Here is a 144,179-nt window from a genome sequence, read left to right on the forward strand (position 1 = left end):
TGATTTTCTTTGTGTAATGCTTGTTTTTCTTTCTCTCTAGTTTATGTGTATGTATTGCAGATTTTTGATTTATGTTTATCATGGAGTTCATATATGTTGACTTATAACAATGTCTCCTTTTTTAAATTGATAGTCATTTAAGTTGAAACTTATTCTAAAAGTTCTACATTTTTTTACTCCCCTCCCCCACGTTTTGTGTTTTTGATGTCATATTTTACATCTTCCTGCTTATCCTTAACTGTTTATTTTAGATATAGTTGACTTTACAATTTTTGTCTTTTAACTTTCATACTAGCTTATTTAAGTGGTTGACTCCGACTATATATTTGTCTTTACTAGTGGGATTTTTCCTTTTCTATAATTTCTTATTTCTATTGTATTTTTTCTTTTTCACTTAAAGAAGACCTTTAATATTTCTTGTAAGGTTGGTTTAATAGCGATGAACTCTTAGTTTTTGCCTGTCTGAGAAGCTCTTTAACTCTCCTTCAGTTCTGAATGATAACCTTGCTGGGCAGAGTATCTTACGTTGAGTTTTTGTTTTGGTTTGGTTTGTTTTTTTTTTTTTTTTCCATTTCAGCACTTTATATATATCATGCCATTCCCTTCTTTCCTGCACAGTTTTGGCAAAAAAAATCAGACGATAGATTTATGGGAGTTTCTTTTTATGTGACCCTTTATTTTTCTGTTGCTGTCCTTAAAATTCTCTTTTTTTCTTTAACATTTGCCATTTCAATTATGATATACATTGGTGTAGGTCTGTTTGGATTCATTTTGTTTGGGACTCTGTGCATTCTGTACCTGGAAATCTGTTTTCTTCATCAGCTTCAGAAAGTTTTCATCCATAATTTTATCAAATATATTTTCTTCCTTTTTTCTCTCTCTCTCTTCTTTTTCTGGAAACCCTATAATGGAAATGTTAGTACACTTGATGTTGTTATAGGGATCCCTTAAACTATACTCATTTAAAAAAAATTTTTTTATTCGATTATTCTATCTTTCAGATCACTTATATATTCTTCTCTATAACCTAATCAGCTGTTATATTCCTCTAGGGTATTTTTCATTTCAGTTATTGTATTCTTCAGCTCTGATAAGTTCTTTTTTATATTTTCTATTTCTTTGTTAATATTCTCACTGTGTTCATCATTCTTTTCCCAAGTTCAGTTAGGATTCCTATTACTGTTGCTTTTAACTCTTTATCTGGCATATTATTTATCTTTGTTTCATTAGGGGTTTTTTTTTTTCCAAGGGCTTTTCTTGTTTCTGCTTGAAACATATTCCTCTGTCTTCTCATTTTTCTTAACTTTCTCTGCCTCTATGAAATTAAGTGAGCAGTTACCTATCTCAGTCTTGAAGTTATTTCCTTGTGTGGGACCATCCCTATGCAGTCTGTGTGTGCCTAGTGGCTTTGGTGGGACAGCTAGATCTGAAGTGAGTATGGGTAATATTTTTCCCTGGAAAGTGCTTGCAGCTCCCTCCTTGGTAGGAGGTAGGGCTAAAGACAGAGTGGTTAGAACCAGAACCACGTGTGAGCTAGTGCTTCTCCTATGCTCATAGCAGTCATCATTCTATCGTAAGTGGGATTGGGACCCAAAAAGCTGCAGCAGAAGCCCTGAGGAAATTGAGTTTCTCTATGTGTGATGGCAGTCTCTGCCTTGGTTTGGTGTAGTGGCAGGGTCCTGAGGGCTTGAGGCTATATTTCTGTGCTGGTTTTACTTTTTATTTGTTGTGCACACCTTGGTTATGTTGTGTTGTGCTGGAGTTGGAGAGATTTGGTTCCACACTGCTGAGCTGGTTTTGCTCCTGCTGGCAATATTGATCTTCACCCTGGGAGCTAGTTTCACTATACCTAAATGTGGGTAGGGTTGTAATGGCTTCAGACGCAGGGTTGGGTCTGATCTGTCTCTCTTTCCTCTATAAGAATGGAGCCTCAGTTTCTCACAACCCTCTGGTAAGCCCCAGTGGTTTTCAACCATCTAAGGGAACTCATCTTTCTGGTGTCAGACCCTGGGACTGGGGTGACTTATATACAGCTTGAACTTCTCACTCTCCAGGAAGTATACCTGAGCCCATAATATTTCCCTCTTCTTCTGAGACCTCTGACAGGGTTGTGGATGCCAACCAGATTGCTTCTCTTCCCTTCCTACCTGATTCCATGTGGGTTTTTCTTTACAGCCTTCTTTGTAGAAGAGTCTTTCTGCCAGTCTCCAGTTTGTTTTCAACAAGAGTTTTTCCACATGCAGTTGTATTTTTTTTAAATATAAATATATATATATATTGAATTTTTGAATTTTATTTTATTTTTTTATACAGCAGGTTCTTATTAGTTATCCATTTTATACATATTAGTGTATATATGTCAATCCCAATCTCCCAATTCATCACACCATCACACCCCCATAGTTGTATTTTTGATGTGTTCATGGAGGGAGGTGAGCTCAGCATCCTCCTACTCTACCATCTTTATTTCTTCTCTCTATACAAAATATTTTAAGTAATTGGGTCCTTCAGTGTATCTGAAAGTGGCTGAAAATATGTCAAAATCAATGGATATTGAGGTAGGTATAAAAGTCTAATTTAATTACTTTGATAGCATTATGGAATGATTATTTAGTTAATTAAGGCATGAAAACTGCCAAGTAGCTTTCATTTAACATTGAACATTAATCTTCAAACTGTTTCTCAAATTTTGAGGACATGCATAAAACAAGCTACAGACATGCTAATCTATTTATTTCCATTATAACATTTGAAAAAGGAAACAGATTATTGCCAAATGAGGCCATGTTAAACTACCTTCAATGATTGTACTGATAGGTAAAGGAAATACATCAGAGAAATAGGAGAAAAAAAGGGGAAAATCGTTGAGGTTATAATTAGAAGTTTCATAAAGTAGAACTTGCTAAACACACTAAAATATTATACCTATCCAGGTCTAGTATAAATTTATTCAATGAATCACTGGAATTAAGTGGTATAATTAAGGCTTGGAAAAATAAAACACAAAGAGAATACCTCCTACTCAATTATTTATTTCCATAATTTGATTACTTTTCAGTCAGAATAGGCTATTTAGCTCTTTTTATAATCTAGCATAACTAAAAGAATTTTATATTCCAAATTTTCTATACAGCCCTCAATGTTCTTAAGGGTATCCACCTGAATATTTATGTTCTAAGTTTCAGGGTTCACACTTTCCCTTTGGGGGCTCTGATTCTCAACTAAAATTAAGAGGCTTGCAAAGTGTCAGAATATAGACTCTTTTGAAGCTCTTCTACTCAAACCATTAAGTCCTGGACTTAATGGTTTATCAAACATAGTTTGCCCTCTGGGTATAGGTCAAGAGAATCTCTTTAAATGCTATTATGGAAGCCTGAGATTCACGTCATGCTCTGAGTTGGTAATTAATGGATTAAACTGAGCTTGCTATTTTCACTCTTCAGTCATGAATGGAGCTTAACAACAAAGAATCAACTCTACATTCCTTATGATTACCATTTCCCCATATCTCTTAAACATCAAATATATTATGTAGGCCAGTGCATCTCCTTCAATCTATATCCCAACCTATTCACCGTAAAGTCAATTGTAATGTATGCATGCCTCATATTAGCAATCTCTGTTTACTAACAAAAATGGGTTCCCAGTTGCCATCTGGCTAGGGAGTGATCCAATAAGTATTCTATCCTTAAGGTCTGCTTCCTAGGACTACTTCTTAGGTAGTAGTATTAAATTGAGTTGCATTTCTCAGATGCAGACTCCAAGACAAAGTTTTCTGTAAAAGTATTTATTTAGGAGACAGCCCCAGGTAAAACCAGTAGGGGAATGAGGAATAAATTTAGAAGAGATGGAGGGGAGGCCAAGAAGGGATCTAGTATTTAGCAAATTCCTATGGAGGGTGACTTTAGCTCTGTTCTATAGTCAGGCTCAGGAGAAGATGTAGGTCATACCTTCTCACACTTGTCAGCCATTGGTCAAGGGCTATATTTGCAGAGGCACTTCTGATGCTCCATTCATGCAGGTAAAGAAGCGGTCTGAGTGTGACAAAGGGACACAAGTACTAGCTTCTTAAGAGTTATACTAGGCATTTATTATCTGCATAACAAAATACCCTATAACTTAGCACCTTAAAACAACTATATTCTATTTTATGGTTTTGTAGATCAGCATTTTGGGTTGCATTCAGCTGGGGACTTCTGTTGACTGCTCCTTGGGTCACTCAGGTGGCTACAATCACCTATCAGGTTGGCTGGAAGTGCTAGGTTTAAGACACCTGAGCTGACACAGTTTGTTTCTGCTCAACTGGTCTCTTCCTCTTATAGCTCAGTCTTTCTTTCTTGCCTGTTCCAGGGAAGCAAAAGTGAGAGCAGAAGCCAAATAATCCTTTAAGGCCTAGACTTGGAAGATGTATAGTACCACATCTGCCACATTCTGTTAGAAAAAGTCACAAGACCAGACCGGATTTAAGGAATGGAGAAAGAGATTCCTCCTCTTAATGGGAGGAGCTTCAAAGAATTAGTGGTTACTAATCCAGGAGTAAAAGCATATAGGGAACCAGTGTGCAGAAATGAGGAAGCTGAGAAATATGAAATGGACGTTGACAGTGCGATAATTACTCACTTCTTCCCAGTGCTCAGTTCCTGGCATATGTCATCTGCTCAAGTTATTTTGTTGTATGGGCAAATAAATGACAATTCACTAAAAGTATAAGAATATTTTATTTACTCTGTATACCTTTAGGGAGTCTTCATTTAAATAGATTCAAAATTAAAAAAACAAAGACAAAATTTTCTTTGAGATTCCATATCCTGATATCCATTTTGGAAAATTTGTTGTTCATTTTAAACAGCTGGATATAGAAGGCTAAACTGATAACCATTTTTAATTAACATTAGACACATAGCAGACAACAAATCTTTGTTGAATTAGGGTAACAGTAGAATGCTAATTAAAAGTGAGGAGATTGAGAAAAATCAAAATAAGAGAAAGGATGTTTGCTTAGGAGTAGTACTACATTTACTCCTTTTTGAACTTCAGTAAGAGGGGAAGAGAAAAAATATGTGTGCACTTACTAAGTTATTGCATACATTATCATCTCATTTTATCCAAAGAATGATCCTGTAAGGTAATAATATCGACTAAATAATGTTGACTATATGTCATATCAGATAACTGTAATGTGTGGTGACAAAAACTCTCTCCTTGACCAAACTTTAGTTAGGCATCTCTGAGTGTCCTTCTGACTGGGTCTTGTCCTTGTCCCTATCTTTGCCAGACCTACATAACCCAATTGTAGTTAGAATCCTGCTAAGTCAATTTAGTAAGTATACCCACACCCTTGATATCCAATCACCTGGCATACCTTTAGCCAGAATTCTGTTAGATCAATTTAGCAAGAAATCCCCTACCTTTGATGGCTCCTCTTAGTAATCTACTATCAACCAACTCCCTCATTCTGATCTTAGGCTATAAATCCCCAGCTGTTTTTGCTATATTTGGAGCTGAGCCCTATCTCTCTTCCTAATAAGGAATATTTCAATAGCAGTAGTCATGAATAAAGTCTTACTATTTTAACAAGTGTCAGAATAATTAGAAAAACTTACAACTTAAAAGTTGCATGTCATGATTTATCCAGGATCTTACTGAGGACTACAGTGCAGGAGGCAGCCTCTCAGAGGACTCTGAGGAACTGTTCCAAAGATACAAGGAAGAAGCCAGGATATATAGGAGTTTCTGCTGAAACAAAAACCATGTAGTCAAACACCAAAAGATTACTGCTAAGCACAAAAACAGACATCTCAAGTTAATGAATTTAGTGCTTTTCTATATATGGGGAGATGCAAGAATCTGGGCTCATTGAAATTATTATTTCTTTTGATATGCATCTTAACCATCTAAGGACAGTATCCTGTTTTTCTCCATCCTGAATTCCCCACAGGGCAAACCATCAGGGGCCTGAGCAGTGGCCAATAGCTTGATGATGGTAACATGTTTTGTTTTCTGCAATGGCAGGTGGCATTTTTTGTCCACATCATCATTACTAGCACCAAAGTTGCCCACTGTGATATCAAAGTCATAGGAGAGATGAGAGGAAGCCTGAATAAAGCACTGTAAAATTAAAAATATCTTTAGAGTTCACTAACTTATGCAAAAGTATGCTTAAGGAGCTCCTTAAAATAGAATGCTTCAGTCTTTCCTATACCCCTTATCATTGGGAAGCTTTGTTTCAAAGAAATTCAGTGCTAGCCTGTGTAATTGCCTGGACATCTTTTATCAGATGGTGTGCATTTGCTCATCTCCACCTGCTCCACCTCCCTGTGTTTTGAGTATATTTACTTATCTTAAGCCATCAGCAGGACCAATATTCTATCCCTAGAGAATGGTTACTCTAGCTTTTATCTCTGCTCCAGGTAACCTCAATTCCCACAAGACAGCTGTGATCAGACTGTAATCTTTTATGAGACTTTAACAAAACCTCAAAATAACACGTACGTATGATAAACACAAAAAGTAATATATGTCTGCCATTAGATCCTCTTTAAGTCCAAAAACATGTAATGATACATTTGGGGCACCAATAAGATGCTTTCCTTCCTCATTGTAAGGCTTTTCTCCCAAATGCCAACTCCCCTCCATGTCATGTTAAGATAGATTACTGTGTAGGGAGGAAAAATTCACCTCTACCAAAATATCTCTTTGGCATGCAGATTACTTTCAGCTGAAACAACAGAGGCACAGAAAACTCAGGGAGAAATTTGACCTTCAACTTAGCTGCCTAAAAATTTTAGATAAGGGGCCTATTCCTGGAATACAGTTATTTCCAGAGATATTTGCAAAGAATATGAGCTAGGTGTGGTGGGGAAACTCTGCAGTGCATAGAGATCAGAAGCCACTCTGTGTCTCATTGACTTTATATGACCCAGAAAACATTTGTTTAACAGTTCTTTGCTTTTCCATCTCCCTATGAATTGCCTTCCTCCTCTTTGAAGTCCCAAACCACTACCCCCAACATTCTCTTTTGGTTTTAACTGAAGATGGTATTTAAGGTGGGGCTTCAGCCATTTTGGTGAGTTAATCAGTTTTCCACCGTCTCTCCTATTAACATGTTATTAGACTTTTGTTTGATTTTCTCCTGCTAATCTGTCTCATGTCAATTTAATTCTTAGACCAGTCAGAAGAACCTAGAAGGGTAAAGCTTCTTCTTCCCTGATACCCTCAATAAAAGACTGACTTTGAGCATGTTTTGTTCCTTTGAATACAGCTCAACAAAATGGACATATCGGAACAAAATTGTCCGGCCTAAATACATTTTACAAAGTCTGTGTTCATTATCTTTTTATTCCAAATAAAGGATTGTCGACTTACAAAAAGGCATAACATGAGAGTTGCAAGTTAAGTTTTATTTGAGGAAAATGAGGACTGCAGCCCGAGAGACAGCATTTCAGATAGCTCTGAGTAACTGCTCCAAAGAGGTAGGGGAGAAGGTCAGTATATATGTGATTTTGGTGAAGGAGGAATGCATGCAATCAAGCACATATTTTTTTCGTAGAAAGTTTCTGCTAGTCTCATGAAGGTTACTGCTAGTCATGAGGAGCAGATGTCACCATGAAATATTTTTGTGTTTTTCTAGATATGAGGAGATACACGAATTGGGCTCATAAAATCGGCTCCTGAAAATATCTAACTATCTGAAGACCTGTTCTGCCAGTTTTTCCCAGAGCACAGAATGCCTCATTTCAGCTCTCCAAACTGAACTCCTTTCAGAGGGGTGTTGAAAATGAGCAGGTGCAGCAGCACATGATTTAATCTTTGTAGAGGTAGATGGCAAGTGGCAATGGTGAGTGCCAATTGTAGTTGACAGGATATTGCTGGTTTTATTCCACTCTTCCAGGTCATTTTTGATTGTTTGGTTGGTTAGTTTTTAAAATCCTTTTTTCAGAAAAGAGTAGAAAAATTTGTACATCTTTTCTTTAGTCTTCTCAGTCACCTTCTATTTTTTTGTAGGAACCAGTTAAAGTAGGCCATATCATCACATACATGCATGCATGTGGGACACACACACATGCACACAGGGGCACACACAGCCTTCTGGTTTAACAAACTTCAATCTCTTTGCACAGTGCAGTCTTACCAGTGGCTTGAAGAGAAACACTTCTCTAAAGGGAAAAGAGTTTACAGAGTTGCAACTCTGCATTTACAACAATTTATATTATTACCTCGAGCAATTGCACCTCTAGACAGCATTTAGAGATTTTTTTCTGTTTTTAAACTCTGTCTTACATTTGAATAATCGTAAGACCTATCAGAAATATGATTTTCTGAAAACTGTGTGCCCCACTGTTGTTTTCAAATTTCCACCCCACTAAAAGCTATGAAATAGCTATAAAACTTTTATTTATTTTTTTACTGTGTCTTTCTAGGTTCCAAATATATCTTTTTGAGACAAGAAGGGGGCAGGGCACAACCTTTAAAAGAATGACAGCCATTGAGGACACAACATAAACTGGTTAGAACCAAATAGGTCCAAGATGGTGGATGATTGACTTCCACTAGACCTTGAGCCTCAGTGTACGCTCATTGTAATACATCAGCAAGCTAAATGACACACCCACCAGCACCATGATAGTTCTGAGGCTGACCATAAAAGGTCAAAAAGTGGGTGGTGACCCAATTCCTGGAAATCCCCTCCCCTTCCCCAAAATAGTTGTAATAATCCTCCCATTTATTAGCCTATGGAATTATCCAACCTATAAAAACTGAGAGCCCCATACCCTGGTGCCTCTTACCTTCCAAGATGTCCCGCACTGTCTGTGGAGTGTGTATCTCCTTAAATAAACCTTCTTTCAGTTTACTATGGCTTGTTCTTGATTTTTTTCCTGTGCAAAGCCAAGAACCTACACTGAGCCGCTGTCCCAGGGACTTGGACTTGACCTGGGATGTGACCATCCTTTTGTGTCCCACACCACATTTTTTCCTGTATCATCTTTTCTGGAGCCCAATGTGCGGCCTCAAAGGGCATAATCTTGATCCACATATTGCGCTACATCTCCCCTCTGGAGGGTGGCTGGTACTTGTCCCAAGCCATGTAGATTCAAGTATCCTCTTAGGTGACAGCTAATGCCACTTGCAGGATCTGGCAAAGACCAGTTTTCTTGCCATGAAGAAGCCCATGAAGGCTAAGCCTTTTCTCCCCTTTATCTTTCTCATTCTCCTTTTGCTCTGTCTCTTTGGATTCGAGAAGATCCACCCAGATGACCACTGGACATCCAAGTTAAGACCAGGCAGCAAGTGATTGACAGCTTGGTCGGGTGAGTTTCCCCTGTGGCTCCTCGAGCCCAATTCCCCCTCCCTACTCATTCTTAGTCCCAGTCCGGTTCTGGGACACTGGAACTGCATCAGTGCCCAAATTGGGGGACTCTGTGAGTCCTCCTTTATATTTGCAACCCGGCCCTCCCCGAGTGCTCTCGTGGCTTATGGCTTCATTGCACTACCCCCTGAGTGGATGTTGTGGGTAAGCACTTCCCTGGAGAGGGTCGCAGTCCCTTCCCTACTAGGAAGTATAGCAGCTGTGCACCTTAGTCCCACTCAGTCTTCCTCCTTATTTCAAAACCTTGTTCACTGTTATACTGAACCGGGTGTCATGCTTGTCACATCTCATGGGCAGCCCACACACCCCTGAGTGGAAGTGTGGATAAGCACTTCCCTCTTGGGGTTGCAGGGGGACTTTATCAACCCCTGAGCAGAGGTAGTGGGTGAGCACCTTTCTCAGTGGGCTTACAAATCTCTCCTAGGTAGCGCTGTGGCTGTACACCTTCCTACCTTTTTCCCCAGGGATTTTTACCCCAGATATTGTACCCCTGAGCATAAGTGTGGGCAAGCACTCCTCTCATGGGGGTTACGGGCAGACTTTATCAATCCCTGAGCAGAGGTACTGGGCGAGCACATTTCTCAGTGGGCTTACAAGTCTCTGGCCTGGGAAGCATGGTGGCTGTACACCTTCCCTCATGTCCTGGATTTCTCTTATATCCTTTTTCTCTCCTGACTCCCTGGACTATCTACTGATTCTTGAGCCTCCTTGCCAGCTTTGCCAGCAGGTTGGGTGTTGTCTCTTTTACTTCTGTGGAGAGGTAGCCCTCCTTAGCATAACAAGGACCATATGCAGAGGGGAGATTTTGCCTTGTATTGTTATCACTGCCTTGTGGTACTCCAGCCCTACTCTTTTGCTCTATTTGTTTCTCTTTCTTTTGTTACAGAGATAAAGGTAATCTGTTCAGTTGGTTCAGGGCATAGGTCTCTTCCTTCCCTCTCTGAAGGATTTAGGTCCTGAGACTCTGGTTGCTTTTTCTCCCACTGGCTCTTGTTCTTTTCCTTGACTCATCCAAGGGGCCTCCTCAAACTTACCGACAAGGCAGATTTCGGTGCTCACAGGGACCCCACTGTTGACACTGGGAGAATGCCAGGACAAATAACTACCATCTGGCCAGGATCCATCAGACCCCTGTCCTGTCAAGACACCCCACAAAAAATGGGGGAAACTCCAAGCATCCCAAAGGACTCCCTGCTAGGATGCGTATTAGCTAATTGGGAAAATTTAGACAGGGTGGTTTAAGAAAAAGTTCATTTTCTTTTGTAATACTGCACAGCCCCAATACAAACTAGGGGACCAAGAGGTCTGGCCAGAAAGTGGGTCACTAAATTATAATACCATCTTGCAGCTGGACCTATTTTGTAAAAGGAAAGGTAAATGGGGGGAAGTCTCATCCATGCAAATGTTCATGACCCTATTCCAAAATCCAGGTCTAAAGAACTCCTGCCAGGCACACCCCTTTCAAAGTAACTTCTATTCATTTACCCCTAATGCCCCATCTGGGGAGCTAGAGACCACAGCACCCCCATAAATCAGCTCATGGATTTGGCCTTTGGAATATTAGAGATAGGGTTGAAGAGGCAAAAAGGAGGCAGGGACAACAGCTAACAGCACAATTACTGGAGGCAACCCTAACCCTTATACCACCTCAGGGTTATCATCCCTTGCGAAGACACATGGTGAGGAGAGGATCCAGGCAGCCTGGATTAGAACCACTGTCTCACTGAGAAAAATATCTCTTTTAAGTGTGACCAAGAGGGCCACTGGGAGAATAAATACTCTCTGTATGGAAAAAGTCCACTGGCACCCTGCCCGATATACAAACAAAAGGGCCACTGGAAGTGAGACTTCCCCCAGTCCCAAAGTGGACTCAGGGCTCCCAAACCAGTGATGGCTGAGAGGACTGAAGACTGACAGAGCCCAGGACCCTCCTTGTCTCCCAAAGGACACCTGGTCATTTCTCTGAAAAAACATCGTGTAACCCTTGATGTGGTAGGTAGGAAAGTTATTTTCTTATTAGATATGGGGGCTGCCTACTCTGTGCTGACTGATTTCTCTGGACTCTTGTCCTCCCAATCCTGTATGATAATGGGAATTGATGGAAAGCCCAAGACTGTGGCAGGCGATAGATGGGCCCCAGGCTGAACAGCTGGAGTTTGTTCCCTGTGGGACAAAGCAAGCTAAATGACACACCAACCAGCACCATGACCGTGCCAGGGCCGACCATAAAAGGCCAAAAAGTGAGTGGTGGCACAATTCCTGGAAATCCCCCCTTCCCCAAAATAGTTGGAATAATCTTCCCATTCATTAACCTATGAATCCCTCTGAGAGAACACAGTTTAACTTCAAATTATGAAAAAAGACATGACATTTGTAAGGGTGAAAAAACTGAAGAAAACTACTACACTCAGAGAATAAACATGTTACCAAGACAGAATTAATATAAAAATAGAAACAAATGCCTCTGTTACCAAACTCAGGTCCGGCTGCTAGCTGCCCAAAAGCGAATACTTGAGAGACAAGTGTTGGTAGGAATAGAAAGGTTGCTTTAATCAGGAAGCCAGCAACCTGGGGAGATAGGTGACTTGTGTCCAAAAATGACCTCCAAAGATTCTGCTCAACCATGAAGGTTTTTAAGGGAGAATCATGTGGGGAGAGGGTCAGAATCTTCGTTTTCCTCCAGTATGTGTAGACTCTCTTCTGATTGGTTGGTGGTAAGGTAATGGGCATTGTTCCAGGAATCTTGTGCTCAGCCTGAAGTTTCCATCCTCCACCCAGGTGGGGGCTTTTGTTCCTGCAGAAGAACTCAAAGGTATTGTTATGTATATTCCTTGAGGAGGAACCTGGACCCTGCACCACAGTTGCACTATTGTTTCTTTCTTTCTTTCTTTTTTTTAATTGGGGTATTGTGTTAGTTTCTACTGTAGAGAGAAGTGGAGTTCCCTGTGCTATACAGCAGGCTCTCATTAGTTATCTATATTATACATATTAGTATATATGTTAATCCCAATCTCCCAATTCATCCCACTCCCTCCTTTCCCCACTGGTGTCCATACATTTGTTCTCTACATATGTGTCTCTATTTCTGCCTTGCAAATTTGTTCATCTGTAACATTTTTCTAGATTTCACAAATATGCGTTAATATACAATATTTGTTTTTCTCTTTCTAACTTACTTCACTATTGTTCCTTGAGTGCACCTCCTTTGTTTCTGCATTCCCTCCCTTCCCTGATAAGCAACTGTTTGAACCTGCCCTGTGGAACTCAAGGAAGGTCAAAGAGACTGATTGAAGCCTGTTTCCTACAAACAAGAAATGGGAGACATGAGAAGGATTTGTACTCAGAAGGGCCCCACAGGGTCTTGCTCCATTTCAACTCTGCAAATAACTGGTAATACTTTGGGGAACCCACATTAAATACTGTATTGAAATTAAATAGGGAAGGCACATATGCCAAAGGCAGAAAAGAAATAAAAATCCAATCCCAATATTTAGAAAGATTTTCTTTAGATGAAATGTGTGATCACAAAACTTTAAAAAAGTAGGTTAATAAAGAAAAGACTGGATAAATAACAAAATGGCAAATTATAAAATAAAATTTAAAAACTATTTCAAACTCATGAAAAAAGATAAGGCAAGGAAAAACACATGCAACAGGACTGCAGTAATAATACAAAAAAAAAAAAAAAACCCAGAAAATTGTGAAATAAAATTCATCTTTTATGGCAAGAAAAGAAAAGTTTAAACATAAAATTTTTTTCTGCCCTTTGGCCTTCTCTCTGTCCCCACTGTGTACTGTGTATCTGCATTATGTATTGACCAAACCTCTACCATTGGCAGAAATACCTGCTCAACCATGAAGAGTAACATTCCCCCTGCATCAACAAAACAACTCCTAAAAAGATGACATTCCTTTTTGATCTTGTAATGGGCCAAAATTATGCTTAGATCTGGATTGTGTGAACTGTTATTTAAAGTACAGTCCTCTGTCTCAAAAAACTTATACAACTGTGCCTTGACTTCTAAGGGGTGGAACAGTTCTCAGAGCTTTCTGAGATGCTTTTTCCAGGTTATAATCCTCAAATTTGGCTTGAGTAAAGTTTTCCATTTCTTTCTTAGATAGAATGATTAATATTTCATTCACAAAACACTTATGATTTCCAATATCACAAAATAGATATCCCAGAAGGAGAAAGAACATGGTTTTTAAACCATTAGAGATAAAACATTTTTAGAGCTGAATAAAGAGATTTGGATCAGGCTTCCCTGGTGGTGCAGTGGTTGATAATCTGCCTGCCAATGCAGGGGACACGGGTTCTAGCCCTTGTCTGGGAATATCCCACATGCCACGGAGCAACTAGGCCCATGAGCCACAACTACTGAGCCTGCGTGTCTGGAGCCTGTGCTCTGCAACAAGAGAGGCTGCGATAGTGAGAGGCCCATGCACTGCGATGAAGAGTGGCCTCTGCTTGCTGCAACTAGAGAAAACCCTCACACAGAAACGAAGACCCAACACAGCCAAAAATAAATAAATTAATTAATTAATTTTAAAAAAAAGAGAGAACTGGGTTATCAGATTGAGTTTGTTGAGACCAGGAAAATATCTATCATATTCAAGTGTATAAATTCTAAGAGTAAAGAATAATGTACAAACTCAGCTAGGCAGGAAAACAGAGAAAAATGTTAATACATGTAGATGTAGCTTTTTAAAAAAATACTTCATAATATGAATTTACTATAATCTTTTAACAATTTTCTACTTGGAAATTTTCAAGTTGAGTAAGAAAGTAAGGATAATGAGTAAGAAAATCTAGGGTAATGTTAAGAGAATGACTGAAATAATAGACTAACCCATAAAATTAGTTGGAAGGGATGATAAGATATGCTAAGACTGACAAATATAAAGAAACTTGAAGACTTGAAAAACTGGAGGTGCTGATGAGGCCCAGGAAAAGTATAATTTTGTATTGTTTGAAAAAATGCTTATTCAACATTTGCATTAATCTAGTTGTATAAATAAACTGCCAATATCCTAATGCCCTTCTTTTTTTTTTTTTAATAAATTTATTTATTTATTTTTGCCTGCATTGGGTCTTCATTGGTACACACAGGCTTTCTCTAGTTGTGGCGAGTGGGGGCTACTCTTTGTTACAGTGTGGGCTTCTCATTGCGGTGGCTTCTCTTGCTGTGGAGCACGGGCTGCAGGTGCACAGGCTTCAGTAGTTGCAGCATGTGGACTCAGTAGTTGTGGCTCGCAGGCTCTAGAGTGCAGTCTCAGTAGTTTTGGCACACATGCTTAGTTGCTCCGTGACATATGGAGTCTTCCTGCACCAGGGCTCAAACCTGTGTCCCTTGCATTGGCAGGCAGATTCTTAACCACTGTGCCGCCAGGGAAGCCCACCCTTCTTTTTTAGTAAGATAAAAGTAAGAGATGAAAAGAAAACTCTTTAGTAAGATCAAAAGTCATTTAGAAAAACATATGACTAGAGTACTTAATTCAAACAGCAGAATTTAATTCTTTTTTTCATTCCTCCAACCCCTAACCCCAGCCCACATATTTAGAAAAAAAATCTCCATATGTAATACATATTATGTTAAATTACATTATTAAATGACAGTCGCATATTTACATTCCATTTTAGCCTTTTGATATATTTAGCACTGCGATTGCAAAAATTTTTTCATAGGAGGTGAAACGAATCCAATTATAACATATATACAGCTTCTTTCTAATGTTAAGCTAACAAAATTTTAGCTTGGCATTTTGACATACCTTTTTTTGGGGGGCGGGGGGTCAGTTGTGATTCTTTACATAATAAGGCGATAATTTAGTTTATTATCAGTATGTTTTATGATCCTTCATTTTAAAGTTCCTGTTCCAAATAATATAATAATACAATGCAAAACAGTATTTGTTGTTTCAAATTTTGAACTTTGCTTCTTGACATACAAAATTCCCTAAATATAACATGTACATTCAGGAAACACTTGTTGATACTGTTTATTTTGAGGGGGGGGACAAATAGAGGTTTAATAAACTCAAGAGCATAGAATAGTACTTTATTGCTCACTGAAGCAGCAGGTAACAAAATATTACAAATTTCAAATATGTAGAAATAAAATAACTATAGAACTAAAATGATTAAAAAGCTGCTTTAAGATTTAGTGCTTAAGAGGAAACAACCCAAGTGTCCATCAACAGATGAATATGTGCTGCAACATGGATGAAACTTAAAGACATTAAGCCAAGTGAAATAAGCCAGACACAAAAAAATAAGTATTGTATAATTACATTTATATGAAGTACCTAGAACACGTAAATTCATAGAGTTAGAAAGTAGATTAGATGTTACCAGGAGCTGAGGGAAGAGAAAGTAAGGAATTATTGTTTAATGTTTATGGGGTTTCTGTTTGGGAGGCAAAAGTGTTTTAGGGCTGGATATTAGTGATACTTGTACAACATTATGGGTGTAATTAATGACACCAAATTGTACACTTAAAAATGGTTAAGGTGGTGTATTTTATGTATGTATATTTTCACACACACACACACACACACGCACACGCACACACACACACGCACACGCACACACACACACAGATTTTAGCTCCATGCAAACCATGCTTTCATATTCAGAATAAAAACTAAGCATAGATGTAAATTTAGTTACTGTGTATATGTATCAGATATAGTCATTGCTAAACTAATCTAAGATTGAAGTTGTAACAAATCTGGAAAAACTTCAGAATTAATATATTTTAGGCCATTATGATAGGGATAAACTAACTTTTATTAAATAGATATTGGGAAAACTATTATAATCTAAGTACTCTCACTTTTCATACAATATATATTTTAAATAATCTACATAGTAGTATTTTCTGAGTATCACAAAATTTTAACAGTTTGTTGAGGGAAATTTATTGTATTCATGATATTTTTAGATGTAAAATAATATTTTATTTTTTACTTAAAATTATTCAAAATTTAAAATGTTCAAAATTATTAGTCTTTCCTGGTTTCTTTCCTTTATATTATTTATCACCTGATGAATAAATATTGAATTATCTTTTATTCTAAATATTTTATGGTTTTGTTTTAATAATTAAGCTTGTTGTATGTTATATAACTTATGTATTGCATTTATTTTTTCTCCTTAAAATAAGTATCCAATTAATATTTAGAATTTTACATTTTACCACCAATACAAAATATCTTCATCCTACATTATAGGATGTTTATCTTTACTTCTGATTTTTTTATCATGTCATTGTTCTGAAAAATTGGGACAGCACAATGATGTACAAATTACTGAAAAACTATCTTGTGTGCAAGTATATTTAGTTACCCTTATTTCAAAATTTTTTTTTATGATTCTAAGCATTATTTTACAGCTTTAAACCATTTTGTCAGCCTTCTCTTTTCACCATTTTCCAAAAATTGTTGAGATTTTAATTATGATTGTATTAATGTACGTATTAACCTGGGAAAATTCACTTTCATTTCTTTCAGCTTGCTATTTTTGTTATTTACCTCAATGGCTCTAAATAATATGCTAAATTAAACCGCTGGTTCTCAGTTGTTTAGTTTTAAATGTTATCCATTTTCACTTCCCATTGGAGGAAAAGACTTTCTGTTATTATACTTCACCATATACATCCATCCTTCCAATTTTTATTCTCTTAATACAGTTATAATTTGATAATATGAATAATTATTATTTATATTCTTATGAGTATGTAAATGCAACTCATAGTTGAGTCTTGAGGATTTATTTCTGCAACAGTTTTTTTTATATTAAAATTTTGATTGATGTTTTATGTACTTATTAATTCAAACTCAAACCCTTAAAAAGTTGCCTAAATCTCCCCTAAAATGCTCAGACAGATTAAGTCTGCTATACATTGTATCTTAAGTCTGCTATACATTGTATCTTCCTGAAACAATGTCCCCCCTCCCCAACCTTCTGACCTGCTCCAGTCTGGCTCCATTTGTTCCCTATGCTGGCACATGTTTGTGACCCTGGGGCAATCTTCTCCTTTATCCTGGGGAATCCCATTGATTTTTCCCTGTGCTTGATATTGTTTCTAGAATGGAGTCTTCTTTTTGCTTGTTGTTTTCTTATATTGACAAAGTAAGTCAAACATAAACTTCCCAAGGAAGAAAAATATGGGAAGGGAACACATGACAATGACACTAGATTGATAGGTTGGCTGGATGTATTTGGTTGGGTAGAGAATTTGAGGGTTTATATCATAATCCTTCAGATGTTTAAAGCTGCATTTTTATTGTCTTATAGCTTCAAATGTTTTTATTAAGTCTGTAGCTAGTATGATAATGGATGCTTTTGAATTATCCATTTTATTTTTCATCCTAAAAACTGGTATTTCTATTATCCCTATTTTTCTAAAATGTAATAAATATGTTTAATGGTGTAGGTCAATTTCCATATACTGTGCTTGGAATACTTATGGCTCTTTATATTTAAAATATACTATATTTCATTTCCAGGGATATTTTATAAATTTATTTCTTCTCTTTTCTCTAATGATTTTTCCTGGAACTTGTCTAATTTGGATATTGAACTTCCTCAACTGTTCTTCTGGTTTTCATATATTTCTTCACCCTTCAGAATTCTTTATTGAGGTATAATTGACAGGTCAAGATTATACATATTCAATGTATATGACTCAATGAAGTTTGGGGATATGTATACACCCATGAAGCTGTTACCACCATCAAGACCATAACATATCCATCACTTTTATCATGCTTAGTCATTTTGTTCCATTTTCTCTTTGAATTTCCAAGAACGTATTTTTCTTGTCTAAATATTCCTTTCTAATAGTGCCATATTATTTTTTAATTGATATATAATTGATGTATAACATATTAGTTTTTGGTGTACAATGCAATGATTTGATATTTGTTCATATTGCAAAATGGTCCACAATAAGTCTAGTTAACATACATCACCACATATAGTTATATATTTTTTCTTGTGATGAGTATTTTAAGATCTACTCTTTAAACAACTTTCAAATATATAATCACCATTGTTGTTATGTCTTCTCTTATTTCTGGGAATTCTAATTATAGTGAAGGGGATTTCTGGGACATTTTCTTAATCCTGCAGAGTTTTGTTCCCTCCACTTTCTTTCTTCTTCTTTGATTGTTCTTGCATGTGATTTGCTTCTCTTAGGTCTGCTAATATTTAAGAGAGCTAAGCTGACTGAAAGCTCTCACCTGTGAAGGCCATCTTTTCGGCTGTGAGCTTTACAGAATGATCTGGCAAGGTTGGTTAGTAGGAGAAACTCTCATTCAGTATTTTTGGGTCCTTTTTCTAAGACTGATCATATTTTACAAAGGAAAATTCTCCAACTCAGCCTGAGCAGTGAAAAACTGGATGCTAGCCCTGTGTGAGCAAAGTGGGCAGGGCTTTCTAGGGGGTCTTGCATCTAGCGATCATTGTTCATTTGATTCAGTGATGTGCTGGAGCTGGTTCATACTGGCAAATGAGAGCCAAATGTTATCATTTTTGGCATATTGCAAGCCACAAAACAACTATTATTAAATTACATAAAATACAATTAAACAAGTTATATAAAAAACAGTTAATAAAACCCCCAAATTTGTCACTTCTTAATTATTTTAGATTTTTCTGTTATCTATGCCCTTGAGATTATTTATAACTATTGTATTTATATGGTGGAAATACTCCATAATGTGTTCTTGTACATATTACCAATTCCACTTTCAGTATTGTCATGCTGGTTGCTTTAAATTAGCCATTGGAGGAGTATTTACACCACAGAAATTAGCAAACTGTAAATCAGGACTTGCTTTATTGTTTTAATATCTAAGCTTAATAAGGTGAGGCAGAAAATGTAAATAAGGCACATTATACTGAAAAGTGTTTGGATTTGTAGTTGTTACCTTGTAAAGAGCACAAAAAATGAGGAACTATTCTTCCAGTACTTGAAAACTATTATCACTTATGTCATTGATGACTGAGGGAATTGCGTATGGGTATCTTCATAATTTTGCTTTGTCTTATCCCATAAGCAAACAAAAATAACCAGTATTCATGGTGGAACTACTCTTATCCATCAATTACAACCACAGATTCCTTATAGATATAAAAGTTTGGCCAAAAAATATAGATGAAAGCATTCTGTGAGAATCAATTGGCTTTAAGGAATTTATAGTAAAGAGTATTATATATTTAATTATGTTTTCTTTTGAAAATACTTTTTAAGAGCAGTTTTAGGTTTATAGAAAAATTGAGAGGAAGGTATAGAGATTTCTCATATACTTCCTAACCACATGTACATAGTCTCCCCCATCATCAACATTACTCACCAGAATGATATATTTATTACCAAGGATGAACATAAATGGACACATCATAATCACTCAAATTTCATAGTTTACCTTAGGATTCAGTTTTGGTGTTATGCATTCTATGCATTTAAACAAATATATGATGATTTTATTTATTATTACAATATCACACAGAGTATTTTTATTGCCCTAAAAATCCCCTGTGCTTTGCCTATTCATGTCTTCATCCCCATCTCCCTTCCCCAGCAATCACTGATCTTTTTACTCTCTCCACAGTTTTTGCCTTTTCCAGAATGTCATATAGTTGCAATCATACAGAATGTAGCCTTTTCAGATTGGTTTCTTTTACTTAGTAATGTGCATTTAAGGTTCCTCCATGTCTTTTTATGGTTTCACAACTCATTTCTTTCTAGTACTGAATAATATTTCATTGGAGATACCACAGTTTAATTATCCATTTAGCTGCTAAGGGATATTTTTGTTGCTTCCAAGTTTTGACAATTATGAATAAAGCTGCTATAAACTTCTTTGTGCAGGTTTTGGTGTACACATAAGTTTTCAACTCCTTTGGATAAATACCAAGGAGTGCAATTTTGGATGGTATGTTAAGAATATGTTTAGTTTTGTAAGAAATTGCAAACAGTCTTACAAAGTGGGTGTACCATTTTGCAATCCCACCAGCAATGCATGAGAATTCCTGTTGCTCCATATCTTTATCTATTATAATTTTTCAAATTATGTGAAACACATCTTTCATGTTAGTAAAATCTGTAATAAATTTATTTTTTTCAAAGAGTCAGTTGTGAAATGTGTACCAGTCACCCTTGGCTTAATTCTCTGTTTTGTATAGTATCTCCATTTTAAATTGTTTATGCTGATTTATAAGTTTAAAAACTGTCTTTTTAACCATGTACAATAAATATAAATCTTTGGTCTTTTTTTCCAGAGCATGTGTGTAGCAGCCTCCATGCAACACAGAGAAGGACATGTTAAATGTCATGAAATTCAATCACTTCTCTTTATTTTAGCTAATTGCTATTTTTTTTGTTTTCTCCATTGATGTTTTAAAATTTACTTTTCTTGAGTGAGTTAGATTACATGTTATTTTTTAAATCTGTTTTCCAACTTCCAGAATTTTGTTACCATTATTTTCTCTTTGTTCTCCCCTCCTCTCAATATGTTTCATTTAAAATAATTTTCTGTCCTGATATTTCAGCTGAATTTCAGGAGGTAGTGAAATTAGATGCTTGTAGTCAATGTAGCATCTTAGCCAGAAGTCCATAATACATTATTTATCCACTGACTTGTGAGGCTATCTTTATTATATACTAAGCCAATTTATATGGACTCATTTCTAAACTTCCTGGACAATTACCACAGTTTTATTTAATTTGGCTTTGTAATATGTCTTGATACATAATAAAATAAAGATCCTCTACTTTTTCACATTGACTTAGTTTCACATAAAATATTTTGAAGTAATATTCAGAAGCAGTTTTAAATTTTTTTCCTTAAAATTTTTCTGTGATTTTATTTGGAGTTCATTTATTTATAAACAAGGACAATTGATGTGTTTATGCTATTTAAAAATCTCTTCATTACCTTGGTATATATGTCTATTTTATTTTTTTTTTAGAGTTTTACAGACATTCTTTATATGATGACTCTAGATAGTATGTATATTTGGTTATGAACATAAATAATATCTAACCTTCTATAATATTTTTTAATTTGGCTATTACTAGTTTAGAAGAACACAATTGAGTTTTTATATAAACTCATACCTTGCCCACTGATGAGTTTTTGCATTTTAGTTGTAATAATACCCATTGATTTTCTCAGTCATCTATGTGAGTGACATATATTAATTGTGTTAATTTAAAAACTTTAGAGATCTTCTATTTTTGGCAAATTTTAAGAATTTGTTATCAATTTCCAAATAGGTAATTTACATTTCAAATATTTCTATTTTAATTGATTTTAATGTTTTCCAATTTTGTGCTCCTAATTTTATATTACCACACACTCAACTGAAGTTAGTTTTTAATGTAACCTAATTTTTACATAGCCTTGAAAAACCACTTCAATAATGGTACACAGATTGTAAATATTGCATTATTTGAGTTTTCTTATTATCATTGTTTTGGCTCAGTATAAAATTCAGGGATCATAAAATTTTCACTCAGAATTCTATAAGCTTACTCTTTTGCTTTTATTTCACAGAAGGACAATTTATGACCACCTTGTTTTTCATTCCTTCATAGGTAATTGAATTAAAAATATATTATGAACTATTTCATAACATGAGTATATGAGTACAAATACAGTGAATTGCATATTGAATAATTTTACACATTTAATTTAGCTTAAGAAATGGAATAGTCTTAAAATGTTCACTACTTATGTATTTTTCCTCATTATGACTCTTTGCCTTTGTATTCCCAGAGCAAGAGTTAATCACTAACCAGTATTTTATGTTCATTTTTTTCTGTTCTGGATTCTAGTTTTATAACTTTATATGTGTTGTAGAGTATTTGCAGTAGCCCTTGCCCCATTCAATTTACTCATGCTTTCCTGAATCCACATCCTTGGATAATCCCCTTCTATACTGACTCTGGTCTTACCCATATGACTTGTTTTGGTCAATGGTTTCACAAGTCTGTTGAACAACAAAGGGCACAAGGCCTAGTTATTCCCATCACTCAATTCATAAAGGTATTTATCCTCCTCTGATGTTTTATTTATTTATTTATTTTAAATTAATTAATTTTATTTTATTTTTGGCTGTGTTGGGTCTTCTTTGTTGTGCATGGGCTTTCTCTAGCTGCAGTGAGCGGGGGCTACTCTTTGTTGTGGTGTGCAGGCTTCTCATTGAAGTGGTTTCTCTTGTTTTGGAGCATGGGCTCTAGGTACACAGGCTTCAGTAGTTGTGGCACGTGGGTTTCAGTAGTTGTGGCTCACAGGTTCTAGAGTGCAGGCTCAGTAGTTGTAGCATACGGGCTTAGTTACTCCGCTGCACGTGGGATCTTTCCAGACCAGGGCATGAACCCATGTCCCCTGCATTGGCAGGCAGACTCAACCACTGCCCCACCAGGGAAGCCCTCCTCCCATGTTTTAGAATTATGCTTTTCACATGTAGGGCTTTAACTGATCTAGAATTGATTTTTTGTAAGTGCTGTAAGATAGAGATAGAATGTCATATTTTTTTCTATATGGATATGCTTTCATATTGGAACACGGCTTATTAAATAATCCATCTTTACCCCAAAGAGCTATCATATTTCTTTCATATATCACCTCCATGTATTTTCTTTATTCCTTTCATTATTCTATTTAGCTACTTCTGTGCCAGTAAAATATTTTGTTAATTTTTAGAGCTTTATAATAAATATTGGTCTCTAGTAAGGCAAATCAATTCATCTTGATCTTTTTCTCAACTGTGTTGCTTTCCCTTTAAATTTTAGGATCAGAATGTCAAATTCTAATAAAAACTTTAAAGGGGATTTCATCAGAAATGTGTTGAATACATGGATTGTTACTAGTCTTTATGGTTTTGAGTCACTAAACATGAATATGACACCTCTTTCTTTGTTTAGGTCTTCATTAACATTCTTTGGTAAAGTCTCATATGTTTCTCCATAAAAGTCATGCATCTGTTTTGTTAACTATCACAAGTACTTTTATAAAGACTTTTATTGATGTTTTAAATGGTACATTTAAAAAAAGCAGCATCATATAGCCATCTGTTGCTTGTGTATAGAAATGCTACTGATTTTTACATTTGATTTTATAACCATGATCTTATTACACTTGTTCGTTACTTCTAATAATTAGGCCTTTTTTGTTGTTCTATATAGATAATAAAGGACATTTTAATTCTTTTTTTTTTACTTTTGTAGACTTATTTCTTTTCTAATACAGTGTTGGAACAACACCTCTAGTATAATGTTGAAAACAAGGGATGATAGTGGGTATTCTCCTATTTTTCTTGATTTTAAAGAGAGTGTTTCTACTATTTCACCATTATGTATGCTGTTTGCCATATTTTATTTTAAGATACTCATTAACAGGTTGTCAATTATCTTTCTATTCCACTTAATAATAGTTTTGTAAAAATTAACATGTATTGCATTTTATTGGAAATCATGTTGCTTCTCTGGAGATTATCATTATGTTCCTTTGCATTTAATATGCTTATGTGATAAATTACTTTATTATTAGATTTTATAATGTTAAACCACTAGTGAACTCCTGGGATTAACCCAAATTAGTCATGAAGTCTTATTTATTACATACGTTGCTAGGTTCAGTTCTATAAAAGTTTATTCGGAATTTTACACCTATATTAATGATTGAGTTTAGCCTATAAATTTATTTTCTTATTCTGGTCTAATCTAGTTTTAAAATAAAGTTTATTCTGGCCTTCATAAAATAAATTGGGGAGACAGAGAGAGTCATGTTCCATGTTTCTACTCTCTTAAAAGAACTTTCTTTTCTTTTTTTTTTGTTTTTGTTTTCAAGGTTGGAATAGTTTTTTTCTTTAAATATTTGATACAACTCATCTACAAAATTCCTTAGGCTGTTATTTGTAGAAATGGGTAGTGAATTTTATTTATTGGCTAAGTTTCTTGATGTTTGTAGAGCTATCTAAAACTTCTATTTCTCCTTGAGAAAGAATAGCATTTTTTTTTCTACTAAAATGTTAATTTTCTCTAATTTTCCAAATTTGGCATAATGTTTTTCATTATATTCTTTTTAACCTTCTTAGCTATACATTATCAATTGTTTTATTCCCTTTACATTTTAATACTGTTTATTTGTGCCTTCCCCCTTTCATTCTCTGGCTTGTTTTCCCCAGATATTTGTCAATTGAATTAATCTTTTTAAGAAATGCACTTTTGCTATTTTTAATTCTCTATATTTTTCTTAGTTCTTATTTATTATTTTCTGCTGTTTTACTTTTACTGGGTTTATTTGTTCTTCTCTAACTTCTATTTTTTGCTGTAGTTTTTTAAATTAAAATATAAATTATTTATAATATTGTGCAATAGGTCTCCTACATACAAACCTTCAAGTTGAGAACTTTTAAAGATGCGAATGTGCATTTGAATGTCCAATCATGTAAGTTAGTTCATGTGTCTTGTGTACATTGTCCGCTGTGTGCATCCTCTAGAAGTGGTTGTGTTTTTGTGTATTTTACTGTACAGTACTGTATAGAGTACAGTAATATAGTATCTTTATTTCAAGCCCAGGATATCCAGAATCAAGAGTAAAAGCAGTGATGTAGCTGGCACTGCTAAGCAGTGCCAAGCGATAATGATAGAAACAAAAGTGAAAAAAAATTTGAGAGAGTGGAGTGAGGTGAAAAGATGATAGACATCTCTTGTTCTTATAATATGAATCATTCAACAATTGGCATGATTCTAAGGAACAAGGGCAAGATCAAGGAACATGTGAAGTCTGCTGTGCCAATGATATTGACAATAATATGGAAGAATCATGGACAAGTGATAGAGGAGATGGAGAAACTTCTTAGTGTGTGGATGCAAGATCAGCATCAGCATAGAGTCCCACTCAGCTTAATCCTTATTCAAGAGAAAGTTAATATTGTAAATGTCCTCATCACAAGGAAAAAAAAATTGTGACTATATATGGTGACAGATGTTAACTAGAATTATTGTGGTGATCATTTTCAATATATACAAGAATGAAACCATTGTTTTATACCCCTGAAACTAATGTAATGTTTCATGTCAATTATACCTCAATAAAATTTTTTAATCAAGAAAAAAAAAAGAGAAAGTTAAAAGACTTTATGAAGACTTGAAGAAGAAACACAGTGAAGAATCAAAGGGTGCATCTTTTAATGCCAGCCATGGCTAGTTTCATCAGTTCAAGGCTGCAGCCAACCTTCACAATGTAAAAGTAAGGGGCGAGGCAGCAAGTGCAGGTATGGTAGCTGCCCAGGAATTTCCTGAAATGCTTTGAGAAATTATTGATGAAGGCACATATTTACCTGAGCAGGTTTTTAATGTGGATGAGATAGGACCATACTGGAAGAGGATGCCAGACCCAAGTTACATCAGTAAGGAGGAAAAGTTGATGCCAGGCTATAAGGCAGCAAAGGATAGGCTAATTCTGTTGTTTGTTGGCAATGCTTCAGGCGATATGAAACTGAAACCTCTCTCAGTTTATCATTCAGAGTACCCAAAGGCCCTTAAAAACATAGCCAAGTGATCTCCTCCTGTTGTGCAGAAGAGTAATCCCAAGCTTGGGTTACACAGGCCATCTTCCAGGACTGGTTTTTCCACCACTTTATCCCAGAGGTAGAGAAATATTGCTTGGAGAAGGACATTTCATTCAACATTCTTTTGCTGCTCAACAGTACTCCAGGCCACCCCACATTCCCAAGGTCAAAGTAGTGCATCTGCCACCAAATACTATATTGCTCATCCAACCTATGGACCAGGGAATTATTGTGACTTTCAAGAAATATTATTTATGTCACATTTTTCATCAGGTAGTAAAAGCAAATGATGAATCAGGAGCAACCTTGTGACAATTTTGGAAGGACTTGGACATGTACAAAGCCATAAAAAACATTAACTTTGCTTGGCATAAGGTTATGGCCATCACCATTAATGGGGTTTGGAAGAACTTTTGCCCAGAGTTTGTTCACGATTTTTGTGGATTGGAGTAAATTGATGAGGAGCCCAAAGACTTCTTCAGCAACTTAGTGACCCTCAGTGTGAAGCTAGGTCTAGATCTGCAAGAGGATGACTTCATTGAACTCGTTGCTGTGCAACATAAGGAGCTTACTAATGAAGACCTGATGGAATCGGAGGCCCAGAAAAAGGACGAAGAGAGACAAGAGGAAGAAGTAACTGAAGAACTGAAGAGATTCACAGTGCAGAAAATGGCAAGGGGATTTTCTTTATGTGAGGTGGCACTCTTAGTTTTTGAGGCATAGGACCCAAACGTAGAAGAGTACATGAAGGGTGCAGCCGCCTTTCAGAATGCAATCCAGTGCTACCATGTCATCTATGATGAGAAAAAAAAGAGCTACTACCCAGACATCACTGGATCATTTTTTCAAGAGGGTAGATAGGATTGAATCCAGCAGGGAACCAGAACCTATGCCATCAAGGTCAGGCATGAGTGAAATTGCAGCTTGCCCTCACCTCCTATGGCTGATGATCCCTTCAGCTTCATTGTGCAAAAGACTTTAAGTTTGGTTACATCCCATTTGTTTATTTTTGCTTTTATTTATTTATTTATTTTGCCATGGGAGACTGATCTAAGAAAATATTGCTACAATTTATGTCTGATAATATTTTGCCTATCTTCTATTCTAGGCATTTTATGCTGTCATGTCTTACACACAGATCTTTAAACCATTTTGAGGGTTTTTTTTGTATGTGGTGTGAAGGAATATTCTAACTTCATTAATTTCTTATATTTAGGTCTTTAAACCATTTTGAGTTTATTATCATTTATGGTGTGGGAAATAGTTTAACCTCATTAACTTACATGTGTTTGTCCAGCTTTTCCAAAGACAATTGCTGAAGGGATTGTGTTTTTCCACTCTTTATTCTTGACTTGTGTGTCAAAGATTAACTGATCATAAGTGTGTGGGTTTATTTCTGTGCTCTCCATTCTGTTCCATTGATCTATATGTCTGTTTCTGTGTCAATACTACACTATTTTGATTACTGTAGCTTTGTAGTATTTTCTGAAGTCTGGGAGAGTTATGCCTCCACCTTTGTTCTTTTTCTGGGTCTTTCATAATTCCATAAAAAATTTAGGATTATTTGTTTTAGTTCTGTCAAAAATGTCATGGGTAATTTGATATTGATCTGTAGATTGCTTTGGGGAGTATGGCCATGTTAACAATATTAATTTTTCCAATCCAAGAGCATGGGACATCATTCCATTTCTTTGAATCATCTTCAGTTTTCTTTATCAATGTTGTATAGTTCTTAACATATAGGTTTTGCATGACCTTGGTTAAGTTAATTCATAGGTATTTAATTTTTTTAACACAACTTTAAATGGGATTATTATTATGTTTTTAAATTTCTCTTTCTGATATTTCATTGTTATGTAAGAAATTCAACAATTTCTGTATGTTAATCCTGCATTCTGCAACCTTGGTGAATTCATTTATTAATTCTAATAGGTTTCGTGTGGAGTCTTTAGGGCTTTCTATACAGAGTATCTTGTCATTTGCTTATGCATATAATGAATATTTTACCTCTTCCTTTGCAAATTGGATACCTTTTTCTTGCCTGATTGCTGTGTCTAGAACTTCCATTACTATGTTGAATAGAAGTGGTAAGAGTATGCATCCTTGTCTTGTTCCAGAATTTACTGGGAAGGATTTCAGCTTTTCAACATTCAGTATTATATTGGCTGTGGGTTTGTTATCAATGGCTTTTATTATGTTGAGATATGTTCCCTCTGTACCCAGTTTGGTAAGGGTCTTTATCATGATGGATGTTGAATTTTATCAAATGCTTTTTCTGCATCTATTGAGATGATCATGTGAGTTTTGTCTTTTATTTTGTTAATGTGATGTATCACATTAATTGATTTGTGTATGTTGAACCATCCTGGCAATCCTGGAATGAATCCAACTTGATCTCATGATGTATAATCTTTTTTATGTGTTGTTGGATTTAGTTTGCTAATATTTTGTTGAGGATTTTTTGCATCTATATTGATCACAGATATTGGCCAGTAATTTGCTTTTTCCCAGTTCTTTTTCTGGTTTTGGTATCAGGTTGATGGGGGCTTTATAGAATGACTGTGAGTATTCTCTAGTCTTCAATCTTTTGGAAGAGGTTGAGGAGGACTGGTATAAGTTCTTTTTTGTGTGTTTGTTAGAATTCCAGAGTGAAGCCATCTTGTTCTGGACTTTTGTTTGCAGGGATTTTGTTTTGTTTTTTGTTTGTTGGTTGGTTGGTTGGTTTTATTATTACAGATTCTATTTCACTTCTACTGATAGATCTGTTCAAATTATCTGTTTCTTCTTGACTCAGTTTTGTCAGGCTCTATGTATATAGAAACTTGTCCATTTCCTCTAAGTTGTTCAATCTGTTGGCATATAATTGTTCATAGTATTCTCTCATGATTTTTGTACTTCTGTGGTATCAGTTTTTATTTCTCCTCCTTCATTTCATATTTTGTGTATTTGGGTCAGCTCTATTGTCTTATTGGTGAGCCTGGCCAGAGGTCTGTTAAGTTTATTTATCCTTTCAAAAAGCCATCTCTTGGTATTATTGAATTTTTAAATTTTTTAAAAATGTTGATTTCCTCTCTGATCTTTATTATTTCTTTTTTTCTGCTGACTTTAGGTTTTGTTTGTTCTTTTTCTAATTCTTTTAGGTGGTAGGTTAGGTTGTTTATTTGAGATTTTTCTTGTTTTTTGAAAAAGGCCTGTATCACTATGAACCTCCCTCTTAAGAAGGGATGTTTTTGCTACATCCCATAGATTTTGTATGGTTGTATTTTCATTGTTGTTTGTCTTGAGGTATTTTCTGATTTTCTCTCTGATTTCATCATTGACCCATTGGTTATTGAATAGCATGTTGTTTAGTCTCCATGTAATTGTTTTTTTCTCATTTTTCTTTCTGTGGCTGATTTTTAGTTCCATACCCTTGTGGTAAAAAAGATGCTTGAAATAATTTCTGTTCTCATGAATTTGTTGAGGCTTATTTTGTGTCCTAGTATGTGGTCTATCCTAGAGAGTGTTTTATGTGTGCTTGTAAAGATTGCATATTCTGTTTTGTCTGGATGTATCGCCTGTAGAAATCAATTAAGTTCAACTGCTCTATTATGTCACTTAAGATCTCTGTTGCCTTATTGTTTTCTGTGTACATAATCTGTCTATTGATGTCAGTGATGTGCTAAAGTCTCCTAATATTATTGTATTATTGTAAATTTCTCCTTTTATATTTGTTAGTATTTTTTTATCTATCTAGATACTCCTATATTGGGTACACATATGTTAACACATTATCCTCTTCTTGTATTGATCCCTTTACCATTATATAGTGTCCTTCTTTGTCTTTCTCTATGGTCATTGTTTTAAACTCTATTTTGTCTGATATAAGTATAGCTACCCCTGTTTTCTTATTCCATTTTAATGAAGATGAAAAGACTACCCACAGAATGGGAGAAAATGTTTGCAAATGAAGCAGCTGACAAGGGATTAGTCTCCAAAATATACAAGCAGTTCATGCAATTCATGAAAACAGACAACCCAATTGAAAAATGGGCAGAATACCTAAATAGACATTTCTCCAAAGAAGACATACAGATGGCCAACAAACACATGAAAAGCTGCTCGACATCACTAATTATTAGAGAAATGCAAATGAAAACTACAATGAGGTATCACCTCACACCAGTCAGAATAGGCATCATCAAAAACTGATGCTTTCCATCATCTCAGTTTCAATCTATAGGTGTCTTTCGGCCTAACGTGTGTCTCTTGTAGGCAGCATAATGTGGGTTCTTGCTTTATTATCCAATCTGCCACTCTATGTCTTTTGATCAGAACATTTTGGCCACTGACATTTAAAGTAATTATTGATAAGAATGTATTTATTGCCATTTTAAATCTTGTTTACCAGTTGATTTTGTATTTCTTCTTTGTTCCTTTCTTCTTATTTTTGTTGTTCTGCTTGTGGTTTGAATGTTGTTTTTGATTTGTTATTACCCTGGTTTTCAGGTATATTAACCATTAAATATATCTACTTCCTTTAGACTGATAGTCACATAAGTTCAAACACATTCTAAAAGTTCTGCATTTTCTTACTCTCCTCCTCCATATTTTATAATTATAATGTCCTCTTTTATGTATTCATGTTTATCTTTTTGCTCTTCATTGTAGCTATAATCATTTTCAGAAAATAGTTTTATTTCTTTTTATTCTATGTATGGGCTTAGTTAAGTGATCTTCAATTCTTTTATATATTTGCCTTTCCTATTTTTATTTTCCCTTTCCTATAAATTCTTGCTTCTTTTCTACTTAGAGAAGACCTTTCAATATTTCTTTTTGAGGTTTAGTATTGCCATATTCTTTTAGTTTTTGCTTGTCTAAGAAATATTTTTTTTTAATCTTTCCTTCTATTCTAAATGATTATCTTCTTGGGTAGAGTATCTTAGGTTGAAGTTTTTTCCCTTTCAGAACTTTGAATATATCTTGCCACTCCCTTCTGGACTGCAAATTTTCTGTAGAGAAAACAGCTGACAGTCTTATGCGGGATCCCTTATAACTGACTCTTTTTTTCCTCTTGCTGCCTTTAGAATCCTCTCTTTATCATTAACTTGTGCCATTATGATTAATATATGATCTTGTGTGGGTCTGTTTGGGTTCATTTTGTTTGGGAACCTCTGTGCTACTTACAACTGGATATCTGCTTCCTTGTTTAGGTTTGGGAAGTTTTCAGCCATAATTTCTTCAAATATTTCTCAATCCCCTTTTCTCTTTTTTCTCCTTCTGGAATTCCCATTATGCACAGGTTGGCACACTTTATATTATCCCATAAATCTCACATGTTTCTTTTTTTTTTTTACATTTTATATGTTTTTATTTTATTTTGTTATTTTATTTTATTTTATTGGGGTATAGTTGCTTTACAATGTTGTGTTAGTTTCTGCTGTACAACAAAGTGAATCATCTATATGTATATATATACATCTCATCTCTCTTAAACCTACCTTCCACTCCTCATCTAGATCACCACAGAGCACCAAGCTGAGCTCCCTGTGCTATACAGCAGGTACACACTAGCTATAATTTTTACACATGGTAGTGTAAATATGTCAATCTCAATCTCCCAATTCATCTCACCGCCCCTTATCCCCCCTCCCCATGTCTACACATCCATTCTCTACATCTGCAATCTATTCCTGCCCTGCAAATAAGTTAATCTATACCATTTTTCTAGATTCCACATATATGCCTTAATATACAATATTTGTTTTTCTCTTTCTGACTTACATCACTCTGTATGACAGACTCTAGGTTCACCCACGTCTCTACAAATATCCAATTTTGTTCCTTTATATGGCTGAGTAATATTCCATTGTATACATGTACCACATCTTAGTTATCCATTCATCTGTCAATGGACATTTAGTTTTTTCCATGTGCTAACTATTGTTAATAGTGCTGCAATGAACATTGGAGTGCATGTGTCTTTTTAAATTATGGTTTTCTCAGGGTATATGCCCAGTAGTGGGATTTCTGGGTCATATGGTACTTCTATTTTTAGTTTTTTAAGGAGCCTCCATACTGTTCTCCATAGTGACTGTATCATTTTACATTCCACCAAGAGTGTAAGAGGGTTCCCTTTTCTCCACACACTAGATTTTTTGATGATGGCCATTCTGACAGGTGTGAGGTGATACCTCATTGTAGTTTTGATTTGCATTTCTCTAATAATTAGTGATGTTGAGCAATATTCATGTGTCTCTTGGCCATCTGCATGTCTTCTTTAATGAAATGTCTATTTAGGTCTTGTGACCATTTTTAATAGAGTTGTTTGTTTTCTGATAATGAGCTGTTTGTATATTTTGGAGATTAATTCTTTCTCCATTGCCACATTTTCAAATATTTTCTCTCATTCTGAGGGTTGTCTTTTCATCTTTGTGGTTTCATTTGTTGTGTAAAAGCTTTTAAGTTTCATTAAGTCCCATTTGTTTATTATTGTTTGTATTTTCATTACTCTAGGAGGTGGGTCAAAAAAGATCTTGCTGTGGTTTATGTCAAAGAGTGTTTTTCCTATATTTCCTCTAAGAGTTTTACAGTGTCTGATCTTAAGTTTAGGTCTTTAACCCATTTGAAGTTTATTTTTGTGTATGGTCTTATGTAGTGTTCTAATTTCATTCTTTTACATGTAGCTGGCCAGTTTTTCCAGCACCACTTATTGAAGAGGTTATCTTTTCTCCATTGTATGTTCTTGCCTCCTTTGTCATAAATTAGGTAACCATAGGTGCTTGGGTTTATCTCTAGGCTTTCTATCGTTTTCCATTGATCTATATTTCTGTTTTTGTGCCAGTACCATACTATTTTGATTACTGTAGCTTTGTAGTATAGTTTGAAGTTGGGGAGGCTTACTCCTCCAGCTCCATTTTTCTTTCTCAAGATTGCTTTCAGTATTTGAGGTCTTTTGTGTTTCTATACAAATTGTAAAATTTTTTGTTTTACTTCTATGAAGTATGCCATTGGTAGTTTGATAGGGATTGCATTGAATCTGTAGATTGCTTTGGTTTGTATAGTCATTTTCACAATATTGTGTCTTCCAATCCAAGTACATGGTATATTTCTCCATCTCTATGTCATCTTTGATTTCTTTCAACAGTTTTTTTTTTATAGTTTTCTGAGTGCAAGTCTTTTGCCTCCCTAGGTAGGTTTATTCCTAGGTATTTTATTCTTCTCTTGCAGTGTTAAAAGGGGTTGTTTCCTTAATTTGTATTTCTGAGTTTTTATTGTTACTGTATAGGAATGCTAAAGATTTCTGTGTATTAATTTTGTATCCTGCAAACTTGCCAAATTCATTGATTAGTTCTAGTAGTTTTCTGGTGGCATCTTTAGGATTTTCTATGTATAGTATCATGTTTTGCAAACAGTGACAGTTTTACTTCTTGTTTTCCAATTTGTATTTATTTTATTTCTTTTTCTTCTCTGATTGCCTTGGCTAGGACCACCAAAAGTACATTGAATAAGAGTGACATGGGTAGACATCCTTGTATTGTTCCTGATCTTACTGGAATGCTTTCAGTTTCTCACCATTGAGTATGAAGTTTGCTGTGGGTTTGTCATTTATGACCTTTATTTTGTTGAGGTAGGTTCCTTCTGTGCTCATTTTCTGGAGATCTTTTATTATAAATGGGTGTTGAATTTTGTCAAAATTTTTTTCTACATTGATTGAGATAATTGTATGGTTTTTATTCTTTAATTTGTTAATATGGTGCATCACATTGATATATTGAAGAATCCTTGCAACCCTGGGATAAATCCCACTTGATCATGGTGTATGATCATTTTAATATGTTGCTGGATTCTGATTGCTGTTGTTTTGCTCAGGATTTTTACATCTATATTCATCAGTGATACTGGTCTGTAGTTTTCTTTTTTTTTTTTTATATCTTTGTCTCATTTTGGTATCAGGGTGATGGTGGCTTCGTGGAAGAAATTTGGGAATGTTCCTCCCTCTGAAATTTTTTGGGAGAGTTTGAGAAGGATAGGTGTTAGCTCTCCTCTAAATGTTTGATACAATTTGCCTGTGAAACCATCTTGTCCTGGATTTTGTTTTGTTGGAAGATTTTTAATTGCAGTTTCAATTTCATTACTTGTCATTTGTCTGTTTATGTTTTCTATTTCTTCATTGTTCAGCCTTGGAAGGTTGTATCTTTCTAAGAATTTGTCTGTTTCTTCCAGGTTGTCCATTTTATTGGCATATAGTTGCTTGTAGTAGATTGTTATGATCCTTTGTATTTCTGAGGTGTCACTTGCAATTTCTCCTTTTTCATTCTAGTTTTATTAATTTAAATAATCTCCCTTTTTTTATGGATGAGTCTGGCTAAAATTTATCAATTTTGTTTATCTTCTCAAAGAACCAGCCCTTAGTTTTATTGATTTTTGCTATTGTTTTCTTCATTTCTATTTCATTTATTTGTGCTCTGATCTTTGTGATTTCTTTCCCTCTACTAACTTTGGTATTTGTTTGTTCTTCTTTCACTGGTTGATTTGGATGTAAGGTTAGGTTGTTTATTTGAGATTTTTCTTGTTTCTTGAGGTAGGATTTAATTGTTATAAACTTCCCTCTTAGCACTGCTTTTGCTGCATCTCATAGGTTTTGGGACATCTTGTGCTCATTTGTTTCTATGTATTTGTCATTTGTTTCTATGTATTTTTTGACTTCCTCTTTGATTTCTTCAGTGACCTCTTGGTTATTTAGTAGTGCATTGTTTAGCTCCCATGTGTTTGTATGTTTTACAGTTTTTTCCCCCTGTAATTGATTTCTAATTTCATAGCGTTGTAGTCAGAAAAGACGCTTGATACAATTTACATTTTCTTAAATTTGCCAAGGCTTGATTTGTGCCACAGGATGTGATCTATCCTGGAGAATGTTCTGTGTTCACTTGAGAAGATAGTGTATTTTTCTGCTTTTGGATGGAATGTCTTATAAATATCAATTAAGTCTATCTGCTCTATTGTGTCCTTTAAAGCTTGTGTTTTCTTATTTATTTTCTGTCAGATGATCTGTCCATTTGTGCAAGTGGGTTGTTAAATTTCCACACTATTATTGTGTTACTGTCAATTTTCCCTTTCATGGCTGTTAGTATTTGCCTTATATATTGAGGTGCTCTTATGTTGGGTGCATATATATTTATAATTGTCATGTCTTCTTCTTGCATTGATCCCTTGATCATTATGTAGTCTCCTTCCCTGCCTCTCATAACAGTCTTTATTTTAAAGTCTAGTTTATCTTATATGAATATTCTTACTCCAACTTTCTTTTGATTTCCATTTGCATGGAATATCTTTTTCCATCACATCATTTTCAGTCTGTATGTGTCTCTAGGTCTGAAGTGGTTGTCTTGTAGACAGGATATATGTAGGTCTTGTGTTTGTATCCATTCAGTTAGTTGGTTTCATTTGGTTGGAACATTTTATCCATTTACATTTAAGGTAATTAGCTGTATGTGTGTTTCTATTACCATTTTCTCCATTGTTTCTGGTTTATTTTTGTAGGTCATTTTCTTCCCTGGTGTTTCCCACCAAAGAAGATCCTTTAGCATTTTTTGTAAAGCTGATTTTTTCATGCTGAACTCTCCTAGGTTTTGTTTGTCTGTAAAGCCTTTGATTTCTCTGTCAAATCTGAATGAGATCCTTGCTGGAGAATAATCCTAGTTTTAGTTTTTTTTTCCCTTTCATTACTTTCAATATATCCTGCCACTCCCTTCTGGCCTGTAGAGGTTATGCTGAAAAATCAGCTGATAACCTTTAGGGGTATTCCCTTGTACGTTGTTTTTTGCTTTTCCTTTTCCACTCTTCTTTTTTTTTTTTTTTTTTTTGCCGTACGTGGGCCTCTCACTGTTGTGGCCTCTCCCATTGCGGAGCACAGGTTCTGGACGTGCAAGCTCAGTGGCCATGGCTCACAGGCCTAGCTGCTCCATGGCATGTGGAATCTTCCCAGACTGGGGCATGAACCCATGTCCCCTGCATCGGCAGGTGGACTCTCAACCACTGCGCCACCAGGGAAGCCCTCCTTTTCCACTCTTAATACTTTTTCTTTGAATTTAATTTTTGTTAGTTTGATTAATATGTGTTCCAGAGTGTTTCTCCTTGGGTTTATCTTATCTGGGTGTCTTTGCACTTCCTGGACTTGGGTGGCTATTGTTTTCCCCATGTTAGGGAAGTTTTGACTATAATCTCTTTAAATATTTTCTCAGACAGTTTCTCTTTCTCTTTTCCTTTTGGGACACCTATTTTTCTAATGTTGGTGCATTTAGTATTGTACCAGAGGTCTCTGAGCCTGTTCTCATTTCTTTTCACTCTTTTTTTTAATCCTGTTTTGTGTTAGTTATTTCCAACATTGTATCTTCCAGATCACTCATTCAATCTCTGTCTTAGTTTCTCTGCTATTGAGTATTTCTTGTGTATTTTTCATATCAGTTATTGTGTTTTTCATCACTGTTTGTTTGTTCTTTAGTTCTTCTAGAGCCTTGATAAATATTTCTTGTATTGTCTTGATCCTTGCCTCCATTCTGTTTCTGAGATTTTGCATCACCTTTACTAACATTACTCTGAATTCTTTTTCAAGTAGGTTGCCTATTTCCTCTTCATTTATTTGCTCTTGTAGGTTTTTACCTTGCTACTTCATCTGTAAATATTTTTTTGCCAACTCAATCTTTTGATAGGTGAGGCTGTGTTCCTGTCTTGCTGGTTGTTTGACCTGAGGCATCCAGCACTGGAGTTTGTAGGCAGTTGGTTGGAGCCAAGTCTTGGTGTCAAGTTGAGGACCTCTGGGAGACCTCACACTAATCAATATTCCCTGGGACTTGAAGTTCTATGTTAATACAATGGCTTGGACTTGGTCCTACCACCACAAGAGCTCAGGCCCAACAGTTGCCCTGAGAACCAAGACCCCACAAGCCACGTGGCATGGCAAAAAACAAACAAAAAACCCAGAAAGGAGCAGAACAGTAATAAAAAATAAAAAAATAAAATAAAATTAGAAAGATAAAAAAAATATTAGAAAGAATACCATTAAAAATGAAACAAGAGCAAAACAGAATAACAACAGCAAAAAACTTAAAAAAAATAAAGAAAATAAAAAATAAGAATAAAAATATAAGGTAAAAAATTTCAAACAATAAATAAAAAACAAAAAAATTTTTTTTAAATTCCCTGCTTGTTCCTCTATCAGTGTCCTTGCCCCTACGGTGAGTTACAGCCTACCCTTGCCACCCCACTAGGCTTCCAAGACCTCTAGGTAGGTCTCTGGAACAGCTTTGTCAGCCCCACCTCTGCATATGTTTCTAGAGTTGCCCCAGAGCACATGTGCCCACTCAGGCCAGGTGGGGCACAGGCCTCCACAGGTGTGCCCACAGGGGCTGGCACAGCCAGAGAAGGCCTTGGAGGGGGGCGGCACTTGGTCCTCCTGGACTCATGTGGCCAGAGGAAGCTTTGGCAGAGGTGGGGTTCAGGGTCAGGACCACACAGCCAAAGGAAGACTTGGGGAGGCCTCAGAGGTCCAGGACCCATGGCCAGAAGTGACCTTGGTTGGGGGGAACTCAGGCCCAGGTGGGGGAAGGGCTCAGGCTCAGGACCAGCACAGTCAGAAGAGATCTTGGCAGTGAGGGGCTCAGTACCAGGACCTGCATGGTTGGAAGAGGTCTTGGCATAGTGGGGATTCAAGGCCAGCCCCCCAGCAGCTCTTCAGGGTCTGAGAAGGCTGGGGAGAAACTGGCTGCATTCCCCTCCAATCCCCAGAACCCCCCAAATTCCTCTCTGTCCTCACTGATCCCCTTGCCATGAGTAGGTCCCTCTAAGAAAGGGAAACTCTCAACTCCCCCAGCCCCTCCTCAAGTGTGCTGGTCCTTTCCCACCTCCACTTTTCTTCCCCCCTTCCCTCTCACATTCTACCTGATCACATGGGGATTCTTCCCATCCCCTTAGATATCTGAGGTCCTCCACCAATGCCTAGTAGGTTCACTAGTTGTGAGGAGATGCAAACTCTGTGTCCTCCTACTCTACCATCTTCTAAATCTCATATGTCACTTTCATTTTTTTTTAATTTTTCTTCTGTCTGCTGTTCTGATTGATTTCCATTATTCTGCTTTCCAGATCACTTATTCATTTTTCTGCATTATTTAATCTGCTAGTTCCTGCCTTTAGTTCAGTTTTTATCTTGGCAATTGAGTTGTCTAATTTTGATTGTCTCCTATTTATAGTTTTTCATTCTTTGTTACAGTGTTTTGCATTTTTATTGATAGTCTTTCTCAATTCCTTTAACATTTTTATTACCTCCTTTGTGAACTTGTAGTCTGGTAGACTGGTGAGGTATGTTTCATTGTTTGTTCTTTCAAGATATTTCTCTCATTCTTTTAACTGGGAGTAGGTCCTCTACTTTTTTCATCTTACTTACATTTCTATGACTCTATTAACTTAGTAGAAATAATTACATACTGGGGTCTTGAAGTGTTATTTTTATGTAGGAGCATCCCTGTGTAGACTGTGAGTTCAATGTTTTTGGTGTGAGGGTTGTTTTTGTTATAAATGCCTGTTTTTGTTAAATACACCTCCTCAGAGTGTGTTGGCCATTGTCCCCTTGATAAGAAATTTCTTTGGTGTTGTGGTGACTAGAGTCTGCACTGGATATTGGGTGGGGCCTCTTCCTCTCTGTGGCTGTCACAGCCCTGTCAGGGCAGTGTTTGCTCCCCAGTTTTGAAGTAGAAACTCCCAGATCTGATTCCAAACTGTGATGTGAGGTAGGCAAGTCTGGAGCATTCCCACTGGGAAAAAAGGCTCTGTGTAGTCCTCCCTATGGGCTGTCCACCAGGTCATGCAACTCTGTGTTGCTGCCTATCACCTGGTGTGTGCTTCCACGAAGTCCACTGCTGCTGACACCATTCCCAGACCTACCTCCACTGCAGAAGCACAGATAATCAGCTCAGACTTTAGCCCAGCCTCTGGTAAGAGTGAATTCCCAAAGCCTGATGTGGCTGGAGCCAAACCCCTCCAATGAGCACACTGACAAGGCAGCTCCTGTGGTGGACCCAAGCCCCACCCTTCATGTCTTAATAATGGTGCTCTCATGGCTGACCCATGCTTCATCCTGTGCACATCCCCAATGGTAGCCTGGACCACACTCCAGGCCCTTTGGTCTGTCTCCATGCAGCCAAACCAAGCTCTCTTCTTGGATCTGTCTGCTGAAGCCCAAGTTTCAGCACTCAGCCATTGCAAAGGAGGTTCCCAGGGCATGGGAACCTTACCTCTTTCACAGCTCCGTCCCAGGAACACAGGTCCCATCCAGAAAGCTTTTTATTCCTTTCTTCACACCTTGTTATGTGGGGATCTTTCTTGCAGCTTTGGTCCTATAAGAGATCTTTTGCCATCATTCACTTGGTATTCTGTGAGATTTATTGCACATTAATATGTATTTTTGATGTGTTTGTTGAGGGAGGTAAGCTCCACATCCTTTTATGCTGCCATCTTGATCTCCTCCTCTTAACGTCTTAAATCAGTGATTAGATCATGAGTTTTTAGACCTTCCTTCCTGATATGAGCATTTAAGTATATAAATTTCCCTCCTATAGCATTGTTTTACTGTAATAAACAAATTATCATTCAGTTTTAAATATTTTCTACTTTCTTTCATGGTTTATTTCTTAACTAATGAGTTTTTAAGAAGTTTGAGAGTAATTGTGTGTGATTGTTTTTGTATGTGTATTCGTTTCTAAATATATGTTTTCTTTTAAGCTTATTTTTTGTTTTCAGTATCTAACTTAATTACATTGTGATTAGTAAGTAAGTATGTATTATGTTATTAATTCTTAAATTGTTCATTCTGTTAAGGCATAGTACAAAGTCAGTTTTCTCTACACTCAACTTATACTTGAGAAGAACATATATTTTCTAAATTTTGATTCTTGGTTCTGAATACAGTCATTAGATTAATTAGTAACTGTGAATTTCAAATCTAGTATAGCTTTATAAATGTTTTGCCCATGCTACTATTACTATGAAAGGGTTGTTAGAATCTCTCAATATAATGATGGCTTACCAAATTCTTCTTGAATTGTGTTAATTTTATTTCACATAATTTGAAGCTATGCTATTAGGTACATACCATTAAATCTTAGGAGTGCTACCATACAGTCAATATAGCTTTGTAATTTATATCTCCCAATAAAATGTCATTTACATTTAATAGTCACTGATTATGACCAATGTAGAAAGATTTCAAAATAGACTGAAACAATATACAGATAGTCTTGCCTTAAAATGGTTTGACAATGATTTTTTTGATTTACAATGTTGCAAAAACAATACACATTCAGAAGAAATCATACTTTGAAGTTTGAATTGTGATCTTTTTACAAGTTAGTGATATGGTGTAAGATGCTCTCTTGTGATGCTGGGAAGCTTCCACTCAGCCATATGATAATGAGGGGAAACAATCTGAACTTGGATAGCCATTCTGACTTTCACTTTCAATACAGTATTCTATAAATTGCATGAGATACTCAACACTTTATTATACTCAACAGTTAGATGATTTTTCCTAACTGTAGGCTAATGTAAGTGATCTGAGCACATTTATTGTTAACTAGGCTAAACTATGATGTTTGGTAGCTTAGATGTATTAAATGAATTTTTGACCTATGATATTTTCAAATTATGGTAGGTTTATTGGGATGTAATCCCATTGTAAGTTGAGGAAGATCTATATAGCTAACTGGAATCCAATCAAGTAGTGTAGCTGACTGCATGAGTTAGAGATTCTAATCTGATATGAAAATAAATTTATAAATCAAATCCTAAAATGTGAGCTAGGTGATCACAGTCAGGTTTTTGTTCTGGAGTCAAGTTTGCAGATATAACAGGCTCAGTACATTTTATCAGTATCAGTATAGATACTGATAACCAACAACTGGTTACTCATCAAGTATTTCAGGTATCAGGTATTTCAGGTAATTAAAACACTTTTTTAAGCTGAGAAGGCAAAAAAATATATATATATATTTGAAAGGTAGTTCCAAGAAGTCTGAGGTGAGATAATTGTTTCCTTAGAGTATTAGTATCTTTTCCCAGAGAAGATTTGGAATTAGTTATAGTTGTTTTCTAATATTTTTTCATTCTGGTCAGAAAACTTTTTTTGTTTTTTTTAATGGTTAAGAGAATTAGACCTATTAGACTAATTACCCTTGTAACTAAAATTTTTATTCTTTGATTGTGTAATTAATTTAGATGTCTGATTTTAAAATGAACTATTTTATATACAGTGTTAGAACATGTAAGAGATTTTAAGAATTGCCATGATGATAAAAGTTTAATTCATTATGTTTGTAAAACTTATTTATGTATGCAGTAAAATTTGTTTGTCAAATAAATAATTGAATTAATCAAAAAGGAAAATGAATATTAAATTTATGAATACAGGTTAAGTTTCTAAGTGTTTAACCTAACTTTGTAAGTAGGAACAAATATTGGATAATGTTCTCTAGGTTCCCCTATAGCTTGTTTTTCTCTTATTTAAGACCCGAGGCATGCTTGTACTTCTGAACCTCCTAATAGTTTGTGAAGTGTGGGGCCATGTGATCAATTCTGACCAGTGGGTGTCATTTCCAGGCTTAAGATTTTAATTGCCAGTATGAGGCACTCTAGTGCTCTCTTCCCTTGCTGTAGCTGTAGCATACCCAAAATCTTCTTGCTGATATGGCAGCATCAAAAAAAGAGACTGGGGGTTTCCTTGGTGGTGCAATGGTTAGGAAGCTGCTGCCAGTGCAGTGGATGTGGGTTCATGCCCTGGTCTCAGAATATCCCACATGCCGCAGAGCAACTCAACTCGTGTGCCACACTACTGAGCCTGCACTCTAGAGTCTGTGAGCCACAACTACTGAGCCTGTGTGCCACAACTACTGAAGTCTGTGCACCCTAGAGCCAATGCTCCACAACAAGAGAAGCCACTGCAATGAGAAAGCCATGCACCACAGCGAAGAGTAGCCCTCACTCGCCACAACTAGAGAAAGCCTGCGTGCAGCAGCGAAGACCCAACACAGCCAAAAATAAGTAAAAAAATAAATAAATTTATTTTAAAAAAGGAGACTGTTCGATTTATAACGTGAGGAAGAAATGTTCTTTTTAATTTAAGCCGGTGAGATATTGTTTGCCTTTGTTATTGCAGCCCAATTTATCCTATCTTTACTGATAGAGCTGGGAAGGGGCAAGACTTGGAAGATGTGGCTTTTCCTTAGCTGTTGAGGGACAGGTGGCAAGAAAAAATTATATTGAGGCTGGAAAAGTTGGTAACACATGTTTTTTCTGTTACAAAATATTTTCTAAAACAGTCAGTTGTGGTAGTTTGAGAGGCATATTTTCTATTTATTACATTTGTATCTGTAGAAGAAGAGGTTGTAAAACACAAGTAGGTGCTGATCAGTATTGGCGATATTTAGCAATATGGTATAAGAAATATATTGGCACAGTAGGGAACTAACAATTTTACCAGCAGAGATGAGACTGAACAAAGGTATTCGAGAGTTGAAAATTTTCAGAGCCGTAAATGTCAACTGATTATATATTCTAAATGGTAAGAAATGGATTTAATGAAGTCTTTGATTGATAAAGAGTGATTTAAATTCAGACTTGAGATAAAGACAAAAATTAAGGTTATTATGATAGGAGTGATTCTGAGCACCTGGTGGATGCCTAAGACCCTTTTTAGAGGGTCTAAAATGTGAAAGCACTTTTCATATTAGAAGGAAGACATTATTTGCCTTTTTCACTCTCATTGTGTCCCAAGTGTACAGGGTACAAAAAATACATTGACATGATTTTAGATTTCACCTTGCAACTACCCTTTAAGAAACTATCACTTGTTAAATACCAAAGGATACCCACAATTATCTGAAAAGATTATTAAAATAATTTTTTTTCCAACTACTACTATATTTGTGAAGCTGAGTTTTCCTCACATTCCTCAATCAAAACAACACAGGGCAGCACAGGCAGATTGAACAAGAATCAGATATGAGAACTCAAGTGGATTGTGACAGATTTTTACTGTTCCTTAATATCCAATCTCTCTTCTATCTTAGTAATAAATAGTAGAATAAATACCACATTTTCAGATTTGTTTTCAACGCTTGTGGACAGTGAGATATGAGAAACAACTTTTGTGAGTTGTCTTTAAATGGAGTGGCTAGTCTCTTATCCATGTTTCTTTTCCTTAATAGCTAGAATACTAATGTGATAGTTGGAGCTCCTGCAGCTACTGTATACCATGTCCTAGACTATTGACATTGACGTTATTTACTTAAAAGAATAAGATTTTGTGACTTTTACCAATGTTAAATTGATTTTTCTCTAGCATGCAGCTATAAATAATCCTAGGTAATATAATAACTTCCATAGAAACATGACTTATATCTTTTTATTTATAAACATTTTTATAATAAATACATTTAAATATGTATACATACATTACTAGGCTTTCTACAAAATATTCCAATTTGTTATCAAACGTGTTACAGTAAGTCCCTGCTACTACTTACTCTGGGACAGAATACAAAGGATGGTCCTTGTGAAGAATAATTAATTTCAAATCAGTTGCCTACCTTCTGTTTTTCTACTTTGGGCTAAAATGTGAAGCAATGCTGTTTCTTTTGTACACAGTATCTTAATATGTATGGCCTGATTTGTCTACACTGTAGTCTCCTGAACCACTTGATGTGCTTCTGCTTAATAAGCTTTGAAAATAGCTTATCATATCTTTCAGGTAGTTCTTAAGGTAATTCAAAGTAAAGTTCATGTCTGCAGTATGCAGAGTCTGACTGCTTCTAAGATAATCTTCAAATTGGATGTCACTCCATGTAGCAATTTTTACTTTATCTGACCATAGGAAACAGACAAAAATAAACTTTATTGGGTATATATATTTAAAGTTGGGAAAAATATAAAAATGTTAATATTAGTTATGTTTGGGAAGTTTAATTATGAGTGCTTATGTGTATTTTCAATTCATTCCACAGTGAATATCTACTACTTCAGTAAGATAAAATATTAAAAGAAAAAAAATTAGCAAATTCAATGACACTGAATTGTTAAGAATGAATTTTTTCTTTAACATACATGCAGAAAATCCAATTCCAAAAAAACTGTCATCTTATGCTTCACCAGCTGAAAAGCTCTACAGTCTGACAGTTTTTAAGATGCCCCTAGAAAAAACTTCTCAATCAACCCCAACCTAAACAAAATCTAATTTGAATAGAGCCAAGCTGGGGTTGGGGGATGAATGTGCTATAGGTGTGTTACTCGATTCTCTGGATGATATTTTTGATAAAAATTTATATTCTCCCTTTTTCTGACAGAACTGACAGACAGACAGCAGTGGTTTACATGTATAAGTTATTGTCATTTTAGAATATAATAGAATTTTGATGATAGCTGGAAATTTAAACATTATACAATACATGAAAATTAAAACAAACACAAATTCATGGGGGTCTAACACCTACAAATCTTAGTCAAAAATCAAGTAAATTATTACATGTTAAAAGTAGAAGCTAGAAAAGGAACTATAAACAAATATTGAAGTCTAGTTATTGATGAGCTTGCAGAAGTGTTTAAGGGCTAAAAGTACTGATGTCTGAAACACATTTAAAAATGCATTTAATAAATAATATGCACTGATGGATGAATAGCCAGGTAGACATGTGATGAGTTGTATATAATGATAAATTAATTGTAGAAAGTAGGGGAGTGTTTATGGGTGTTCACTTCATAATTATATTAACTTTTCTATACGGTTGAAAATTTTCATAATAAAATGTTGGAGAAAATGAAAGGTAGACTATAGACACCCTTGAATGTTTAATATTATATATATGCTGACTGGCAAGGAGAATCTGGAATGGAAATATACACCACAATATTACTCACACTGAAATACTTTGGGTATGCACTCAATTTGTCTTTGATCTTTAGATATAAATTTGTGTATTTAAACATATTTTTAATATTTACTGACTTCTTATTCTGTGCTTTACTTTGCTTACTTAATTCTCAAAAGAAGAAATAAATACTATTACTATTCTGCTTCTACAGGTGGACAATGTAAGGCTTATGGAGGCTAAGTAATTTGTCTAACGTTATATAGTCAGTTAGCAGCTGACTTAAACAACAACACACAACATGAGAGTTGTGAGTTTAAGTTTTATTCGGGGACCTTACTGAGGACTATAGCCCAAGAGACAGCTTCTCAGTAGCTCTGCAGAAACTTCTCTGCTAAGGTAGGAGAGAAGCTAGTACATATATATATATATATATATATATATATATATATATATATATATATGATTTTTGGCTAGGGAATGCTTTCAGTCAAACATATATCTTGGTAAAAGATTACTGCTAGTCCCAAAAAAACAGATATCTGAAGTTAATGATTTTAGTGCTTTTCTATGTATGAGAAGATGGAAGATTCCAGGCTCATTAAAACTTTTCCTGATATTATACATCTAACTATCTAGGGGGCTTGCTTGTCCAAAGCACAGAGTGCTTCCTCTTGTTATTGTCTTAATTTCCTCTCAGAGCGCACTGTTGGTCAGTGACTGCAGTGGATTATGACTTAATCCTTATAGAACTGGGTGGTGAGCAGTACTTTATGTTCTTTGTTCACACAGAATTGATAATTTAACCCAAGAGATCTGGACTCAAGATGATGCTATAGTTCTTTTTGCTACAGTACACATTAAATTTTTGTCTGACTTATGCCTTCATGTTGACAAGGTGAAATACAGCCCTTTCTCCTTTTGGTTGAATATGCTGACAAGACTCTTCTAATTTTTCCCCACCCAACTTCTCATTCTCATTCTATGTATCATGAGTGAATACTTAAGATTAAAACTAATTTCCCCTAAGACTAGCTAGATACAGAGATAAACATTTCCTAATCAGCTGACTTTCCCTAATTGCAAAAAAAAAAAAAAAATCTAGAGCTTCCCTGGTGGTGCAGTGGTTGAGAGTCCGCCTGCCGATGCAGGGGACACGGGTTCGTGCCCCGGTCCGGGAAGATCCCACATGCCTCGGAGCGGCTAGGCCCTGAGCCATGGCCTCTGAGCCTGATCGTCCGGAGCCTGTGCTCCGCAACGGGAGAGGCCACAACAGTGAGAAGCCCGCGTACCGCAAAAAAAAAAAAAAAAAAAAAAAAAAAAAAAAAAAAATTCTAACTGAATCACTCCAATTGTAACTTGTCTACTTCCCCCCTACAAAAATCAAAGACAAATCCACTCCTTGGATCTAAAGTTCTCTCTATTGCAATACTTGAACTCTTTATTGTCCAATTTTTGTCTTTGATAATAGCTAAACCATTTTTCTCCATGAACGTATGATACAGTGAAAAGAAAGTTGAGTTTGGTGATATAGTTAATAATCTCAGTTCTGCAGCTAACTAGTTGTATGACCTTGAGCAGAAGGCAAAAACAATGAATGACGTTCTTAAAAAAAATTCTTGACAATGACAGATTGCTTATTCAAGCCTCAGATAACTCCACAAAGCCTTTTACTACAGGGAGTTTATTATACTTCTGTATTCAATGCATTTTATTTTGTTTTTTTTGTGTGTGTGCCTGATGCACTAGTTCATAAATAGTGTCAGTAAATCCTATTCAAAGAACTGTTAAGATAAATCAATTGATTTATTTATTCAGGAAAGCAAATATCTTTTTTTTTTATCTTGTCTTTAAATAAGGATACCCTTAATTGCTGCCACAGAATGGTTAAAAGAATGTATACATATAAATATGTATAAATATAAATGCATTATCTTCAATGATGGGATTATAGTATGTTATATATATTTACTTCATAATTTTAGAGTGCTTGAGGTAGATTTAAAACTACCTTCTCCAATTTACACCCCATTCCTTTTCTTCAGTCAACAGAGGTTGGAACTTTTCTACATTGGGAAGAAACTTTCTGATCATTGGTTTTATATTTTTACATTTTATAATATCTTTCCCATCCATACATTATATTTTTGCTACTTAAGTTTTCTTTGCATTCGTTTTATCCCCTGCTAATTTAGAAGTTATATATTACAGTTCTGCTATTTTAGAAGTTAATATGCACATTTTGACTTAACTAAATCCAAAGTTAACCTATACTTTTCTTATACACAATACAAAGAACATAAAAAGTTTGATTCTCATTGTCCTCTTCAATAGTCCATGCAATTGGTGACTAACATTTTGGTTTCAATTGGTGTATTTACCTTCTTCAATTTAATAAATATTATTTCTAAGTTAATACTTATTTAGGATAAACAAAATTAATTTGCTCACTTTTTCTTCCTCTGCCCTTATGTGGTTTCTTAGGCTTACCTCTTTCTTATTAAAATATTTTTGTATTTTTTTTCATCCTGAGTGCAAAACTCAGACTTTGTTTCAAAATGATATTTTAATTTTTTCTTCAAGTTCCTTCAAATTGCCTAGGTTGACAGTCAATTTTTCTTAAGCACTTTAGAGATATCATACTCTCTTGTCCTGTATTGATAATTAAGAGAAGTGTGACTTCAGTCTAATTATTCATCTCTGAATATAATTGTTTTGCAGGTGTTCTCTTTGGTTTTGATATTCAGAAATTCTGGTATGATATATCTAGATATGGACTATTTTTATTATCCTGCTCAGGATTCAGAATGCTTTAATAATACAAGACCTTGTATCCTTCATATATCCTAGAAACTTTGGGCATTATCTTTTTAAAAAGTGCTCTTTTTTCACTTTTTTTACATTGTTTTCTGAAAATACTATCAAATATATGTTAAATATTTTTCAATCTCCCTCTCTCTCAAACTTACTTTCATAGTTCTATCTCATTATCTCTTGGCATTGCTTCCTGGTAATTTCTTTAGATTTATTTTCCAGAACACTATATTACACTAGTAATTGTATCTAATGTGTGGTTTGAACTATACACTAAACACTTAAGATTGATGCCAATATCTTTCATTTCTGGAAGACTGTCTGTTTTAAAATTTGTTCTTTTTTCATAATGACCTATTACTTTATGATGATTCATTTTTAACTCATTAAATTATTGAAATATATTAATATTATAGATCTTCTAAATTTTCATATTGTCTATTCTAAATGTGTTAATTGTCTTTTGTATTGATGTCACAATTAACTTTTGTAATGGATAATTTCTTTGTGTGGTTTGTGGTTTTTATTGTAAATTTAGTTCTCTTTGTTTCCTCCATGGTAGTTCTTATACCCAGGGTTTTTAAGTATCTCTCCAGAGCAGTTTTACACTTATTTCTGCTTAGCTAAATCATTTTGCTCACATGCAGGCCAGTTTTTACTATTAACTTCCTGTCATAGAATTTATATCATTCACATGGTATAACTTTCAAACCTGAGTCCATGCTTGACTCAAACTTGGGGTTTTGACTTCTCCTGAGAGACACCTCACCATCTTTTCCACCAAAGATCTGAGCTAAGGCAGTTTCCTTACTACTTTTCGGGACCATGGGTAAAGATTTTTTAGTCCCCTCTGTATACAGGAAGCATGCCTTTGAGAGTCCAGGCTTAAAGTAGGATCTCAGTTCTGAGTTCTAGTGCCCTTGTCTCAAGTAGGCTTCAGGCCAAGTTACCTCTGTCCCTTCTGTGTGGATGTGAAAACTCCATCTTCAAGGTCTACCTGAGTCAGACCTCCTAGGGCCAGAGTATCAGCCACTCTTTCTTGCTGCATTAGATGTGAACTCTGGTAGTTCCCTAACCCTAAGAGACTTTCCTTTCTAATTTTGAAATTGGTTATAAACATAAAGTTTTTTTGTGTTATATTTTATCTAACATTTTAAAGCTATTTGAAGTAGGAAAGAACTCGTATCAGCTAGGTCCACTGTATTGCTAAAAGCTGAAAATCTTCATGAACATAATTTCTAGTCAATAAGCATTCATCTGCAACACCAATTTTAACGATTAAGAACTGTTTCTTAAATAAATTAGTGATTCTTAAAGTGTAGAATGAAGATTACACAGAATTACTGAAATGATAGTTTTGCTAAAAATGATGGTCTCAGGGGACTTCCCTGGTGGCACAGTGGTTAAGAATCTGCCTGCCAATGCAGGGGACATGGGTTCGACCTCTGGTCCAGGAAGATCCCACATGCCGTGGAGCAACTAAGCCCGTGTGCCACAACTACTGAGCCTGTGCTCTAGAGCCTGCAAGCCACAACTACTGAGCCCATGTGCAACAACTACTGTAGCCCATGCACCTAGAGCCCGTGCTCTGCAACAAGAGAAGCCACTGCAATGAGAAGCCAGAGCACTGCAACGAAGACCGAACTCAGCCAAAAATAAATTAATTAATTAATTAAAAAAAAATGGTGGTCTCAGGTATGGATGAATTGGAATCTGATCTTGAGTGGAGCAGAAGAATAACACGTGGTTAAAATCTGCATTTTAACAACACTTCCCCAAGTAGGTCTTAGGCATACTAGTTTCAGGGCAACAGATTAAATGTATTATAATTACTTAAACCTTCTTTTACTGTTGAAATTTAAAATTTATTTCATTATTATATCACAATGATGAACATCTTATTTATAAATACTCTTACCATAATTCCTTGAAATACATCATGAAAAGATGAGTTGCTTGTCCACAGAGTACACCTGGTTTAAAGGATTTTAATGTATGTTTTCAACTTTCAATATATTTTATCAGTTTATAATTAATGTACAGCAGGACTAAAGGAATATATATTTTATTAAAAATTAATATTTTAAGTTGTCAGTATTCTCATAAATAGAATTGAATTGTTTTCATCTGATTTTTTGATAATTTTTATTATCTAGTTATTTTTTTCTTTATGTCATTTTGCTAATAGAGTGTTATCCTTGTAGGGGAGGAAAACTAATTTTTCCTCTACCCTTCTAGGTTCTTGGCTGAGACACACACCACCTCCCCCTACCCTGCCCCATAATAAAAGACTTTAATAGGAGAAAAATGAACAGAAGTTTAATAACATGTTTACCTCCTATAAACATGGGGGATATCCAGGAAAACTGAGTAACTCCCAGGAATGACCCAAACTGCCACCTTAAATATAATCTCCAGCTAAAGACAAAAGATGTTGGGGGTGGGACAGTTATGAGAGGTTATCAGACAAAGCATGGGAAACAAGGATAAGGTTGTTTTGAAGATTTAAAACTCTGCCTTTTCTACTAACCACTGTTCTAGACATTTGATCATCCTCCTCTTCCTGGCACAGAGGGGGAGACACCATTACAAATGGAGATTTCCCTTATATATGCTGAAGGGAGCATGAGTTTGCCACCCCAAAAGGGGATGGCAGTGTTGAAAGAGAGCAGAGTTTGCCACCTCAAAATATGTTTCTCTGAAATAGCATTATTTTAGGCTAATTATTTTTTTAAAAACAGCAGACATGGAAGAAGCTCTGAAAACCAAGGAAGTTAGCCTTTTGTAGGAGACATTTATAAAATTATTTTTTATATGAGCTTTTATATTAAAAGGTTATGAACCATTTGTTTGTTATGTTTTACAAAATTTCCTCAGTTTTCTCTTTGTTCTTCATTTGTTCATGGTATTATATGGTGCATAACAATGTTATTTTCATATAATTAAAAATCTCATTGCATTTGTTTTTGTTTTTATGTTTAGAAAGACTTTTCATATTTGAAAATTAAATATTTATAATTTTACACGTGTTGTTTTTTTTCTTTAAATCATTAAACCTTCTTTTCATTTATTTTTTTTTCCTTACTGTATGGCTTAATGAAGGAATATACTATTATTTAATTTCCTGTTGTAACTGGCAGTTCCATTGAATTTTTGATATAATCTAACATTTTCCCTATTGATTTTAATTTTACCTTTATCAAATAATAGATCCTTTTTGAACTCTATAGTCTGTAACATTTCTGCCTTTTATTGTATCTTTATTACTCTTTAAGAATTTGTATAACTCTTAATATTCTTAGTGTAAATTTCACCTAGGTAATTTTCTTTTTTTCAAAATTTTCTGTTTAATCATATGTTCAGATAACTTTAGATTAATTGTGTCAAGTTCCAAAAGATAGTACTTGTGAAAATTTGGTTGGAAATAATTTATCTAGTATTTGGAGAAAAATAGATTTTTAACAATATATTATAACATTTTCTTATTAAGGAGCATAGTTTATCTCTCTATTCATTCAAATCTCCTTAGAAACATTTTGTTTTATCTTCTTTTTTTTTAATTAGTTCTTATGTTGTTACTTGTAATCATGTTTTTACCTGGGCTTGAAAAGGGATCAATGTTCTCTTTTCTTTTTCTTTTTTTTTTGCAGCACAGGCTCCGGACGCACAGGCTCAGCAGCCATGGCTCACGGGCCTAGCCGCTCCGTGGCATATGGGATCTTCCCGGACCGGGGCACGAACCCGTGTCCCCTGCATTGGCAGGCGGACTCTCAACCACTGTGCCACGAGGGAAGCCCTCAATGTTCTCTTAATTGGGTTGGTTTTCCATTAAATTGCTAATCCAAAATAAAATTTAGCAGGAGCCACCAAGATGACTGTTCTGAAATTCTCATTAAAATATTCCTGAAGTAGCAGAAAAAGATAAAAACTCATAACAATATGGAGAACAAAGACCAACAGCTTGATGCCAGAATCTGGGAGGAATTGTCACTAATTATAAGGTAGGTGGAAAAGTAGTGAGGAAATATCTTTAAAGTCTCAGCACATGATGTTCTCTGACTTTGAGTCAAGAAACAGACACCTTCTGAAAAGAAGTATGAGACAATGGTATTGATGACACAAATATGAGTACTTTGTCTCAATGATTCTGAGACTGTACCACTCAGGTTTTAGGTTCTTTTGGTGCTGTGGTTTCTCCTCCAACTCTCATTCGCTTCATACTCTGACCCTCTGCTCAAATTTCACCTAGTTGGAGATTTATAGTATTGGAAAAGAAGTTGGCCATGTGTGTATATATGTATATGCATGTGTCTGAGTGTGTGTGTCTGAGTGTGTGTGTGTATGTGTGTGTGTGTGTGCATTTTGGGGTTGTGAGAAGGCCTGGCAATTGCATCATTTGGTGGGGGGACACTGTCCACATGAGTAAAGTGTTGTTTATGTGGGTAGTGAAAAAGAACCATACTGCTCCAGGGCATGACAAGAAAGTAATTTTTCCTATGCAAGTATTTTTTTTAAATTTATTTATTTTTGGCTGCGTTGGGTCTTCATTGTTGCACGCGTGCTTTCTATAGTTGCAGCGAGCAGGGGCAACTCTTAGTTGTGGTGCGCAGGCTTCTTAGCACAGTGACTTCTCTTGTTGCGGAGCACAGGCTCTAAGCGCGCAGACTTCAGTAGTTGCAGCACGTGGGCTCAGAAGTTGTGGCTCATGGGCTCTAGAGCACAGGCTCAGTAGTTGTGGCACGTGGGCTTAGTTGCTCCGCGGCATGTGGGATCTTCCCGGACCAGGGCTCGAACCCATGTCCCCTGCATTGGCAGGCAGATTCTTAACCACTGCACCACGAGGGAAGTCCCTATGCAAGTATTTTTTTAAATTGCTTTGTTTGTTTGGGGAATAACAAAGTTAAGAGCTCTAATCTATCATTTAAAAAACAGAATAATTCAATGCACTGAAGTCTAAAAACTAAGCTTTTTATAAACATACTATAAGATAAACTAGAAAAATCAGTAATTGAACAATTTCATACTGGATTATCTATGATGTTATTAAATTTAGCAACATAATGTATTTTTCATTCCTAAATGTAATGCAAAAATGGTAGCAATAAAGTTAGAGCAAATAGTCTAACTTATCCAAATAAATACAACCACCACTAACATTCACCATGGGCAATCTTTTTACTTTTCATATTGTCTGCCTAAAATGCATGTGGGCAAGTGCAAAGGGAAATGCAAAGGGAAAGAAATATTGCCATACCTGGGCTTTTACTGGAGCAAGATATTAAACGGACTGAAAAACATAAGATTGTCCAGGTGGAAGGATGCTTTTAAACTATGCAGCTCCTCTTTCCCACCCGTAATCAAAAAAGGCATAAACATAGACAGGGGAGCCTGGGACCTAAGAGCATTCTAAGGTTTCAGGTGCCAGGACTTAATGGAGCTATCATGGGCATGTGGATGATTTCTGAATCAGCTGGTAAAATACCATCTATCCCTCACTAGATGCCACTTGGTTTTCCCTGACAGGGGAGATAAAAGAATTGTGAGTGTGTCACAATTGTGAGTGCATCGCCTGCTGGGCACCAGCAGTGAACTATGCAATGGTTGTAAAGGGCATATAGCAGATTCATTATGCTTCTGAATTATTGGCAAATTCTTCTATGCTTGTTTACTGCAGTGCAAAGTCTACATTTTCACAAGTTTCTTCAATAGAGTCATGGGAAACAGAAATCTGATTCATTGGAGAATGAAAATTTTTGAACAATCTTTGTCATCTCAGCTTTTCAGAGCTCCATTTGTCCTCTGCTCACATTAGTCACACATTAGGATATTCTCTGCCTCTAGGTCTTCTTCCTTGGTGAAAAGGATGAAACAATCCCATAGAGACAACTTCTCCAGGTGAATCCTTTCTTGGAGATGGGCAAGGACAGGCTACAAAAGACCTTAAATATTGTAGAATCATACACAAACACTTGGCAGTAGATACAACTTTGTAATGGGTACACAAATAGATCACATTCTTGATATCTTCTCACTCCAGATTAATGTTGACTCATGTCTTCAGGACTTAGCTCAGTCCTTTCTCGGTACCTGATGATTATACTCTTTTGGCCAGTCTCATCTCATTGGTTGATTTCCAGATGTAGCTGTCCAGGAAGAGTTTTAAAAATTTAGGCATCCCATTTGCTGTTTCCAGAGAATTAAGGATGCATTTCTGGAAAATAGCTTGGAAATACACAGAATTTGCAGCCTCACAGGATTCAAAATGCTATAGAGCAAAGACCACGAGCAAAAAGGCTTATTAAGTCTTTCAGTTTCTGTCTTTCAAGGCATCCGCTGATGACAGGAAGTCCAGAAGAGGCCAAAGGCTATTCATATTCTGTACTAGCTATTAAGGTATATATTTTTTAAGCTCCCAACCACCTCTTTTATATCCTCATTTGTGATGCTGGGTGGATTTTCTGCAACCACATTTCTGCTTTTTCAATTGCTCCCTCTTAGGCTCTGCCCATAGGGGACAGTGCAGGGAGACTGGAGAGCTGAAAGAAGAGTCTCACATCAGCCTGTTTGCCTCCTGTTCCTTTGAGATCATCTAAAAATGCTTCTTCACCCCTGCAGAAGCAGTTCATTCCTGTAATAGCAGTTGATTCCAGTTTGCAATTTTTCCATCAGCTTGAATAACCAGCCTCATTGTGCCCACTTCAGAGACACTATAGCCCACCAAGAAGCACCCCCTTCTCAGAGGTCTGGATCACAGATCCATGGGACTTTAAGCTTCTAAGTTTTAATAATTCCATACTTTTCTCTTTGTTCTACCATCTCTAAGAATAAAGGCTGCATCTTATAGTTTTTGTATTTAATTCTCTTTGTTAAATAATTACATGTCTTCTGTTTCCTAAATGGGAACTGGCTGATATAGACCCTGCCCTGTGGTGTGGCATTCACAAAGCTCACATTTGCACCATTTTTGAGATAACATAAAGCAGAATGTGGTGTACCATCTTTTCATGGGCTAGGCAGGCTCAGAGAGCTTGTCAAGCACCATAAGGAAGGATACTTGGGATATAGTCGATTTTATAAGCACACTGAACAGAGTGGGGAGCCCAAGGAAGCCTTCAAGACTGGGAGAGAGGTGCTGCATCTCAGTGAGGGTGGTTCAATGAAGCCTGTAGCTCCTTGGAACCATGGTGTTGCCAGGTCACACCTGTTGGGTTCAAGTACCCACTTCAATCAGGACATGACTGGGCCAGGCTCATTCCAATGGGCAGAGGCAGAGACACAGGTCAGCTGGGATATGTACAGGGGGTTCCTGGGATTTAGACCTGGTCTTCCTCCCCAGCCTTGCTCAGTTTCTTAAACTGGTAATGAGACAGAAGTCAGGAAATTAGGTTCAGCTCAGGGTTGGCAAGTAGTGCTCCTGGCTGCTCACTGAGGGTCAAAGGCATACTGACTTCCACTCCGGTTTTGTCTAGGTGGACTCAGAGGTCTGGGCATGGTGTCCCCACAGGCTAGACATTTCTCCATTGAGGCTGTAGGGGAGATTAGTTAGGTTGGCTTCAGCTGCTACCTAGACTGCTCTACTGTTCCCATTTGTGTTTTCCCACCTTGAACCCTAAATATTTTAATTCATTATTAATTCAGCTGAGGTTGATTTTGGTCAACAGAAATTTTAATTTTAAATAGAATTTAGGCTATATGAGATTTTAAATGAAATGAGATTACATGAGAATTTAGTTTCCTGAGATGGAGACTATTTTATTTATTGTTCTGTTTCCAATGCCTAAAGTAGTGCCTGGATTTTCCATGAAATAGCTGTTGGATTAGTTATCCTTGAACATATTCGATTTCAAAAATCATTTTCCTATAGCTTCTTCAACTGCTTAAAAATAGTTTGTCTTTTATATTGATAACAGAAAGAAGAAAACGAAAATCTCATATTATCGCATAATCCAAAGATAATTTTAATGCTCTCTCACACATATATAATTTATAAATAAATGTGTCTAAAATATATATTTAGTAATATATTTAACATAAATTGGTTAATTTCTACCTATTTGAAACTTGATTTTCACTTAATATATAATAATTTTCATTCAATGACATTAATATTATTTTACAATACTATTTTTAAAGTTTATATAGGATAAAACATATATAATAGACTGTTAATTACTTAGGTATGCATGATGTTCATATATATTTTTGATATCATACCAATTATTCAATGAATAATTTTAAAGCTAAATGTTAAAAAATCTTTATATTTCTTTTGGATAAATTCCCAGAAAAGAAATCGCTGAGTAAATAGGCATTGACTTTTTTTTTTAAGGCTATTGATATGCCTTATAAATTGTTCCCTGTCATTTCTGCACTACCATTCTCTCCTGTGAATAGCAGATGAAAGTAACTGGTCCTGTGCCTCTTGAGTACTGGGTCTTATAATTTAAAAGAACCATTGCTGGTTTGAGATGTGAGAGATACTTTGATTATTTTGTTCACATTTCTTTAAATTAGAAGTCTGTATACTTTCCATCTGTGATATTGCCTCCTTATTTCTTCCTGTGGCTTTACTGAGATAAATCTTATTGACTACTATCTTTATACTTTGTTGCCTCTTGAGACTTCATTCTTAATTTGTACCTTCACTTTTATACCTGGCTTATCTTCAACATACAAAATCTATATTCTTGACCTTTCACAATCTCAGGTTTCAGTCATGCTTATTTAAATTTTAAAAAATAACCTTGGATCCAGCATTGAAGGAAGATGTGTATAATACAATAGTATTTATAATGTATAATATAAGTCAGTTTAACATAATCAAAAGAAGTGAGCCAAATAGAAAATTACAGCAGGAAGAAAAATCTTAACTATAAGTGAAGGCAGTATCAAAACACAGGCTGAAAATTTATATGCATGTCCTGGAAGTTGGTAAATAATTTGATTTTAACTTTCTAGTGTGCATAATGAAGAGGAAGTTGTGATAAATTACTACATTTGCAAGGCTTGTAAACAAATTAGTTATTTAGAAGCTACACAAATATTCCTAAAATGAGTTCTCTGCCCTCCCCTTCTCCAACACACACTGAGCCTTTACGAAGAAAACAACATACAATATAATCAGTTCCTTTTTAAATATATCCTGAAGGAGATGCAATAAGGTTTTAGAGGCTGTCACTTATTAACCTCAAAGGTCAAAGTTATGAGTGGTGCCTGACTTGAAGGCCTGGGATGTCAGTTGCTGGGCTTTGTTGAGCCAGTTCTCTCTAGGCTGCTGGCATTGCTCCAGAAATGTTTTATGGTCAAACCATTTACATTCCTTGAGGGACAATTGAACTAACTTAGCTAATTGTTTCTGGGATGTCCTAGCTTAATTCAGAGATATAGTTTGTAGAATTGTGCATAGAGGGCACCAGTTGATGAAATCACTTGTTGACTGAGTATTGATAAACCTCAGTTAGGAATCCAAGCCCTTCTATTCAATGTTCATACCCTTTAAATATAGATCTTCAGAAAATCATAGTTCCTGCCCTCAATATCATATATTCAGCAAATATTTTTAGGTGCTTATTATGCTCCTGGAAACTCTCTAGTTGCTGGAATAAAATAGTGTTAAGTATGATTTATTCTAAAAGCACATAGCTGAGGTCCAAACTTCTAGAGAAAGGGCAGTCAAGGTTACCATGAGGCTCCATGTGGCTGCAGTGAATGGTGTGAGGGGAGAGCTGTATGCAACAAAGGAATCAGGGACAAGATCAAACTGGATCTTATGTCCCAGACTAAAACTTTCAGACTTTTATGGGTAAAAAAAGCCATTGACACACTTTAAGCAGGAGAGTATTTTTGTGATGCTTGAATTTTAAACACATGAATGTGACAGGTGTGAGGAGAATGGATTAGATAGAGATGGGATAAGACTCATTGGTAGGAGCTAAGTTGATGGATCAGAAAAGAGAAAATGATGGTTTGTACTAGGGTGGTAGGAATAGAAATGGAGAGAAATCAGTAGAGTTTAGATATATTTTGGAGGAAGAATAAAAACACTTGGTGATGGGTGATTGGATTTAGGAGATGAAGTAGTATATAAAGAGTCCCTCCATGTGGTTCTGGTACAAGAAAATAGATAATGGCACCAACTTCTAATGTGGGAAACACTGGTGGGCAAAAGAGAATTTGAAGAGGGGAAGGTAAATGAGTTTAGTTCTGGACATTAGTCTGAGAAACTTTAGGGACACTTGAGTAGAAATATATGAAGATATGAAGTATACGTTAATTATTAAGTCCCAGAGATGAGATGCATAAATGGCTTGTAGTGAGTAGAGGAATGGTTAACAATTAGAGATTATAGAACAAATGTAGAATGGCAACAGGACTAGAATAAGCACAGCCTAGGACTGTAAACAGAGTCCTGAGACAGGCATGGTCAATGCCAGAGGAAATTAGGAGAGAGTGTGATGATGGGGGCAAAGAGAACAAATTTCTCAAGTGTGCTGTGGTCAACCATGTAGACTTAGGAGAGGGAGAACATAAGAGGAAGACTAACAAGAACCCATTCTCTTTAGCAGCATAGAAGTTGTTGAATTTTTTAGTGAGAGCAGTCTTGGCAGGTTGAAGGTATATGAAGGAGTGGATGGTTGGTGAGGATGTGGAGTCAGCATTACACAGATATTCTCTGAGAGCTGTTTCACCTTGAAATTGAGTGTAGATATTGAGTAGGTAGCTTGAGGAGATTGTAGGATTCAAGGAAAGCATGAGCGATGCAGAGCATATTTGATACCTAATTGGAATGATCTAAGAGAGAAAGGAGTAGAAGGAATAATAAGGGAGTGAGGTCCCTGAGAGGGTGGTGGAACTCTACAGGAAGCATACAGGCCTTTGATGAGAGGAGGGACACTTCTCCTTGTGTGCCAGAAGGGATGGAGGAGAGAATGGATATGCAGCATTTTAAATTTGGTGGAGGGAATTTGAAGGAGCTCCCATCTGTATTTCCATCCATGCTATGAAGAATGAGGTAAAGTAATGTGCTGACACAGTAGGATTAGAAGTAAGATTGAAAAATTGAGGAAAGTGTATAACTATAGATACAACTGTTTCCAAATATTCTGGAGTTCGAGTCTCTCCAGAGAGACATTTTATATGTTTGTTTGTTTGTTTCTGGCTTTTTTTTTTTTTCTGAATTTGATTTAATTCATACTACTTCTAGAAACAACTTCCTTTTAAGCTTGAGATGAAACATAGTGACTATTTGGGAGAGAGTTTTAGCTTTATACAATGGCCAGGGATCCAAAATGATATTCTTATATATATATATATATATATATATATATATATGTGTGTGTGTGTGTGTGTGTGTGTGTATATATATATATTTAATTAATTTATTTATTTTTGGCTGCATTGGGTCTTCGTTGCTGTGCACGGGCTTTCTCTAGCTATAGCGAGCAGGGGCTACTCTTCATTGTGGTGCGTAGACTTCTCATTGCAGTGGCTTCTCTTGTTGTGGAGCATGGGCTCTAGGCCCATGGGCTTCAGTAGTTGTGGCACATGGGCTCAGTAGTTGTCGCTCACGGGCTCTAGAGTGCAGGCTCAGTAGTTGTGGTGCAGGGACTTAGTTGTTCTGTGGCATGTGGGATCTTCCTGGACCAGGGCTCGAACCCATGTCCCCTGCATTGGCAGGCGGATTCTTAACTACTGGGCCACCAGGGAAGCCCAAAAATGATAGTTTTAATAAACAAATATTTCTTCCTTTTTAGGATTTTATTTAATTTTTCTTATCTATCATCTATCTATCATCTATCTATCTATCTATCCATACATATATTGTACCTATTTACATTTTAACAAGCTAGAAAAAATTTTGGAAAAAGAAAAGAAAGAAAAAATCTAATGGAAAGTAAAAAGTGCTTATAATCAATCAGTGATATTCTTTTTTTTTAAGATTTTTTTTGATGTGGATAATTTTTAAAGTCTTTATTAAATTCATTACAATATTGCTTCTATTTTATGTTTTTGTTTTTGTTTTTGTTTTTGTTTTTTGGCCATGAGGCATGTGGGATCTTAGCTCCCCATCCAGGGATCAAACTCATACTCCCTGCATTGGAAGGCAAAGTCTTAACCACTGGACCACCGGGGAAGCCACTCAATCAGTGATATTCTTTTTTTTTTTTTTTTTTGCCGTACGCGGGTCTCTCACTGCTGTGGCCTCTCCCATTGCAGAGCACAGGCTCCAGACGCACAGGCTTAGCGGCCATGTCTCACAGGCCCAGCTGCTCCGTGGCATGTGGGAACTTCCCGGACCGGGACACGAACCTCTGTCCCCTGCATCGGCAGGCGGACTCTTAACCACTGCACCACCAGGGAAGCCCAATCAGTGATATTCTTGAAGATATTTCCCCCTTTAACACTGCAAATTGATGAAACTACAGGATTCTCTCCTTTCCTTTTAAAATTGCCATCAAAGTTCTAAAGTCTCTCTTGTTTTTTCTAAATTTATGGTGGTTGTATTCAGATTGTTTATCTGTAATTCAAGCTTAAAATTTCAGCACATTGATTTCTTCAAGAAGTCTAAACAGTCTTTTCCCAAGGAACATGCTGCATTACTACCTACTTTTGGGGCATAAGTGTTCCCATGGTTACTTATAAAAGAATCTCTTCTCTGTATTCCAGGGAAAGTTATTTATTTTTAAAATGACATTGATATCTTAATTTATTCCTGGCTGAAATCATTAATAGCAAAATGAAAAAAGCATTTGCCACTAGGATTGGCTGAGTTTTATTTTTAATTAGTCAGATTAAAAAGATGATGGTGAATCAGCTGCAATTACACAGCATAATAAAAATGCTGAAAATCTTGATATAAGGATTATTTCTATCCTTTGAAGTGTTTCAGTAGTCAAATTCTTCTTACAACCATCACCTATTAACATGCCCTTGTTGCCAGTCTAGATGGATTGAAATCTCTTTATTTCTATAACTATGCTTTAGATGAGTTCTTGTTTATTTTTCTTATATTTCATTTTTATTTTCTTAATGGGAAAACCAAGAATTAAAAAAAGGACATGAGTTGCTAATGATCACAGGGTATATACTGATCTCATTGATATATCTCAAGCTGGCACAGGTCTCATTGATATATCATAAGCTGGCACACAATAAATAATTTTGAACCTCCATACTGATTTCCATACTGGCTGTTGTATTAATTTATAGTATAGAAGTTTCTCAAAAAGTTAAAAATATGATCCAGCAATCCCATTTCTGGGTATATATCCAAAGGAATGGAAATCAGAATCTTGAACAGATATCTAAACTCCCATTTTCACTGTGGCGTTTCCTATTCACAATAGCCAAAGACACCTAGGTTGGAAACAACCTAGGTGTCTTTCAGGGGGTGAATGGAATAAAAAAAACGTGATAGATACACACACACCCAGAAATACTATTCAACCTTAATAAAGAAGAAAATCCTTTCATCTGTAACAACACTGGTGGAGCTGGAGGACATTATGCTACGCAAAATAAGCCAGACACAGAAAGAGAAATACTGCGTGACTTATTTATATGTGGAATCTGAAATAGTCACACTTAGGGCTTCCCTGGTGGAGCAGTGGTTGAGAGTCCGCCTGCACATTCAGGGGACACGGGTTCGTGCCCTGGTCCGGGAAAATCCCACATGCCGCGGAGCAGCTGGGCCTGTGAGCCATGGTCGCTGAGCCTGCGCGTCCGGAGCCTGTGCTCCGCAACAGGTGAGGCCACAGCAGTGAGAGGCCCATGTACTGCAAAAACAAACAAACAAACAAACAAATAAATAAAATAGTCACACTTATAGAAGCAGAGAGTAGCATGGTGGTTGCCAGGGACTGGAGAGTTAGGGAAATGGGGTCATGTTGGTCAAAGGGTACAAAGTTTCAGTTATGAATAAGTTCTGGAGATCTAATGTACTGCATGATGACAATAGTTAACAGTACTGTATTGTATACTTGAAATTTGCTAAGAGGATACATTTTAAATTAAATCTTCTCAACACACACATATACACACAATGGGAATGTAAGCAGCATTTTTCGGGAAAAATTCCTGAGCAGGAAACCTTCCTTCCTTCACAGGAAGCCCCTTTTCTTGTCACTTTAGCAAAGCTATATTGTAACTAATTTTTAAACCAGGCACCCCCATGCTCTACTCATTTCCGGTCCAAGCACACCTTTCAAATCTTTTAATTCCATAGTACCTTGCTTAACTTCTCAGTTTTTTCCATAGGTCAAAGAAGGAGAAATGAAGAATAAGTAATTAACAGATCACCAGGCCTCTTCCCTAGCTTCCCCTTCAGTAATCTCCTGAGCAAACTGTGTGACCAAACTGTGTGGACAAGATAACATCCAGAGGAAGATCACGAAGAGTCCACAAGGCTGCACACAGTGGGAGATGTTGACGACTTTGACCCTCATCTCAATGATTAACTGAAATTACTTCCTTGTTTCTCTTTAAAAGTTTCATGGCTGAGCACAATTTTTGGAGGTGCTTTTTGGGAGATGCTGAGTCCACCATCTCCCCAGGTTGCTGGCATTATGATTAACACCTTTCCTTTCTACCAACATTTGTAAATATGTAGTTGATTTTGCAAGCGGTGAGCAGCGGGACCCCCATTTGATAACAGTAACTGTGTAGAAGTGATAAATATGTTAATTTGCTTGATTATGATGATTATTTCAGAATGTGTATGTATATCAATACATCAAGTTGTACACCTTAAATGTATGAGACTTCTTTGTTGTCGTTGTCGTCTGCATTGGGTCTTCATTGCTGAGTGCGGGCTTTCTCTAGTTGTGGCGAGCGGGGGTTACTCTCTGTTGCAGTGTGCAGGCTTCTCATTGCAGTGACTTCTCTTGTTGCAGAGCATGGGCTCTAGGCATGAGGGCTTCAGTAGTTGTGGTGTGTGGGCTCAGTAGTTGTGGCTTGCAGGCTCGGTAGTTGTGGCACACGGACTTAGTTGCTCTGCAGCATGTTGGATCTTCCTGGACCAGGGATGGAACTCACGTCCCCTACATTGGCAGGCAGATTCTTAACCACTGGGCCACCAGGGAAGTCCCTATGTGATTTTTATATGTCAATGATACCTCAATAAAGATGTTCAAAAAGGATCTTGAACAATCTGTCACAAAAATTTACATCTCCTGTCTTCCAGATGCTGTGATGATGGTCATGAATCCATTGATCTTCATATGCCTTATGATGACTCCTTTGTTATGTATAAGATGTACAGGAACATTTGCATTACATCTAATGTCAGGGAGAATTTTCCTGTAGACTGATTTCATCATGAACATTACAAGATAATTTAGGACAAATATCTGGGGGCAGTGTATAAATCCTTAATGTTTTAATTCTTGCTTCTTCTGAAAGCTTGCAAAAAATGGTAAGCTTCCTCTACAAAATAAATATTCATGGAGCAAATGGCTATAGATACAGGGTAACAGGCTTTCCTGATATCATTTAAGCCCTAAAGTATAGACATTCAGGATGCAATTTCAGCACCTTTAAAAAGAAGCTGCAATATCTAAAGCCTATTTTGAAAAGATTTTTTAATACTGAAGATTAACCACATTTAATTCATTCTTATTTCTTTTGTGAAATGCATTTAGGGGTATAGAATTACCTAGAGGCAAAATATCATCATTCTGGTTGTTTCTATGCTGGAGTTAAATAAAATTAGATTTGGAAACTAAGCAGAAGTCAAAATGGGATTTTTCAAAGCTGTTCTAGGAGGTAGGTCACTTTTTTGTTGCAAGAAATTCAATTCCATGGTTTGAGTGAAAGCTTTCAAATTTGCTTCCATGATGCAGAAATGAAAACATTTTACTCAGACTGCATCTAAATGTGAGTGAGTCACCAATCTATATCTGGCCTTCACCCATGTTTGCGTCAAGCTGACACAATAAATCCCACTTGGTCCACATCTCCTGAGTGTTCTACACTTTTTACTTGAAAGTATTCCATGGGGCTGGGCACAGGGCAGAGGACGTTTCTGCCTATTTCATAATTTAGAGCAGAGGTGACTGAAAATGTCAGATATTGGATAAATAATAAAACACAGTCCTCCATTTAACTCCCAATTTTCAAATCCACTTGCAATAGAAAATTTATCCCTAGGTTATATTCTAGCCTTTCGATCTCCCTTTGGGAAATCTGTGTGGTGGATTTAATAGTATTTACTTGGCAACCCAATCTCGTTTTACATGACTTGCCCTCACCCCTATCCTGACACATTCTACTCTTCCCTCTCAGCCTTCAGAACTGCGTAACTGTGGGGCACTTTCTTTCTTAAGCTGACTTGTCCTTGGGACCTTCATTCACACTAAAGAATACAAAGCCATGGAGCTCAAGCCACTTGTATCAGAACCAACTGGACTCTTGAGCCTCAACTCATCCTCACCTACTGAATCAAGAAGTAAAGCCCAGATATTTGACTTTTTAAAAACAAATTATTGGGAATTCCCTAGTGGTCCAGTGGTTAGGACTCTGTGCTTTCACTGCCGAGGGCCCAGGTTCAATCCTTTGTTAGGGAACTAAAATACCACAAGCTGAGTAGTGCCAAATTATTTAACTATGTGCATGCTTTTATGTTGGGATAAAGTACTTGCTTTCTCCAGTAAATTTAAACCTTGGGAATAAAGATATAAGTTGAAGAAATATGTCTGTCAGAGTGCAGAGGGATAATTTGCCAGAAGACATTGAGGTGTTCTAAATCATATCATATCATAAGTGAAATATCCATACTCTAGGTAGATGTGTTAGATGCTGTTAGAAAGCAGAAAAGAGTCTTTTCATTTGTCTTTGGTGTTCCAGTACCACTCTTATTGTCATCATTCTTCTTGTACTGGTAATTTACCTTGTTTGGGGATTCCACAGCACAAGGAGTGTATCTTTGCTTCTTCTTGTTACCTGTGCTGAATGGTAGTGGCACTGCCTTTCCAGATGATATTTGGCCTAACTCAGAAAGCTTCCTTCATGGAGGTACTTACTGGTTGGCTACTCACCCTTCTCACCTCACTTTCTGGAACTCGCTGCTGACCTGCTCCCCCGTCTCAGTCATGCTGTTTCAGAGGAGGCCTGACTAAACGGTGGCCCTTCCCCAGGAGTTTGGATTAAAAATAAGGTCAAGAAATCTGTGTTTCTGTGAGTGGCTGGACTGGCAAATAAAAATCCAGAGTATTCACATTTTACACCATGTAAATGGGACAGTAAAAAAAAAAACAAGTTTTTATTTTCCTTTTGCCTTTTGTAGGTGTTACTGACCAGGATTCTTGGCCTCCTTAATCAATACAAATTGATAAGAGGCCAGACAAGAAATTCAAGCAAGGCTTTATTGGGACCCCTGCTATAGCAGGAGGGAGCAAAAACAAGTGAGCAAAAACAAGTTTCCTTGCTCACTCCCTGAGGGGGTCGAGCACTCCCTGAGGAGGGGTAGATGGGGTGATGGTAGAGGTGGGTCCAGGGGTCAGGCCAGAGGAATGGCTTAGGTGATTTGCTTACCACTTTGTGATGTTGTGTGCAGGGGGCATGCCCAGTACCCTGCTTTTGCTCCCAGCTCCTCAGAAGTGGCAGTTAGGTTTTTGGTCTTTTTGTGTCTTGTTGTTTATAATTTTCCCCAACTGCTCACGAATGCAGTGGCTTTTAGTCCCTTATTGTTTCTTTGTATTTTGCTGCTCCAAGAGACAAGGAGACATTTGTCCAGGTTCAAGTACTGCAGCCAAGGGTCCCAGGTCCCAGGTTTCAAGTTCCATTCTGTCTCATAGGTTCACCAACATTCAAGAGAAGAATGGAATGCATTTACCTAACTTCGTGGACATTGTAACTTAGACCCTGGATTTCTCATATTTTTGTGGTTATTGTTAAATATTTTGAAGAAATTAGGATGTAAAATGGCCGTGACACAAAATGGTGGTAAGCTTCCTGAAGTCAGAGAAAGCTGCTCTCCTCTGTATATGCAGATTCTCAATCTATGGATCCATCCAAAGATTAATTGCTACCATCACAGAAACCTGTCAACATTTCTTTTTGTGTATGTTTCAGACTAGATATGTTCAGCTGTAAATATGAGACTACTTCGGTAAAAGTAGGAGCAGATTAATCTCACATAAACATAGAGACAGAAGATTAGAGGCTGATGCACAGATCCTTTGCTTCTCCATTCTCAGTGTGTGAATGGTGTCTCCCCTCCAGGCTGTGAGATGACTGTCACAGTCCCAAGCATCCTACCCTTAGACTCAAGGAAGCAAGAAAGTGGCTGGGAGCAAAATGGCTTTGTCCTGTTGCTATCATTCATTCCTTTTTGGTCAGGAAGGAAAATATTTCTTGTGTCCTTCTAGATGCCTCTGGATAGAACCAGGTTAAACACTCACTCCATCATTGATGACAGCATCCTTGGCATTTCCATACTTGTGATTTCCTAAAAGCCAGCAGTAGCTTCCCTGATATTTCTTTCCCAAGTCTTTACAAAGGTTGCCTTAGATCCTTAATTCTCTGTATTAAATCCTGTCCTAGAGGGTTTTGATATGTGAGATATGTGAGTGAAGAAACCTGCGGATCATTGCAGTCTCTAACAGTTTGAGTCATCCCCAGCATTCAATGCTATGGCTCCAGGCATTATGGAGCATAAGCAACCCACACACCCAATGTTCTATCTAAATTCCTAACAGAATGTGTAAAAATTATAAAATGCTTGTTTTCCTCCACTTGATTTTACGAAGATTTGTTACACAGCCATAGATAAGTGTAACCTGAGGACAGGATTTGAGTGTTCCTGGGTCTTCTCATCAAATGTCATTTTAATATTTCCTTTTTCCATCAAGGTTAATCTTTCCACAACTAACCCATAAGCCCTTAAAGCCATGTTTTAGATTTATACTGTATTTCCCTTGGAATTGAACATACAACTAAGCACTCAGTAGAAGCTTTCCAAAATCTGTATTGGCTAACTGGCTGGACAGTGTCTGGACTATGCCACAGGAGATAACACCAACCACAAGCTCTGAGAATTTCCAAGATCATTATTTTTGTGGTGCAACATGTGGGATGTCAAGTGTACAGAGGAGTTAGATAGAATTTTCCTGAGCCAATATTGTATACTTACACAACATTTTATGATGTGTATGTAGTTTGCTGAGTTTGCATTCCTCTTTTTAATTGGAAAATTATTTGTCCTTTCATTTGATGACATAGTACATAGAAAAGAAAACCTTGTCTCAGAGTTTGGCATTATGCATTATGTAACTTCCTAACATTTGAACTTAGGAAGAGGATGTGAAATTGTGTAAGATCCTTTGGGGTCCTCCCAAGTAATACAAAGGCCTTTTTGTGTCTCCCATTTCTTGTTTGTAGGGAAGAAGTTTCAGACTCCTAGACCTCCTCTGAGTTCCAAAGGGCAGATCCAAAAAGTTAGCAATTGGAGAAGTGAGGGAATGCAGAAAAAAACAATAGTGCATCATGGGACCTGGTACTGGTTCCTCCTCCAGGAAAGTGCATAACAATCTGATTATAATCTCTGAGTTCTTATACAGAAACAGAGGGTTCCACCCATGTTGAGGATGGTAACTTCAGGCTGAGCACAAGCATGTGGACCCCAGACTGGTTGGAACCAGAAGGCTGATGATTGAGATTCCTGGAACACCACTCTGTTACCTCACCACCAACCAATCAGCGGAGGACTACACACCCTGCAGTCCTCCCCTGCAATTTTGCCTATAAAAACTTCTTCCCTGAAACCCATCTGAGAAATCATGTCTTTTGAGCGTGAACCACCCCATTCTACTTGCATGGCGCTTGCAGTAAATCTTTCTCTGCTCCAAACTCCAACGTGTTAGTTTGTTTGGCCTCACCGTGCATTGGGCACACAAAATTGGGTTTGACAAGAGACGAACTGAACAAAAACTACTACTACTATATTATTGGCAGGACATAAATTCACTTAAGAGGCTTGAGGAGAGGCCTCATCACCACTCTTGTCCCTAATCCCTGATCCTTACAAATCAGGATCATTACACATCTCCCCTGAAAAGGGGTGTTTATTATTAAGTAAATTAATACATGCAAAATGACTCTGGAATTCAAAATGTTACATAGACACTAAGTATTATTATTAAAATTAATTTTTGTAATTGTACCTAACTGCTGTCCCATAAGACAGCTTACTAATGAATTACATAAAATTCTGCTCTAATGAAACCTTTAACACCTATTTTGTCATATTAAAAGAAAAAGAATTTATTCAAAAAACAGGTTCAAATAACAATAATAAAAATTTCTGGGCATCTCTCCTTCTTTCCTCTTACATATATCTTCACAGTGGTCTCTGCGCTTCTGACTGTGGATGTTCATGTGGTACAGTTGTATAGTGCAAGAAACAAATGCCAGGCACTTTAAGAGTGATTATCACACAAACAATGTCCGGCACCTTTGCTGGGCTGCAAAGACAGGTACTGATGTGCTAACATCAACATTTTTCAAATGGTCTGCTCAGTGTGCAACTGCTCTCTGGCCCAAATGTTACCCCATTCCCAGATGGCACAATCCTTCTCATGTCACATTCCTGTGAATGAGAATGGAAAAGATTTCTGAAGTTAGCTCTGTTCTATGTCTTCATTTCATGGTAAAGGCCAACCATTACAAATATGTTAACAAATCAGACTTAGCACTGTACCTGAACTCTAATTTCGCCTATGCCTGGGCCACATAGGCACTCCTTTGCTCTCTTTGATCTAGATATGTAAGCATTGCCAGCCTTCTGTGCCACCAAGATTGGGACCACAGTGGTCATATCTCAAGCTTCTGTGTATCCTTCCCAGTAGGAAATGAATAAATGCTTTTTAATTAGTTGGTTAGCCTAATTATAATTCAGTTCACTTGGAAGGAATAAATGTATTCTGGGAAAAGAAACGGATACATTTGTTTTCTGAATTCAAAAGAGTCAGTTGAGAATTGTGTTTTATATAATACTTCAAATTAAATCAAATTCCCAAAACTAAGCAATTTCTTCTAATTACTAAGTCATCTTGATTGTCTTTGAAAAGAGAGGATGGGAGGATTTCAAACAGGAATTATAATGGTAAGTAAAATGACCAGAGGGATAGGGATGGTGCTGGTGGTCTGGAAATAATGCAAAGAACATTACACTTAGTATTACTTTTGCAACTGCAAATCACCAACATTCAGAAATGAGTGCACTAGTAGACCAAAGAACAAACACGAAACCATATTAAATAAGTGAGCAGTACATCTCTTTATAAAGGAAAACTCCATGTGTTTGTAGAGGAGGTCAAACTAAATTAAAAGCTGAAGAAGAAGAAAAAAGAGGAGGAGGAGGAAGGGGGCAGGAAGAAGGGGAGAGGTGAAACCCAATGGGACCCTGTGGGGTTCCCGCGCATGGAGGGCTTTTTCTCCCGTTTCTTGTAGGCAAGATATCAGCCTCCATGACCTTCTGTGAGTTCCCAAGGGCAGATTCCCACAGTTGCTAATCAAGGGAAGAGCAGCTAAGAAACCCCCTAAGGCAAGATTAAAGGCATGAGAGAAGCTCATCAAGATTAGGAGACCAACCACCTGAGACCCTGCACACACCCTAATCTTGTCAGCAGCCCCACCCTTGAACTATTGCTATAAAACTCCTCATCATATCCTCCCAGTTTGGGACACATGGTTTTCAAGGGAAGAAGCCCACTGTGTCCCCTTTTGCTTGGCAAAGCAATAATGCTATTCTTTTCTACTTCACCCAAAACTCTGTCTCCGAGATTTGATTCAGCACTGGTGTACAGAGAGGCTGAGCTTTTGGCTTCGAGGGAGGGAAGAAAGCCCTGTTCCCTGAAGCAGGAACTTCACTAAATTCAGAGAAAAATGCAACTTCCTATAGCATGGATCATTTCCCATCGCCGCAAGCTGCTGAGGAAATGAGCTGGTAATTGAAACAACTATCAACCATCCCAGGAGAATTCTAACAGTATCCAAGTGAAAACACAGCGTTTGTGTAAAATATTAAGAAAAGTAGGACCTTAGTAATAAATAGTGGGAAATGAATGAGACAAAGGTAATGGCAGATACCATCTAGAATGTGAGTCAGATGGGAGAGGCAGTCATATTTCAGCCATGGACAATTACTTACTGTTTGCCTAATTCTCGCATTTGTATCCCCCTTTTTAAGCCTCCCCAGTACTTGAGAATAGGGTTTGTTAGATGCTGAATATGCTGGCCAGAAAAAGTAGTTGACTCTTTCCCTTGAAAATCTTCAAGACAAGATCACCAATTCTGGGGCAGAGCTGTTCTGTGATGTGATAAGGTGATGAGCAAGACAGTCCACTACAATTTCTTTTGTAAATATGATTGTTAGCCTGCTAGCAATATTCATATTCACAAACCTGTTCTCATCTGGACTCACCTAAGTGTGTGATTTTAAGGTCTTGTGAAATTCTTCTGGCCAGTTCTCAAACAGGGCATGTTTTCAATTGCCCCTCCTCCACCACCATTTTTTCACATTCTTTTCCCTTTGTAGGGATGATTCTTTTCTTCCCCTTACCTGGAAAAATGCTTACATTTCTTTTAAGACCAAGAATCTGACATGTTCCAACTTCCCTGGGGAGAGTGAGTTACTTTTTCTTCATAGCTTTTTGTATACCTCTCCTGTTTTTCACATCTGAGTGCTGCATTGTATTCATATTTATGTCTCTGTTGTTAGATTGTAAATATTATGAGGGCATATTCTATGTTATTCTGTTTATAATAACATGCAGAATAGAGTCAAATACATTGAAGACATTAGCTACAGAGGTAATGAACTCCACAAAATGCACCCTTGCCTTTGTTCTTTCCTCTGTATATTAAAGGTTTGATGTCTGTCAAAATGCTTATTCTCAAAGAATGGCTAACAAGTGGAGTACATTTTTTTGGTTATTCCTAATGTTGATGGGTATCAGATTATTTTTTGAGAGTCAGTTTTGTTAAGAAGAAAGATATGAGAGGATAAGAGTACTGTATAGCAGTGAAATGGGGAGCAAAGAAGCACAGAGAATAAGGGGACAGAGGGTGAAAATATAAATATAACAAACGAACATCCCAATTTTCTCAGGCCTGGCCTTGCTCAATTAGTTTTCCCCATCCCACTGCACAAATACAATTGCCATTATGTGCCTAGGTTAAAGCACTTCTCATTGAATAAAAACAAGGAAAAAAAGGGAAGAAAGCACAAGTCTATGTAATAACTCCTTCACCAAACATCAAATTCTTTGCATTGCTTGGCTGTGAAGTCCTTAGTTTTAGTATCTATATACCTATAAACTGAGTATGTGCATGACGTTAGACATTGTTCCTTAAACCTCACGCACCAAGATCCATGGTTATTAAAGACAAAGGGCACATCAATTAGTAAGGCTGTACAGGTAACTTATAAATAATATATATATTTTTAATAATGTGTTACATACTATTATCTAGTTTTAAACTGTAAGAAAACTTTCCAAGTATTTCAAAGAATAAGATATTAGGTATTTTAGAACTGATCAACATATTTGCAGGGAAATGTCCAATAACGTTTGATTTTAAGACCCCAAATAAAAAGAATATTCGGAAGGAACCCTTCCACATCCCTTTCTGAAGGGATGTGGCCCTCAGTACCAGTGTTTGTTGACAGGTATCTGTAACCTTGGGAACTGTGGGGTGCTTGGCTGGGTTAGCTTCCCATGGCTCACCTTTCATTCCATCTCCAGTGGTGTGATTTAGTACAAAGAAGAGTACCTTTAGGGTGAGCATTTTCTCTCTGCCTGGCCTTCAAGTGTTTACCTTCTGCTGTTTGCCCATCCAAGCACAGGCCCTCTACATTTCTCTCTTCTGTCATTTCCTTTCCTTCTAGCACTGTGCTTTGACTGATTAACTTAGATTTAAATAGGACCCTCTGATGCACAGCCTTATTTGTCTATAGTAGATCCCTGGAAAACTCATAAATCCACTTTCATTGTGCCTGAGGCACTTCGTCATTCAGAGAATTCCTTGGTAGGCAGTAGCAATGGGGACTAAGCTAACATTTATTTAGCCTGCAGTTCAGAAAAATCTTAAGAAACTTTTAAAGAACAAAAATGGCAAACAACAACAAAAAATCTGACCTGTGTAGTCAGGTGTTTTTTTTGTTGTTGTTGTTGCGGTACGCGGGCCTCTCACTGTTGTGGCCTCTCCCGTTGCGGAGCACAGGCTCCGGACGCACAGACTCAGCAGCCATGGCTCACGGGCCCAGCCGCACCGTGGCATGTGGGCTCTTCCCGGACCTGGGCACGAACCTGTGTCCCCCGCATCGGCAGGTGGACTCTCAACCACTGCGCCACCAGGGAAGCCCTAGTCAGGTGTTTTTACTTAATTTTGTAATCCATGAAGCTACAGCTCAATGAAGGTATGATCTAGCAAACATTATTCCCTTCATGCTTCAACTTTAATCTTTTCAAGAAGAGCTGAGGTCAGCATATATGTCAGGTTAGGTTTTGAATTTAGCACTTATTTTCACATCAGTCACTCCAGGGATCATTAGAGTCTGTGGTCATTTGTACCACAACTCTATGTAGCAGAGTCATGTGTAGTCAGTTTATTTAGAAGGTGAGGAAAATCAAGTTCAGCTGATGAGTTCAGATAGTTCATACCGCAGTGCTGTGAGGGAGTGAGTGAGTCAGGGATGAATATAGACTCCGGCTATCATTTATGTGTGTATCTACAGTAGCCCATTGACATACCTCAGTATGGAAGGTTAACGGTAACAGCTAACACTTAAATAACTAGACACTGGGCAATGTTCTAAGTACCCATTTGGTCTCATAAATGACCTAAAGGTAGATATATCTTTATCCCCATTTGACAATAAGAAAAGAAAGACACAGCAAAGTTGAACAAGTCACACAGCTAGTAAACAGTGAGCTTTCTCTTATGTTGGGGAGGTATTTTGTTTATCTGATTCTGTTTTGTTTTAAGTCAGCCGAATCTCTTCCAGTGGGATCTGGAGACAATACTATGTCTTATTTGTGAGTGAATGTGTTTGGCTTCCACAGTAGTAGTTAGGGTTCTTGGAGTGTTTTCTTCCTCACTTGGAAAATAAAAATTTTTGTCATCACAATTATTTGTGATGTGTGACACTGGGTAATTGAGGAACTGGCATTGATTGCTATTTGACTCTCACTTTTGGGTCAGAGTCCAAGCAGATGGAAATTGATGATGGGTTTAATTATTTCAGTGCAAGATCTGAAAAGAAGGCCAGAACATTTCTGTGTTCAGTTCGATCTTTCTGGGTCATACTGTGTGTGATGGGATGCTGCTAGTCCTCAATTTCTCCTCCTTTTCCAAGGGCTGGGAAAAAAAAAAAAATGTACAGCACCAAATGACTTCTCTGTATGGTAGCTGGTACTTTACTACGTGACAGCCCCCTTGATAGGATCCATCAATCATATATTGGGAAGGCCTCAGTGGAAGGATTTGGCACCTCATCCCCAATGTTCTTTGACATTGTCTTTAATCATTCAAGGCAACTAGAGAAAACCCTAAAATACCATGAACCTTTCAATTCAAGAACGGTAAGAAATAGTTTCACCCAAGAATCCCCAGAATTTATTGCTCTGGTCTCATTCAATTGACAGAATGTTCTGCACTGTAGCACAACAAAATGGACCTTTTTGCCTCAAGATGCAGTTTATATTCCACCGTCCCTCACCATGGCTTTTGACCAAACCTAGCCTATTTTAATAGATTACAAATGATAATTTTATTTTAATAATGAGGTTTCCTGTGAAATGCACAGCAGAGGGATGCAAGGGACAACCAGAGAATTATGTGCTTCTTTTGCATTCTGAATAGAACTTGAGTAGAAAAGAAAAATCACACTCCTTCAAAGCTAAGACAGGCAAAGAAAGACTTCCTCTGCACATACATCACTGCTGAGTCAGATGCCCTTAAACCTAAGGACTAAACCTTGCCCTAAACCCAAATGCCCTTAAACCTAAGGACTTTTAGCTTTTTGGGGCTTTGTACAAAACTTTTTCCTCACCAGGGGAGGCTAACGACACTCAGGGAGGCAGTGACAAATGGGAAGAGATAGTACCTCTGAAATGTGTCAATTTCACTCAAAGACATGTTGCCATTCTTTCACAGGAGTTAAATTAAAAGCTATATTTATAGAATCTCCAAGGCCTGGATCTTCTAAAAGAAAGGGAACTTACTTTACTTCTGAACAGAGTGGAAAGCAGTAGTCAGAAATGCATTAATGAAAAAATCCATTTTACTCTAAATCCACTCCAGCATCCAGAATCAAGTTGTTTTATGATATTCTGATTACCCACTGACTAAGAATGAGGGCTTGTGGCTTCCTGCCCAGCAAACCTCTGCACACCAACAGAGGAAGGGAAAAGCAGAACCACCTGCAGGGGCCCTTTCATCCTTGAGCTTAGAAAAGAAAGGACTCAGAAGGGGGTGAAAATGGACTTAGAGTCTTAAGCCTCATGTAAGATTAACAAAAACTGCTCTCACCCTGGGACACTTAGTACCCTCATCCTGTTGCATCCTTATAAATCCTGCAGAAATGTTGTTGGCTGAGGTGTTTAAGAGGAGAAACATTTTTGCTGCTAAGCAACTCAGTGCTTATGTCACAGAACAGAACTTATCCAGAGTTTATCTAAATCCTCCTGGGGTCAGAAAACTCATTGTAAGTTCGGGTGTCCATAGAGTCTGGTAATAAATGACTTTGGCTAGATCTGAAACACAGTCAGGGAGGGCTCTGCTTCTTCGGGCAGTTGTCTATTATTAAAATCCTACACACTATAGGCTCTCTCTGTCAAAATATTCTCTCCATATAGAAAGAATTTGATTTAGGAAAGATGTTAGAATTAGCGTAATGACATGGGGTAGGAGAACTTGGCTTGGAAAAGATGTTCTCATTGTTTAGATGATTGTCAAAAGATCAACAAATCCTCTCTCTTCATAACTTGTCATTTATATCAATAACTATTTTATCCAACACTCATAATAATAAGGCAGTAATAATGAGACAATAGTAATAATAAGACAAGACTTTCTATATGCCTGGAATTAGAGCATTAAAGACCAATATCTTTATTCTAAAAGGAATATTGAAGAATGTTTTATATGCATCTCAAATAGCCCTCTTATAAAATTCAGACCGCTTTGGGAAAAGATCACCCTTGAAGATTAAGCAGCTAACAATAATCCTATGACACTTCTCTATTTCATATTTCACTAGAATGAATCAAAAAATGTAGGGACTTGGTGTTCTAGGAGGGTATGAGATGGTAGTGAAGCAAATATTTTTAAAATTTTATTTCTTTTTCAGCATTTCTTTTTTCTTTGGGAGTGATGGATTAGAAGCCTCCTTTGATGGTAAGCCACACAAATGTATCATTTTCTTCCTAATGGTTGAACTTGTTTTTATGACAGCATTTCCAAGTGGTTTATTCAGCCTCAAGTGTCTGTTTCATCTTTCTATGGAGATTATCATTGCAAGAACTCAAAATACTTGCAAACATTAATTACCCAAGCCTGTATAGATAAAGATTACTACATCCCAATTCTCTTGCAGGGAAAAGCAACTGTTCCTAGATTTTATTGGCACATTACTTTTAATTATAGACCGCAGTATACATTTAAAATATGCATATGCATATTATGCATATTATGTGTGTGTAATTTCTTACTTTATTGAAATGTTATCTTTTTAAATATAAAATACATTGTTCTTTTCAACTACTTCATTTTAAGGTGGCAAATTAATTTAAAATTGGTTATATCTCCTTGAATAGATTTTTAAGTGTAACTTTTATGCATACACTTGTTTAATTCAATCACATATTCCCCCCTTTGGCACAGTTTATGTGTCATTTTAATTAAAGTACTTCTAGAATACATTAAGATAGAAGCTTCTTGGCATTTTACCTAATGTCCTGGTAGAATATATAGGGACATTAGTAACAAAGACTTTCTCTTTAGCCAGGTCAGATACACCAGAAATTGTTCTGTCACTTTTGTAATAATGGAGAAAAAAAAAAAAAAAGATATACAGACCAACACTGTGGTAAATCATCTCCAGATATGCATTTTTGTGTTGGGTGATGAAAACTTTAACTTTAAAACCTATCATATCTTGGAAAGCCATAACTTCATGAAGAAATGAGTATAATTCATAGCCAAAATAAAGTATGTTGTGCAAGACCCTGAAATGGTTTTATAACACATTTATGCCTAGTTATCTTCAACAGTGGAATAAAACCCCTAAATTTGTCTAAGGACAAGAAATCCCTAATCTAATCTAAAGTAGGTATAGGAGTTTGAATAAGCTGGAAAGTTCATTTTCTTCCTTCTATTTTAGCAATTTCTCTGAGGCTTGATGATTTACTCAAGCTTGCAGATGAAACAATCAGAGCAAGTTATTCATTTCTGAAGTGTCAGAATGAGTTTACCTGTAACTTTGAAAGAGAATGTTGTATGAAATGGGGATTTTTATGATGTTTCTAAGAAAGAATGCTTCTTCTCAGGCTTGCCCTATTTAGATTTGGTCAAACAATGACACATGGCTCAAAATTATTGCTGGTCCTCTAATAAAAGTGCCAGATATTCAAATGTGTTTTACCCTTCCCAAGATAAGGCGGTATGAGGGTAGAATGTACTGGGCCTGTGTTGATTTACTCAAATGGTGATTTTCTTAATATTTTTAGTAATATCTTGCAAAATATTGTATTGCTTACACTTGAGATCATTTGGGATCAACTTTTACCTTTTAACATAGTCTCTAGTTGATAGAGAGCAAGCATAACCTTTCATGAAAAGAAAAAAAAAAGAAAGATTTGTGTATATGAAAAATTAAGACCCCCCCTTAAGTTATTACTGATAAAATTGGTCCATCTACACAAGCAGGATCAATGGTCATTGCTATGATAATTTGTTCCTAGTAAGAAGACACTGTTTAGTAAGTTCTAGAATGAGCCCTCCCATTCTTGCCCAATAGGATCATCCACAGCAGCAAATAGTATTTACCAAAGAATTTGCTGTGAAGCAGAGACTGCAGAAATAATATAGTCTATGAAGTAAGACCTGAATTCATGTTCTGATTGTGTTATCTATTGGCTCAGTAGATTTGAAAAATTACTTAACTTCTCTAAGGCTTGGTTGTAACTTTTGTAAAATGGGATCTTTTACCATACTTGCTGGAGGAGATGCTTTTCGTACCCTGCCCAGATTCTTCTTACCTGGCTCTACACATACCACTGGCTGCTATAATGGTGTGCTGCTAATGATCCACAGTTGTACTTTCTTCAGAGAACTGCCCTTGGCAGATGGGAGCTAGCTCACCCAAAATGCCTGGAAGCTTACATCTCCTGCTCCCGGTGGCTAATGATCGACTATGTAGGGTCACAAAAGTCTGACCCCTTTGCCTAAATGTGGGACAGCTCTGTTAAGTTCTTCATATTCCAGAGCTCCCAGTGAGATTATGCTGAGAAAAACTTTCCCTGAAATCACATCTTTGCTTGGCTTTTTCCCTTAGGATGTCTCTCATCTCTCACTTTCTATGTATTTCTCCTCAGAATCATCCTTTAACAATTCCACAAGATTTACATCTTATACTTGTAGGGAGTCTTTGCTCAAACCCTCACCCTATGAGAGATTTATGAGGGTCAAAGAGATGATATATTTAAAACTGCAATGAAAATTATAAGTGATAGCCACATGCAAATGAAGGAAACTGGACTCCTATCTTACACCATACACAAAAATAAACTCAAAATCGATTAAAGCCTTGAATGTAGTACCCAAAACCATGAAAATCCTAGAGGAAAACATAAGAGGTAACCTCTTTGGCATCCATCTAAGTAATGATTTTTTTGGATTTGACACCAAAAGCAAAGGAAACAAAAGCAAAAACAAACAAGTGGGACTATATCAAAGTAAAAAGCTTTTGCACAGTGAAGGAAACCATCAACAAAATGAAAAGGCAGCCTACTGAATGGGAGAAGATATTTACAAATGATATATCTAATAAGAAGTTAATATCTAAAATATACAAAGAACTCATACAATCCAATATCAAAAAACAAATAATGCAATTTAAAAATGGGCAGAGGAACTGAATAGACATGTTTTCCAAAGAAGACTTACAAGTAGCCAACAGGTACATGAAAATGTGCTCAGCATCACTAACCATTAGGTAAATGCAAATCAAAACCACCATGAGATATCACCTAACACCTGTTAGAATGGTTATCATCAAAAAGACAGATAACAAGTGTTGACAGGATGTGAAGAAAAGGGAGCCTTTGTACACTCTTGACAGGGTTGTAAATTGGTGCAGCAATCATAGAAAACATTATGGAAATTCCTGAAAAAATTAAAGATAGAACTATCATATGATTCAACAATTCCATGTCTGGGTAAATATCCAAAGGAAACAAAATCACTATCTTGGAAAGATATCTACACTTCTACATTCATTGCAACATTATCTACAATAGCCCAGACATGGAAACAATGTAAGTTTTCATCAATGGATGAATGGATAAAGAAAATGTATATGTATACATATAAAAATATGTATATGTACATATAAAAATATTATGTGTATATATATATATATATATATATATATATATATATATATATATATGGAAATACTGCTATTTGAAACAACATGGATTGACCTTGGGGGCAGTATGCAAAGTGAAATAAGTCAGAGAGAGAAAGATAGATGTCATATGATCTAACATGTATGTGAAATCTGAAAAAATAGAACTCAGATATAGAACAGATTGGTGGTTGCCAGAGGTGAGGGATGGGGTCAAAATGGGTAAAGGTGAGCAAAAGGTATAAACTTCCAGTTATACAATAAATAAGTTCTGGGGATGTACTATACAGCATGATGACTATAGTTAAAAAGCAGTTAAAAGAAGAAGAAAAATATATAGAACAACATTATTCTTATTTGAAGGCAGTGGATTTGTTCTATAATTTTTCCGTGTTTATAAAACTTTAGTTTCTCAGGTTTCTAGCATGAAAATAATCAAGGGCCTTCTCATCTTGTAGAAACATTATCAAGGTTTGCAAAAGTAATATTACTATAAATACAAAGCAGTTTTTCAAGGGATTTTTCACAACTCTGTTAGAAAGAGAGCATGTAGTTGCAATGTATATAAACTATGCTTAATCCTTCTCTGTTGCTCAACATTATCATAATCACTGTTATAAAAATAAAAGTGGCAATGAGTTGTAGCTGGAAGATTGCAGCCCATAATCACATTTTAAAGCCACCTTCTCTTATGTTTGGCCTATGTGTATTGCTATATTCCAGACCAAGGCATATTCTGATATGGAGTTCTTGAAAAAACAGAAAAATTGTGTTTGGTGTAGTGAGCCCACCACATAATTAAGGTTGAGAAAAGTAAGTCTCAAAAATTTGCATCTTTTGAGGAATGTTTATCTGTTGTCTAGGTTTTGGGGTAGATGCTGAGGTTGTTTCATTATCTGCATCAAGAAGTTAACATTCTTATGAAGGTTGACAGACTCTCAAATTGTTAATTATAATAATATAAGAAAAGTTGAACTGTAGAAGTAAGAGGTTTAATATGAGGGCAAAGTGGCAAAAATTGCTAAAATAGGGTCCTGAACCAAGGTGGCAGAGTAAATGGATGTGCTCTCACTCCCTCTTGTGAAAACACCAGAATCACAACTAGCTGCTGAACAATCATCAACAGGAAGACACTGGAACTCACAAAAAAAGATACCCCACATCCAAACACAAAGGAGAAGCCAAAATGGGATGGTAGGAGGGGAACAATCACAGTAAAATCAAATCCCATAACTGCTGGGTGGGTGACTCACAGACTGGAGAACACTTATACCATAGAAGTCCACCCACTGGAGTGAAGATTCTGAGCCCCACATCAGTCTTCTCAACTTGGGGGTCCATCAACAGGAGGAGGAATTCCTAGAGAATCAGACTTTGAAGCCTAGTGGAATTTGATTGCAGGACTTTGACAGGACTGGGGGAAAAAGAGACACCAACTTGGAGGGCACACACAAAGTAGTGTGTGCATCGGGACCCAGGGTAAGGAACAGTGACCCCAGGGGAGACTGAACCAGACCTACCTGCTAGTGTTGGAGGGTCTTCTGCAGAGACGGGGGGTGACTGTGGCTCACAGTGGGCACAAGGACACTGGCAGCAGAAGTTCTGGGAAGTAATCCTTGGCATGAGCCCTCCCAGAGTCTGCTATTAGCCCCATCAAAGAGCCCAGGTAGGCTCCAGTGTTGGGTTGCCTCAGGCCAAATAAGCAACAGGGAGGGAACCATCTCCACCCATCAGCGGTCAAGCAGATTAAATTTTTACTGAGCTCTACAGATGAGAGCAACAGTCAGCTCTACCCATCACCAATCACTCCCATTAGGAAATTTGCACAAGCCTCTTAGATAGCCTCATACACCAGAGGGCAGGCAGAAGAAGCAAGAACTACAGTCCTGCAGCCTGTGGAACAAAAAACACATTCACAGAAAGATAGACAAGATGAAAAGACAGAGGGCTATGTACCAGATGAAGGAACAAGATAAAACCCCAGAAAAACAACTAAATGTAGTGGAGATAGGCAACCTTCCAGAAAAAGAATTCAGAATAATGATAGTGAAGATGATCCAGGACCTCGGATAAAGAATGGAGGCAAAGATCGAGAAGATGCAAGAAATGTTTAACAAAGACCTAGAAGAATTAAACAACAAACAAACAGAGACGAACAATAAAATAACTGAAATGAAAGCTACACTAGAAGGAATCAAGAGCAGAATAACTGAGGCAGAAGAACGGATAAGTGACCTGGAAGACAGAATGGTCGAACTCACTGCTGTTGAGCAGGATAAAGGAAAAAGAAGGTAAAGAAATGAAGACAGCCTAAGAGACCTCTGGGACAACATTAACTGCAACAGCTTTTGCTTCATAGGGATCCCAGAAGGAGAAGAGAGAGAGAAAGGACCAGATAAAACATTTGAAGAGATTATAGATGAAAATTGCCTAACAAGAGAAAGGAAATAGCCCCCCAAGACCAGGAAGTGCAGCGAGTCCCATACAGGATAAAGCCAAGGAGAAACATGCCGAGACACATAGTAATCAAATTGGCAAAAATTAAAGACAAAGAAAAATTATTAAAAACAGCAAGGGAAAAATGACAAATAACATACAAGGGAACTCCCATAAGGTTAACAGCTGATTTCTCAGCAGACACTCTACAAGCCAGAAGGGAGTGGCATGATATACTTAAAGTGATGAAAGGGAAGAACCTACAACCAAGATTACTCTACCCAGCAAGGTACCCATTCAGTTTTGATGGAGAAATCAAAAGCTTTACAGACAAGCAAAAGCTAAGATAATTCAGCACCACCAAACCAGCCCACAACAAATGCTAAAGGAATTTCTCTAAGTGGGAAACACAAGAGAAGAAAAGTATCTACAAAAACAAACCCCAAAAAATAAAGAAAATGGTCATTGGAACATACATATCAATAATTACCTCAAACGTGAATGGATTAAATGCTCCAACCAAAACACACTTGCTGAATGGATTGCTGAATGGATACAAGAACAAGACCCATATATATACTATCTACAAGAGATCCACTTCAGAACTAGGGACACATACAGACTGAAAGTGAAGGAATGGAAAAAGATATTCCATGCAAATGGAAATCAAAAAAAGCTGGAGTAGCAATTCTCATGTCAGATAAAATAGACTTTAAAATAAAGAATGTTACAAAAAACAAGGAAGGACACTACATAATGATCAAGGGATCAATCCAAGAAGATATAACAATTTTAAATATATATGCACCTAACATAGGAGCATCTCAATACATAAGGCAACTGCTAACAGCTCTAAAAGAAGAAATCAACAGTAACACAATAATAGTGGGGGACTTTAACACCTCACTTATACCAATGGACAGATCTTCCAAAATGAAAATAAATAAGGAAACACAGCTTTAAATGACACAATAGCCCAGATAGATTTAATTGATATTTATAGCACATTCCATCCAACAACAGCAGATTACACTTTCTTCGCAAGTGTGCACAGAACTTTCTCCAGGTTAGATCACATCTTGGGTCACAAATCAAGTCTCAGTAAATTTAAGAAAATTGAAATCATATCAAGCATCTTTTCTGACCACAACACTATGAGATTAGAAATCAATTACAGAGAAAAAACCGTAAAAAACACAAATATATGGAGCATAAGCAATACGTTATTAAATAACCAAGAGATCACTGAAGAAATCAAAGAGGAAATAAAAAAAATACCTAGAGACAAATGACAATGAAAACATGATGATCCATAACTTATGGGATACAGTAAAAGCAGTTCTAAGATGGAAGTTTATAGCTATACAAGCCTACCTCAAGAAACAAGAAAAATCTCAAATAAACAATCTAACCTTACACCTAAAGGAACTAGAGAAAGAAGAAAAAAAGGAAACCAAAAGTTAGCAGAAGGAAATAAATCATAAAGATCAGAGCAGAAATAAATGAAATAGAAACAAAGAAAGCAATAACAAAGACAAATAAAACTAAAAGCTGGTTCTTTGAGAAGATAAACAAAATTGATAAACCATTAGCCAATCTCATCAAGAAAAAGACGGAGAGGACTCACATCAATAAAATTAGAAATGAAAAAGGAAAAGTTACAACTGACACCTCAGAAATACAAAGCATCCTAAGAGACTACTGCAAGCAACTCTATGCCAATAAAATGGACAACCAGAAAGAAATGGACACATTTTTAGAAAGATATAACCTTCCAAGTCTGAACCAGGAAGAAATAGAAAATATGAACAGACCAATCACAAGTAATGAAATTGAAACTGTGATTAAAAATCTTCCAACAAACAAAAGTCCAGGACCAGATGGCTTCACAGGTAAATTTTATCAAACATTTAGAGAAGAGGTAACACCCATCCTCCTCAAACTCTTCCAAAAATTGCAGAGGAAGGAACACACCCAAACTCATTCTATGAGGCCATCATCACCCTGATACCAAAACCAGGCAAAGATACTACAAAAAAAAAAAAATTATAGAACAATATCACTGATGAATATAGATGTAAAAATCCTCAACAAAATGCTTGCAAACAGAATCCAAAAAACACAGTAAAAGAATCATACACCATGATCAAGTGGGATTTATCCCAGGGATGCAAGGATTCTTCCCTATACAGAAATCAATCAATGTGATACACCATATTAACATTCTGAAGAATAAAAACCATATGATGATTTCAGTAGATGCAGAAAAAGCTTTTGACAAAATTCAACACCCATTTATGATAAAAACTCTGTAGAAAGTGGGCATAGAGGAAAACTAACTCACATAATAAAGGCCATATATGGCAAACCCACAGCAAACATCATTCTCAATGGTGAAAAGCTGAAAGCATTTCCTCTAAGATCAGGAACAAAACAAGGATATCTACTCTCACCACTATTATTCAACATAGTTTTGGAAGTCCTAGCCACAGCAATCAGAGAAGAAAAAGAAATGAAAGGAATACAAATTGGAAAAGAAGAAGTAAAACTGTCACTGTTGGCAGATGACATGATACTATACATAGAGAATCCTAAAGATGCCACCAGAAAAGTACGAGAGCTAATCAATAAATTTGGTGAAGTTGCAGGATACAAAATCAATGCACAGAAGTCTCTTGTATTGCTACACACTAATGATGAAAAATACGAAAGAGAAAATAAGGAAACACTCCCATTTACCATTGCCTCAAAAAGAACAAAATACCTAGGAATTAACCTACCTAGGGAAACAAAAGACCTGTAGGCAGAAAACAAAAGACACTGATGAAAGAAGTTAAAATGATACCAACAGATGGAGAGATATACCAAGTTCTTGGATTGGAAGTATCAATATTGTGAAAATGACTATACTACCCAAAGCAATCTACAGATTCAATGCAATCCCTGTCAAATTACCAATGGCATTGTTTAGAGAAATAGAAGAAAAAATCTTAAAATTTTTATGGAGACACAAAAGACCCCAAATAACCAAAGCAGTTTTGAGGGATAAAAAGGAAGCTGGAGGTATCAGACTCCCTGACTTAAGACTATACTACAAAGCTACAGTAATCAAGACAATATTGTACTGGCACAAAAACAGAAACATAGATCAATGGAACAAGATAGAAAGCCCAAGATAAACCCATGCACCTATGGTCAACTAATCTATGACAAAGGAAGCAAGGATATACAATGGAGAAAAGAGAGTCTCTTTAATAAGTGGTGCTGGGAAAACTGGACAGCTCCATGTAAAAGAATGAAATTAGAACATTCCGTAACACCATACACAAAAATAAACTCCAAATGGATTAGAGACCTAAATATAAGACCAGACACTGTAAAACTGTTAGAGGAAAACATAGGAATAACACTCTTTGATATAAATCACAGCAAGATCTTTTTTGATCCACCTCCTAGAGTAATGGAAATAAAATTAAAACTAAACAAGTGGGACCTAATGAACCTTCAAAGCATTTGCACAGCAAAGGAAACCATAAACGAGACAAAAAGACAATACTCAGAATGGGAGAAAATATTTGCCAATGAATCAATGGACAAATGATTAATCTCAAAAATATATAAACAGCTCATGCAGCTCAATATTAAAATACAAACAACCCTATCCGAAAATGGGCAGAAGACCTAAATAGACATTTCTCCAAAGAAGACATACAGGTGGCCAGGAAGCACATGAAAAGCTGCTCAACATCACTAATTATTAGAGAAATGCAAATCAAATCTACAATCAGGTGTCAGCTCACACCAGTTAGAATGGGCATCATCAGAAAATCTACAAACAACAAATGCTGGAGAGGGTGTGGAGGAAAGGGAACCCTCTTGCACTGTTGGTGGGAATGTAAATTGATACAGCCACTATGGAGAACAGTATGGAGGTTCCTTAAACAACCAAATATATAATTACCATATGATCCATCAGTCCCACTACTGGGCATATACCCTGAGAAAACCATAATTCAAAAGGACACATGCACCCCAATGTTCATTGCAGCACTATTTACAATAGCCAGGTCATGGAAGCAACCTAAATGCCCATCGATAGACAAATGGATAAAGAAGTTGTGGTATATATATACAATGGAATATTACTCAGCCATAAAAAGGAATGAAATTGGGTCATTTGTTGAGACGTGGATGGATCTAGAGACTGTCATACAGAGTGAAGTCAGAAAGAGAAAAACAAATATCGTATATTAACGCATATATGTGGAACCTAGAAAAATGGTACAGATGAACCGGTTTGCAGGGCAGGAAGAGAGACACAGATGTAGAGAACAAATGTATGGACACCAAGGGGGGAAAGCCGTGGGAGGGTGGGCGTGGTGGTGTGATGAATTGGGCGATTGGGATTGACATATATACACCAATGTGTATAAAATTGATGACTAATAAGAACATTCTATATAAAAATATAAATAAAATACAATGAAAAAAATTTTTTTTAATTGCTAAAATATTACACAGACATTGAGTGATTATAGTGGGTTGAGCAGTGTCCTCCAAAATTCATGTCCACCTGAAACTTCAGATTGTGAACTTATTTGGAAATAGGGTCTTTGCAGATATAATCAGTTAAGTTAAAATAAGCTCATGTTGGATTCAAGAGGGCCAGAAATCCAGTGATTGGTGCCCTTATAAGGAGAGGAGAGGACACACAGAGGTAGTCTGAGATACATAGGGAAGAAAGGTATGTGATGACAGAGACAGAGATTGGAGAGATGCAGTTACAAACCAAGTATTTGTTAGCAAACACCAGAAGCTAGGAGAACAGCACACGACAGATTTTCTTTCAGAGTCTCCAGAAGGACCCAACCTTGCCAACATCTTGATTTCAGACTTAAGTTTTTCTGAACCATGACAAAATAAGTTTCTCTTGTTTTAGGCCATTTGGTTTGTGATAACTTGTTTTGCAGCCCTATGAAACTAATGCAGTGACTTTATGTTCTTCTTCCTAGAATATTAATCCTTCTTTTTTCTCTTGTTAACTCTACTCAAATTTTGGGTCTTGGCTCAGATGTATTTCCTCCAGGAAATCTCTGATTTTCTCAAATCTTGGTTTGCATAGAATCCTATGCTTTCTCTATCTTAGTTTTGGCCAAATGCTATTATAATTTCCCAGTTACTTATGGGAAAAATAAGCCTTTCTTTCTGTCTCTTTCTGAGAATAGCAGGACTGCCTTATATACATTTTCAAGATATATTTGCCCCAATCTGTACAACTTTGTGTGTTGGTCCTTATTATTCTTCATCAAATCCTTAGTGCCTAGGAAATCACGACATGTGGTAGATGTTTAATTGTTATTTGTAAAATAAATGAAAGTCTAATTCAGACTTGGGTCATATCACTGTTCTCTCTAAAACTCCCCTTTTCATACATTTTTGACATTTTTATAAGATATTATTGATGGCACCCATTACTTGGACATTCATTATGAGGCCCAGCTAAGATCAAGAGACTTTAAGCAACGTATTTTTTCTTTTCTTTTTTTTTTAAGAGAAAAAACACTATTTATTTATTTTTAAATTTTATTTTATTTAGTTTTTTATACAGCAGGTCCTTATTAGTCATCAGTTTTATACACATCAGTGTATACATGTCAATCCCAATCGCCCAATTCATCACACTCTCCCCTCCCACCGCTTTCCTCACTTGGCGTCCATACATTTGTTCTCTACATCTGTGTCTCAATTTCTTCCCTGCAAACCAGTTCATCTGTACGATTTTTCTAGGTTCCACATACATGCGTTAATATATGATATTTGTTTTTCTCTTTCTGACTTACTTCACTCTGTATGACAGTCTCTAGATCCATCCACATCTCTACAAATGACCCAATTTCATTCCTTTTTATGGCTGAGTAATATTCCATTGTATATATGTACAACAACTTCTTTATCCATTCATCTGTCGATGGGCATTTAGATTGCTTCCATGACCCGGCTATTGTAAATAGTGCTGCAATTTACAATTTACAATGCTGCAACATTGAGATGCATGTATCTTTTTGAATTGTGGTTTGCTCTGGGTATACGCCCAGGAGTCGGATTGCTGGATCATATGGTAATTCTATTTTTAGTTTTTTAAGGAAGCTCCATATTGTTCTTCATATTGGCTATATCAATTTACATTCCCACCAACAGTGCAAGAGGGTTCCCTTTTCTCCACACCCTCTCCAGCCTTTGTTGTTCATAGATATTCTGATGATACCCATTCTAACTGGTGTGAGATGATACCTCATTGTAGTTTTGATATGTATTTCTCTAATAATTATGATGATGATAATAATGATGATGTTGAGCAGCTTTTCATGTGCTTCTTGACCATCTGTATGTCTTCTTTGGAGAAATGTCTATTTAGGTCTTCTGCCCATTTTTGGATTGGTAAGCAACCTATCTTTGATGGTACCTTCCCTAAGAACTTACTAAGAGGCAGCAGAACTGGCCCTTCCATCACAAACCACCATGCCAAACCTTCCCCACATTTTCCAGTCAGCATTGAGTAGGGGTGAGTCAAAGAGAAAGGAATGGTCAGAGTAATTGGACTGTTTGATTTACAGGGAATGCAGTAGTCATAGTAAAATAAAACATTTCTCCCCTCTTCAAGAGGTAGAGAGCACTTCCATCTAAAGCTAAGCAAGAGCTCCAATATCTTCAGTCTGGGAAACTCAGGATGCTTTCAAAAAGAGACATGGGCATTTATTTTCATTCCTTAGCATTATCTATCATTAATTTTCCATTCTTAGGAATTCTTTCTTTTAAATTGAAGTATAATTTACATTGAGTGAAATACTCAGATCTTACATGTATAGTTTAATGTGCTTTGACAGATTTATGTGTAACCCATACCCCTAACAAGATACAATTCATAGATATTCTTTAACAGCCAACCTGCTGACTTGGCTTCAGTAGGAGACAATTGGAAAGAGATGACTGAGTGGAAATATGCATTCAATTGTTTGATATGCAAGGCTATTGATGTTAATTAATAACTATTAGCTACAACTGAACAATCCTCCTGAGTCTCACTCAAGAGAGCTGTTGTCTGGTCAAAGGAGCTCAGCAGCAGAAGGCTATAGCCTTCTGAAGGGAGATCACCAATTGTAGAAGCTGAAAGAAGGGGATGAAGAGGTCAGGCTGAGGTTGTGTTGCCAAGGCAGGGAATTTTACAGAAGGGAGGTCTTGCATGGCCTTCTGAAAGAATCACACGCATACCCCTTTGAATGAGATGACATTTGAATTGCTAATCACAGCCAGCATTGACATCCAGTCAGTGTTGACCAGACACAGGTGTGGTCAGTAGAGAAAGGCCAGCTAACAATTGGGATGTTTGTCCTTTTTCCCCTACCTCTTCCCTGTCTCAAAACACCAGTGAGCTAGCCATTGCAGAGGAGGCAGCTTCTCAGAATGGAATTTTTCAACCTTGCTGGGAAAAAGGGGAAAAGTTGAGATTGAAATTAATTTGTGATTGAAATTGGAAATTGAGCTTGTTATAACTGAAAGAGACTATGAAATTATAGGATTTTCCCAAACTGTTAGAGGATGGAAAAGAATATTTAACAAAATATAGTTGAAAGTGAAGGCTGGAGAAAAAGAAAACAACTTCATGTTTTTACTCTCATGGAGCTGAACCTTTCCAATAAACCATTTACATGAGAAAACAATAGTTCCAAGACCCTGAATTATAGACTTCTGAGGATAAGCAGGGGAGACTCCAAGTTACTACAAGTTATTGCAAGAGGTCTGCAAAAAAATACATCATATAAACCTGGTTTCTTGATGCAGTAAATAATGTCTTACATTGATAAATAAAATCCTTTGTCAATGTATATTTTTTCAGTTTGGGTTATTAAGTAAAATTTTATTTATAAAGGTGTTACTGAGTTCTTAGTACATTATATATACTTTAAATCACAGGCTGTTTTTGTATAGGAGCTCTCACAATTATTTTTAATGTGAGAAAGAAATCATTGTCAGCAAAAATAATTCCATACCACTGGAGAATGTAGTAGATTTAAGCAGCTTTCAATGTCTCAACCAACTTGGAGGTTCTATGAACTAACCTCACAGAGCAGCCATTGATTCCTTCTTGGCATCACAGCACCCCAGAACCTTCCTATTTGTGTAGTCCTCAGTGAACTATCTTAGAAGTAGAGAGGGACTTGCCTGCAATTGCAGGAACTGAAAGGGATTAGATCTTCCTTCTCCAGCTCCCTGACGATCAGAACTTGCTCATATGACATAGACTTGTTGAATTGGATCTATCTTCCTGGGACTTTGAATTTTGAGAATGAGCAAAGATACTAGGACTTTTAGAGACTGGTTGTGATGGTGCAGTAGGGGAGAATCAGCACTAGTGTTATTTTTTAGGGCTGCTGTAACAAAGTGCCACAAACTGAGTGGCTTAAGAAACAAATTTATTGTTTCACAGTCTTGGATGCTAGAAGTCTGAGATCAAGGTGTCATCAGAGTTGGTTCCTTTTGATGGCTGTGAAGAATGTGTTCTATGTCTCTCCTCTAGCTTCTGGTGGTTTGCTTGCAATCTTTTGCAGTACTCTGTAGAAGCATCACCCAAATCTGCCTTCATCCTCACATGACATTATCCTATGTTGATGTCTGTGTCCAAATTTCCTCTTTTCATAAGGACTCCTGTCATATTGGATTGGGCCTACCCTAAGTAACTCATCTTAAATAATTATATCTGCAACAATCTTATATCAAAATAAGGTTGCATTCTGAGATACTAGGGGTTAGGACTTCAACATATTAATTTTGGGGGGACAAAATTCACCCCATAACAAAAGAGGTGTTTCCAGAAGACTGCAAAGGAGTGATGTCCTCGTCAAATTATTCTGATGGCAAGATCTTGGCTACTCCCATGCTTCCCAACATCCCTTGATTTCTGCTTATTTTCTGTGCTAGATACACTAGTCTTTCCATTGATTTCCATTTCTGGTTAATTTAGGTAGAGTGTTTGCCATTAAGAACCTTGACTGAGATGCTGTACTTAACCAAAGTAGCCTCCACATTAAAAAAAAAAAAAAATTACATTTGCAAAAGGCACGCTATTTCTCTAGGACTTCAAACATATTGTATTATTATACAACACTACCTATTTTTCAACTAAAAGAATATAAAAAGATATTTTATCATATTTTATTTTTCTAAGGAATAAAAGGACATATATGACATAAATCAGTAGGCCTGGTTAAATAAAAATTATAATAGAGCAACGTAATTTAGAAGATAAAACATAAACCTTTGCATGATATTTTTGAGATATATTGACCATTGTATAAAACAATTAAAAATGGATATTTTTAAAAGTCAGTGGTTTTCATCAGAGGCAATTTGTTGAAGTTTGTGGTTGCAAAGGAAACCATTAAATGAAAATTATTTTTCCTACAAGGCCCTGCAGCTGTAAAAGAGAAAAGCAAGTGGATACCATTTTAATTAACTTCCATAAAAGTGAAAATGTAACAGACACTTGAGCGTAAATAACAGGAATTCATGTAGGTGAATGTGGAGCAAATTACTATAACTGTTCTTTTTCTATACAATTACTGCCTAGAAGGACTGGGATGTCAGCAGCTGATTTTAAACTAGCTTAGAGATTTTAGTCAACAGTGAGTGTGATGTGGTCATCAACATCACAACATTCTAGAAGGCTTCAATAATTGAAATATAATATAAAACAATAAATGTGTTCATCCATGTTACTCTGACAATTTTCATAATTTAAGAGCAAAGTAATAATCTAAGTGTTTGTCAATAGATAAATTGATAAAGAAAATGTGATATATATATATTATATATATATCATATATAATATATATATATATATCTCATATATATAGTTACTCCACATGATGGAATATCATATAGCCTTAAAAAAGAAGGAAATTCTGCCATTTGCCACAATATAGATAACCTGGAGGGCATTATGTTAAATAAAATAAGCCAGATAGGGAAAGGCAAATACTGCCTCTTATCACTTACATGTGGAATCTCAAAAAAAAAAATTCAAACAAATAAAAACAAAGTAGAAAAGTGGTTGCCAAGGGCTAAGAGGTGGAGAAAATAGGGAGAGGTTGGTAAAAGAGTACAAACTTTCAGTTATAAGATGAGTAAGGGTTGAGCCTATAATGTAGAACATAGTGACTATAGTTGATAATACTACTGTATTATATAATTGAAATTTGTTAAAAGAGTAAAGCTTAGATGTTCTCAAACACAAAAAATGCAATAGAGCTGGGGTAGACTAGATTCCATTCGGGAGAGGGCCTGGGAAGTTGGGTGGGCCTCCAGAAAAATGTCACATAAAAAATGAAACTTTCCTCCCTCTTTCTTTTGCTTTTTATTCCCACTGTTCTCAACATATGAAACATGTAATGAAAGTCAGACATTGTGCTAGGCTCAGGTTATTCAATGATGAAAAAGTTACAGCCCTCACACAAAAGTAGATGTCAGCAATTTTTTTCTGTAAGATAGCAAATATTTTAGGCTTTGTGCATCATATGGTCTCTGTCACAACTACTCAACACTGCTGTGGTAGGGCCAAAGCAGCCACAGACAATACAAAAAGGAACAGGCATGGCTGTGTTCCAATAATTATTTATGAACTCTGAAATTTAAATTTCATATAATTTTCACGTGTCATGAAATCTTATTCTTCTTTTGATTTTTTCACCATTCAAAAATAAGTAAAAGACATCTTTAGTTCCCAGGTCATAAAAAAGCAGAGAGCAGGCCTGCTCTGGAGGACCTTAGAGTTGAAAATGAAGAAAAACAAAGAGCCTTGCTCACCACTCAGTTCTACCAAGATTAAGTCAAACCCTAGTGCAGACTGCAGTTGCTGACCAACCATGCACTCTGAGAAGAAATTAAGACAATAACAGGATGAGACACTCTGTCCTTTGCACAAGCAGGCCCCTTAGATAGATGTATAACTCAGGAAGAATTTTAATGAACCTTAAGAATTTTAATGTAAACCATCTTCCCAAACAGAAAATCACTAAAATCATTAACTTGAGATATTTGTTCTTTGGGACCAACAGTAATCTTTTACCAAGATGTGTGCTTGAGTACAAATAATCCCTAGCCAAAAATCGTATATAAATTGGCTTCTCCCCTACCTCTTCAGAGAAGTTTCCTCAGAACTGTGTGGCTGTATCCCAGGATATAGTCCTCAGTAAGACCCTGAATAAAACTTAAATTCACAACTCTCATGTTGTGTGTTTTTCTTTAAGTTGACAGTGTCTAGTAATGGAGACATATGGGAACAATTGCAATATGGTGTAAATATGTATGCTAGGTACAGAAGAATAAGAATCATCAGAGGATTCTTTGTAGCTGTGTAGCACGAGTTAAAGTAATGGCTTTCAACCTATTTTCCTAACCAGACATGACAAAGACTTAGAGCATTTCAATCTGTATTAACTGCTGTCAGGGAAGAAGAAAGTTTCCTCTACCCTTCTAAGTTCTTCTGTCTAGTCTAAAAATTAAAATGATATGAGACAGATTTATGGGAAAAATCACACAAAATTTTAATAACATATAAATGGGAGAGTAAGTCACCAAAGTGGCTGAGACCCTCACCTTGAATACTGTCTTCAGTTAAGGAAGATGTTGGGGGTAGGAATTTAGGACTTCAAATGGCAATTCACAAGGAGATGGAAGAGCAAATGTTTGGTAAAAAATGTTTGCAGGACCCTGCAGAGACAATGGTACAGAGAGTGGACTTCGATCTCTAGGCTCTGCTAAGTTTCCTCCACCACATATTCTTTGCAGATATCTCTGGTGATTGCTCTATTGCTACATTGGTCCCTCTATCTAAATTCCTAATGCGGTTAGGGGGAAGATCAATGTTTCTTCCCGAGTCTTTTGGGCCTGGAGTTTTTTGCAGCATGACAAAGAGATAATTTGGGGTGACAAGGTTTTTCCCCTATATTGCTCATAATTGAAATTTTCTCAGCCGTGAAATGTATTCTCTGAATATGGGGAGGGAAAAAGGGATGGGGTGAGGGGAAAAGATGCTACAGCTTTTGAAATGTGCCTCTAGTGGTGGTGAGTGGACTCCATAAAAATAATTATAAAATATTTTAAAGTTGATACTACTGGTATTTAGTGGTCATGATTCTTTCTCGATGTTACTTAAATTCTGCTATTCTATTCTTTTCCTTTTCAAGTGTTACCTTTGCTCTACCAGCAGAAAATAATTGGAAATTCTCTAATTTATAATTATATTTTAAGAAAAAGAAAATGGAACATATATTTGCTAAAAGATCTTTGTCTAAACTTGGAATGAAGACAGACAATACAAAAATACTTTCCTGACTGAAGTGACAGTGATCCTCACATCTTTACAGGTATATGGCATGTGTCCACACTCAGAAGGGTCCCACTCTGTTGTCAGCATCTTGGAATTCTTAATAATTTTTGAAGAAGGGGTTTACATTTTCAACTTGCACAGAGATCAGCAAATTATGTAGCTGGCTATGGAGACAAATGACATTCGCATTACTTTTTGTATTCTACACTTTTCATAGCAGAAGACCATCTATATAGCCATCTCTCAAAAGTATCCAGTGAATGCCCAACATTTCTGAAATGCCTGTATTTGCCAGGTGCTTTTCTAGTCGCTTTGCATAGAAGATGATAACATTTTCTTGATTCGTATGGAGTTGATTTGTGTGCCTTGCTTAAATACATAAGTGATGCCTGAATAAGTAAATAATAGTGGAAGAGGGAATGAAGAGGGAAAATAGGGAGAGCAAAATAACTGAGGGAGAAAATCAGAAGCTTGTTGTACAGGTAGATAAATGGTTAGATGAAATGTCACCCAGTGTCTTGGCTACTCTAAAACATGAGGAATAGATGAATGCATCTGCAGGCCAAAATTCCTGGCAATGATTTTTTTATTTTATTTTTTAGTAGAAAAGAATAAGGCAGATAATGAAAAGTCACAGAAAGCAAGACTCTGTAAATAACCTCAGCAGCTACAAACAAGCAGTGGTGTTTAAATAAGTAAATGAAGGACAGCTGGTCATGATTTGCTGATAATAAGGGTCCACATTAATGAGCATTACAGATTTTTTAGTTGAAGTCATGCCTACAGAGGGCAATCATCCTTAGGATTTAAAAAAATAATCATCAGTTTTTTGTTTGTTTGTTTTTGGGCTTAAAAGACTTTATTTTCATAATTCTTAATGCCCAATTTTAATCTTCATATACCATAACTAATGTCCTAGTCTTCAATAGCCTTGCATACAAATTAATTGCATTACTATTTAAGTCTGCATGTCAATCATTCTAAGATCCTGTCTTTAGGAAGATGAGTCCTGTTCCTTGAAAAGTAACCTATCCCCAAGTATTTTTTAGTATCCCAAAAGTCACCTGAAATATGTGCACAAATCAGTCCTACCATTCTTTCCTGTACTAATTAGGCAGGCAGGTCCTGACCACTAGCTGCTTATGTAGCCTCCCCTTCCAAGCTAGTTGTAAGAGACATTGGCTACTGTTACAAGAGGCTAGGTACTAGTCATTTAGGCACACAATATAGCTTCCATCTGAGAGTTTGTGCTTTGTGAAATTAACCACTGCTTCCGATGTTTTAGAGTGAGTCTCAAACTTTAATTTGCACATGTATCATCTAGCGATTCTGTTAAATGCAGATTGTGATTCAGCAGTCTGTGATGGGGCTTGAGAATAAACTCCCAGGTGTTGCCGATGCTGCTGGTCCATGGAACACACTGTGAGTGGCAAGGCATTCACAGTGTTTCTCAAAATGTGCTCTTTGTACCACCTGACATTAAATCACCACTAATTCTTTTTATTTTGACTCCTGGTTCCATTCTCTATGAATCAGTATTTCTGGAGCTGAGAAACCAGGAATCTGTATTTTTAACAAGGCTTCTTCAGGGTGACTCCTATATAACCAGCAGCCTGGTATATAGGCACTGTGACTTCCACACCTAAACTGTTACTTACAAAACTATCAATAGAAGGAAAATTCTCCTTTATAACTTTACTAAATTGGGGGCAAAGGAGAGGCCCTATGTAGGGACAGATAACTCGGACTCTAATACTTTCAGAATTTAGAGTTCTTTCACGAAGTCAGTTCTTTGTCTCTCCGGAGACAAATACACCTTCTGTGAAACTAGCTTAGAATGTGTTACCAAGATCAAACCAGATACCTCATTCAAAAGTGTTGTGTCCCTGCAATCCTTGGTTCTACTTTCCAAGTCTGTTTTTTGTTTTGTTTTTGTTTGTTTGTTTGTTTGTTTTGCAGTATGCGGGCCTCTCACTGTTGTGGCCTCTCCCATTGCGGAACACAGGCTCCGGACGCACAGGCTCAGCGGTCATGGCTCATGGGCCCAGCCGCTCCATGGCATGTGGGATCTTCCCAGACAGGGGCACGAACCCGTGTCCCCTGCATTAGCAGGTGGACTCTCAACCACTGCACCACCAGGGAAGCCCTGTTTTGTTTTTTTAATTCTAGATTTCTTTCACCTTTATTGCAGATACTCTCAAGGACTCCTCACATTCTGGCCTCCACCATACTCTCTGGTTCTCATCTATTAGACGTGACCCTCCAGTTGTGGATAGGATTGGTGTATTTTTGTCTTCAAGAGGCCCCTGAGTTCTGTTTAATCTAGTCAATAAAATAAAAATCTAAGTGGCTAAGATATCACATGATTGCATCCTGAACCTATCTGTGGCAGTTTCAGGTCAAGTTCAGCTGTATTATTTGCCAGCAGAGGCCTTTGATAACATCTTTGCCTGGCAGAAGATGCCATGGACCAGATTGGGCCAGCATATGTCTCATCAATGTTGGCCAGAATCACTCCATAGATCTTGATGACCCATTAACCAGGATAGACATCCCAGGGTATTGCTTGAGGAAGGAGGGATATTTCTTTAATCCTAAAATATTTTAATTACCCCATATACTGAGTTATTTTGTTTCATGGGCCCTGTCCTTCATAGCTGTAATCCTCCAGATACGTTTATATCTACCTGAAGCTGAATACTATCAGAACCCATGTGAGGCCACAGAGCTCTTCTTGATAGCATCTGCCAAGAGCAATTCTTCTTGCTTTCTCTTGTTTTCATCATTCCACCTAGAATTTCTAAACTTGACCATACTCATATTAGTATATTTAAAACATAATCACAAACTGATTTTAAATTGAGATGTGACTATTACATATTCAACAAATATTTCTGAAGTGTCTTCTGTTTGTTACTTTATTCAGAACTGGGAATATGGCAGTGAACAAGGCAGATAAGTCTTTGGTTCTCCTAGGCTAAACATTCTAGTGGATTTCATTTTCAACTATCCAACAACACTATGCATGACCAGGCTAAGTAAAGTAGTTCCTGCCACCTGGACAAATATCTTCCCAAGGAATGAGTCAAATAGCTTTAGAGCTAAAAACTGGGGCACCAATATGAAGATATGATTCAACCATAGCAGACATGTGGGACACCAGGAAGGAAAATACAAGACCAGTGGTTATTTAGAAATCCAAACTGGTGAGCAAGAAGTTGGCATCAGTTAAGACAACAACATTAAGCAGGGGTAAAGCTACTTGGCTGGGTTCCAGAAACCACCCACATTCTCAGCCATAGTAGGTAGAAATCCTAGCTGCAGCAATGTTGAATTCATTTCCTGAAAGGATGGAACAATTGAGCCAGTATTAAAGAAATTGATTTTTTGTGACTGGAATTCAAAATAACATCTGGGCCTTAAAATAAATACAGGCAAAATACCAAACAACAGAACTGACACTCAATTTAGAGTAGGAATATCAGTATGCAGGTTACTTGTTGTGGTGTCACAGAGTATTGGGAATAGAACTCCATTTTCTGTTGATTTTGCCAGGTTAAGAATTGATTTAGAAACCTGAGTTGGGAACCAGTTGACAAAGACTATTTGCACTAGCTAGCACTTAGGGAACAAAGTTGACTGACAGCAGCACAAACAGACATCTATATCATTTCTCACTTTAATTAGTAATGTATTAAAGCATATCACATTTTTAAAGTATGAGGCCAAATGCTCTTTTGAGATTAATAAGGCTAAGCATGTTTAAAAAGTCCTTTGGATCATAGTTTACTAAACACAAACTTTTTTTAAAACCAGAAATGAATCATAAAAATAATTTAAATGATATTTTAGGGGCATCTATCAAGATGATCATAATTCCTATTGTATTATATCCTCAACAATGTCATGCCCTTTTCCTAAGTCGGCACAGGGTCCAATGCCTGATCAAAGGGGTGGGGAGTAAGAAGGGCAAGCCTCCTCATCCCAGCTAGCAACAAATCTGGGGGACCATCTCATCTTTAGTATGCCATGAAGGGTCAGCTGGGGCCTTCATCAGGATGGCACTGAAGCTCCACTTCTCTGTCTAATCTTGCTTTTTCCCTTTCCTTCCCATGGACAGTGATCCAAAGACCATTCACTCATGATCCTCCTCTACACTTGTCTCTATCTCAGAGTCAGAAGCCTGACCTTCAACAGGAACCTATTATAACTTAAAAAATATATATCTTAACTACTGTTTCTTTTTCTTTTTTCTTTTTATTTTATTTAATATTTTATACAGCAAGTTCTTATTAGTTATCCATTTTACACTTATTAGTGTATATATATCAATCTCAATCTCCCAATTCATCACACCACTGCCCACCCTGTCCACTGCTTTGCCCCCTTGGTGACCATATGTTTGTTCTCTACATCTGTGTCTCAATTTCTGCTCTGCAAACCAGTTCATCTGTACCATTTTTCTAGGTTCAACATATATGCGTTAATATACTATATTTGTTTTTCTCTTTCTGACTTACTTCACTCTGTACGACAGTCTCTAGATTCATCCACGTCTACAAAGGACCCAATTTCATTCCTTTTTATGGCTGAGTAATATTCCATTGTATATATGTACCATATCTCCTTTATCCATTCGTCTGTCAATGGGCATTTTGGTTGCTTCCATGACCTGGCTATAGTAAATAGTGCTGCAATGAACATTGGGGTACATGTGTCTCTTTGAATTATGGTTTTCTCTGGGTATGTACCCAGGAGTGGGATTTCTGGGTCATATGGTAATTCTATTTTTAGTGTTTTAAGGAATGTCCATACTGTTCTCCATATTGGGTGTATCAATTTACATTCCCACCAACAGTACAAGAGGGTTCCCTTTTCTCCACACCCTCTCCAGCATTTGTTGTTTGTAGATTTTCTGATGATGCCCATTTTAAGTGGTGTGAGCTTATACCTCATTTTAGTTTTGATTTCAATTTCTCTAAGAATTAGTTATGTTGAGCAGCTTTTCATGTGCTTCTTGGCCATCTGTATGTCTTCTTTGGAAAATTGTCTAGTTAGGTCTTCTGCCATTTTTTGATTGGGTTGTTTGTTTTTTTAATATTGAGCTGCATGAGCTGTTTATATATTTTGGAGATTAATCCTTTGTCCGTTGATTCATTTGCAAATATTTTCTCCCATTCTGAGGGCTGTCTTTTCATCTTGTTTGTAGTTTCCTTTGCTTTGCAAAAGCTTTGAAGTTTCATTAGGTCCCATTTGTTTATTTCTGTTTCTATTTCCATTACTCTAAGAGGTATATCAAAAAAGATCTTGCTGCAATTTCTGTCAAAGAGTGTTCCTCCTAAGTTTTCCTCTAAGAGTTTTATAGTGTCCATTCTTACATTTAGGTGTCTATTCCATTTTGAGTTTATTTTTGTGTATGGTGTTAGGGACTGTTCTAATTTCATTCTTTTACATGGAGCTGTCCAGTTTTCCCAGCGCCACTTATTGAAGAGACTGCCTTTTCGCCATTGTGTATCCTTGCCTCCTTTGTCATAGATTAGTTGACCATAGGTGCGTGGGTTTATCTCTGGGCTTTCTATCCTGTTCCATTGATCTATATTTCTGTTTTTGTGCCAGTACCATACTGTCTTGTTTACTGTAGCTTTGTAGTATAGGATGAAGTTAGGGAGTCTGATTCCTCCAGCTCCACTTTTTCCCTCAAGACTGCTTTGGCTATTTGGGGTCTTTTGTGTCTCCATACAAATTTTAAGATTTTTTGTTCCAGTTCTGTGAAAAATGCCATTCAAAATTTGATAGGGAGGGCTTCCCTTGTGGCACGGTGATTGAGAGTCTGCCTGGCAATGCAGGGGACGCGGGTTTGTGCCCAGTTCCGGGAAGATCCCACATGCCGTGGAGCTGCTGGCCCCGTGAGTCATGGCTGCTGAGCCTGCGCATCCGGGACCTGTGCTCCGCAATGGGAGGGGCCACAACAGTGAGAGGCCCGCGTACTGCAAAAAATAAAAAAAATAAAAATTTGATAGGGGTTGCATTGAATTTGTACATTGATTTCGGTAGTAGAGTCATTTTCACAACATTGATTCTTCCAATTCAAGAACATGGTATATCTTTCCATCTGTTTGTATCATTTTTAATTTCCTTCATCAGTGTCATAGTTTTCTGCATACAGGTCGTTTGTCTCCCTAGGTAGGTTTATTCCTAGGTATTTTAATCTTTATGTGGCAACGGTAAATGGGAGTGTTTCCTTAATTTCTCTTTCAGATTTTTCATCGTTAGTGTATAGGAATGCAAGAGATTTCTGTGCATTACTTTTGTATCCTGCAACTTTACCAAATTCATTGTTTAGCTTTAGTAGTTTTCTGGTGGCATCTTTAAGATTCTCTGTATATAATATCATGTCATCTGCAAACAGTGACAGTTTTACTTCTTCATTTCCAATTTGTATTCCTTTTATTTCTTTTTTACTCTGATTGCCGTGGCTAAGACTTACAAAACTATGTTGGATAATAGTGGTGAGAGTGCACATCCTTGTCTTGTTCCTGATCTTAGAGGAAATGCTTTCAGTTTTTTACCATTGAGAATGATGACTGCTGTGAGTTTGTCATATATGGCCTTTATTATGTTGAGGTAGGTTCCCTCTATGCCCACTTCTGGAGAGTTTTTATCATAAATGGGTGTTGAATTTTGTCAAAAGCATTTTCTGCCTCTATTGAGGTGATCATATGGTTTTTATTCTTCAATTTGTTAATATGGTTTATCACATTGATTGATTTGTGTATATTGAAGAATCCTTGTGTCCCTGGGATAAATCCCCCTTGATCATGCTGTATGATCCTTTTCATGTGTTGGGTTCTGTTTGCTAGTATTTTGTTGAGGATTTTTGCACCTATATTCATCAGTGATATTGGTCTGTAATTTTCTTTTTTGTAGTTTCTTTGTCTGGTTTTGGTATCAGCGTGATGATGGCCTCATAGAATGAGTTTGGGAGTGTTCCTTCCTCTGCAATATTTTGGAAGAGTTTGAGAAGGATGGGTGTTAGCTCTTCTCTAAATGTTTGATAGAATTCACCTGTGAAGCGATCTGGCCCTGGACTTTTGCTTGTTGGAAGATTTTTAATCATAGTTTCAATTTCATTACTTGCGATTTGTCTGTTCATATTTTCTATTTCTTCCTGGTTCCATCTTGGAAGGTTATGTTTTCTAAGAATTTGTTGATTTATTCCACGTTGTCCATTTTACTGGCATAGAGTTGCTTGTAATAGTGTTTTAGGATGTTTTGTATTTCTGCGGTGTCTGTTGTAACTTCTCCTTTTTCATTTCTAATTTTATTGATTTGATTCCTCTCCCTATTTTTCTTGATGAGTCTGGCTAATGGCTTATCAATTTTGTTTATCTTCTCAAGGAACCAGCTTTTAGTTTTATTGATCTTTGCTATTGTTTTCTTTGTTTCTCTTTCATTTATTTCTGCTTGGATCTTTATAATTTCTTTCCTTCTGCTAACTTTGGGTTTTGTTTGTTCTTCCTTCTCTAGTTCCTTTAGGTGTAAGGTTAGATTTTTTATTTGAGATTTTTCTTGTTTCATAATGTAGGCTTTTATTGCTATAAACTTCCCTCTTAGAACTGCTTTTGTGGCATTCCATACATTTTGGATCATCATGTTTTCATTGTCATTTGCCTCTAGGTATTGTTTTAATTTCCTCTATGATTTCTTCAGTGATCTCTTGGTTATTTAGTAATGTATTGTTTTGCCTCCAAGTGTTTGTGTTTTTTTCCCTGTAATTGATTTCTAATCTCATAACGTTGTGGTCAGAAAAGATGCTTGATATGATTTCAATTTTCGTACATTTACTGAGGCTTCATTTGTGACCCATAATGTGATCTATCCTGAAGAATATTCCATGGGCACTTGAGAAGAAAGTGTAGTCTTCTGTTTTTGGATGGAATGTACTACGAATATCAATTAAATCTATCTGGTATATTGTGTCATTTAAAACTTGTGTTTCCTTATTAATTTTCTGTTTGTATGATCTGTCCTTTGGTGGAAGTGAGGTGTTAAAGTCCCCCACTATTTTTGTGTTACTGTCGATTTCCTCTTTTATAGCTGTTAGCCATTTCCTTATTTATTGAGGTGCTCCTATGTTGGGTGCACATATATTTATAATTGTTATACCTTCTTCTTGGATTGATCCCTTGATCATTATGTAGTGTCCTTCCTTGTCTCTTGTAACATTCTTTATTTTAAAATCTATTTTACCTGATATGAGTATTGCTACTCTAGCTTTCTTTTGATTTCCATTTGCATGGAATATCGTTTCCATCCTCTCACTGTCAGTCTGTTGTGTCCCTAGGTCTGAAGTGGGTCTCTTGTAGACAGAATACATACGGGTCTTATTTTTGTATCCATTCAGTGAAACTGTGCCTTTTGGTTGGAGCATTTAATTCATTCACATTTAAGGTAATTATCAATATGTATGTTCCTGTTACCATTTTCTTAATTGTTTTGTATTTGTTTTGTAGGTCCTTTTCTTCTCTTGTGTTTCCCACTTGGAGAAGTTCCTTTAGCATTTGTTGTAGAGCTGGTTTTGTGGTGCTGAATTCTCTTAGCTTTTGCTTGTCTTCATCGAAGCTGAATGGGGTCCTTGCTGGGTAGTGTATATCTTGGTTGTAGGTTCTTCCCTTTCATCACTTTAAATATGTCTGCCTCTCCCTTCTGGCTTGCTGAGTTTCTGCTGAGAAATCAGCTGCTAACCTTATGGGAGTTCTCTTGTATGTTATTTGTCATTTTTCCCTTGCTGCTTTCAATAATTTTTCTTAGTCTTTATTTTTTTGCCAATTTGATTATTATGTGTCTCAGCTTGTTTCTCCTTGGGTTTATCCTGTATGGGACTCTGTGCTTCGTGGACTTGTGTGATTATTTCCTTTCGCATGTTAGGGAAGGTTTTGACTATAATCTCTTCCAATATTTTCTTAGGTCATTTCTCTTTTTCTTCTTCTTCTGGGACCCCTATAATTTGAATTTTGCTTGAGTGTAATTTTTCCCAAAGGTCTCTGAGACTGTCCTCATTTCTTTTCATTCTTTTTTCTTTATTTTGTTCCATGGCAAAGATTTCAACCATTCTGTCTTCCAGGTGACTTATTTGTTCTTCTGCCTCTGTTATTCTGTTACTGGTTCCTCCTAGTGTATTTTCCATTTTAATTATTGTCTTGTTCACCTCTGTTTATTTGTCCTTTAGTTCTTCTAGATCTTTGTTAAACATTTCTTGTATCTTCTTGACCTATGCCTCCGTTCTTTTTCCAAGATCTGGGATCATCTTTACTAGCATTACTCTGAATTCTTTTTCAGGTAGAGTGCCCATCTCCTCTTCATTTAGTTATTATTTTAGGTTTTTAATCTTGCTGCTTCAACTGCAACATATTTCTTTGTCATCTCATTTTGTCTAACTTGCTGTGTTTGTGGTCTCCTTTCCGCAGGTTACAGGATCATAATTCCTCTTGCTTCTGGTGTCTTCCCCCTGGTGGGTGAGGTTGGTCCAGAGGCTTGTGCCACTATCCCCTTGATAGGGGTTTGACTAGTGTTGTGGTGACCAGAGCCTTCCCTTGATACAGAGTGGGTCTTCCCCTTTGCTGTGTGGTTGTCACTGCCCTGTCAGGGGCAGGGTCTGCTCCCTAGTTCTTGGAGTAGAGGCCCCCAGATCTGTTTCATAGGTGTGTTTCTGATTTGAGGTGTGTAGTAGTTGGGATTGGTGCACTCCCACTGGAAGAGAAGCCACTGAGTATTCCTCCCCTGGAGCTGTTGACCTGTGGATGTGCTCTGCTGTGTCTCCTTTCACCCATTGTGTGGGCTTACAAAGTTCACTGTTGTTGGCATTGCTTTCAGTCCCACCTTAACTGTGGGTATGCTGTAAATTGGCCCTGGTGACTCTTAGGCCTGGCTTTCACCAGGACACCAGCACAGATCCGCTGAGGTCAGGTCCATGAGCTTCAGTAGTCATATACCTGGACCCACTGTGGGAACTATGGAGGCAGCTATGGAGGCATCTCAGCCTGGCCCAACCCCAATGTGTATATGCCCACAAATCCCACAGCTGCTAAAGCCAGATCCTTCCCAAGTGCATTAGCGCTTCTTGTCCTTTCAGATATTTTGCAGAAGCTGGGTTTTGGAAGCCATTAACAGAGGTGTAACTCCGTGGTTTGCACAGCTGTGAGGAGAGATTTCAGCTCTTCTGCTTTAGTCACATAACCCCTGGGGCTCACGAGTGGTTTCAGCCCCACCTCTGTGTGTATTCTTCCCACCAGAGTCTGCTCCAGAGGCCCCAGAACACACGAACCTATGAGGCAGGAGGGAGCCGAGACAGCATTTGGGGCTAACAGGCTGTCCAGGCAGGAGGGTGCTGGGGTAGCAATTGGAACACACAAGCCTGTCAGGCAATGATCAGCATAAGCCAGTCACCCAGGTGGGTGTGTTGGGTCAAGGAGGTGATGCCAGGGGCAAACTAAGCCAGTTCCAGTGGGAGCTCTCCCTAGTTCCCATGGATGCTGGGGCCAGTGCATGTGGGGCGAGCCTACAATGGCTCAAGCTGGGACACTCAGGGCTGTGGCACTGCACTCTCCTCTGAGCCTCTGAAGTTTCCCTTCTTTCCCAGCTGATCTCTCCACTGGTGAGGAGACTTCCCCAGATGTGAGAACCTCTCGTCTCCTTCAACTCCTCACCAGGGTACAGGTCTCATCCTGCTTCCTCTCCTCTTCCTTTTCATTTCTTCTTTCTTTCATCCTACCCAGTTACATGGGTATATTTCTTGTCCATTTAGATGTACAAAGTTCTCTGTTAGTGTTCAGCAGGTGCTCTCTGAGAATTGTTCCATTTGTAGACTTTTTTTTTATTGGGTTATAGTTGCTTTAAAATGTTGTGTTAGTTTCTGCTATATAGCAAAGTGAATCAGCTATATGTATGCATATATCCCCTCTTTCTTGGATTTCCTTCCCATTTAGGTCACCACAGAGCATTGAGTAGAGTTCCTTGTGTTATACAGCAGGTTCTCATTAGTTATCAATTATATACATATTCATGTATATATGTCAATTCCAATCTCCCAATTCATCCCACCCCCCTTTCCCCCCTTGGTGTCCTGACCACAGTGAAAATAATTTGACCACAGTGAAAAACAAAGTGAGAGCTGTCTTTGCTACATCACATGGTCCCAGTTACAGAGAGATCTTGAAAATCTCAGATACTGTAAAATTCACATCCATATAGTATAATGTTGCCTTGAATATTTTGAAGATGCTTAGCATGGCACTGTTTTCACCCTGTGTTTCCTGTAATGAACATGAACTCACTCAAGGGATATTTTTAATTCACTAAGATTATTAAAAAAATAAAAAAAACACCTTCAATTCTGATCCCAGACTTGAAAGGCAAGCAGCTCTTACGAATCCTTTTCTGCTTTATTTGGCTTTGGCTTCTGGGGAGCAATTCACCCTTACAGAATTAACAAATTTTAGAAACTTTATAAGACTGATGGCTGAGAAGAGTAGATACCATTTGAATGATTGCAAATTTAAAGTAGATATTGCTCTTGATTTATTTGCATCTAGACAAAACTAAGAAACCTGTATATTTGGCATCAAAATCAACAGTGCACAATGAGATCTTCCAGTAAACAAGACAATAGCTGAGAACCACAGTCTTCCCTATTCCCTACTCTGCTCCCTACCAAAATTCTGACGTAGGTAACAGTGGAAATAAGGTAAAGTTTATATTGTTTCTGGAATCCAAGTAGGCTTCTACTCAAATAAAAAGCGCTCAGGAATTTCTGCTTGACACAGTGTAAATAAGTCCTGTTAACTAATAGGAATGATAGCACAGTGGATTCATGATCCAGAGGGTCTGAATCGCAATCTACATCTATCACTAGAGTCCAAGGTAAATATTATCTTTATTAGCCCTGTTGTTACTACTACTACTACTACTATTATTATTATTAATTCACCTCCCAAGAAAGGTATTTGATCTTAGGAACTGTGTACAAGAGATTCTACTTTATATGAATAAATCATGGTTTTGCATGTATACTGGTAGACAAGTAGACAACATGGTGACATGGGGGGTGATACCTCTGATGGTTGCAGATGTTTCCAGAGAGATCTCTCCACTGCAACAAGTATCTCTCCTAGCATAACAGAAAGCTACACCTGGAAGGGATGAAGGATGAATTGAATGGAGCCTTGCTTGAAAGCTCATGGCAAGGATAGCTACACAAATCAGGGGGACATCTGTGGTTGGATTGGAAAGAAGTTTTCAAATAATAACAGATATTCTTTGTACCAGACAGTAACACTTAGGAGATCTGGTAAAACTAGAAAGTTCTGTGTACATGAGAGGATATGGGAGTTGTTGTTCACAGATACAAAAAGCTACAACAAGAAGAGGCCATACACAATCAGTCATAGGATGGAGATCTGGCAGATCCGGCACTTCACTCAGAAGTTTTACCTGATAATCCTAAATCAAAGAATGATGATAATAACTACCATGTTAGTGCTTAAAGGAACATTTTGGAAAAAAAAAGTCTCTCATTGCAGACTGCAGAATAGAATGGAGGGGCAAGGCTAGAAGCATGGACACAGCACCGTTAGTATAATTTAAGTGAGTGCACTTGGGTTTGAACTAGAAGAGTGATGGTGGGAATGAGAGAAGTCAATGGATCACAGAGATATTACAGATATGATGCTGGGATTGTCAGGATCTAAGACTGATTGAAACGGGTGAAAAAGAGGGAAAACTCAAGGTCAGTTCCTAATTTTACATCTTAGGCAACTGGAAAGGGGTTCATTGGTGCACTGAAATAGGATCATAGAACAAAAAGCAGGTTTGACGATGGCAGAATAAGTTTAGTTTGAACCTGTGGGACATCCAGGTGAAGACAGTAGGCAGCTGTCTACATAAGTCTGGAAACCAGGAGAGAAACTGGGCCAAAGATAGATAGATCTGGAAGTCATAAACATATAGATAGAAATTAAGCAATGGAAGTGAATGTTATCACCCAAGGAAAGTATAGACTGAGAACAGAAAGCTGAAATATTACCCTTCTATTAGACACCAGGAATACACAGACAAGACAGAATTCCTGCCCCTGGTAGCCAGTCTAGAGGTTGGGATTGGAATAGGAGTTGGAGAAGTACTCTTTGTCTTTCTATTATGTATTAGATTCTCTCTTCTGGTTCTGAGATGAACATGACACAGTCTCAGCTATCAGGAAGTTCACAATTTAGTGAGAGAGGATAGACAAGAGAAACAACTCAGATACTACAGTGTGCTATGGGAGACGAAAGAGGCACTGAATTCATCCACTGTAGGCTGTAGCCTGTTGAAGGCCAAACAGGAATTGGCGAGGTATAACATGTTTCAGATGGGAAAGGTCTTTGAAGGGATGTGAACCAATGTATGAAAAGGCATAAATTTGAGAGAAAGTTTGGGATATTTGGGAAATTCCCGTAGTTACCTATGGGCCAGTGGAAGGTTCCCAGCTTGGTGAAGTTCAGTGAAGTTTCTTGGATGCTACAAGAAGGAGACTAGGGAGTATTTAGCTGTGTTTACAAATTTTAATTCTTACTACGAATACATATTTTAAGAAAAAGCTGGTGTTAATTTTTGACTATGTAAATACTATTCATTCATTGTTAAAAGAATTAGAAAAAACAGAATTTTTTAAAAAAGGATCACTTAGTTTACTAATGAGAACCTACTGCATAGTACAGGGAACTCTACTCAATGCTCCATGGTGAACTAAATGGGAAGGAAATCCAAAAACGGGGAGATATATGTATACTTATAGCTGATTCACTTTGCTGTACAGTAGAAACTAACACAATATTGTAAAGCAACTATACTTCAATAAAAATTAAAAAAAAAAAAAAAGGATCACTTAGAGTATCTCCAAATAGAGATGTCCTCTGTTAAGGGTTTGGTGTATAATCTAGATTTTCTTCTGAGTATATATCTAATATGCTTATTGGTTAAAAATTTGTTTTAATTTACAAAAAAATGGAGTCATACTTTGCATACTATTTTATAACCTCCTTTTTTAAATTTTAACAATATACATGATCATTTTTCCATAAATGTACCTCTAAATGTGTAAATCTCTTTTCTTTTTTTTAATAAATTTAATTTATTTATGTTAAAAAAAAAAGAAGTTTTACCTGACAGAGATACAGACCTCTCATGTTATAGATTATATCTATTAAGCCTATAATCTATTTTATAGATTCTGCCAAGCTATAATACTGGTTGTGGCCATTCCTTAGTTTCATTCTTCCCTTTTTTTGACTACTTTTGTCAATTTCAGCATGACTCAGAAAGAGAGTTATGCAAATTTGCATGCCCTTTGCCATCTTTCCAGAAGTTTTAACATCTCTGTTTTGAGATCCAACCAACAATAAAATATTTCTTGCATTTCCAAGATGTTCTATCATTCTGTTGTTTTTGTTCACTGTTGAATACAGAGGCTACTGGCTTAAATTCAAAGGTTCATTTTGCCTCCAGCTAAGGATTCAGATTTAACGATTTAATACACAATAATTTTCATATTTTTCTCATTTTCTCTTTTCACTACTATCAAAAGATTCATTTTCACTTTTGCTTATGAAGATAGTAAATAACAACAAAATGTTATAAAAGAGAACTTTTGAAAAACTTTAAACATATTCAGGTGAATATTATTCTAATGAATCATTAACTCAAATAATATTGAGAGGCAGTATAGACATCATGGTGGTTAAGATTATAGATCTTGGGGCTTCCCTGGTGGCACAGTGGTTGAGAGTCCGCCTGCCGATGCAGGGGACACGGGTTCGTGCCCCAGTCCGGGAAGATCCCGCATGCCATGGAGCGGCTGGGCCCATGAGCCATGACCGCTGAGCCTGTGCATCCGTTGCCTGTGCTCCGCAACGGGAGAGGCCACAACAGTGAGAGGCCCGTGTACCGCAAAAATAATAAATAAATAAAAATAAAAAAAGATTACAGATCTTGGAGCCAGTTTTCATTACTCACTTTTTAGCTATGTGACCTTGGATAATTTATTCAGCCTCTCTGTTTTTTAGTTTCCTTATATGTGAAATAGGAATGATAATAGTAACAACTCTCCTTATAGAGTTGTTGAGATTAATGAGTTAATTTATGTCAGACACTGAGAATAGTACTCTGCTCATAATAAAGTTATATTATTGTTTATTGTTAATATTACCCAAATTCCAATGATTAACAGAAATAAAACTGAAATTACTTTGGTTGATGTCAGGACATCAGGAATTTATATTGTGTGAGTGAGAGATAAGGTTTTAACTTTTTCAGGTTTTTCTGTTTGTTCGTTTTTGCTAGCAAATAATTAACTATTACCTCAGTATTATTTAACAAAAATTTATTCCTGCTAATTTTTTTATATTCATGTTACTTCTAAGTTATTTTATATTTTATGTTGTTATAAAAGTAATCACTTTTCAACCTTATTTTATTACATAAATATGTTCATTTTAAAAGAAGCATAAAATGCAAATGAGGTAAAAAACATATCTTTCATATTCCAACTTTAAGAAACATTTATGTGTATTCTTATTAAGTTAGAATGAGTTAGGTTATTCTGTGGTTAAAAAAAAAAAAAAAAAAAACACTTGGGGTTTTAAAACCACAATGGTTTATTTCATCCTGTCACTATATCTATCTCAGATCAGCTGGGGTCTTTGATCTGCTATATCTTAATCCCTTACTCAAGAGGCAGAACTCAAAAGTTGCATTCCTTCACATTATTTAGATAAATGTTTGGGATGTCTGGGTAATATGGACTAGTCTATACTTGTCTTAGTTCCTGCTGCTATAACAAGAAAACCATAGACTGTGTGACTTAAACAGCAAATGTTTATTTTTCACAGTTTTGGAAAGTAGGAAGTCCAAGATCAGGGTGCCAGCAAATTTGGTGTCTGGTGAAGACCCTCTTTCCCATTTGCAGATGGCTGCCTTCTTGCTGTATCCTCACATGGCAGAGAGACGGAGCAAGCTCTCTTGTCTCTTCCTCTAAGGAGAATAATCCCATCATGAGAGCTCCATCCTCATGACCTCATCTAAACCCATTTACCTCCCAAAGGTTCCATCTCCAAATACTATCACATTAGGGATCAGGGCTACAACATATAAATTTGAGGGTGGGGGTAAACATTCAAATCATAGCAATTCTTTATGTGTTGTATTAGGTATTTTTGATCCAAAGACCCCATAGATAGTCACAGTTGTTTTTTAGACATAAATTCTTATAAATTTGTGATGCACCTGTACATTCTCTTTCTCAATCCCCTATTTCTTTTGTGACTAATTTGTGGGTACCTTGAGTTTATTGTGCTTCAGAGAGAAAACTATAGTTTTAGTCATTTCTTTCTTAACCATGTTGCTAAATTAAAGGACTTACTGGTGTCATACCCTTTGTATGACCTTTACATTTCAAGAACTTAATGAATTGAGGGCGTAGTGGTCATACCCTTGATTTGATCCTGGGTTTTAGTGGGATTTCTCCCTCAGAACATTCTTAGTTTACCCTCCCCACAAAGCCAGTTTTGGGTTGGAAGGCACTTGTCTCTTTGAACTCTGTAAATCTCTGATTTTGTGAACTCTGTGTTCCCATTGATTCTGTTTACAGACTGATTGTTTTCTGCAATTATCTTTTGCTTATGTTACCTTTCCAAATAGATCCTAAGCAACCAGCACACATGCTACCAACATTTTGTTTTCTGTCCTTTTCCTCCTACAGCTACACATTTTTCATGCACACGCTCTGCCTTCCAGCAGCTACAGTTGACACTTTATCAAATGTTCAACCTCTGTATTATGTGAACCACCATTTTCTCAGTTTCTAATATTAGTTTCCTCATTTCCCACCCCCTGAGTCCTAATACAATGCAACAAATATAAGGGCTTTTGGTTTCCACTATACCCTACTATTGTTATCATTTGTGTCAGCGAAGATAGACTAGGTTATACTCTTGTAATATACAGCCTCAATGGTCTAAACTGGAAAAGGTTTATTTCTTGATCATACCACATGTCCACCACAGGTCGGCTGGGGGCCTCCCTTTGCATTATCCTCACTCCTGCACCCCAGCTCCTGAGCAACCCTCATCAGGAGTGATCCTAATCACCTCAAAAGAAGGAAAAAGAGGACAGCATATCCATATTGGCTCTTAAACTTGCCCCTAGGCAAACACAAAGAAAAGAAACCACCCATCATTCCACTGGCCAAAGTAAATTATATGGTTGTACTTCAAGGGGATGAAGAAGTGCAGTAAATCCATGTGTTTGAGACTAGAACTAGAATTCTCAAATTCATCCTCTCTCTTTTTTCTCTCTCCCCCACCTTTAATATGTATACTATATATTTACATATAATACTTTTATTAAATATTTTATTGCAGTGTTTTTCCCATTTGTGTTTTGCCAAACCATAATGACACCAGAGAAATTGGAATGGGGTATGAAAAAGGGAGGTATCAGGCATTCAGGTGTTGGACTACCAAATTCAATTCAAGCAGACTAGCCATAATATCTTTCCTTTTAGACACAATCGCCAAAACATGTGTCAAACATTTCATGTGTATTTATTCATTCTGTTTTTTTCTTCTTGATTAACCTCAGTTTACTAGTGTAAATCCAGTGAATTATACATAACCAACCCACCAAAATATTACCAATGATTACTTTTGGTCACTGGAATTACAGGTTAATATTTTCTTTGTTCATCTGTATTTCCTAGGAAACTTGGGCCCTTGGATTGAGCAACCATGAATCTGCACAGTAGTAAATCCTTGAAAGCTTTATAATGAGAATGTGTTAATGAATAAAGTATAAAATACTTGGAAATTGAGTCATTCTAGACTCCTTTATATACCTGAAAATTAGAAAATAACAGCTTTGTGAAATGGCTTAAAAGCGGTAAAGGAAGAAACACTTAGACCAGAAATTACTTCTAAATTAAGCTTGAGACACAAGTATTAGAGTGGGACTGTACAAAATCCATCTGGAGGAGGGTATTCTAATATCATACACTTAAGCCAGTGGACTAGCTATGGCCATGTAAGTATAAATGGAATTCTTGCACCTGGCAGGCCACTGTATTTGCTGATACATAATGAGGGTTCTCAAACGTAGACTGTTTATTCCCTAGAGTCTCATTAAACTAAATATACTTGCCTTAAGCCACCTGCCTTTGGGCATTTTAAATAGAAATACAATCAGATTCTTTTCCCATCTTGATAAATTGGCATTAACTACTACTTTATAGGAAATAGGCTCAATAATTAGTGTCTCTGATTACATGGATAAAACTGTTGAATCTTTTAGAATGCTTTTTAAAAAAATACAGGCTTTCTAAATTTGGTGCAGTTGAAGGAGGGGATTTGAAAGCCCTGAGCCAGTCATGACTGTGATGAGTGTCATTAAAATAGCAATCTCTTTTTGGTAACTCATCTTGTCCCAAATAAATGTGATTTAAGAGTATGGGAACACCTGTTCTAGGGTGGCAATTTTTACCTCACTGCTCTAATATCCATGAAGGCTGTGATCTAGGGAGAAACACATGAATATTAAGAGTGAAATGTCTAATTCAAGAATTAAGAGAAAGGATCCCTAGGAAATGGACTGTCCTAGAACCATGGCCCAATTATATGTCGAGTTTATTTATTACCAAGTAACTCACTTCAGATATATTTCCATCAATAACTATTGCTCATATATGGTGATCTGAGAGCTGTGCAGACTCTGGGTCAGGTCTCCCTCAGTGTTGAGGGAAGTTGTTCCCCACTTGGGTCTTGCCATCTTTCCAGAAAGCAGACATAAAGCAGAACCAGGTCCTTGCTGCTCCAGGGTCCCACAAAACTTTATCTTCTGGCCTCTTCTCTGCTAGCCCAGATGAGATTTCTATTTAGACTATAAGAAACACTTCTTGCATGTTTCTTAAAGCTCTGTTCAGCAACACACAAATTTTCCTAAGGCCTTTGACTTATGTCAAGAGACTGGCCAGATAATTCTGCTTTCCTACTCACCATATATTATACTTACCTGCCTTGGAGAAACAGATGCAGAGCTCTGACCATAAGGAGGCATGTTGCAGGCTGACAAGAAGAAATAATTTGCAAGTCCCCTGAGTACAGAGAAAAAAGAAGGATAAAAATAATTATAGGGAAAAAAAAGTATATATATATTTTTTATCAAACCAGTGTTAAAGATAATGCTAATAATAAGAACTAACATTTCTTGAACACTTACTTTGTTCCTGGCTATGATAAAAAGTGTTATAACTAGAGTGATTAAAACTTCATATCAATCCTAATGAGGTAGAGAATGACTATGCTACCTGGGCCTTGGGAGAGAATACTATCTTCCCCAGCTGAGTGGCATGATAGGGATTGAAATGAAAGTCTCTCTGACCCCAGAGGCTTGGCTCAGCCCCAGGGGTGACTTTGGTCTCTGTGGTTACACTATGATGAGGTCATGGACATTGTTCTGAAGGAATGTGGAGACTTTGCTATGTTGCAAGAGTGTCTGTGATACAGTAAGACTTTGACATTTACCTGGTAATTATATGGACAGTGATTTAGAAAATGTTTAAATTGGATATGAGATCTGTTATTTCAACAGCCAGCATAGTGATCTCAGCCTGAACAGGGATAATGATAGAGGTGTCTGAGAAGAGTAAATTTATTTAAAATATGTTTATAATGCAAAAGTTAAAGGATCGGGTGAGTCATTTGATTTGTAGGTTGAGGGAGAGGGAGAAATTGAGTATTTCTAGACCATGGCCTTTCTAGAAAACAGTAAAGAACTACTATTTAATTCAAGATGACAGAGTTTTGAAAGTATTCACATTCAGTCTTCTAGATTAGAGTGCTGTGTCTGAAGGGCCTTTAACCTCTTTTTTGGTTACAGATCATGCTGTCACAACAATATGTCATGTGAATCTGAAGGGCCAGGAGACTCTTAGGGAATCCTCCAGAAGCAGGCCTTGGATACTTATCTTTGATTTTCTCTGTTGCAATCCTTACCTTATTTGGGGATTGTACAGACTTGTTTAACTGACAAATCAAAGCTTAGACCACTGTCTTCCCAAGAGAATATTTTGGAGATACAACAAAATAATGGATGAATAAATAGTCTTTAGTCTAAATTCTGTACTCAGGGAGAATTTTTATTTGTTTTTGGCTTGCTAATTTATATATCTTTCAGAAAATAGTGAAAGCACATTTCTCAGAGTCCCTAAAAGGAAAGGACAAGTGGAGACAGTCAGAACCAAAACCTGATCTGGTTCTGACTGTCTCAGCACATGCCCAAGACTCCACCCAGTGCTGGCTTCAGCATCTTTTGCTTTAGTGCTTCTCCCTTCTGGGCTGAAGGTGCAATTGCTGTGAAAGGGAGAGTGCACAATTAGAGGGAAAGGAACCAGCTCAGATGCAAACCTCAGGTCTTCTGTGCCAGCACTTTAGGGCCTGACCTTGTCTCCAAGAGGGTGGTGAGGGCCACTGAGCATAGGAGAAACCCTGGCTCATACCTGACTCTGGTTTTGTCCCCTCCATCTCCAGCCCCACTTCTCAAGAAGGCGATAGGTGCCAGCAGACTCTGGGGGAAGACACAACTGGTGCTCACTTCAGATCCAGCTCTCCCAGCAAAGCTGCTGAGAACACATAGATTGTATAGGGAAGCTCCCACACAAGGACACCACTTAAAGACTGTGATAGGTAACTGTTTCACCTAATTTCATAAAGACAGAGAAAGCTAAACAAAATGAGAAGACAGAGATATTTGTTTCAAATGAAAGAACAAGGAAAAAACCATAAAAACTAATGAAAAGAGATAAATAATGTACCAGGTAGAGTTCAAAATATTAATAATAAGAATGCTAGCTAAACTTGGAAAAATAATAGATGAACACAGTGAGAATTTTTTTTTTTATTTTTTTTAACATCTTTATTGGGGTATAATTGCTTTACAATAGTGTGTTAGTTTCTGCTTTATAACAAAGTGAATCAGTCATACATATACATATGTTCCCATATCTCCTCCCTCCTGCATCTCCCTCCCTCCCACCCTCCCCATCCCACCCCTCCAGGCTGTCACAAAGCACCAAGCCAATATCCCTGTGCCATGCGGCTGCTTCCAACTAGCTATCTACCTTACTACGTTTGTTAGTGTGTATATGTCCATGACTCTCTCTCGCCCTGTCACAGCTCACCCTTCCCCCTCCCCATAACCTCAAGTCCGTTCTCTAGGAGGTCTGTGTCTTTATTCCTGCCTTACCCCTAGGTTCTTCATGACATTTTTTTTTCTTAAATTCCATATATATGTGTTAGCATACGGTATTTGTCTTTTTCTTTCTGACTTACTTCACTCTGTATGACAGACTCTAGGTCTATCCACCTCATTACAAATAGCTCAATTTCGTTTCTTTTTATGGCTGAGTAATATTCCATTGTATATATGTGCCACATCTTCTTTATCCATTCATCTGATGATGGGCACTTAGGTTGTTTCCACACAGTGAGAATTTTAACAAGGAACTAGAAAATATAAAAAGAACTACTTAGATCTGGAGAACACAATAACTGAAATGAAAAACACACTAGAGGGATGTAAAAGCTGATTAGGTGATACAGAATAAAGTATAAGTGATCTGGAAGATAGAATAATGGGAATCACCCAATCAGAACAAAAAGTAAAACAAAACAAAAAACATGAGGGCAATGTAAGGGACTTTTGGCACAGCATCAAGCATACTAACATCCATATTAGAGGGGGCACCAAAAGAGAAGAGAGCAAGAAAGTTTTGAAAACATATTTGATAAAATTATAGCTGAAAGCTTGCTGAACCTGAATAAGGAAACATATATCCAGGTACGGGAAACACAGAGTCCCAAACAAGATGAACCCAAAGAGTCCCATACCAAGGCAGAAATTAAAAATAAAGAGTGAAGTCTAAAGACAGCAAGCATTAAACAAAGAGTCACATACAAGTGCACCCAAATACGTCTATCAGATGAAGTTTTGCAGAAACTTTGCAGGCCATAGAGAGTGGTATGATACAGTTAAAGTGCTGAAAGAGAGAGAAAAAAAACCTGTAATAGTGATTTTCTTCTATCCATCAAGATAATCATTTAGGATAGAAGGAAAGATAAAGAATTTGTCAGACAAGCAAAAACTAAAAGATTTTATCATACTAAACTGACTCTAAAAGAAGGGTTAAAGGGTCTTCTCTAAGTGGAAAAGACAAGACTATAACAAGAAGTAAGAACTTACAGGAAAAAAATCCCACTAGTAAAGGTAAATATATAGTAAAGGCTGTGAATCAATCACTTAATGAGCTAGTACAAAGATTAAAAGACAGAAATTATAAAATCAACTGTGACTACAATAAGCAGTTTAGGGATAAACATGAAGATGTAAATATGACATCAAAAACATGTAATGTGAGGGAGGGGATGAAATATAGATCTTTTAGAAAGTGTTTGAACTTAAAAGATTGTCAGTTTAAAACAAGTATATATAGTTACAGGTCAACATATATGAACCTCGTGGTAACCACAAATAAAAACCCTCCAAAAGAAACACAAAGGCTAGAGAGAAAGGAACACAAACAAAACACTAAGGAAGATCATCAAACCACAAGGGAAGGAACAAGGGAAGAAAAGAATATAGAAGAACTACAAAAACAACTGGAAAACAAGTCATAAAAAAAAACCGTACAGACCTATCAATAATTACTCTAAATTTCAATGAAATAAATGCTCCAATCAAGAGACATAGGGAGGCTAAGTGGATTAAAAAAACAAGCCCATCTAAATGTTGCTAACAAAAGACTAACTTCAGAGCTAAATACACACACTACTAAAAGTGAGGGGATGGAAAAAGATATTTCATGCAAATGGAAATGACAAGAAAGCTGGAGTAACAATACTCATATCAGACAAAGACTTTAAAACAGTCTAACACAAATGACAAAGAAGAGCAGTATATAATGAGATCAAAACAAGAAGAGAATATAGCATTCATTAACATATATGCATCTAATATAGTAGACCTAAATAATAATACAGTTGTAGTAGAAGACTTTAATACCCCACTTACATCAATGGACAGATCATCTAGACAGAAAATCATTAAGGAAATAGTGGTCTTAAACGACACATTAGACTGATTGGACTTAATAAGAACCTATAGGACATTTCATTTCAAAACAACAAAATACTCATTCTTTTCAAGGACACATGAAACATTTTTCAGGATATATCATGTACTAGGCCACAGAAAAAGTCTCAACAAATTTAAGAGGATAGAAATTATATCAAGCATTTTTTATCTGATCACAATGATATGAAACTAGAAGTCAACTATAGAAAGAAAATTGGGAAAAGAGCAAACGCATGGAGAGTAAACAACATGCTACTATAAAACCAGTGGTCAATAATTGAAATCAAAGAGGAAAACCAAAAGGAAAATAAAAGGAGAGACAAAGGAAAATAAAAAAGCAACTTTCCAAAATCTATGGTATGCAGCAGTTCTAAGAGGGAAGTTAATAGTGATACATGACTTTCCTCAAGAGAAAATAAAAATATCAAATAAATAACCTAATATTACATCTAAAGGAATCAGAGAAAGAAGGACAAAAAAAGCCAAAAGTCAACATAAGGAAGGAAATAATAAATATCAGACAGGAAATAAATAAAACAGAGACAAATAGAATAGATGAATAAAACCAGGAGCTGAGCTCTTTTTTTTTTTGAAAGATAAACAAAATTGATAAGTCTTTAGCCAGGCTCATCAGCCAAAGAGAGAGAGAGAGAGAGAGAGAGAGAGAGAGAACCCAAATAAATAAAATAAGAAATGAAAGAGGAGAAATTGATATCACAAAAATTTTTAAATATCATAAGATGATTCTACGAACACTTATATACCAAAAAATTGGACAAGCTAGAAGAAATAGATACATTCCTAGGAGCATATAATCTTCTAAGACTTAATCAGAAAGCAATAGAAGTCTGAACAGATCAATCACTAATAGTGAAATTGAATTTGTAAATTAAAAAATCCCAGAAAACCAAAGTCCAGGACCAGTAAGTCTCATGAGGGAACTCTATCAAACATATAAAGAAGAATTTATACCTATCCTTCTCAAACCATTCCAAAAAATTGAAGAGGAGGGAACACTCCCAATTTCATTCTATAAAACCACAATTACTGATACAAAAACAAGGGAAATACACTACTAAAAAGAAAATTACAGGCCAATATATCTGATGAATATAGATGCAAATATCCTCAACAAAATATTAGCAAACCTAATTCAACAATATATAAAAGGATCATACACCGTGATCAAGTGGGATTTATTCTAGGGATGCCAAGATGGTTCAACATATGCACATCAGTCAATGTGATGCATCACATTAACAAAAGGAAGGATTAAAATCACATTATCATCTCAATAGCTGCAGAAAAAGCATTTGACAAAATTCAAAGTCAATTCATGGTGAAAACACACATCAAAGTTGTTCTAGAGGGAACATACTCAACATAATACAGGCCTTTTATGACAAACCCATAGCCAACATTATACTCAATAGGGAAAAGCTGAAATCTTTCCTCTAAAATCAAGAAAAAGACAACAAGACATGGATACCCACTCTTGCAACTTCCATTTAACAAAATTTTGGAAGTCCTAGCCACAACAATCAGACAAGAGAAATAAATAAAATGCATCCAAAATGGGTGGAAAGAAGTAAAATTATCACTATTTGCAGGTGGCATGATACTATAAATAGAAAACACTAAAGTCTCCACCAAAATACTGTTAGAATTAATAAATGAATTGAGTAAAGTTGCAGGATACAAGATTAATATACAAAAATCTGTTGCTTTTCTATACACTACTAATGAACTATCATAAGGAGAAATCAAGAAAACAATTTCATTTAAAACTGAATCAAAAAGAATAAAATACCTAGAAATAAACTTAGCCAAGGAGGTGAAAGCTCTATACTCTGAAAACTATAAGATATTGACAAAGGAAATTGAAGTTGATACAAATTAATGGAAAGATATACTGTGCTCATGGATTGGGAGAATTAATATTGTTAAATTTTGATACAACCAAAGCAATCTACAGATTTAATGCAATCCCTATTAAAATACTAGTGACATTTTTCACAGAACTAGAGGAAATAATCCTAAAGTTTGTATGGAATCACAAAATACCCTGAATAGCCAATGCAATCTTGAGAAAAAAGAACAAACCTGGAGGTATAACACTCCCAGACTTCAGACTATACTACAAAGCTACAGTAATAAAAACAGCATTATATGGGCACAAAAACAGACACAGATCAATGGAACAGAATAGAGAGAAATAAACCCATGCACTTATGTTCAATTAATCTATGACAAAGGAGGCAAGAATACACAATGGAGAAAGAAAATCTCTGCAAAAATTGGTGCTAGGAAAACTGGAAAGCTACACATAAAATAATGAAATTATAAAATTTTTCTCACACCATACACAAAAATAAACTCAAAATGGATGAAAGATCTAAATGTAAGAATGGCAGCCACAAAACTCCGAGAAGAGACCATAAGCAGAACACTCTCTAACATAAATTGTAGCAACATTTTTTTTCCTTTGAATCTGTCTTCTAAGACAAAGGAAACAAAAATAAACAAGTGGGACCTAATTAAAATTAAAAGCTTTTACACAGCAAAAGAAATAATCAACAAAACAAAAAGACAACCTAGTGAATGACAGAAAATATTTGCAAATGATATAACCAATAGGGGATTAATATCCAAAATATATAAACGTTACTTACAAAACAATTTCAAAAAACAAGCAACCAGGGCTTCCCTGGTGGTGCAGTGGTTGAGAGTCCGCCTGCCAATGCAGGGGACACGGGTTCGTGCCCTGGTCCAGGAGGATCCTACATGCCGTGGAGCGGCTGGGCCCATGAGCCATGGCTGCTGAGCCTGCGTGTCCGGAGCCTGTGCTCTGCAATGAGAGAGGCCACAACAGTGAGAGGCCCGCATACCACAAAAAAAAAAAAAAAAAAAAAAAAGAATCCCATGTAATAACTGTAAATGGAAAGTAACCTTGAAAAATTGTACAAAAGTAAAATATTAAAAAACAAACAAAAAAATAAGCAAGCAAATTAAAAAAATGGGCAGAGAATCTGAATAGATATTTTTGAAAGAAGACATACAGATGACCAACTGGCACATGAAAAGATGCTCAACATTGCTAATCATCAGAGAAATGCAAATCAAAGCCACAATGATATACCACCTCACACATGTCAGAATGGCTATTATCAAAAAGAACACAAATAATAAATGTCGGTGAGGATGTGGAGAAAAGGGAACACTTGTACACTGCTGGTGGGAATATAAATTGGTGCAGCCACTGTGGAGAGCAGTATGGAGGTTCCTCAAAGTCTAACAATAGAATTACCATATGATCTGGCAATTCCACTCCTGGGTACATATCTGAAGAAAATGAAAGCACTAATTTGAAAAGATATATGCACCACAATGTTCACAGCAGCATTATTTACAATAGTCAAGCAATTTAACTGTTCTTCAACAGATGAATATAAAGATAAAGAAGTGTGGTTTACATATGTAATGGAATATTACTCAGCCATAAAAAATGAAATTTTGCCATTTGCTAAAACATGAATGTACCTGGATGGTATTATGCTTAGTAAAACAAGTGAGACAGAGAAAAGGAAATACCATTTGTTATCACTTATATGTGGAATATAAAATAATGCAACAAATGAATTAATATAACTTAACAGAAACAAACTAACAGAAAAAGAGAACAAACTAGTTGTTACCAGTGAGGAGAGGGATATGCAAAGGAGCCTGTTGGAGTAGGGTATTAAAAGGTACCAACTACTATGTTTGAAATACATAAGCTACAAATATATATTGTATAGCACAGGAAATATATTCAATATTTTATAATAACTTGTAAATGAAGTATAATGTATAAAAATATTGAATCACTATGTTATAAACCTGAAACTAATCTACTATTATAATATAATTATACTTCAATAAAAAATCGTTTCCTTTTTAATGCTTTCCTAAAAGAATATTTGAATTAAAAAAATCCATTCCACAATAGTTTGAACACATGCCTATTAAAGTATTTACATTATTTATAATATATACCTCAATGCCAGGCTGTGACCTAGGTTGTGAATTTATTACTGTTATCTTTGTATTTCTACACATTGAACAGTCCTCAAAACATGGTAGATTCTCAGTAACTGTTTGTTGAATAGTAATTCGTTTTCATTCCTATTTGAAAGTTTTGGTTACAGATGAAGTTATCAATCTGTTTTCTCCTGGGGAAAAAATATTGTCCTCTCTCTTTATACCTTTCTGGATATTAAACATTTTTTTAAATTGTAAGTTGATGCTAAATATAAAAGCAGGGATTTTTGGCTAACTGAAGTAGTAATCAAATGAGTTATGTTTATAAAAAACATTTCACATGGTAGCTTATTCTTATCACTACAATTAAGTTCACATCATTACTTCTACTTAAATTCTCCATTTTCTTTGTCCTCTTGGCCTTTCACTTTTTGGAATAAATGTTTACTTTAGCTAGATATTTGAAAAATCTTGCATTGTTGCCAAGTTTTATATTTGAAGGTTATTAAATGTAATTAAACTGTTAAAAACTGTAATGTCTATTTTTATTTTAGAAGAATGACAAAATGAATGGACTCAAAAATTTGAGACATACATAAGAAATGGAATTAAAGGTATTGCTTTACCTGCTGTGGAGTGTAATACTCACCAACACTTTCAGTGTTTTCTTTGCCAGCATTGGACTCCCCAGGAGAGAAAATTGTATTAGCATTTTTTACTGTCACGTGTTCCAATTGCCAACACTCTTCTCATTTAGTGATAAGAATTAGCTATGCAGTCTTATTCTACAAATTTTCCTCTCACATTTTTTGTTGAGGTAAAACTTGTATACAGTGAAACATACAGGTATTATGTATGCAATTTGGTCAGTTTTGACAAAATACACCTATCAGTATAGCGAATATCCCAATGAAGATATAAAATTTCATTGACTCCAAAACTTTCTCACCTGCATCTTTCTAGTTAATCTCCATTACCCAAAGGCAACACGTTTGATTTCTAAGACAATAGATACTTTTGCCGTTATTGTAGATTTTATATAAATGAAAGCATACAGTATGCACTGTTTTGTGTCTGTTTTGTTTGCTCAACATAATGTTTTTCAGACTATGTTGCTGTATACAATTTTTTTTTAAACATCTATATTGGAGTATAATTGCTCTACAATGGTGTTAGTTTCTTGTTGTATACATTGATTAATTTTTTAAATGGATGTGTATATTCCATTATTTTTTCTTGTTGAATATATAACACATTTGTTTATCATTCTTAATTCTTAATAGTCATTTGGGCAGCTTCTAGTTTTACAACTAGTATAAGTAAGATTACTGTAAGTATTCTTATATGTCTTTTTGTGACCATATGTTTACGTATCTCTTGCATACATACCTAGGATTGGAATTGATGGGTCATAGGATAGATACACATTTAATTTTTTAAGAACTTGCCAAACATGTTTCCAATGTGATTTTACCATTTTACACTCCTTGCAGCAATGTACAAGAATTCTATATAGTTACTGCATAGTCTAGTTTGGTATTATCAATCTTTTAAAAAATCTTAGCCACTTTAGTGGTTTCTCATTGCAGTTTTAATTTGCATCTCCCTAATGACTAATGATATTGAGTATCTTCTCATGTGCTTGTTGGCCATTCACACATCTTCTTTTTTGAAATATTTATTCAGTGCTTTTGCTTAACCTTTTAATTTGTTTGTTTGTTTTCTTAAGAGTTTCATATGTATTCTTGATATGTACTATATCAGAACATAGTAGTGAAAATATTTTATCTCAGTTTGTACTTTGTGTATTAATGATAACTACAGCATTTGATAAACAGAATATTTTAGTTTTGTATGAAGTCCAATTTATTAGTTTTGTGGTTAGTATGTTTCATGTCCTCTTTAAGAAGTCTCTACTCCTAGGTCAAGAAGATGTTCTACCATGTTTTCTTCTAAAACCAGATGGTCTGGGTTTTTATGTGTATAATACCTCTCAAATTATTTTCTGAATATGTTGAGAGGTAGGCTTCTATTTATTCTCTATATATTTACTCAGTTGTTATTCCACCATTTGTTAAAAAGGCTTCCCTTTACCTGCTGAATTTACTTGGTACCTTTGTTAAAAATCTGTTGAACAGTGGTTCTATTTCTAAACCTCTATTGTGTTCCTATGACATAGTGTTCTATCCTAATGCCAACCCCACAGTGTCTTGATTACTCTGCCTTTATAGTAAAGCTTGAATTCAGATAGTGTGAGTCCTCTAACTTTGTGTCTCTTTTTAAATATTATTTGGCTGTTGTATATTCTTGATTTTTTACATAAATTTTAGAATCAGTGTGTTTTTTCCTTCAAGAAAAGATAGTGGAATATTGAGAGTAGGTGTATTGAATCTATGTACCAATTTAGAGAGGATGGACATTTTAAAAATACTGAGTTTTCTGATCCATAATTGTAGTTTTACTTTTTTAGTTTATTCATTCATGTTTTATAATTTTCAGTATAGATGTTTTGCACATATTTTGCTATATTATTTCTAGAATGTAATGTTTTTTATGTTAATGTAAGATTTTTTTCCTAAAATTTATTTTCCAATTCTTTGTTACTAATATGTGGAAACATTAATGGATTTCATATATTGACTTGTATCCTGTGGTCTTGCTAAATCTACATAGTAATTTTTGTAGATTCCTTAAGGTTTTCTATCTAAATGATCATATTATATGTAAATAATGACAGCTTTACTTCTTTTTCAAACTTAATTTTTTTTTACTTTTCTTTGTCATCTCACTGCACACATTAGGACTTTTAGTATTGACTATTAACAAAAGTGGTGAGAGTGAACATACCCTGTATTGTTCCCAATATTAGTAGAAGAGCATTTAGTCACAGTTAAATGTAATATTAGCAGTAGGTTTTTCACTGATTCCTCTTATAATATTGAGAAATTTTCTTTATTACTAGTTTTCTGAGAGCTTTTATCATTTATTAAAGTGATTATATGTTTTCTTCATTTATTTTTATTCCAACATTCCCCTACACTGTACATCCTTTGGCATCACCTTTCAGGTCTCAGCTCCTTATCAGCTATCTCTGCTATGGTTTGTGCAGTCCCACCTTCCAAATATTCAACTCAGCCTCAGCTAAGTATCTGCAGTGAATATTCACATGTACTCCTGCCTTCACTTTCACCCTGCATAGCTCTTCCTCTCCAGTGTCCTGCCTTGAAAATACCAGTCCTTCAGTGTCTTCAAACTCTTTTCTCTACCTTTTCAGCTCTGAGAGATTCTTGGCTCTGCCTGAGCCAGTAGCCATAAAATGCCCCAAGATGGAAAGCTAAAACAATCTTAGGGTTCTGTTTATGTGTTTCCATTCTATCCAGGACCATAGTCCTGTGCTGCATGTTGTTCAATACCTTTCAAAAATATGACCATTAGTGGAAGAGAGCGTGAAAGGGAAGGAAATATAGAAGAGTAAAATGAGCCTCAAACATAAAAAAAATGTGTGAGTATGTGGAAAAATCTGATGTTTAACTAATTATAGTATGAAGCACATAGTTATGAGCATTTTGAAGTTTATAAGAATTGTACTTGATCATCTCAGTATTGTCTAGTAATTTCAAAATAGCAGAATTCTATCATATGTGGTTTATCATGGTAATGCTATATTATAGAAACAACAGTGCAGGAAAAAATGATACTGGTTTTGGAAGCAAATAGATACAATTCTAAGAAGTTGCAAACATAATTTAGTATGTTGGAGTTCAATTTTATTATCTGTTAAATAATGACACTATTATTTTCTTTTAAAGATTGCTTTGAGTATTCAAGATAACAATGTTTGTAAAAGACTCAACATCATTGCTTGCCTGGAATTTAGCAGGAGATCATTAGTTGAAGGTAATGATAATAATAGTGATGAAACAGGTATTGTTAACTTATAAACTAAAAAAAAAAAAGTGAACTTTCTGGGAGTATCTGCTTTGAGGAAGGGTCAGTAACTTATTTACAGTTTTCCTGGCACTGCATGAGAAACTGGTAAAAATGCTATCTGGAGGAAACCCATGGAAATCTTTTTAACTCTGCTCCTGGCCTATTTAATCAATTCATCATGGAAAGTGCTTTATGGAAAGCAGCAGTAATGCCATTATCCCACATGGACATTCCTTCCTTCATAGTTTGATTCCAAAAATGTCACATCTTTGATGACTTTAAAAGTAATCTTTATGGGAAGTGCATTGCTTAATATACAGTACTGAAGAAATCTCCCCCTCCCCAACAATCATACATTTATGCTGAATAAAGTGATGTTCTTTCTTTCTCTAAACAAAAAGGAACACAAAGCTGAGGAATGAATATTTCTAGAGAAGTGAGGTAATTAGAAGCAAATGCAGAGTAATTGCAGTGCAATTTTTTTTCAGCTATTTATAGAGTAAAAGTTCTAGGGCAAGAACTATGCTTTACATGTGCTAGCTTTACCATTGGGTGCACTATTGGTATTACATAAAAAAAAAAAAAAGTTTGCAAGTAAACTTTGTCAATATTTCCAAAGAAAATTCACTAGAAAAAGAGCATTGAACTTATATAGCTTAATAAATATTGCAATTTCTACAATATTGAAAAACTGATTTTAATCTTTAGGCTACTTCACTGGAAATCATAATTTAATACTCTTGAAGAAAACTATTTTCTCTGAGATCCAGATGTTTGTCAGATCTTTGATGTGTGACCTATCATTCAATAGGAAAATAAGTAAAGGTAAAACATTATATATATCTCTGTGTGTATCTCTATTTGTTTATTTATAATTTATATAGCACAGTTTATATAACACACTCTTCAAAAAGGATTTCAAAGAATTATGATCAAGATTATAAAATAAGGGGCTTCCCTGGTGGTGCAGTCGTTGAGAGTCCGCCTGCCGATACAGGGGACACGGGTTCGTGCCCTGGTCCGGGAAGACCCTACATGCCATAGAGCGGCTGGGCCTGTGAGCCTTGGCCACTGAGCCTGCGCATCCAGAGCCTGTGCTCCATCTGCAACAGGAGAGGCCACAACAGTGAGAGGCCACAACAGTGAGAGGCCCACGTACTGCAAAAAAAAAAAAAAAGATTACAAAGTAAGAGGACATGGAGATCACCTTCCCCTACAAACACTTTGTTATACAGCAGAAGCTCACACAACAATGTAAAGCAATTGCACTCCAATGAAGTTGTTAAAAAAAAATACATCTACATGTGGAATAATTCTCTTGGGAAACTAACTTTAAACTGGCAGAAGAATTCTTATACAGCTAAGACTGCAAGAGTCTCATGTAATCAGATGGGACAGGAAGAAAAGCATCTGGTCAAGACCTGTGTCCCTGGGAGGGCTCTAGGAGGAAAAGGAAACTTGCATGGGCAGTCACTCACCCTCGGGGGTAAGTGGGTTGAGCCATGTACTGGACATCCCAGTCCTGGAGTCCTGTGCATAGGAGACAAGCCCTTGGTTGCCTAGAGAACCACTGAACAGATAAAAAGGCTAGAGAAGCCTAGACTCAACTCATGACAAGTGTGAGAATGCTGGCTTGCCACCAAACAGGGTGGAGACAGGTCTGCCTTAGTGGCTGCTCCCTCACGTCACTCCACAATCTGAACTGAGTGAAACACCATGGCCCCATTCACTTCATGCCACAACTTGGCACTGGACCTAGGGCAGCCAGGTCCTGGGAAAAGATTCAGTGTAGGGACACAGAGGCAGACTTGGTGCCTGGAGTGTGGCCTAGGTGTTGGAGAGGCAGCCATTTGTGGTGCTTATTCACAAAGCACTACAGAAAAATCTCAGATTTCTGAAAGCAGTGCAACTGGTTCAATTCCCACAACCACAACACTGATCCCGTCACAGCCTAGTAAGTGCTCCAGTCCTGCCTACAATATGCCAGCCACAACCTTGCACTAGATCTGGGATGACAACAACAGGGGAAAAGATGAGAACTTGGGCTGCATCTGAACAGAGCCACAGACACCTACACAGGCAGCTCATTGGACCTCTGTAAGTACACGAGCCCCACTTACTTCAGCACTCCCATCCTGAGGGAGGAAATAAAACAGACACTTAGCAGAACAGAGCCAACTTGAGCCTAACCCTCAGGGCTTCTGCTCCAGCAACTTGAGAGCAGACCCGACCCTGGACAGGACAACTGACACTGAGCAGAAAGGAAGTCTCTCTTCATACCTTGGGCATGCTCTAGCTGCTCCAACACCAGCCATGTGCCTTATCAAGTGGTCAACACACTATGAGGAAACACATGGCTCATGTCCACATCAAATCTAGCCCTCACACCAAAGACACTGGACATACACAGTCTACACAGGGATGTTCCCACATAAAAACACCTTCAAGACCACAGAAGATAATTGTTTCACCTAAATCCATAGATGCAGACAAAGGTAGGTGAAGTGAAAAAGCAGAAGGACTACTCTCAATTAAAGAAGTTGGTAATAAAAATGTTAGCTGAATTAAGACAGAGAATTGCCCTAAGCACAGATCATTTTAACAAGAAATTAGAAACTATAAAGAAGACCTGATAAAAAATAAATAATTCAATTTCTGAGATAAAAAGCACTTTAGAATCAATGAATAGCAGATTAAAGACACAGAAGAACGCATAAGTTTTCTGGAAGATAGAGTAATGAAAATCACCCAATCAGATCAGGAGGCAGAAAGGCAAATTAAAAAACTGAAAATGACATAAGATATCTAAGGGATAATATAAAAACATGTCATAGCCACATTATAGGGGTCCAAAAGAAGAGAGAGGAGAGGATCAAAATGCATTTGCAGAAATTATGGGGGAAAATTTCCCAAATCTAAAGAGAGAAACAGATACCCAGGTATAGGAAGCACAGAGGGTCCCAAACAAGATGAACCCAAAGAGGCCCACACCAATATATATCATAATCAAAACGGCAAAAGTTAAAGATGAATAAAAATTTTTAAAGGCAGCAAGAAAAAAAAAAAAGGCATATACGAAGAAATTCCCATAAGGATATCAACTGATTTCTCTGCAGAAACTTTGCAGGGCAGAAGGGAGTGGCATGATATATTCAAAGTCCTGAAAGGAAAAAACCTGCAAGCTAGGATACTCTATCCAGCAAGATTATCATTTAGAATAGAAGGAGAGGTAAAGATTTTTCTCAGATAAGCAAAAAGTATAAGAAATCAGCAATACTAAACTTATCCTAAAAGAAATGTTAAAAGGGTCTTTTCTAGACAGAAAAGAAGCAAAAATCTATAGAAAAGGTGAAATACCAATAGAAAAGGCAAATATAGAGTAAGAATTAAAGATCACTTATATAAGCCACCATGTAGATTAAAAAAACAAAAAATGTAAAAGCAAATATAACTACAATAAACCGTAAAGGGATAATGATGAAGACATAAAATATGACATTAAAAACACAAAATTAGTAGAGGGGAGTAAAATATGTGTGTCATTTAAAACATGTTTGAACTTAAATGATTATCAGTTTAAAGTAAGTAGATATAATTATGGGTCAACATATATGAACCCTATGGTAACCACAAATTAAAAACCTACAATGGATACACAAAAACCACAAAGAAACTCAAGCATACTACAAAAGAAAATCATCAAATCATAAGAGAAACAAAAAGAAGAAATAAACAAAGAAGAACTACAAAACAACTGGAAAACAAGTAATAAAAAGCAATAAGTACATACCTATCAAAAATTACTTTAAATGTCAATGGATTAAATGCCCCAAACAAAAGACATAGTGGCTGATTGTATTAAAAAAGACCCTTCAATATGCTGCATACAAGAAACTCACTTCAGGGCAAAGGACACACACAAATTGAAAGTGTGGGGATGGAAAAAGATATTTCATGCAAAAGGAAACAACAAGAAAGCAGGGGTAGCAATACTCATATCAGACAAAATAGACTTTAAAACAAAGTCTATAATGAAAAATGAAGAATGGCATTATATAATAAAGGGATCAATACAAGAAGAGGATATTACACTCATTAACATATACACATCCAATATAGGAGCATTTAAATATATAAAGCAAAACTAACAGACATAAAGGGAGAAATTGGCAATAATACAACAATAATAGGTGACTTTAGCACCCCACTGACATCAATGGAAAGATCATTCAGAAGGTAAATCAATAAGGCAAGAGAGGTTTTAAATGACCCAATAGATCAGTTGACTTAATTGATATCTATAGGACATTAAATCCAAAAAAAAAAAAAAGCAGAATACACATTCTTTTCAATTGCACATGGAATGTTTTGCAGGATAGATCACATATAGATCACAAAACAAACCTTAACAAATTTAAGGGGATAAAAATGATATTCTGCATTTTTTGTGACTACAATGGTATGAGACTACAAATCAACTACAGAAAGAAAAATGGGAAGAGAACAAATGTGGAGATTATGCAGCAACAACAACAAAAAACCCCCACAGAAACACAATGTGTCATTGATTAAATCAAAAAGGAAATCAGAAAATACCTTGAGAAAAAGAAAAATAGAAACACAACTTTCCAAAATCTATGGGATGCAGCAAAAGCAGTTCTAAGAGGGAAAATCATAGGGATATGGGCCTTCCACAAGAAACAAGAAAAATCTCAAATAAACAACCTAACCTACCACTTAAAAGAATTAGATAAAGAAGCATAAACAAACCCCAAAATCTGCAGAAGGAAGGAAATAATGAAGGCCAGAGAGGAAATGAATTAAATAGAGATTTAAAAAAAAAAAGTAGAAAATATCAGTAAAACTGAGAGTTGACTTTTTGGAAAGATAAACAAAATTGAAAAACCTTTAGGCAGGCTTACCCAGAAGAAAAGAGAGATGATCCCAAATAAACAAAATAAAAAAGAAAGAGGAGAAATAACAATGAAACCACAGAAATACCAAGAGAATGTTATGAACAATTATATGCCAACATATTAGACAATCTAGAAGAAGTGGACAAATTTCTAGAAAGATACAGCCTGCCAAGACTGAGCCAGGAAGAAACAGACAATTATAACAGACCAATCACTAGAAATGAAACTGAATCTGTAATTAAAATAAGACAAAACTCTCAGCAAACGAAAGTCCAAGACCCTAGACAGTTACACAAGGGAGTTCTACCAAACTTATAAATAATATCCATGCTTTTCAAACTATTGCAAAATGTAAAGAGGAGAGAACACTCCCAAATGGTAACTATAGTTACCAATTAGATATTTATATCCTTCCAGAAAAAGAAACAAATAAACAAACAAAAAATAATAATATTTCAAATTGCTTTAAAATGCCAAATGGTAATCAGGTCATGTTATAAACTAATCCCTTGCCAAAATTAATGTTTTAACTTAGATATGTCCTATGAGAAAAGTAACTCAAGCCAGTAAGTATTGGTTTTAGTATTAATGAAAATGAAACTGGCTAAACCAATCATTTTGGTTTGCAAAAACTCCCTTTTCACCTTCATCATATCAGAGAAATTTCATCTCAGCTTGTGTGTGAGTCAAATTTTATACTAGGATACAAATGTTAAAATATATCAACTGCCTCAAACTGATTTTTTTAGGTAAAATAAATCAAATCTCCCCTTCCTCTTAAAATAGGAAATGCCTCAAAAATGCTGCTTTTATAATGATTACTACCTGGTATAGAATTTGAGAAATGTCTGGTGATGGCATGGTAAGAAAAGTGTCAAATTTTAATTCACATTTGGTGACAGAATGAATAGCATGGCTTAGTCAGGAGCACAGGTTTATATATCAGGCCTATTAAAGTTCACATCATCTGTACTAGCTGAGCCCTTGGTGGGATCATTAAGCATATGTGCCTTTGCTTCTTCATCTGAAAAATGAGGTCTGAATGACCTTTGGCCAGGGTCAATGTTGGAGTGAGGAAAAACACAATACATATGTGTGTGCATGTGTGTGTGTGCGTTTGTGTGTACATATATACATATATATATATCATACATGGCACTTAATAATAGGAATGCGGATTAATTCATAGCCATTATGTAGTCCAACATTTAATATTTCTTTCCTTCTTTCTAATGATATTGTTTTTATTTTTGATGACTATGACTAAGACCTGTGATTGATCCATATAAAAAAAATAACTACTATAAATGTTTTATAGTGAGTTCAGGTAAACTTTAGCTTTGTGTGTTATGATCACAATTTAAATACATATGGAAACAAATAAACATATAAATAAATAGGTCAGTTTATATATATATATATATACCTATATATATATAATATATATAGTTTTTAAATTAGTAATATACAAAAAGAAGTGTTTACTAAATTCACCCAAAGTACAACCTGTTAATTTTGGATGGTAAAGTATGGGTGATTGTTAGATTATTCTTTTTTGTTTTTAATTTTCAAAAATTTTCCAAAAATAAAAGTGCCAGTGTTTAATTTTGTCTTGATGTATTTTACTATTCCATATATTCATATTTTAAAAGTTATCTCTGCAAGATTGGAGGTTCTTATCCTTTGTGTGGATGCTGCTAAATTCATATTAAGTTAAATTTACTTTGAAAACAGGAAATTGATTTAAATTAATTGGAAAATAGGAAAAATGGCAAATAATATTTATTGAAGAAACAGAGACAAGAATATATTTGGACAGTTCTTGGAAGGCATGGGACAGAGTATCAGATCATTGGGGCACTGGGTCCAGCAGTGAGACCTGGTAGGTTGGCTGTGAGGAGCCATTTGAAAGAAGCAGATGGCTCATTTCTAAGGCTATGAGAAGAATATGTTCATTTCACTGTTTTTGTAGGAGTTGCCCTGCTTGATATTCTCCTCCTCAATAATATTCATTTTTCTCCACAATGGAAAAGTGAGAGAAGCTTATCTAATTGAAGGTCATCTGTAGGATATAAAAAGGTAAAGGATATAATCTGCGATACTGAATTGTCTTGATACACATTGCAAGTTTAAATTTGGGTTCTTATATTACCTTACTGGAATGCATATATAAGCAGATACAGAAAGATAGTAAATATGTGTGGAAACAAAATAAACAAAGAAATGTGGTATCATTTATTTATCAAGCACCAAAAACTTTGAGACATAGGACAAGTAATTTCTAAATAACCACCGTAGATCAAAGGGGAGTGACAGATGAAAGAGGTGAAAGATAAAAGCTAGAGTTCTACCCAGTTTACCCTAAATATCTGATGCAGTCTTTTATGTAAGGTTTGTGGCTTTAAGGAAACTTTAAAAATACAGTATAAAATCCCCAAAGTGTCGCTGTGCATAGCAAATTGCCCCTCTCTGAGAGCTTAGATATTGATATACAGGGTTTGATTTATACTTTTGACATCACAGCCAAAAAAATGTCATGACTCTGTGAGAAGTTTCTGAAGTTAGCAAAGTGAAATGTTGAACACAAATATATTTTAATGTAAGAAAAATAATTGAGTTGAGACAATATTATAACTGGCTTCAGATTCTATTTATTTGGTTTGTCTATGGTTTATTATTGAGACTCTGATTTGAAGTACTCATAACAGGAATAACTTGTGCAATGAAGAATTTGGGAAATCTCTGAGAAACTACTGAGCAAATACTCTTTTCATTTAGTTGAGATTAAGTTGCCTCCTTATTGTTTCAAGTTGATTATTAACTCTCCTGCACATTTCATTTTAGCTCATTCCTTTGGAAAGAATCCTTTATTAACACAAGAGACCATTAAACTTAGAGTTTAAATTTTTTAAAATTATTTTTAAATGTGATTTCTTTTGACATTTAACAATACACAGCAAAGGTGTTTATTTTCTCTCCCTTTGGAATACATGGAAGAGTCATTTAATTGGTAGTGTTTCAATCAGGGAAAAACAAGGTAATTACACTTTGATTTTCCCATTTGATGACCCTGATTTCATATACATAAATTAGTAGCTAGCTAGATATATCTTGTTTACATATATTGTTTTCGTGTTCCTGGACATCAAAGAAACTACATTCTACTGTACACATAAATCAACCAAAACATCCAACAAGTAGCATCATTTTCTTATTGAAGATACTCCCATGCATTCAAGATATGCCAGTGATGGATAAGTGGAGGTGGGGATATCCTTTCTCTTATCTGCAGCTTAGACTGCTAGGAGCCCTAATCACTGAACACAATGGATCTGTAAAGAAAGAAACGTTGCTCAGGGTAGGAAAAATCTTCATGCAAACTGAAGACTTTGTTTGCTCCAAGTCTGGCAGTCAGAAAAGTCAGAGAAATATTCCTGAGCCTGACAGTGATTTTGCCGAGGTGTGGCACAGACAGTGAGGAGAGAGATGAGAATTAGAAAAATAATAAAATAACTGGCACTTTAGTGACACTTATTTCCCTGAATATAAGCCCAATGTTAATTGTCTGAATCATCAGTCCCTTAGTCATCAGTTATGAGGTGTAGTGTGTTTGTATATATTCAGTTTAGTAAGACTGTGTTCTTTGAAAATTCTTATCTCAAAAGACTTAAGTAAATCCTTTGAAATTTAAAGATCTAAATTTGAGTTCAACTGATACCACATGGCCTGAAAAGATGAGAAATTCCCATACTCTATAACAGTTTTAAAAGTACTGTCCACAGTTTGTAAAAAATCTTGGTCATGAAAATAGGAAATGGCTTTTCCCATCTCTTTAAACAAAATACTCCTTCATTCAAGCTTAATTTGTTCTTAGTCTTTTGACTTATTATTATTATTTTTGTAGAAGTAAACCATAGCTGAACAGCAGGAAAAAAAAAACAAAACATACATGAACAAAAATAAAAAATAAACACTCCATTTTCAGGCAAATAGAGCTAACTCAGTAAAAAAAAACACACAAACAAACAAACAAAAAAAGTTTACATTTGTCATTTAAATGAAATTATTCATCAAATCACCACCTGGATTTTTCTTGGTTAGGTATTAAGTAATTCTTATTAAGCTCTTGGAATAAAAATTAGGTTTTGCCCTTTTCTAAGTATATTGTATTCTAACAAGGAATTCTTAAAATATCTGTCAAAACTTGAAAAAATAAATAGAATAATTGTCAAAGCAATGTTTCTAAAGAAGATGGTAAGTGAAAGCCCCATGTAAGGGGGAGAGCTTTGTGTGAGGTTACATAATCAGGAATATCCAGAGACTTTTTCAAAGTACACTCACCTAGCAACACCCTTCTACATGCCACCTGGGCCTTATAAACAACACCTTAAGGTGAATCGGAGTCAGCAGTGATGAAGGGGAAATTGCTGGGAGATGTATATTTGAAAAAAATATTTTATAATTAAAAAAAAATCAATATGAAGAAGCTCTAACTGCAGTTTGTGGTTCAGATCTGTTCCTCATTCAATCTTTAATCCTGTCCTGCTTGAGATAAACTGCTTAGACAGGAGGGTAAGGGATTGAAAAACACAAAAAATTCAATCCTTCTCATTCATCATGTTATTAAATAGCAAATTTTTAGCAATCATTATAAAATTTTGGCATTTATATCACACCTGGCAGTGGGCTGGATGTTTTACCAGTATTGTCTCATAGAATGTTCACACATGTAATATGAAATGAATGTTTTTACCCTCTTGTTTCACAGAAAATAAATCTAAAATTCAGAAAGATTCCATTACCCTTAATCACAAAAATAAAGTCCAAAGTATTCTTCCCAGATTTTTTTGTAGGATCAAAGAAATTTCCATCAACTCTTGGAAAGCAGCTATGTATATATTAACAGATAACAATTCATATGTGAGGAATCTGAGTTGTAGCATGTACTTGGTTGTCCCCAGTGGCTCACATCCTGAATTATCACTGGAATACATTTTATTAGAAGCATTGGATTTTGTGTAGCACCATTATTATCCCATTTTTTATGCAGTGGTATAATAGATAGATATTATAAATTAATATATAGAGTCTTCCCTGGTGTTCCAGTGGTTAAGACTCTGGGCTTCCAGTGCAGGGAGCATGAGATCGATCCCTGGTCAGAGAATTAAGATCCCACATGCTGCATGGCATTGTCAAAAAGTAAAAGTAGAAAAAAAAGAGAAATTAATAAGTATATCATTTTTCTTGCATTATTAAAAAAGTTTTTTCAATTTATATTTATATTTATATAAATTTATATTTATATTTATATATTTATATATATATTTATATATTATATAAATTTATATTTATATTTATATTTATATTTCAATTGATAAAAAAGTTTATCAATTTTTAAGATAAAAATCTTAATGTGTTTATGCAGCATATGATATTCACCATTGCTTATCCTTCAAATCTATTTCCTTTTTGCTTTAATCATTTAAAATTTATTCCACAAATATTTATTGTGTGCCTGTGAGGCACTACACTAAATTCTGGGTATACTTACATGAAAAAAACAAGCCTCTCCTTTCAAGTGACTTGCATTCACATGGGAGTAGATTGAAAGGTAAAGTGACAACTGGATATGTGTTAGGCTTGCATTTTGCCAATAAGGTATTGGTCATTTGGGGATCATGAGTTTAACTGGTACATTGAGTTCATTTTGGAATAGGTTAGGTAGAGAGAAGATTTTAATTGAACTTAAAAATATATTTTTTACTGTCAGTTTTTGGAGTAGAGAGGGACTGGCATACTGGTTTTAATATGATTATTTAACTATCTAGCTATAATTTATATACTTATGTGTTTTTTTACAGGAGATTTTCTATAATAATTGCAGTAGAATATGGTTAGGCACATTTGTTTTGGAAGATCACATATTAAGCAACTGGAAGTACAGGGTTTTCACTTACTGAGATGGGTGAGACAGCATAAAAAGTATATTTAGAGAGCTTTTATCAGGAGGTTGCATTTTGGCAATGTTAGGTTTGTGATGGAATTTTGGGTTTAGGTGGGTTGTCCAGTGAACAATTGGATAAATGAGTTTGGAGTTCCTGGGAGAGCCCTGGGTTAGTGATACAAATTTAGAAGCTTATAGTTCATATTTATAATCATGGGGTAAGTATATATAGACCAGAAAAGATGGGAATGAAACAAGAGATGTCTGAGAACTGAGTTAATATAAAAGGGTCAGCATTAGGTTGGAGAGGAAGAGGAACAAAAAACACACATTCAGAGGAAGCAGCCAGTGAGGCAGGAATACTGAGGCTGGCAAACCAAAAATCAAGTGAAGAAACTGCTTCAAAATCGAGGGGTGATTACCCAGGCCAAATGCTTCAGTAACATGGGGGCTTCACCAATGGATTAATGAGCAACCTTGACAAGAGCAGTTTCAGTGCTGTGAGGTGAAAGCCTGACTGGAGTGAGTTTAAGAGAGAATGGGAGAAAGAAAAATTGAAGCAGAGAATACAGACAATTTTGCATTCCATGTGTTCTTCCATTACAACATCAATGATGACAGTGAATATGATTTCAGTGGGCTTATGCTAATGTGAAATAAAAGCACAGACATTTTAGAAATGAAAATGGACCAGATGGGTGCTGTCTGCTTATTTGGAGACACATTTTAATTCCATTGAGCTCAATTATGACTCCCTAGTAAAGTCTCTCAAAATATGCATTTCATGGCATTCTTACCAATGTGAAAAATATGTTTTACATGTGTTTTTTGTTAGGGAAAATTCCTGTAACCTTTCTTCACTTTCCAGTTATGTCATATTTTGTATTTATTTTATTACTCTTTAATACACTAATGATTTATCTTGAGAGGCATCATAGTTTCATTGTGATTAACAGTGCAGACTATGGGGTTTCAAATCCCAGCTCAGCTTCTATGGGTTTTGTGACCTTGAGGGGTTTATACCCCAGTTTTTTAATTGGTAAATGAAGATAATTATAATGCATACCTCATAGTGTAGTCTCAGGGGGGCAAATGAGTTAATACATATTAAAAAACTTAGAAAAGTACTTGGCATGTAATAAATACTCAATATGTATGTTGTTATTATATTTGAAATAATATTTATACATAATAAATTGGCAAATGAGAAACAAGTAGACTGGACTCTAAAGATTTGAAATAGAATTGAACCAATTTGAAATACTGTGCTTTACAAATTAAGAAGTTCTTTTATATATTGAAATTGTCAAATTTCAAAATCAAATAAGTAATAAACTTGCAATAATAAATTAGTGTCCACCCCTGTAAATTGGGGAGATGAAGGGTATTGTATGGCCTACCTCATAGAATACTTGGAAAAATTAAGGGATATATCACATGTAAAGTATTCAGCACAGAGCTTTGAATATAATAAGTACTGAAATCTTGGCTATAATAATAATTATTATTATATTAATTTTATTATTTTATTATTAATATTGTTATTTTTATTATTTCCTTCTGTAGATGATTTTCTCCTTTGTCTTTTTTACAACATCCTTACCTATAGTGTTGTGGCAGAGGATGCTAAGGTACCACCAGTACTGATGTTTTCCTTTTGGTAATAGAGCCTTCTGAGTTTTAGTTAGGCACACATCTTCCTAGCTAGAGATTACATTAACCACTTTCTCTGCAATTAAGTGTGGTTATATGAGCAAGTTCTTGAATAAGACATATGTGCAAAAACATATATATATGTTATATATTATTACATATATATTTTATATATATATATATATGTAAGTTCCAGGTCTTTCCATGAAAACAACTGAGCAGAAGCATTCCTCTTTCTTTTTATCCCTTCCTATGGGCTGTGAAGGATAAAACATTCTGATGAGTAACTTGGACCAGGCAGAGTAGGCCAACACTCTGGGACAGTGGTTTGTAAAATGTGGTCCTTAAAACAGCAGCATCTGTTTCCTCTAAAATGTGGGAACTTGTTATAAATGCAAATTTATGGGTCTTATCCCAGACCTACCAAATCACAAACTCTGGGGGTGAACTCAGCAATCAGTTTGACAAATCTTCCAGGAGATTCTGATACATATATTTTTCAGAACCACATCCTTAGGGAATAACAGAACATAAGGTAGAAGGCCCCTGGGTCTCCGGATGACCTCATAGAGCAGAACCACCTGACCTCCATAGACTGTCTATATTTACATGAGAGAGAAATAAGTTTCTATTTTGCTTGAGCAACTGGATTTTTATGACCCTTTGTTACAGCAGTCTAGTGGGTGCTCTGTTTAAAATAATTGGGTAGTTTTTTAAGTAACCTCTGTACTGCTTTCCATGGTGGCTGTATCAATTTACATTCCCACAAACCGTGCAAGAGAGTTCCCTTTTCTCCACACCCTCTTCAGCGTTTATTGTTTGTAGATTTTTTTGATGATGGCCATTCTGACCAGTGAGGAACGATACTTCGTTTTGTTTTGATTTGTATTTCTCTAATAATTAGTGATGCTGAGCATCTTTTCATGTTTTTGTTGGCCATCTGTGTATCTTCTTTGGAGAAACATCTATTTAGGTTTTCTGCCCATTTTTTGACTGGGTTGGTTTTCTTTTGATATTGAGCTGCATGAGTTGTTTATATATTTTAGAGATTAATCCTTTGTCAGTTGTTTCATTTGAAAATATTTTCTCCCATTCTGAGGGTTGTCTTTTCATCTTGTTTGTAGTTTCCTCTGCTTTGCAAAAGCTTTTAAGTTTCATTAGGTCCCATTTGTTTATTTTTGGTTTTATTTCCATTACTCTGGAAGGTGGGTCAAAAGCGATCTTGCTGCAATTTATGTCAAAGAGTGTTCTTCCTATGTTTTCCTCTAAGAGTTTTATAGTGTCTAGCCTTAAATTTAGGTCTTTAATCCATTTTAAGTTTATTTTTGGGTATGGTGTTATGGAGAGTTCTACTTTCATTCTTTTTCATGTAGCTGTCCGATTTTCCCAGCACCTGTTATTGAAGAAACTGCCTTTTCTCTATTGTATATCCTTGCCTTCTTTGTCATAGATTAGTTGACCATAGGCCAGCAATCCTACTACTGGGCATATACCCAGAGAAAACTATAACTCAAAAAGACACATGCACCCCAATGTCCACTGCAGCACTATTTACAATAGCAAGATCATGGAAGCAACCTAAATGCCCTTGACAGACGAATGGATAAAGAAGATATGGTACATATATACAATGGAATATTACTCATCTATAAAAAGGAATGAAATTAGGTCATCTGTAGATACGTGGATGGACCTAGAGATTCATACAGCGTGAAATAAATCAGAAAGAGAAAAACAAATATCATATATTAACGCATATATGTGGAATCCAGAAAAATGGTACAGATGAACCTGTCTGCAAGGCAGAAATAGAGACACACATATAGAGAACAAACATATGGACACCAAGAGGGGAAAGGGGGTGGTGGTGGGATGAATTGGAAGCTTGGGACTGACATATATACACTAACTAATATGTATAAAATAGATAAGTAAGGAGGACCTGCTGTATAGCACAGGGAACTCCACTTCGCTATACAGTAGGAGCCAACACAACATTGTATAACAACTATATCCCCCCCCACAATGTATTTGAGCCTGAGGAAATGATAAAAATAAATAAATAAATAAAATGGTAAGGTATTTTTTGGTCTCTCTGTTTATTACCAGCTAACAATAATGGGCACTAAAAGTAATATTTTACATGAACATATATTAATAATCAAATATGATTTGTTGAAGAGTGGGAAAAATTGACTGGCTTTCAATTTGCTGGACGTACTAATCAAAAACACACTATATACAAGAGGACTTTGGACACTGGAAAGGACAGGAAGGATCCCTGTGTGGCTGGGTAGGATTAAAGAAAGAAGAAGGGAAAAAGAAGAGGAGAGGGAACAGGACAGGACCTGCGCCCTTGGGGGGGAGCTGAGGAGGGGAGATGTTCCCACATCCAGGGAAGCCCCCTCACCAATGGGGGAATCAGTTGGGACAGAAGAGGAGAATCTGTGGCTGTCAGGGAAGGGTGGAACAGCTGGCCTGTGGCAGACAGGACAGAGTGAGACCTACACAGACAGTCCAGGCCACAACCCTGCATGCCCCAGACTGGGATGTGTGTCTGCCGGTGCACACAGGGGCTGGGACCTGGAACATGGGTATTGGAGAACAAATCCAGGGAGAGGACTGCTGTTGGCTGATAGGACACAGCCTGAGGGAATGGCAGGGAGGAACTCTGCAACTGAGAATGCTTGTGAAGGAAATCCAGGCTACCATAGAAACAAGGCACCACTGCTGAGTAATGCACAGGGGGTGGAGCTGCCATTTCAGCCTCTCTCTCCCCACGAGCCAGGCCTGCTCCCCCCAGGTGCTAGGAAAGGCCCCCCCACCAGGGCTGGCTTTCATGCATCTGCCACAAGGCCCTAGGAAAGGACCCTGCTGAGGCTGACACACATGTGCCTGCTGCCAGGTTCTAGGAAAATCCTCCAGCAGGGCCGGCCTTCATGCACCTGCCACTGAGCTCTAGGAAAGGCCCCCACCAGGGCTGGCCTACACGTGCCTGCCACTGGGCACTAGGAAAGGACCCTGACAGTTCAGGCCCACACATGCCTGTGGCCAAACACTAGTAAAGTCACCCACTGTGGCTGGTCCTCCTGTGCCTGTCACCAGGCATTAGGAAAGGCTCCCACTCTAGGGATGGATCTCTCATGCCCATGGTAGCCTGCTTCGCCACGCACCTCGTCACTGATGGGACCAGATCTTTCGTGGCCACTGACTCCCCCATACACCTGTTGCTGTCAGGGTTCCCACAACCCTGGAAACCATACAACCTCTGGGCCCTGTCCTCACTTGGGCAGACATGAGTGCTCCAGGGCAGCCTTGGGGGCAGTCTCCTGTGCGTGGCCCAGATGCAAGGATGGGGCTAAAACCACTGCTTAATCCCAGGGGCAAGGCAACTAAGGAAGAGGAAAAAAAATCTTTCTGTGCTCCTACACAAGCCACAGATTAAATCCTCATGATTGTCTTGGTAAACCCTGTGTCTATGGAATATCTGAATGGACAATGAGTGTTCCCACAAGTTAGAATTGTCTAGCCCTAGCAGTTGTGGACTTTGGGGGCAGGCACATGCGGGAGTTGGGACAGGTCTGAGTTGAGCTTCCCTCGGTTCCCACAGCAGGTCCAGAGGCCTACCTAGAGGTATTGGAGGGCCTCGGGGGAGGAGGAGGTTGGCAGCGGCTCACTATGAGGACAAGGACACTGACAGCTGAGACCACAGGAAAATATTATTATTACTATTATTTTTATGTTTTTTGTTGTGTTGTATATAATTTACTTTTTATATATATTTTTATTTTTCTATTTTTACTTTTTTGTTGTTTTGTGTTTTTTATTTTTTTCTTCTTTGTTCTGTTTTATCTTTTTTGATCATTTTTGTGTTTTTTTTATGTTTTCTTTGCTTTTCTTAGTTTGCATTCTGCTTTTGTTTTGTATTTATTTTGTTAGTTTTGTTTTGAATTGTTTGATTTTGTTTTTGAGTTCTTTTGTTTGTCTGGTTGTTCTCCTGTTTTTGTCTTCTTTGCTTTTGTTTTTGTTTCTTTTGTGTGTGGGTGTGTTTCTCTGTTTTTGTTTTTATTTGTTTGGTTTTGCTTTTACTATTTGTTTTGGGCTTTGGTTGTCTGTTCGTTTGTTCCCTTTTTTCTAATTGTTTTTCTTCTTTATTTTTGTCTTTGCTATTTATCTTGGTCTTTGTCAGTTTATTCTCCCCACACCCCCCTTCTTTCTGCCACACTGTGTGGCTTGTGGGATCTTGTTTCTCCAGTTGGGGGTAGGGCCTGAGCCTCTGGGGTGGGATTGCCAAGTCCAGGACACTGCACCACCAGAGAATTCCCAGCCCCAGGGAATATTAATGAGCTAGAGCTCTCCCAGAAGTCTCCATCTTGACTCCAAGACCTGGCTCCACGCAACTGCATGTAGGCTTCAGTGCTCATAGCCTCACACAAAACAATAAGCAAGACAGGAACACAAACCCACCCATCAGGAGACAGGCAGCCTAAAGTCATACTAAGCTCACAGACATCCCAAAACACACCACCTGATGTGGCCCTGATCATCAGAAGGACAAGCTCCAGCTCTGCCCACCAGAGCACAAGCACCAGTCCCTCTCACTAGGAAACCTACACAAGCCACTGGACCAACCTCACCCAACAGGGTCAGACACCAGAAGGAAGAGAAAATATGACTCTGCAACCTGCAGAAAGGAGACTTCAAACACAGTAAGTTAGACACAATGAAAAGACAAAGAAATAAGCTGCAGACAAAGGAGCAAGGTAAAAACACATAAGACCAAATAAATGAACATAATATAGGCAATCTACCTGAAAAAGAATTCAGATAATGATAGTAGAGATGACACACAGTCTCAGAAAAAGAATGGATATAGAAAATAAAAGAAATGTTAACAAGGACCTAGAAGAACTAAAGAACAAACAAACAGAGATGAACAACACAATAACTGAAATTAAAAATATACTAGAAGGAATCAATAGCAGAATAACTGAGGCAGAAGAACAGATAAGTGAGCTGGAAGATAGAACAGTGGAAATAACTTCCGAGGAACAGGACAGAGAAAAAAAAATGACAAGAAATGAGGACAGATTCAGAGACTTCTGGGACAACATTAAATGCAACAACATTAAATGATAAGGGTCTCCAAAGAAGAAGAGAAAGAGAAAGGCTCTCAGAAAATATTTGAAGAGATTATAGTCAAAAACTTCCCTAATATGAGAAAGGAAATAGCCATCCAAGTCTGAGAAGCACAGAGAGTCTCATACAGGATAAATCCAATGAGAAACACTCAAAGACACATATTAATCAAACTAACAAAAATTAAATACAAAGAAAAATATTAAATACAGCAAGGAAAAAACAATAAATAATATACAAGGGAATCCCCATAAGTTTATCAGCTGATTTTTCATCAGAAACTCTGCAGGCCAGAAAGGAGTGGCAGGATATATTTAAAGTGATGAAAGGGAAAAAAAACTACAACCAAGATAGCTCCAACCAGCAAGGCTCTCATTCAGATTTGACAGAGAAATCAAAAGCTTTATAGACAAGCAAAAACTAAGAGAATTCAATATCACCAGACCATCTTTGCAACAAATGCTTATGGTAAGTCTCTAGGCAGGAAACACAAGAGAAGAAAAGAGATCTACAAAAACAAACACAAATCAATTAAGAAAATGATAATGCGTACATACATATTGATAATTACCTTAAATGTAGATGGATTAAATGCTTCAATCTGAAGTCACAGGCTGACTGAATGGATACAAAAACAAGACCTGTATATATGCTGTTACAAGAGGCCCACTTCAGACTTAGGGATACATACACAGTAAAAATGAGGAGATGGTAAAAGATACTCCATGCAAATGGAAATCAAAAGAAGGCTGCAGTAGCAATATTCATATCAGAAAAAAAAAAACAGACTTTAAAATAAAGACTGTTACAAGAGACAAGGACAGACACTACATAATGATTAAGGGATCAATCCAAGAAGAAGATATAACAATTATAAATACTGATGCACCCAACATAGGAGCACCTCAATATATAAGGCAAATGCTAACAGCTATAAAAGGGGAAATCGAGAGTAACACACTAATAGTGGGGGACTTTAACATCCCACTTACACCAATGGACAGATCATTCAGACAGAAAAGTAATAAGGAAACACAAATGACACTTTAGACGAGATAGATAAATTGATATTTATAGGAGATTCTATCCAAAAGCAGTAGAATACAATTTCTTCTCAAGTGCACATGGAACATTCTCCAGGATAGATCATATCTTGGGTCACAAATGAGGCCTTGGGAAATTTAAGAAAATTGAAATTGTATCAAGCATCATTTCCAACCACAACTCTGAGATTAGAAATCAATTACAGGACAAAAACCTGTAAGAAACACAAACACATGGAGGCTAAACAATATACTACTAAATAACCAAGAAATCACTGAAGAAATCAAAGAGGAAATCAAAAAATACCTAGAGAAAAAAGACAAAGAGAACACGATGACCCAAAACCAATGGGATGCAGCAAAAGCAGTTCTAAGAGGGAAGTTTATAGTAATACTATCCTAACTCAAGAAAAAAGAAAAATCTCAAATAAACAAACAAAACTTACAACTAAAGCAACAAGAGAAAGAAGAACAAACAAAACCCGAAGTTAGAAGAAGGAAAGAAATCACAAAAATCAGAGCAGAAATAAATGAAATGGAAACAAAAATACAGGAGCAAGGATCAGTGAAACTAAAAGCTGGTTCTTTGAGAAAATAATCAAAATTAATAAACCTTCAACCAGACTCAGCAAGAAAAAAAAAAAGGGAGAGGACAAAAATAAATAAAATTAGAAATGAAAATGGAGAAGTAACAACTGACACATTAGAAATGCAAAGGATCAGAAGAGACTACCAAAAGCAACACTATGCCAATAAAATGGATAACTTGGAAGATATGGACAAATTCTTAGAAAGGTACAACCTTCCAAAACTGAACCAGGAAGAAACAGAAAATATGAACAGACCAAACACAAGCAATGAAATTAAAACTGTGATAAAAAATCTTCCAACAAACAAAAGTCCAGGACCAGATGGCTTCACGGGCAAATTCTGTCAAACATTTAGAGAAGAGCTAACACCCATCCTTCTCAAACTCTTCCAAAAAAATTGCAGAGGAAGGAACACTCCCAAGCTCATTCTATGTGGCTGCCATCACTCTGATACCCAAACCAGACAAAGATAACAGAAAAAAAGAAATTACAGATCAATATCACTGACAAACATAGATGCAAAACTCTGCAGAAAGTGGGCACAGAGGGAACCTCCCTCAAAATAATAAAGGTCATATAAAATAAACGAACAGTAAACAACATTCTCAATGGTGCA

Source organism: Grampus griseus, assembly GCF_964374135.1.
Source record: "Grampus griseus genome assembly, chromosome: 15".
Lineage (NCBI taxonomy): Eukaryota > Metazoa > Chordata > Mammalia > Artiodactyla > Delphinidae > Grampus > Grampus griseus.